Source organism: Mangifera indica, chromosome 14 (genome assembly GCF_011075055.1).
Source record: "Mangifera indica cultivar Alphonso chromosome 14, CATAS_Mindica_2.1, whole genome shotgun sequence".
In the NCBI taxonomy this organism is placed as follows: domain Eukaryota; kingdom Viridiplantae; phylum Streptophyta; class Magnoliopsida; order Sapindales; family Anacardiaceae; genus Mangifera; species Mangifera indica.
Genome location: NC_058150.1, coordinates 4,568,398 through 4,705,246, shown reverse-complemented (window position 1 = coordinate 4,705,246; position 136,849 = coordinate 4,568,398). Strand labels below are relative to the sequence as shown.

The following is a 136,849-nucleotide window of genomic DNA, read 5'->3' as shown; positions in this document are numbered from 1 at the left end:
TTTGGCGTCAGTTTGGAGTGAAATACCTTGAACAGTAGCAATCCTGGGGGTGTTTAAAAAAAAAGCAATACTATGTGTACCTATTTTGGGTACACAAATGTATACACACTCATGTGTCATCATATGATTGGTTATTGTTTTATTCTTAATTCAAAATCATCCAATCACATAATGACACATAAATGTGTACACATTTGTATACCCAAAATGGGTACACATAGTTTTATTGTTAAAAAATATATAAGCTGATAACCAGATCAAAAAATAGGATAATTGAAAAACCGATTTGGTTATTGATTAAGATTTTGACCAAACCAATTTTTTCGGTTTGGTGGCTGGGCTTCTATGATGTAATTGATAAGAGTAAATTGCAAAATTTAACTTAAATATATGGTAAATTGGTCTTGTTTTGACTGTGGGTTCTTTCTGGTGTCACAAAAACTTGCCTTGTGGTAGTAGTTAAGTTTATCAGGTAAGATTGGGCTTCCACTTCTGAAGATACACTTCAATCCCTATCCTGGAATTATTCCAAGTTGACATGCCCTTTTGATAGTTTGATTTTAAAGAGCCTTCACGAAATGTGATCACTGGTTGGCTGCACCGAAAAGATTCCAATCTCGATTTTATTTTTAATCCTTTCCTGCGACGTATATAATTTTAAAAGCCATCGCACTTGTTCACCTTCAGTCAAGCTACTGTATAATGATGAATATTTAAGGCTTTTGTTAGTTAAATTGCCAGGAGTAAAATGGGATGCCCAGAGCCATTACCGTTGTTGATTCAGGCTTGGGAATCCTCTGCAAATCATACCTACAGAACGGATTGTAGCAGACTGATCTAGGTAATCATACATATTATACTTGACGTCCCTACGAAGATGATTACAAAAAAAGAACTATTGATTCTCCCTTCAAATGAATAATCCATTGAAATTGAATCCCCGCCTCAGAACCTACATCACTGAGCATCCTACGGTGTTATCGTCGCTAAAATAATCCCCGAATTGTGTTGCCAGGCCCTGGAATGATGGGTGAAAGACTGGCCTTTCTGGGCAGTGATACTGCTGGGCATAACATGTTGGAAGAAGAGGATCACTTGTGTATGAAGGTATTGCATAAAATGGTATTGCCATTGGGCATGGCTCAACCATGTAATAACACTGACTATTCGTTCTGAGATTACCAACATCATTCAAACTGTTTGGATATATGATGCCCTTCATTTCTGGCTTAGTTACTTCAGAAGTGGGGGAATTTCCAGTGGTTTCCTTTTTGGTAGTTTTATCTATGTTTCCATCCCCGTCATTGTTGCTTGCTTTAAGATCAGTTGTTTTGGCGCATGAGTCTGTGGCTTTTGCTTGTTCACACTCGGGTTTTGATTTTGCTTTTTCTTCTGATGTGGGCTTGTTTTCTACTTCTTTCTTTTCCCTGACGGCGTTTTGATTCTCATTGCTCCATAGTTCTGCTTGCTTTCCAGCTTTTAGAAGCTTTTTTATCAAAATTTTTGCATCAACATTTCCCAAGGCGGTCACTTTGGGCTGCACAGGATCGATTTCTGTCTTCAACACTCCTGATAAATATGTTCCCAGATAAATCAGCAAGGAAAGAAGCAGCCTCCAGTACTTGAAAAATAACAAACAAAAGAGAAAACTGAAGGCTAAGCATTGGCTTGTAGTTGTTACCTTCAACGCCCTGCAAGGCCTTCTTAACTTTCCTCTTGCAACCGTCACAGCAATTGACCGAAACCCTCAGTTCGATCTTCTGCAATGCAAATTAAGTTTTAGAAGAAGAAAAAACTAAGAATTGGAATGCAGAGACTAAGAGTAGTTGTCAGGATATAGCACCTTTAACTCAGCTTCTTTTGCCATGCTTATAGTAGCTTACAGAATCCAAAGGGCTGCTGCAAGAATAAAGGAGAGGGAAACTGCAAAACGAAAAGCTATCTTTGCAACTACTTGTTGGACCGTTTGAAGGTATTTATATGGCCCCCAATCTTCAAACGTAGGGTCAACACGTAGTGGAATTTTTATTATATTTTTTTAACAATATATAAATATTTATTTAGATGTTGTTCCAACCCAAAAAGCATTAGCTTTCTCTGCAAGCAAAAAAAGGCAACCTCACCCTTCTTTGAACGTCCACAAATTCTTTTCTCCTCTCTTTTTTGTAACACCTCCATGTAACTTAAACCATATTTGTACCTTTAGGTACATTGAGCCTTTTAACACTTGACGGCTCATTACCAGAAACTTGATATTGCTCTAAGAATCACCTAGAAAAAAAAAAATAATGCAACTCTGGTGGCCCAATACCAGTATAATAACAAACTTATCCTCTTTGGTTTATTCTGGTGGATTGGTAGTTTGGTAATGACAACAAGGACTCTGTAATCAGTATTAATTAAATATTAAATCAGTCATAAACTCTGACTTTATGTTTGCTTTATCTGATATTTGTGTTGCAGGGGAATGAGAGCCATCCACCTGGACTGATTGACATAAAATATTTCTGTAGAAAACAAAAGAGATGAAGCAGTCCAACTTCAATTGGGTTTGAACCTAAAACGGTGAATAAACAAATGAAAGAAAAAGAGATTTGAAGCTAAGCTAACAATGCTTGATTCCATAATATAAAATATACACAAACGCACTGAAAATAGTGTGCCATAAAATGAATAGACTGGAAGTAGCTTTAAATCACATCATATGCAATCTGAATTCATCAAAGGGTTAGCAAGTGCAGGGAATCTGTACTCATAGATTTATATACAACTGGGATTTGTTCGATTTGTTCATCTGGGGTCGACCTTATGTGTTTGAGTTGAGACCAGACACCTCTTCTCTCAAATGGTACTGTACTTTTTCAACTCTCTCTTGTTTATTTGAGACTACCTAGGTTTTACTTGAATATTCTGCTATAAAATTTTGTTCCCCATGCCCAGCCTTTGCTTCTTTTGAATTTGAACTCAATTCTTTCTCTTTTTTATGCAAATTTTCTATCCAACAGTGGCCAGTAATTTTACTTTGTTCTAATGACAGCCACATGTCTGAGTTCTGTTTTGTTTTGGAGTGTATATTTAATGAAAATGAACTACTGATTCCTTGCTTTATTATCAGGCTTCTCCAGGCATATTTTACAAAGCTTAATTAATAGCCAGTGCATGTGCAAGCATTCTTGATTCTATTGTTGTTAGGGTATTATAATTATGACCATTAAACAACCAAAAATAATAATAATAATAATAAAAAACAAAACAAACCATACATATAGTACTCTCCTGAGTATTATAGTACTTTGTATAGATATTTCTTCATTATCTAAGGGATATATCATATATATAAAGAAGGAAGCTAAAGATGGTGCAGAAAATGGTGGTGGATGATGATTAAGTGGCTGAGAAGAAGGATAACAAAAACCAAAAGCTCATGACAAGCCAAACAAAGAAAGGCCACTATAGCCTCTCATCAAATTATTCTACAGTCGGGAAGTAAAGTTCTGAGAGTTAAGTGGCTATACACAGTTCATCTTTTGACAAGTCACATCCTAAGTTGGACTTATTCAAGGATCTACAATAAAAGAGTTGGGATATTCCAGCTGCAAACACAAAGAGTACTCCATTCAATGGCTCTCATTTTTTCCCATAACACATTAGAAGAAAAAATGTCTCTCTGTTCTTTCACATACAGCCAAAAGCCTCTTTCAAACAACTACAAGTATTGAGTAAAGTTTCGTTTACAATACCAATCTTATATTAGTAGTCAAACAGCTAAAAATTATATTTATAACAGTGAAGGGTCAAATCAAGGTTAACTGATAATTACTGAATAAGGTAAAGAGTAAATTATCCAATATTTGCTATGAAATTTCATCCACAGACCGAAATGGCGGTAGGTTGGCCCACTAGAACCAAACATTTAAAAACAGATGGAGTCATATGACGAAAATTGAAATAGTTATAGAGATTGAGAGACCCTAACACTAGCCACAAACTACAACCATACGTTGGATGAGAGTCTATCCACAAATCTCATCCACCATTTCACTCCTACCCACTTCATCATTTGATCACATTATAATCTTCTCAGCATTTCTCACGTCTGTCTTTCCTGCTACAACTCCGTCCTAGGTATCTGCCTTGTTTCTCCCATTATCAACATGGCTTCGGCTACTTTCTCTGTAGCCAAACCAGGTCTTCAGGTTCACTTCATTTCACTTAACTAGTTTTTTTAATCAGTTTTATGTGTAAGTTCTTGTTGGGTTATTTTTGTTAAAGTGAATATTTGTTTATATGTCTTGCAGGCTAATGGAAAGGGATTTTCAGATTTCTCTGGTTTACGCAACTCTGCAAGCCTTCCCTTTACCAGGAAAACTTCAGAGGATTTCCTTTCAGTCATTGCTTTCCAGACTTGTGCTGTGAGTGCACTTGTTCTTTTAACTCTTTACCCTTCCCCCAGGTTTTCTTCTATTTTACCTGTCAACTGTAAACTGTCAAAATATTTTCAGTTAGTTTAACAATTTTATTGCATGGCTTCTGCTACTGTTTTCACTATTACTATATAATATAGCAAACATTAAATGATAGCTACTATGTCCCACAATCCTACATCGATTAGGTTCTATTCCTGTAGAACCTTTCCAGAATTAAGCATATCCTACCAATGTCTGCCTGTCTTCAAATCTTTTTCATGAATTTGGAGTGCTTCAAATTCTGTAATATGTTATGGACATCTGTCATTGTTTGAAGTTTGTTAATTATTGTATTTGGGTCATTTACTCATTCATGACTATTGAGATCACACAGGCAGGAAGCAGTGCATACAGGAAAGGCGCAGCTGAGGCAAAGCTAAAGGTGGCAATAAACGGGTTTGGTAGGATTGGGAGGAACTTCTTGAGGTGCTGGCACGGACGCAAGGACTCCCCCTTGGACGTCATTGCCATTAATGACACCGGAGGTGTCAAGCAAGCCTCCCACCTTCTAAAGTATGATTCCACTCTAGGCATCTTTGATGCCAATGTTAAACCTGTTGGTGACAATGCCATCTCCGTAGACGGCAAGGTAATCAAGGTTGTCACTAACCGCAACCCCCTTGATCTACCCTGGGGGTAAGTTAGTTTATTCTCTCCTCTTTTTAGTTATCATATTTCAAGTGCATACTATTGACATGCCAACCAATTTAGCACTTAAACAACATTTTCTATTTTATTGAAATGATGATTGTGATTCAGGGACTTGGGTGTGGATCTTGTTATAGAAGGGACTGGAGTGTTTGTAGATAGGGATGGTGCAGGCAAGCACATTCAAGCAGGTGCCAAGAAGGTGCTCATCACTGCCCCTGGCAAGGGTGACATTCCAACCTATGTTGTTGGAGTTAATGCTGATGCCTACAACCCGGATGAGCCCATTATCAGCAACGCTTCTTGTACAACTAATTGTCTTGCCCCTTTTGTCAAGGTCCTTGACCAGAAGTTCGGTATTATCAAGGGAACCATGACTACCACACATTCATACACTGGTGACCAGAGGCTACTTGATGCTAGCCACCGCGATCTCAGACGTGCAAGAGCAGCTGCTCTCAACATTGTTCCAACTTCAACTGGTGCAGCAAAGGCTGTTGCCCTTGTCCTCCCATCTCTCAAAGGCAAACTTAATGGCATTGCCCTACGTGTGCCAACCCCAAATGTGTCAGTTGTTGATCTAGTGGTCCAAGTCTCCAAGAAAACGTTTGCAGAAGAGGTGAATGCAGCATTCCGAGAAAGTGCAGACAAGGAGCTAAAGGGTATCCTTTCTGTTTGTGATGAGCCCCTTGTTTCAGTTGACTTTAGGTGCTCTGATGTATCGTCAACTGTTGATTCATCACTCACATTGGTCATGGGAGATGATATGGTTAAGGTGATTGCCTGGTATGATAATGAGTGGGGTTACTCCCAAAGGGTTGTGGATTTGGCTGATATAGTTGCCAACAAGTGGAAGTGATGAGATTGGGTGTAATTTGCACTGTCGTTTTTCATTTTTTGTTGCCTCCGCTTTAAAAGTTGTATTTTTGTCAAGAATGTATAACTATATGAAGGAACCAACCATTTCTCTTGTGTCATTATGCAATAAAATTTTTACTTCCACATTGTTGGATAACTCTCTGCAGCCTAGATGTCCATTATCTCAGAAAGAAACACCTTTGCATCATTTTTTGTTTCTTGTTCCTGATTTGAAAGAGACACAATTTATCAAGGGACCTTGCTCGTAAAGCTAGTAAACTATGATTGATGGAAAGATATTCGCTTTCTGAATTTTCTCAAACTAGTGGGTCGATTAGCTAGAATTGGCCCCATGATAGCTAAGTGTGAGATAGAGGTTGGAATCAGAGCAAGGAATGAGTTACACTCAGTTTACTTGTCAGTTATTGCAAGAATATGATTTTCTTTATCTGTTCCACAACAAGGGTGTTAATGTTCAAATGGGGAAGTGATTAATGGGGTAATTAAACTGCTGGTACTGAGCTATTTCGCAAGATTTCGCAGCAAGATAATGATAATGAGGCCAATGGCTTGACCCTACCTTTTTTGGCTCGAGTGATGGCAGCAAATTTGGTAGATCAGAGGATGGTGCCATTTGGCTCTCTCCATCAATGTTTTTTTTTTTCCTGGTAAAAGGAATCCCCCAGATTAAATTGCCCTTTTGGGATTAAATCAACCACATCAAATAATACATACTTCAATTCCAGTGCTAACCTTACAACCTAAGTCAAGAGTTTGATTTAAATATGTCATTAAAAAAAACTTGAATTTATACTTTTTTTTACCATTTAAGTTATCATTTGAGAATTTTCATCAATGTTATTTCTCCGTAAATTTTATTAGTGTTTTTTTTTCTGCTCCGGATGTTGATGTGATTAGGTTTCTCAAAATTCTTACTTTCTTGGACTTGGAGAAAATTGATGGGTTGGAGAAAGAAATAAAGAGACTTGGATAAATCCCTAGCAGACTTGCACAACAAGTTACCCGTTTTGTTCATGGTGGAGAGAGTTTGAATGAGGTTCTTAAGGCTAGTGAAGTTTTGAGATGTATGATATATATGATGTTTCACTTATTTTAACTCTTTTATATTAGTGATGATTAAACAAGACACAATTCACTTTAAGCAATTAAAATAAAATCTTATACACGTTCATACTTCGATCATGAAATCATCATAGTAGAAAAACATTAGTTCATCTATAAAGCAAATACTACAATATCATTAACATGAACACAACTTGACAACTAAGTAGGGAAAGAAGAGAAAGCACTGTTCTCATATCAATCCACCAAATATAGCTGACATCTTGGGTTAGTTTCCTTTTATTCTTCTCAAAACCCTAGCTTCCAAGTTATTTTCGCAAAAAATGCAGAGAATGTAAATTGAGAATCTGCCTAGATCTTATGGTATCTCCTAATTTTTACCAACTACAGGAATTATAATTGTGACAAAACAGGTGTTCTAGTAGATGGAACACCTGATCAATTATTATAACTTTAAGTAATACCCGTTTTTCTACTCATTCCCATGGTTGTAAGACTTTTTTTCTCGATTTAAGTTGAGGTCATTACATTAGAAATGACACCGTTTTAGTACCAATTAGTGAATCTACTTTGGATTAGAGATTTAATTTCTATGGAAAAGTAGAGAGTATCTAATACTTCTACAACAGAACTAAGACCTTATTCGGATCTCTTCATTGCACTTTATATTCCAGGAAACCAGTTTTACTGTTGTGTGATTCTGTAAGCTGTTACAACTTACAGGTGTACTTGGGCCCAATTATAAATACATCTTCAACTCTCCCTAGATCTTAACTCTTCGTCAAAACGCGGCTCATGGCTTCTTCTCCTCGACAGCAGCTATGCTTGTCTATTCAAGCTCCGATGGCAGCAACCCCGCCAACACCACCATCTCCCCTCACTCCACCACTGCATCAGCTGTCTCACAGTTTGTCTGTTGAAGCTCTGCTGACAGCTTGGCAAACAGCACCATTTCCCCCCATTCCACCACTGCCTCAGCAGCCTCCACGTTTGTCTGTGGAAGCTCCGATGGCAGCTAGCCCACCAGCACCACCTCCGCCCAATTGTTGGGACAAATTATAAGCTCTTTGCTTTGTTGTTGTTAATTTGTTTGTGCCCTGCATGCCCATAATGTATTTTTGAGTTTTTATTATAATTTTATTCTTGTCTGTAATTAGCATGGAATGGTAGATGTGACTGTTGCACACAGAGAATGGATTTATGCATGGCATGCTGGATTATAGGCCAAAAGCCTTGTTCCCACCCAAGGTTTGATGTAATCTTAAAGTCACATCCGTCAACTTTCAAAAACCCAAATCTCACCTATAAACCAAATTCTGTTAAAACGCTCAGTTAATTATAAAAGTAAAATTGTTATTTCAGTAAGAATATTAAAAAATATATAATTTATTATATTCCATTCTCTCATTCCAGGTTTTAAAAACTAACAACTTTATTAATATTTAAAATTTTTCAGTTTTGAAAATCACATTCCCCCCTTTCCCCCTCCCTCTCAAACCTAAAGTTTTTTTTTTTCACTTCGCTGGTCACCATCTCTATCTCTAGCAACTATTGAATCCACCCAAAACTATTGTCATCAAAGTCTTCTCGCCTCTCTGGGCATGGACTGTTGAATTTCCTCTAGATACGTTATCATTTAGACAAAGAGATCTCCTTGTTTGGAGGACAATGCGTCCAAACAAATTGTATGGATTTCCTAATGAAATTTGACTGTTTGTGGTTGGAGAGATGAGAAGACTTCGACGATAACAATTTAGGATGGATTCGATGGTCACTAAAAACGGAGATGATAGTTGAGGAGATGAAAAAAATTATCTTAGGTTTGGGAGGAGAAATATGATTTTTCAAAACTGAAAAAAATTTAGAAAAAAATAAATTATTAATTTTTAAAACTTAAGAGAAAATATAATAAATTTTATATATTTTTATATTATTATTAAAACAACTATTTTTTCTTATATTTAATTAAAAAATTTAATAAAATTTGACCCATAAATAAAATTTTAAATTTTTTAAAATTTATATGTAGGAATTTGGTGTTACATTTAAAAAAAAAAAAAAAAACCCTGGGTGGAAACAGGTCTTTTGGCCTAGATTATATATGTCCATTTGAAACAATTACTTATCTATTTAATTCTTCACTTCTTCTACTGCATGATTTCCAAATATATATTTTTTTTAAAAAAGAGAGTAAAATGTCTGTCTGCCACGTGCATTTTCAGAATAAATAATTTCCAGCGTTGATCCTTCACACATAGATTGAAAAAAAAAAAAAAAAAAAAGATTAAGACGCTAGGAAAGTACAAAAGGGTACGCTAGGCAGAACTGTTGAACAGTATCTCTTATCCAATTATTGACCTTACCTTTGATTAAATTTTATATTAAGATTTAAATAAAATAAAATTAGAGATCAGACATGGTAATGGCCATGCCAAGCCGGCTTTGCCACAGCCCACTGGCTCTATAGGCCGCCTGGCCCAAGGTTCATACAATAGCAGGCTCTCAAAAATCATTAGGCCCATAGAACGACCTTACATATAGGGTTAGCCTATGGGTTTTTTACCGAACCGACTCATTTATTTAAATTTTTTTTTTTATTATAATTATTATTTTATTTATTTATTTTTAATTTTTTTAATATTTTGGGCACAATATTTGATCAAACCAAGTCAAGCCATGACACCGCCTAACTAGTGTACAAGCTTAATATGGTCTACTACAATACAAATAGTGTCTATCTAGGTGAGACTATTTTTTCATGCTTCGACCAAGTAGTGACCTAGTCTAACCCATTTAACATGCTTATAAGAGATAGAAGTGACAAATAATATTATGTTTGTTTAGATAATGTTTCTTTCTTTTTTTAAATCTGGATTTTTTATGTTTACATAAAAATTAAAATATATATAATTAGACAAAGAAATTCTTATAAGACTACATAATAATATGATTTATAATTTGTTATCATGTGATTGATTATTAATTTTATTATAAAAGATATATATACTTATAATTTTATTGATATTTTAACACGTGATAACTCTATATTTAAATTAAATGTTGGATTTTTGCATGGTACAAACACACATTACAAAAAAGCATATCTAGAGATGGGTCCATGAAATTGAGCCACAACTGTTCTTATTCAGCGGAGCCCTCTGTTTTAACTACAAATTTCTGACCTATGAACATAATTTTAATTGGCAATAAAACACACTTAATACATAATTGAACCGTTTGTCCATGTTGGTTTTTCATGACCTTCACCATTTCAACAAATCTCCGTGAGACAGAATCAGAATCAAACAATGAAAACTAGGTGCTCCTTTCAAGCATTTCCTGATACCTCTTGAAGGAAAGTTGCTTCTGTAACCTCAACTGACGATGGAACCTCTTTATGAACAATTCAGCAACATGGTCTATCTCATCTTCCAGTTTGAACTCTTCCCCTTCTGGCTTTGAGTTTTTCACCAAGTCTATCACAGACCCTCCAGGATCCTCAAAGTCGACATCTTCTGCTTCAAACAGGGAGTGGGTAAGGTCCGGATACTTGCCATTTTCATCATCATAATCAAAATTATCCTCCAGGAATTCGGTGTGAGTTGGAATGGGAAGAGACTCTTGAGACAGAGAATTATATAGCACAATAGCGTTCTTCCCTGAAGCTTGATCGGAATCTTCTTGTTTCTTGTTTTCGTGCTGCTGCTGCTGCCCCATCAGAACCCGCAGCTTGTCAGAGACGGAGCTCATCAGAATCTTCTTGTTCCTCAAGAGGGAAAATATAATCAACCGAGTCTTGATGGCCCTGGTTTTGGTTTTGAGAGCCAGTGTCTTGGCCTTGGCAATTGTAGTTATCACCGATATTATCTGCTTCAAGAATCCAGAAGCCTTGCTCTTCATCTTTTCACTTTGTAATTTCTATGGAAAAATCAAGACTGTACGAGCTTACTAATCAAAGTGCACTCAATATTTGAAGAAAAGTTGTGATTTGGCATGGAGGAGAACAAGAGGGGAGAGTGGTTTATATAATGGAATTTGTAAAGGCATATGGGGTCAAGTTGAATGGATATAGGTGGGGGAAGCAGAGAGAGAGGAGTAGAGAAGAAGCAAAAGAAAGTAAAAGCAAAGTGATAAAAGTAGTGGGGAGGGACAGTTGGCTAAACTGCAGGAGATAAATATTTGGCTAAAGGATTTTCGGAAGCAGGTAGGTTGTGTTGTGTTTGATATTAAAAATTGTAAAATAACAAAGTTTCTTAGTGGAGAAGTGCTGGCTTTATCTTTTTTTAAGGTTCGCTTGTATTTTTCACATTTCTCATATTCCTGAAAGAGACTCCCCACTTCACTTCAGCTGGTTTTCTTAATGCCCAGAGGAAAGTAAACCAGACCCATCCACAATCACCATCAAGATTACAATCAGTTTATGCAGATCTCTTCACAAATAAGATATGCTTAACAAAAAAAGTACAATCAAATTATCAAACCCCTTCAATTCAATACAAACTGGATAAGACATTGAACAAGAAGAAGCAAAACCCACCACACAGAGAGAGCCGTGGATTAAAGCAAAACCCACCAAGTGCTCATACAACTTTATGTTTGTTTCTTTGTAGAAGCCACTTTTTCTCAGGTACTTGGACAGTACCACCCAGACGCCCCAATTTTATGTGTCAGTGTTATCTTTTCTCGCCTTTTCTTAATTGGGCTGTGTTGTTTTTTCAATTCAAAACGCCGCTTCACAAGCAACCTACTTCTTCTGCTTCAAATTATTTGAGCAGATTTTGGCTTTTCCACCATCTGAAATTGTGCCAGTCATAATTATCTAAAACCCGGCGTCTTCACGTAATTTGAAAAATTCTTTGAATCCATTCTTCACCTTTCCAATTCCAATACTTAGCCTCGAAGAATTTCCTTTTATAATTCAATCAAATTATGTCTTGCCTCCATTTCCCCCATCCACTACAAACTAATTCTTTTTAAACTGTCCATATTATCCGATGGAAGAAGGTATTCTTATCCTAAACTTAAATTAGAATTCTATAATAAATACAGCAACTGTTGATGATTATGGCGTATGGGCAGAAACCCAATCCAGTATAAGTAAAGTAGATTACTTTAATTTTGATGGATTTAAAGTGATACATTGGTAAGAGAACTTGTATTGAAATGCCTCCAATAATTGAAAGAAAACTATAGTACTAATAAATAATATATTAAATTTATCAATTATTCCCAAGGATCGACCACATTGTTTTTAAGAGAGAAGGATAGATGTTCATTGAGAACAACTGAGAAAATGGGGTGAAAATTGGCTTCCGAATATTTGTATTTCAAATGTTATATTTATAGTTATGGTTGTCAATTTCATGCGATATATAATATGGATTTTATAATATAATATGATATAATACAAGAGATAAATGATACGTATTATGAAGTATATCGAATTAATATGATATAATAAACGTATCGTGGATACAATAAATATCATACAATATGATATTTTTATCGATACAGATTAATACACTTTTTTAGAGGAAATGAAGATGTAATAGGGATACATATGAGAAATATTAAATTTTAAAAAGTGTTTATGATATTTTCTAAAGTTACAACATCGGTTTTCGATTCAAAAATCGGTTCAGAAATTACAACATCCTATCACGATGTATTAAGTTTATGAGACTGAGAGACCAAAATTGTATTATTGTGTTTGCTGCAAGAATTTCTCAAAGAGATAGAACACAAAACTCTTCTCTCAATGATTCAAACCTAGTAGTAGCCAAAGGTTTTCCCAAATAATAAAAATTGAATAGTCAAATATTAAGATCGACCCTTTATTCTTTTTTTGGCAACTACTATTTTAGAACAATCAAAATGAACCCTTTGGAGGGAAAGAGTAAATTATAAAGCTTTTAAAACTTTGGGTGGCAAAGAAATTAAATCAGAAATACCAAATGTTAGAAAAAACAAACCCACAAAACTTTTTTCTTTAAAAAAAAAAATCTTATTAAAATTAAATAATTTTTTTAAAATCAAACCAATCATATTAAATATAACAAATCTTAAATATAATAATTGATCTTATAATTATTAAACTAGATATATTATAAAAAAAAATTAAACTTATAATTTTTATATCTAAAATCTCTACTTTTTGTCATTTCACCTTTCTCAAACCCATGAACTTTCCCATTCTTCTCTTCGATGAATCATCCAGAAGTTTCCCATTCTGGATCTAATTGCATGCTTAATTAATAAGTAAAGTTGTGTTAAAAAGATTAATCACATAATTAATATAAAATAAAACCGCATGGAAGGTAAAGATATTATACAGACAAAAATCCAATTAATACAGCCGATCAAACACGCTCCCCTCAAGTACAAGTACCAAACCAGATCCTTACTCAAATTGTGAACCGTTGAAAAAGCAACAACTCCATTATATTTACCAAACAGACCCCTCTTCCTTACCCCTTCATCACAACACAACACGTTCCTCTGTTAGCTGTAATGGACTCAACAAACAATGACCACATTAATTATATAAATAGATACACATTTATATATTATCATATAATTAAATATTATTTTATTTTTAATTTAAAATTATTTTATTATATTATAATATATATATAAATATATATATTTATATATTCGAAATCTCCTTGTTAACGGTATAATGTATTATTATATGTGTTTTCGGAAAGCACTTTTGTTTTTGTCATTCTTTTAGTCATACGGACGCGGGGGGGAGCGGTTGTTGGGTGAATGTTGTTTCTTGCCCACCACCTCCCTCTTCAATTTCCACTCTTCTTCTCCCCTCCCTCTTTTTATAAATTTTTATTTTATTATATAATATGACCCTTCAGCCTCCTCATCTTGTCTATATATGTCCACTTTCTCTCTTTCAATTTTTTCTCACCAGGGTTTTCTTCTTCTTCTGCGAGGTCCATCAGAGCCCCGCAGAAAATAGAAAACCCTCCTTGGAAAAAAAACCATCTTTAATTTCTAGTGTTCTTACTTGTGATATATTACTACAGAAAGTTTGTATGTTTTGCGATGAAGGTGAATAGTAACGTGAATTCTGTGATAGCGAAGAAGCTATGGAATGTTTTGAGGATCACTTTCTTTATGATAAGGAAAGGATTGGTGTCGAAGAGGAAGTTGATTATGGACATGAATTTGATGATGAAAAGAGGGAAACTTTTGAGGAAGTCTTTCAGTAATCTCATTTCTCTTCATCATCATCATCATGATCATCGCCATTCTAGACACATTTCTAGGCACACGACAAGTGGTAGCTATGGCGTACAGGAGTACGAGTTCTCTTGCAGCAACAGCCCTAATCCTGTTTTTTCCCACTTGTCAAAACGCAAACACCATTACTTTCCTTGCATCAACCCTCCCGAGGTTTTTGAAGAAGAAGAAGAAGGAGTCTTTGAAGGTGAGCCCAAGGCAGTCATTTTGATGCCCAGAACCCCTGAGTACACGTTCAACTTCCGATTTGACGCCACCGATTTAGCCCCCGGAGAGAAGCGTAGCCCGGTTCCCTCCCCTTTCAATGTAAGAATCTCAAATTACTCATCAGAAGAAGAGAATGAAATTGCTGGAAATGACAAGGTTGATGATGAAGCTGAGGAGTTCATCAGAAGGTTTTATGAACAATTAAGGAAACAAAGCCATATGCAGCTATTGCAGTAACTAATTACCACCATAATCTTCATCTTTTTCCCTGTAAAGATGGATAATTTCATGTTCTATATTCTCTGCATTATTTGAATTTACCGAAGTAAATTTGTTTTTTTCTTTTTAATTTGTCTGGCCTTAAATTTTTCGATTGGGTTGGTGTATTAGTCTGTGAAGGTTGAATTTTAAGAATAAACTTTGAATTAATTGGGTGGTGGTGAGGCATTCATTGGATCCATAGCTTGGTCATTGGGTTAATGTGTTAATGTTTTTGGTGGGAGCTTTTGATATGATATTTTGCTTCTTCCTTTTGCTTTTCATTACAGTGCAATTGACTTTTGAGTCCCACAATTTCACCTAACGCTATGTGTATATTGATAACATAATGCTTAATCTTCTGCAATATCTAATAAGTACTCTTTGAAGGGCTCTGCAATAAAATATTGGGAGCTGTGGACATTGTTGGCCATGAACTACACTAAAACAACTGCACAAATTAGAGGAAGGCTAATGAATGGGGTATTTTCTAAAACAAATTTAATTAACAAGACACAGCATCTTAGTTTCGTGAGAGATCCAAATTCCACCAGCAGCACCAAGCCACCAACAAACAAACATGTTTTAGCAAACACAAAAGAGGCCATGAAAATGGGTTCCACATCTATTACAATCCAAACCCACGTGGGGCTTAGCAAGAATCTTTTGAACATGTTTAAATGTTATTGTTGTGTACAGAACAGAAAGCACCCCCACATTGAGCTGGAGTCCTGACATTATCTTCGATAAAAAAATGAACCAATGATGAGCCCATTTTGTCTAGTATTTTCCATTGATTTTTTAAGCCTTTTGTTATTAATATCTGGTTAGTCTTGTTTAGTTGGCTTGGAGGAATCCTCAATCCATTGTTGGTGCAATGTCAACACTTTGGACAACCAGGCTAGACGCTTATCAGCTTATTATATAAAAATTACATGTTCATTTAAATTGGTAGGCAATTTCTGGCAAAGATTGGAAACTCAGAATAAATTCAATTAAGAACAATGCATAAACAGGAATTAGTCTTCAGAATCCTCTTCTTTAGTGCATATTATAATTTTTTTCCTTTTTGCATTTGTTACGGATGATATCAACAATAATGGCGGTATGGGGATGGCAAGACTTACATGAACAGAGGAACTAAAGTTTGACAAAAGTATCACAAACACAGAGCATAGTTCTAACCACAATCACATGCTATGATTCTCACCTACCATTCCAAGATGATGAACGGTCGTCTCTCCAAGCTGGGATATGGGTTGCAGATGCCTCCCCGTGGCCGAATGAATGTGAATGTCCAGCAGGAGGGCCATAGAAACCCATGTGCGGTTCAGGCGCCCACCCATAGAAATCTGACGGATGAGGAGGATGGTAAAATTCCCCATGTGCCATTGATGGTGGTATTAGCGGTGGCGGAGGGGGTAGATATGGAAGGGGAAAATGTGGTGGAGGAGGCAACGGCGGCGACGCAGGATAATAAGTGACGGGAGGGGAATACAAAACTTCTGGCGCTGAGCTATGAACATTAATTGGGGGATATAAAACCCCCGATGACTGAATATGAACTTCTGGGGCTGAAGGTTGAACATTTATTGGGGGATATAAAATCTCAGGCGTCTGATGGTGATGGTGATGGTGATGAGAAATTGGAAACCCAGTTCCGTTTACCTTGTAGGCGAAACACAAAACTCCATTTGGCTTCCCATCAGTAGTTCTAACTTCATAATTAACAAATTTGAAGCTGCCATTGGAGTCTTGAATAAGATCCTTGCAAGGAACACGAACTTCGCCAATATTTTTGTCTCCAAACATGACTCCTTCATGTCGCAGTTCAAAGTGAATAAAGAGATGATCACAACCATGAAACGAAACCCCCTTTAGATCAAATTGCATCTCATGTTTCCATTCAGGATTCCCATCTCCCTCTTTGTCTGTTGGAGTTCTGTGTTGCTGCTTATGGTCCAATTTTTTCTCAGGATCCTCGCTGACGACTGAAACTAGGGCATAGACGGAAAGTTTCTGAAAGAAATTGAACCCTTTTAGATCTTTGCAGTACATGACTTTGAGATCAATGGAACTCAATTCCATCGGAATGGTAGACATGGTTCTGATAACGATCCCAAATTCCGATCCAGAATCCAGATGAAAATTAAAGCCAGCAATCAATATCCTCTGCTTGTACTTTTGGAATGTTCCAGAAGAAATGAAACTTCATTAGCTTGGCCCCACGCGGAACTGATGTTATACCTAGGGCAGGTTCAAGTCCAACCGCATTTGTCCAAGCAACAGAACAGATTTACTGCTTTTCCTTCTATTTAAAGAAAATGAATGCATTATTTATACTATTCGTTATTTTATTTTTAATTTGTATTAATTCAATTACTTGATTATACATATAAAATATTTATTTATTTGTATAATTAAAATAATTATAAATAGTTTTATTATAATAAAGATGATCACCATTTGTCCATGTCCATCCATAGGAAAAAAATTAGAAATTTATCAACAAATAACCTCAACAATAATCCCCAGAAGGGCATGTTCTGTTCCATGTGCATCTCTTAGTTTGATTTCTCTTACGCTTTTGCCATGTTTAATTGTCATCCTACTACTGCCAAGCTCATCTAAACATGGCAAAAGGGGTGGGCTGGCCTGCAGGCTGACCCGGAGTCCAATTTTAGCATAGCTCATGGGCTGTTTGGACTGTACCGCAACTCTGGACCATAATGGCTTCTACATTGCAAGGCCCGCTACTATAGTGGGACACTAAAAATTTAAAAAAAAAATAAAGATGTTTCTCAAGAGAAAAACTTCTGCACCGGTAATTTTGCAGCACCTTTGCCTTGGATATCATTTGTGAAAGCTTCATAAGCATTCATTTCACAAATGGTCTTGTTTCTTTGTTTTCTGTCTTTTACAGGGGACACAATCAATCTGTCAAAGATATATAGTAGACCAAAAATGATGAAAACTTGTAGCTGGTTTAGAAACATGAAAGCACATCATTGTTTACAAGTTCACTAATGTATATATCATTGCACTGTACCTGTCCACTTCATTTGCAATATTGAGTAAAAAATGTTCCAGTACCATGGCTAATGAATATGCATGATGAAATATGAACATCTGAAACTGCGAAATATTTTGACTTGGTTGTCACTAAATTTTTCCTCTTTTTAGAATTCATCATAATTTTTTTACAAAATAATAAATTGATTTTTGAATATATACTTCTTGATTTAAATGATGATATACAGAAATAGCACCAGCTTTGTTGGTCACCTGGTGATCCTTCTTTCAGGAATTACATAATGAAGTAGCAACTTCAATAGAGCCTCTATATATATGTACACGATTCCTTTCCAACCAGCTTGTGCAAATTAAAACAGAACTTCAATATGAAGATATGTCAGAAAAATGAGTAGCAATATAGGTAGAGGCATATCCTAGTTTTGCTAAGCTTTAAGGTATCACACTTACATCACTGATCCCATCGCGGCAAAGCATCAACGCATATCCTACAGAAGAAGAGCCAGTTAGAAGAGCACAATGGTGGGACAGTGAAAATGTGCAATGGTTTGTGAAGTTTACCTTGAAAATTTGTACTTGTAAATTCTGATCAAAACCTGCAACTGTAGAAGATATGTATGCGTAAATAAATTGAAACGGCTGAGTTGCTTTTCTTTTGAGTATGAATTTTATGCAAGAATGTCTCCACCTTTCGGTATAAGAGAGGTAACAACCCATTGACAAGGCAAATCTTAAGTTTCCCTTCACTCGAACACACTGAGTAATAAGGAGATCTTGACAAGGGAAACGTCGAGTCAAGAACAATCTACTTATTCTGTAAAGAGAACTAATATTTTATAAGAGCTGAAAGCGAAGCATGAAGTTCAGCTAAACATTGGAAGACCCAACTGAGAAGCTGTTCTTTTGGTAGCTTCAGAAGCAGCTCTGCCTGGGGAAAAGAAAACTGAACATGATTAGTATTGATTGGTATTACCATATTATTGCTCATGGCTTAAGTGTGTTGTGCAAACAGATGTAAGAAGATTATATGGTTACCTTTATTTGATCTCTGTCGAAGACCAAAGAGTTTCGGTAAATATCAGACATCATGGAATCTGTCATCAGTTTGAAAACCCTCTTATTCATATTCGTTTCCATGCCTACCATCTTTCCTGAAGCATAGATTCTACTGATCCCAAGATCTGCTGCCATTCTCCTCACATACAGCTTCTTTAATAAAATTTCCATGGAGAAAGGCTCTTTTCCATATTGGGATCGAAGACTCTCGGTAAATTGCATCAAACTCCATATACCATTTTCAGCAGCATTTTCGGCTTCACTTATAATTTCCATTGGATTCTCCAGATAATTTATGTACTCAGATGGGAGACGAGGATTTACATCTATATCGATCTGGAATTATAAAAAATAAAACAGCAGGTTAAAGACAACAGTTTACAGTCCTGCACTTAATCTAATTCCACTCTACTCTAAGGCCAGATTTTTTTCATAAATCAAAAACTGAAATAAAATGTTTGGTGAAGTTTGGACTTTTATGAACAGAACAGAGTGTTAAAAGTTGGGTTACAAATGGATAAAGAGACCAAACCCAATTAAAACACCTGTCTTCACACATTACATCATATTATGCGAATGCTACTTCAGACATCAACTCTGAAATGAATTATTAGTATTTTATCTAATAAAAAACATAGTAGCCTGGAATGCTTCTCAGGACTCAACCTTTTTGAGGTACTGGTTGCATGCATTCACACTGACCCTCATTTACTGCAATGGTAATTGCTCCTACAAACAAAGCTAAAATAACACGGCCTTACAGTAACAACAGAAGTGCAACGATCTGTGTACAGATACCAAAAACGGTGTAGGAACACATTGATTGACTCTTTCAACTTTACAATTGCCATATGTAGAAGCAATCAACATCAGATCATACAATTCACTTGTTTTGGAAACAAAGGTCCAGACAGAAAAAACTACCTGCACAGACTGGTAAGGAACAGTGATTACACGGTGTTCATCAACCTGTATTCAAAGGAGTGATCATGAGTGAAATTCAGAAAAGTACGAGCACAGCTAGCGAAACTAGTAACATACGCACAGCCAGCACAGTGATACGTAAATACAATGTGTGCGCGCATGTGTGCAACTGTCAGATTGAAATTAAACTGTTTACACATAAGAGAAAGTAAGAAAAGCTGTCATATTATATAATTTATGCATTCAAGTGGATAAAAAGCAACGGGGCCAAAAACATGGAAAGGCATCAAAGTGGATTGTAGAAATCTGAAAAAAGCCACACAGCACATGAAACCCTGATATTGAATCCTCAGAAAGGATAATGAAGTGCTCATGAATCAGAAAATACCTTTTTTATTTTCCTTAAGTAATCAGAAAATACCTTGGACAAGCTTTCAAAAAGCATTTCGAAGAACAGATCAATCCCAACATTTCCAACATCCCCAGTCTGCTGCTCCCCAAAGATTGTACCAAAACCTCTTATCCCCATATCTCTCTCAGCAAGTTGGAAACCTTGACCAAGTTCACGGCATTCTTCAAGAGCTGCAAGCCTTTCCTATAGACACAACCAAGATAATGAATGCTCTACTTTTAACAAACCATGTTTTTGTAGATTTGAGAATCACCAAGTCTATAATCAATACAGATAAAGGTTGATATCAAACTACATACCAGTGCTTGGTCAGACAGCAGTGACTTATCAGGGTAAAACAAGTAGGCATGAGCTTCTTTATCTGCCCGCCCCACCCTTCCACGCAACTATGAGCATCAAAAGAAAAATCGATGTCAATAAAGGCAAAAGAAAAACAATTTCCAAAACAACTTAAGGTATCTTTATGCCTTAGTATCATGACAGCATGCTCAGAGGTGTATGTAAATCACTTTAAATGTGAACTTACCTAAGAAAATTAAATAATAGGAGCAAAATAAAAAGCCATGTAGTTCCCAAATATATTTCTACCACATAAGCATAAAAAAAAGGAGCAAATCAGATAAAGAGAGAGTGACTGAGATGGAGAGGAGCACGTAATTTTGGTGCATATAAAGAGTCAACACTGTTCCTCCTAAGATCATAATTAGCAAATGCAGGACAGAAAAGCAGAATTCAGTTAAACACAAAGTAGCCATCTCATTATATGGAGGCACAATTAAACCTCAAAATAAAAAAATTGAAGTATCCATGATTTCCACAAATATTTAGAAAAAGGAGCAAAATGACAATCTTCCTGGTGCATTTTCAGAAAAAATAATTTCCACTGTTGATCCTTCACATCAGGATTAAAAAATAAGGCTGAGATGCAAGGAAAATGCAAAAGGGAAGGACCTGATACAACTGCGCTAGGCCGAACTGTTGAACATCTTGAACTATGATAGTGTTTGCATTTTGAATGTCAAGCCCACTTTCAACTATATTTGTGCATATAAGAATCTTAATAAAGCCTTGTGCAAATTTCTCCATGGTTTCCTCAAGCTGCTTCGAATATTGCTGTAAGAAGCACATAGCATATAAAGTGGGTATAACATGAAACATCAGAAGCTACTAGTAGGGTTAAAACTAAGCCATCTTCTACACGGTTAAACAAGAAGCAAGTACAACTACTAGAGATTGCCATGTGAAATCCATTTGCAAAAGACATTTTCTGTCAAAATACAGAACAGCCAACCATTTCAACAAGTTTATGTTTGCAGGTTGTCTGAATGTCTTACCATAACAGCTCTATAAATTGCATACCACAGGAAAACTAGTGAAACTCAATCCAAAGTCATCCCTTTACACACACTCGGGTCATCTGTTAGGATTGGGACACTTATAGCTCATTCTTATCTTAAAGGGTTTCACTTAATTTGATGAAACTGAAAGTCTTGGTGATTATTGTTCTCGGAAGATGTATTGAATTTCCAACATCATTAATAGAAATTCACTTTAGTGGGCATCACTATAGATGTTACAAAATGATACCAAAATAAAGGATTCACTCAGCCAACCAAAAATCCAAATCAACTTGCTACCAACCTTTGGAGCTAAAATCTCAACTACATATTAGTCTATGATATCATTTCAAAAATTGAAACCATGAATTTCAGAAGTCGAGATGCTATCCACATAATTTAAGACTCTTTCCACTATTTCAATGGTTAAATATGGAAGTTTTATCTTCTAGGGCCAGAATGAAAGCTTCTGTATATTTTATATAGAACACATTGCATATGTAAGTTCAAAGGAGGAAACACCTGTCCATGTGCGATGGCTATATCAACATTTGGAAATGCCTGTTCAAGAAAATCCATCACTTCTTCAAGTCCTGTTACACATAACACAGTAAATAATATACAAAGTTTAATACTTGATTTTCAAACTATTGTGCAGGCAACTTCTTTTTTCCAAACATCAATATATGCATGCATAGATTACGTTTCACGCTACATTCTATTAAGGTAATAAAAACTTAAATTAATCACGACAAAAACATTAGTAGTAAAAAGAGGAACAGGAAAACAACACAATTCTGGCTTGCAACTCTGTAAAAAATTAACATTATAATACCATCCAAATTGCGATCAATAATTAGAGGATCATGCCCAAGTATTTCATGTATGAGAAATTTAATGCAGGACACACTCAGGCTTTACCTTTTATACGAGGCAAGACATAAAAAACCTGTCCACCCCGGTCCAGCTCATACTTGACTGCTGATATTACCTTCTCCTTACCGAAAGCTGAAAGATGGGTTTTTATAGGAACTCTTTCTGGAGGTGGAGTTGAAATTAAGCTGAAAAGACAGCAGATAAATTACGAAATATAAGATCAAAGGTCCTGCAAGCAGCGGGTGCCAGTATGAATGACTTTCAGCATGTCAAAATCTGCCAAATTTTCATAAAGAGCTCACTTCTTTGAGTCGTAACATTACTCAAGCCCAACAATGAAGTTTGTCCATAAAAATCTTTTTTAAATTTGTATGTAAAAATAATATCACAATATGCCAGTTACCCTATCTTGTAAATACAATGCAATTAATTGTCCCACACCTACCACTTCACATCAGCTACAGAATTCTATATCACCAAATTGCATGCCAATCCAAGTTGATGACTTAATCAGAACACCAAAACTACATATCTTAATTTACTGAAGTTGTCAAACTGGTACCCAACTCTTTTTCTATACATAGCAGCCCAAGATAAAATTTTGAGACCTAAAGTTATTTACATTGCCTTTTAGAAATAAATTGTTCTGCTCTCTCTTTATTGTCAGATTTTGTATCTTGAAGCTTCATGAATTAGCAAAAAAGTTTGGCCAGTCCTCTTATTTGACAAATTTGAGACACTAAACAAAGAACATTACCTAGCATCACAAATATTATGATCCATAAAACTTTGACCACCAACAGAACTATTACCTAGCATCACGAAATCCAGTCAATGCTAAATAGAGTGTCCGTGGTATAGGTGTTGCGGACAGAGTAAGAACATCAACTGAAGTTTTAAATGAAGCAATCTTCTCCTTCTGTTTGACACCAAACCTCTGCAAATCAAGAATTGTTTCACAAAAATGACAATTAAAAGCTATTTCAGTAAATACTAAGAAGAAATCCAGGTCAATCTAAACATGCAACATCAATAAAACTTGAATGCAGACCTGTTCTTCATCGACCACAAGAAGACCTAGATTGTTATATACAACGCGACTTCCAAGAAGTGAATGAGTTCCCACAATAATGTTCAGACGTCCCTCTTTTATCATGTCCAGATGCTCCTCTTTCTCTGCTTTCGTCTGTATTTTGTAACAAGGTAATAGACTTAGAAAATGAACCAAGGAACTCCAAACATGCACTGGATCAGAAAAGTTCTCTGACATGGATTAAGAAAACCATTGTCTCCCAGAGTACATACAGAACCATCTGTTTGACTTAAAGAGAGAAGAGGCTAAGCCATAGGATACCTGAAACCGACTTAGCAGTCCAACATTGATATTAAGATACTCAGAAAACCGCTCAGAAATAACATCAAAATGCTGTTTGGCTAAAACAATTGTAGGTGCTAGAACCATAGCCTGCTTCCCTGCAGAGACTACACAGAAGATGGCACGTAGTGCAACTTCAGTTTTACCAAATCCAACATCTCCACAAATTAAACGGTCCATTGGAGTTTCCCTCTCAGTCAGATCCCGCTCAACATCAATAAAAGCCTGTAATGAGAGTCAAACATGAAAGAGGAAGAAACACATGCTTCCACTCTTACAAGATCACAAAAGTTCAACTATCACTTTGTTATATCAAATAGCATGACTACTGGAGAACAAAATGCTTCAGCTTACTCAGATTGGTAAAGCTAAGTCAAACTAATTAACACCCAAGGAAAAGAAACATCATACTAGCATCAAAACTAAAATCAGTTTGGCCTCAGCAACAAAGTTTAACAATGAAACAGAATAAAGTTAAGATCTTACTTGCTTTTGATCCCGAGTAGGTTCATAAGGAAATTGGGCAGCAAATTCAGCCATGGCAGGATTCTTAGGGTAGGGAGGTCTTCTTTGTTTCAGCCTATGTAAATACAGCTCCATTAGGTCCACAACCATTTTCTGAATTGCAACCTTTCCTTTTGTCTTTCTTCTCTCCCACACACTAGTGTCATTCAATTTGCTCAATGTCCGAGGTTTTTTTGTTTCATTTGGTCTGAAACCATGACAAAAGTATAAGGGATGGAAAACACAGGTGGAAAATTACCTAAAGGCATAAAAGAATGTCATTGAGACCAAAGCATCAAAAAATGACCTTTCATGCCCTCTTTTTCTTTATTTAATTAAAGGATGCTCCATTTGTTTTCAGTATCATGATAATTTTTTCCTTTATGTCTTGCAGTTTCAAAAAGGTTTAAGTTCATTTTGTGCATCTTTCCAGTTAAATAAGCAAAATTCAAGTAAAATTTTAACAGTACAATTGACAATCCATTTTTCCTAGTTTTAAATGATTCTCAAGCAAAGAGAAAGAGAGAAGAGATAAATGTGCTCATATAAAAATGTTCTTGCGCCTCTTTCCCATGAAACCACATAATAGAGAGAGGCATAGTTTGTAATGCATAAATTTAAGTAGTCAATTAGCTCAATTTCAAAAGTGAAAGAAGATTTAAGGTTCTAATCATATATACAAAAGTTAAAGCAGGATAAGCAACCACCAAATTTGTTGACACTTAAAATGCAGCACTATAAGATAAAGCAACCTTGACACATCAACCATAAACAGCAGAGGCCAGCATTTCCAATTAAGCATTAGATTACTGTTGAAAAAATGAAATGTACAATCGATCCAATTAAAAAAATTAAACCTTACAGATTATATCGGTAGAGCATACGCGAGGCCTGCTTCACGGGAAGTTTAGCCATCCCATCAGAATACTCTATAAACACATATTCAATAGGCTCAGAAGACCCCTTTTGCACGTCAAACTTAATCCCAACAAATCTCCCAATACCAACCTTCTTATGCACCACATAATCACCAGACCTTAAACTGTATGGATCAACCTTATAGCTGAAACCACCACCAACATCACCGTCGCCACCACCACCATCACCTGCTTTCTTACTCTTTAACTTCTGCAACCCAATTTGCTGCTGCTCCTTAACAAACCGAATATACTTGTCAGCCTCTTCAGAGTCCATTACAGGCCTTGTAGCCTCTCTCTTACTGTAATCTCTTCGAATTCTCTCATTAAGAACAGAAATGGAGTCTTGCTCCGCTTCATATCTGTCCCTTCGTGAGGTTGACTTGTTAATGGGCGAGGAGAGGGAGAGGCCCGGTGTATACGCGGCATTGAATTGAGAAAAGGATCTGTTTTTTTTCCTCCGAAGAGAAAAAAAAGAAGTGAAAGTCCAAAGCTCGGTGGAAGTTGTGGGTTTGAACAGAGAAGATGTTGGTGGGAAGAGGGAAGAAGAAGAAGCCATTGAAGATGTAGAATTCAAACGGGCACTGAGAGTTTGAAGAAACAGAACATTTTGAATAGAGAGACTGAGAGAGGCGTACTGTGGATAAAGAATCAAGGGAGGTTCAAGGGAGGTTTTAGAGTTACTACAACAACACAGAAAGAGTCGAGGGATAAATCGTGTGGAAGAGATTTACGCTCGTCATTCACTGAGAATGACACCAGATATTTTTCATTTTGACCTGATTATGGGACTAATTATTTTGGAAAAATCAATCAAACTTCCAGATGGAATTGCAATTTATGGAGAAATTTTAAACTCTAACCACAAGATAGCTTATGATGTTTGAAAGAAATTTCAGTTTAAACAGTGAATTTTAAACCATATAAAATAATTATGGTACATGTCATCTGTACAAATAAAGAAAAAGAGAGCTACAGGAAGATTGAGCAAGTTTCTTCACAAATTTCCAGATAATCTCTTTAACATGACTCGTTCAACACACCCTCCTGCTCCACTGAGAGTGACAGAAGATGCCACACATACAAAAATATGAACACTGCTGTCTGCGGTTCATAGATGATGTAGCATTTTCCTTTTTATGCTTTTAACTAAACATAGTATATCATACCCACTTCGATTAGACTGATATGAGGAATATTTAGTGCCACAGCCGGCCCCCTGCAATTCTTGCGAAGAAATGAATATCCGATATCGATCACAAACCTTTTCAAAAATGAAGATGATCTCCTAGCCTTCACATATGAGTGGCCCATTATATATGCGACCCCTGCGTCCTTTGCCTGGATCAAATCCATCAGCTCATCCCTAACGGCAGGATCCATTGCAGGATTTGGTGGTAACTTAAACCTCACCCGGTGCCTCCTCACTTGTGGATCCTCATCATCAAAAATAGATCGCAAACTCTGCAGAGTTGCAGATTTGCTGCTCTGGATTGACTCATTGGAATCATTATCTTCTCGCTCGGATATAATGAAGGTCGAGCTTGAGTCAACATTTCTGGTGCTTATGACAGCCATCCTCCCATCCAGTGAAGACTCTGAACTAGAGGGCTGTAGCTCAACTGCTTCCATCTGGATAAACTCAGCTATGCTTTGTATGAGCTGGTTCTCAAAATCACCAACATCACGTTGAATATCTTTGTAACCATACCTCACAATGCATCTATACATACGGAATGACCTTGGGCAAACACGGCCAATGAGAAATCGTTCTTCAGGTGAAACATGTGGGACAGGAACTGATTTAACACAAACAAAGACAAGCACATTGTGAAATGCGGGAAGGTTTGTAACAAAGTGAGAGAAGATTGCAGGGACTCCTGTTGCCAACTCTGAGTATATAAGCCCAATCCCAGGCACACGGACAATACCAAGGCTGGGGCCTAAACCAAGTAACCATTTTAATGAAACTTTGTTATGCAGGTCAAAGTTGTACTTTCTGCGGGTCCCATAATGCCAGATGTACATAACCACCATAAAGATGAATGAGAGTGCAAGAGGAACCCACCCTCCCTGAGGTACTTTGGTTAATGCTGCAGATAAGTAAGTACCTTCAAAGAACAAGAAGAGTAGAAGGAATATTGCAGACAGGAAGATACTTTTCTCCCAAACGAATATTATGACTAGTGCCATGAGAAATGTTGTGATGAACATCACCGTCATGCAAGCAAGTCCTGGGTGCCAAAACAAAAATGCAACATTACAACCACGAATGAGCAAAATTGGTCAGGTGAGGAGCAGACACCAGTGATGCAAACATTAGCACAATTAACATTGATACATACTGATACAGAGAGACAGATTTTTTTTTTTTTTAGCAGAACATACCATAAGCATTTCCTATTAAAGTTGTGTCCTGAAACCCAATAGTGATAGCAAGGGTAAGGATCATTAGGATCCAGTTTATTTCTGGAATATATATCTGCCCATATATATTCTTTGAGGTGTGGACAACCTTCACACGTGGAAAGCAACCAAGGGCATGACATTGTTTGATGATGGAGAAAGTTGCAGTGATAATAGCCTGACTCCCAACAATAGCTGCAAGGGTGGCAATGACAAAGACTGGCCAAAACACAGGATCTGTAACATACAATACATAGCAAAATTAGACCAACCCAAAATTGAGAAGAAATTTTGAAACAATCAATTAGCCTCAAAAAAAACTGACCAGGTATAGAGTCATAAAAACTGTGCGGAATCTTCTGGAGGTTTTTGGACAAGAAAGCAGCCTGACCCATGTATTGTACTACCAAACAAGGGTATACAACAAAAGCAAATGCAAGCTGCAAATGTAAGAAAATCATTCAAAATTATGTCATACAAACATTAACAGTAAATCTTGTGGTTCCTGAAAGATGGGTCCAACTCACTCTAATTGACAAGGCAGTGAAGTGACCAATGTCTGCAAACATAGCTTCAGTACCTGGTGAGACCCATAAATGATCTGTTGTCAGTCTCACAAAATCGGCAATATATAAGATTTAATCAGGAATTAGACAGCTAAAGAACTTGAATAATTACAAAACAAACCATGAGATAACTTCAACTCAACCACGTTCATATAATGAGTTGCAAAACAATCTACCAATAAGTTATAGAGTATACAATATTTAATAATATATGATTTATACCAGATGCAACCTACCAGTTATGCAAAGAAGAATCCCTCCAAGAGAAATCCAGCCGTCTTTGCCACATACTTTAAAGTACGTGATAATATAATGTGGAGAAATTGCACGAACAATCTTTGGATTCCAATATATGATGTTGTACAAACCAATGGACAAAATTGAAACCAACCAGATCATTACAATTGGCGCAAACATAAAAGCTACATTGCGAGTGCCAAAATGCTGCAAAGCAAACAGGCCCACCAATATTACACAGGCAAGCAAGACCAGTACACCTACAAAACCGGGGAGCCTACTATGTCAAAAATCAAAGTATGATGCCCCATAGGATCATTAAAGTATCAAAAGATGTCAGCACCATGAATCAAAATCTTAATATAAGTAACAGGATGAGAAAGAGAAAGAGGACAAAAAAAAAAGAGAACCAGATTACCATCAGTCAACTTATGATCTGTAACCTGCAGACCTGAAACCGATGATAGAACTGCAAATAAAAAGCATGCCATATGTTAAACCCCACATATTCGTGAGAACTAAAGAAGAAGAATCTCTAAGATGGAAAACCAAACATGTTAAGGATCCAAATGAGAATAAATTAAACAATGACACCTCATGGAAAAAAAAAGACCCACTGGAGGAACCCTGGACTGCCTAACATGGTGGAATGCTCTAAAAGTTTCACTAACCAGTAAAAGATACTGTATTCAATAACTTGTAAATAAGAACATATCCCTGAAGTTCATTGAAAACCTTGCAAGCAAAATAGATTATATGGTAAAAGCTGGAAGTGTAGTTTGCTTATTCCCTTTTAAATGATCGTAAGAAAGTGGTGCAATGTACATCTCTCGATTCCTATTGCAGTTAAACAACTAATAATTGCACCAAACATAAAATTGATGCATCTGGGAGTTTAATCAGATCAAACTTTAAGAACACCATGTTAGGACCTTACCTGATATTGCCGGAGTGAGCACACCATCACCTATGACCATACAAGCACCAAAAAGTACCACAACAAGTAGAGCTGTTCGTAGCCTTTTATGTTTCTCCAAATATCTCTTAAATGCAGAAGAGGCAGCAGACTGCATTGGGTGGCCATATTTATAGGTCGACAGCTCCTCATCAGCTGCTTGTTGGTTCGGAAGTAAATTAAACTTTGCATGCCTACAAAGCAGTGAGTAGAGAGCAAATGTGCCACCTGAAATGAATTAGGCATATATCAACTCTAGCAGATTTGAAAATACAGAATCCAATTATACAAGTTCAAATACTACCGCACCTTCACCATTATCATCAGCAGACAGCACAATGCACACATACTTTAGTAAGGGTATTAATGTAAGGGTCCAAAAAATCAAGGAAAATGCACCAAATATTGCTTCCTCAGTCCAATTGTCCTCCAGCTTCCCAATGAATGCACTAGAATAAACATAGAGAGGTGAAGTACTCAGATCTCCATATACTACTCCAAGACTTTGGTATGCTAATATTAGGTTCCTGGAGAGATTCACCCAGGAAAGCTGCAAGACCACACAAACCCAGTAATAGGTTTCACAAATCAGACACTTGTGAAACAGCAAGTTCTGGAGAATAAAAATATATATAAATAACAATAACTGTGTTCATGCTATGCACAAAGCTCAAACTGTATCATACTAAATCAAAACAAAAACAAAAATCCACCAGAACCAAAAGTACAGTCTATCATTAATGTTATAAAATATCATTAACAAAAAAAAAAAAAATTAGCTTAAGATGGAAAATCTTCAGTCTAGAATATGGATTAACATAAAAACAGTTACTTAAAACTCTCTTACTAATACAACTAAAAGATTATTTACAGAATGGAGTAAAAAAAGGCACCAAAAATTGAAAAATTATCTCTTTGCCCATACAAAAGAAAGTGTTATCAAAGTCCTCAAATTTAGGATACTGAAAAAGTCTAAAAAAGAGTGAGAATTTAAACATAACGATTGACAAGGATATCATCAAACTCCAACAGTTGATATATGAAAGGCATCAGATGAGGTTGATTTTTTTATTTCTGTATGAACTTGAAATAACTGGAGTTGTAGCATGCAGCTTCACAACATCTAGCCTTGCTTCGATATATATCAATATGAGAGATTCTACTTACGTAGTTTGATAGATGCAACGAAGGAGAGCATCAAAAGATTGACTATTGAAATTGATGTATGCTGACATCAATAATCCTATACAAAACCCAGTTGCTATCAAAATATCTATACTCAACATATGTCAAGAAAAAACAGAGACTTCAGTAACTCAAACAGCACTAACTAAAATCCACTGGTTGGACCAAAACGTCACGTAGGCTTGTATGAAAATTCCAATTAACAGCTTCAGCACTAATTGAATTAACCAGAAATGAAACCAAAAACCAAAACAATTACAGAAACAAAGAAACAAACAAAAATAAATACAACAAACTAAATAATTAAACAAAAAAAAAAAACCTGAGAAGAGCGTTGAGGAGAAGTTGAAAGTCCAGATTCCGGCTCCATAGAGAGAATCAGAACCTGAAAACTGCGTCTCTCAAGGACAGTAAGTTTGAGTTTTAAGCAAAATTTAATTCCGAAGTTATCTCCTGGAATCTAAACCAGTCCATTCAATTTAAAAAAATTGGCGCAGCCAGCCAACATCTACCCTCCATGCTTGCCTCAACGGGCCACTCGGGATCCAAGCTTCAATTATACTAAGCGTAACAAGGTGAGCTCGTCACGCGACGAAGACGCGTCTTGGGGTTGTAGAGATGAGAGATTGTATTTTATATTATTGGTGAGCTCGTCACGCGACGAAGCGCAATTTTGATAATGGACAATAAACGGACCAACTAATAGTAAAGGACAAATTCCAATTTCAAGATAATGTTTTTATAATTCATAAAGCACACTAAATTACGGGTGCAAGCCAAGGTTTAAAAAGCCGGACCGAACTGATTAAACTGTAAACCGGCTACTGTAATAGTTTTATAGTTAGAAAAAATCATTCTTTAATTTTTCAGATTAGATCTCAATTAGACTGACAGTTCATTATCGGTTCACGCTTCAGTCTAGTTTATAATTTCAGACTGACTCAATATAAACTTAGTTTTTTGGCCTTTTTATTTTGTGTGTATGCATTCAACATGAACTATTTTCAGCGTTGTCGATTTTTCTCTAGTTCAAACCTGCAATACCGCCAACACCATTGCTCTAATCCTACGTTGTCGTCAACGTCGTTACTTCAGTCCTAGGTTGTCGCGACGTCATTCATCCAACCCTTTTGCATAACCGTGGATGTCATTGATCTCAATCTTCTGCATTACTGATGTTGTTGTTGACTTCTAACGTTTATGTAGTAAGTTGAATGCTAACTTCTAACGTTTATGTAGTAAGTTGAATGTCATGTTATGATGATATATTTCATACCCGGGATATATTATTTATTTATTATTGTCAATTTCTTTATGTAGTAAGTTGAATGTTATGGCATGATAATATGTTTCATGTCCTAGATACATTATTTATTTATCATTGTTAATTTATGTAAGTTGAATGTCATGTCATGATGGCACATTTCATGCCTTGGATTATTTATTTATCATTGTCAATTTATTAAGTCATCTTTGTTTAACTATGTTTAGTAAGTTTAATGTTAAGATGATGAGTAGACATAATTTTTTCAAATATTACATAAAATTGGAATTCTGATCAAACCAACCAGTCTAACTGGAACCAATATTCAAAACGGTTTTTATCCCGGTCCAGTTCTGAAAACCTTGATGCAAACAATTAAAAAAAATAAAATTATGATGAAAAAATGATGAGTTTGATGTGGCTTATTCTATTTACAAAAAAGTTTATGCCTATTGTTACGTTAGTAGTGCATGAGTTTATAAATTAACAGCATAACAGTATCAATGTCGAAAATATTATTTTCAAACTTCTATACAATTATTTAATTATAAAATAAGGAGAAGAGTTATACATGTAATTTTATAATAAAATAGCAAACTTAAAAATTTTGATACAAACGATATTGTTTTAATCAATATATATTAAAGCAATATCGTTTTAGTACCGAATTGAGCTTAAACCTCGATTTAAGTTTAAACTCAAATTAAACTTTAACTTAACTTTTCTGAAATAAATCAAACTCAAATACCTTTTAAACAAACTTGATGAGTTTAAATTCAAACTTAATTATATACAAATTAGCCTAAACTCAAATTTTAAGAGTATTTATATATTAATAATATAATTAATTATTATATATAATTTATATAATATCTTTTATTAATGATGGGTGACTAAGTATTAATATATTAATATATTAGAAATACAGTTATTATGAAAATAATATATTAAAACTGATAATTACAAACAAACTCAACGACATGAGTTGAACGGTCTTACAATCAACGAATAATAAATTAGAAAGAAAAGACAATTTGCATTAATTAATGTTTTTGTTAATTAAAAAAAAATATATGGATAATATGATTGACTTGTTGAACGAGGTGGACAAAGGCCAGAGTAAGCCTGCATATTGCCCACGTTTTGGATGCGGGAAACGGTTGGCGAACAGGACAATCGCTTAATAAGTGCGTGCTTTCCAAACCCCTTAGGAGAGCGTGGACTGTACGATTGGTGACGGCTGACGAGCGCGTGGTCTGATATAATAATAATTATGTTCCTGATGTGGATGGAGATTGCAAAAGTCCACCATTAATCTAATCTCATTTTACATTTAAATATATATTTGTTTCTTATATTTAGATATTTATAATTTAAAATCAAAAATTTATCTTTTTATAAATATTTGAAATATACAATATATTTTTTTATTATATGATATAATATGAATATAAAGTAATATATATTATAAGATATATCAAATTTATATAATATAATAAATATATTATATAATATAATATATATTATTAGTACAAATTATTTTATTTTTAGATAAAATAATCATATAATAGAAATATATATTTATGAAAATTTTAAAAATTTTAAGAATATTTATAATATTTTTTTTAAATAATAATATATTAATTAAATTTTTTTATTATTTTAATATTATGTTTTTTATAATATGTATGATATAATAATAATATTAAAAAATATTTAATAAATAATAAAAAGATTAAAATTTTAAAATACGACATGACAAGTGATTTAACTATCATAATTTAGAGAAATATTCCTTTTAAGATTCCTACCACTCTGAAACAAACCGTATTCCTTTCTTGTGGACCGTTGATTTTGAATAAAATTATGCGGGTGATTTGAGGCATCGTTTTCAAAACATGCGTCAGCTACGATAGTGTAGTTTGAATATTGAAGGCAACTGGAGGCTGATAAGATAAAAGAGCAGAGTTGGAAGAAAATGTTTCCCACTTTAATTTTATGAAGAATAATGTTAAGTGTATAATTATATATATATATATATATATATATATATATATATATATATATAAATAAAATTATATATAATTTTATTTTTAAATAATTAAAAATTAAAAATAAATATATATTTGATTATAAAATAATATATTATTATTTATGTATAAAATTATATATAAAAATTGTATTAATAGTTTTATTATTTTATAAAAATATTACTAACAATAATGTGTTTATCGTGCACTGATGTGATAGCGATATTGACTATTAATCAAATATATTTAAAACAAATCTGTTGATTTTAAAAGATATTGAATTGTTAGTATTGATAACGACAAAAAGTATTAACATAGGATTTTCACTCCCACGGAATACTGCTCTGGTACAATATATTAATATTAGAATATATTATTATTAATGATATTATTATATAATTAAGTATTATTTTTAAAATAAAATTATTTAATTATATAATAATATATTATTATTAATATATAAACCAATAATTATTATAATTATATAATTTTTTTGTAAATAACTTTGTAATATATCAATGTTATATGCTTCTAATTGTTCGTTATAGGTCAAAGGGCTATTTTTCACCCAAAGTATGTGTTTTTCTTAAATTTTCTTTTATTAATTTTGAAAATATTATTTACCCACCTATGAGCTGTTAAATTTAACGGAATCATAACCCTTGAAAAATTTATCTCATTTTCTCCCTTAAAATTTTAAAAACTAATAATTTTTTTCAACCCAAGTTTTGAAAAACAGTATTTTCCCTCTTAGGATTTTCAATTTTTTAGAGTTAGTTTTCCGGTGCATGCCATTTCTTCATCTCCGACGACTTCCAGGCGACTCATCTTCCTCTCTGGCATGGCCTTCTTCTGACGATTATCCTAGGCACGGTCGTTGACTCGTCTTCGTCGACGATAGCTCCCAAGACAACCGTCGGAAGGAGGCCACGCCGGAGAGAAAGAAACGGCGTCGGAAAACTAACTCCGAAAATTGAAAACCCTAGGGGGAAAATACAGTTTTTTAAAACTTAGGTTTGAGAAAATTGTTAGTTTTTAGAATTTAAAAGGAAAAATAAAATAAAATTTAAGTTTATTTTTAAATAATACAGATAAAATAATGATTTTACCCTTAAAATTATTAATTCTAATTGATTATGGGTAGATAAATAAGATTTTTAAAATTAATAAAAGGAAACTTGAGAAAACCGCATATCTTGGGTGGGAAATAGTCCTTTGGCTTTGTTATATATTCCAACCTTAGACAGGCCACAACTCATTCTTATTAAGCAGCCAATCATTGGAGTGGAAAATTGTGTGACATTGGTGATTAAGGATAAGAACGAGTTTTTCAATAATAACTTGATTCTTCTATCTAATAAGACATGACTTTGTAGGATGTAATATGCTTGTTTGGTCGTGGATAAGCAATTTCTTATCTTTAAATGTCATCACTGACTTTTCTCTTATTGAAATCGCACCAAAGACGCAGATGAATTTTAATGAAAAGTAGGACAAATTAGACTTTACAAAGATGTTTACTCTTTCAGAGTAGCACATCCAGAAGTAAAATTTAGGGAGGTCACGGTTAAAATAACAAAGTAAATTTTATATTAAAATAAAAGAATTATTTGTATTAATAAAATATTTATTAACCAATATTTTTATAATTGTTATCTACGTAATTTCAGTTCTTGAAAATATTGTAAAATGGTTCCATTATCAAATACTATTAAATACATCATTTTCTATATAAGCAACTAGGATTAGATCCAAATCGAATTAGTTTGGTCTCAAAAATCAATTTGGTTCAATTCAATTCAAATTCATTTAATTTAAATTCAAATAGGAAAATTCGATTTCAACTCAAGTTTGACTCGAATTCATAGTTTAAATATGTAGTTTAGATTTGCGGCTTAAGTTTGATATGAATTCAAGATTCGAATCGATGACTTGAATTCATGGGTTAGATTCGTAATTCAAATTCATGGTTCATTGACAAAATGACATTGTTTTACCTAAATAATGAGTAAAACGATGTTGTTTTGTAAATGAGCTACAAACTTAAATCATGAATTCAATCCATAATTCAAGCCATTGATTCAAATCATAAATTTAAATTAAACCGAATCAAACCATTTTTTTCGAGCTAATCTCAAGCCACTTTAAATTTTAGCTTGACGAACTCAAACCAAATTGAAGTTATACTATTTTTTATTCGAATCAAACTTAAATTAAAAGGTATTGAAACTCGGTGTGATTTATATTCACCCTTATAAACAATTGAGTTATCATTCATCTATTGATAACTTTACAAAACCACACATACAATTTGGATTTTTTTTTTAAATTTGAGGGTCACATTAAAATTTTTCTAAATTTGTGGATTTTTTTTAAGAAGTCAAGAAGGGTCCTTGACCCTACCTGTGTCCGCCACTGCTCTTTGACAATGGCTTACTAAAATTTGGCAAATGAATTCCAAAGCCACAATAACCTACTTCAATCCCTTGTCATGATTTGGACTGAAGTAGACATTGTAGAGGAGCCTCTTGAAAGGTCATTGAAAACCTCTGCCAATTGTAGCAACAGAAAGACCAAGAGAAATTGTTAGTCAGAAGAGACGTGTCTTCCATGAAAACGTTATTCCCTTTGTTTACAAATAATATTGTAATATCAAAGTTTCATCTCCTCTACATTTATATAAATAGGTGACAATTGTACATGTAAAATTCAATTAGATACAGATAACTCTTCAATAAAATTTTAGAGTTACTGTCCCTGTTTTGCTTAATTCAAATACGATTATAAATAACGTATCATTAATTTGAACATTTTTAAAAATTTATACGGTGGGTCGATCCATTCAGGATCAGCAAAGGCATGATTTAAGGGGAGCCTAGTCGGGCTATTTCAACCTGTTATGTCTATCAATTGGTGGGCCTGGGTATGGTGGGCCGTGTCCTGGTATCGTGTTATCTATAACTAATTTACCAGATCATTTACTGGTGCACTTTCCTTCTGGTTGCCAGGCCCATTTTTATTATTGGGCCCAATCCATCTCTTGGCTATGCAAAAGCATGGTCGAGTCAAGTCGGGTGACAGAAAATTTGATTAAGAAACAAAAGTAATTAACCTAATTAATCCACCAATTTATCTAATATTACTATAATATATATATATCAGGAAACTGATGAGTTTCACAGGAAACCATGAAAACATAAACCAAAAAAGACATCAATCTTAAGCAGGATGACACATTACAAACATTTTATCAACATTTTTAAAAGAAATAAGAAGATGATCCCAAATGAAAACCGTCTGGAACCGTATCAGAAACCGGCGGCATGCTGCTGAATAGCGGGCTGTGAACATACTGATCACTAGAATCAAACCCAAAATACGACCCACTTCCACTTCCCATTGTATCATCAAACCCGCTTGTAAACGTCATCTGATGATCATCAGAGAACCCCGTCAGATTGCTGTTGAAATCATAGCAAGAATTCATGCCAAAATCTGATATTTCACAAGGTAATGGAGGAAGCTCATGAGAACTGGCTGTGCTGTCAATGACTGGCTGTTGATAATTGTAATTCAAGTTAGTGTGATGATCGTGAGGCATGGTTTGGAACCCGGAAGAGAAATGGGAGTCAAAGTTCGAATCTTGGTTGAAGATGGCTTGGAGATTGTGGTGGTCAGCAGGTTGAGGGACATGGAGAAAAGAAGAGAAGTTATTATTGTGTTGTTCATCAGGGGAAATGATAGAGGTGACAGAAGAGCCAGCAGGCATGTCAGAGTAAACAAAGTTAGTGCGAGCTCGAAGGCCACGCATGGAACGGGAAGCTCTGTCGTAAGCCAAAGCAGCTTCTTCAGCAGTGTCGAAAGTTCCTAGCCAATGCCTTTCTTTAGTTGAAGGGTCTCTAATTTCTGCTGCGTATCTTCCCCACGGCCGCCGTCTTACTCCCAAGAACTTGACGCCGCCGCCTTCTGCCGTTGATGTACCGTCTTGCGCTTGTGCCTGTTTCTTCTTGCTCTTTGACTTCGATGATGAATTCATGGTGAAAATTGAAATGTGAATTTTCTTCTGTATTCTTCTCTTTGTTCTGGTGATGTTTTCTGAGGGTTGCATGTGAATTATAGTCGTTATATATAAGAGCTTCGAGGGTCTTTGTCTTCTCCTGTGGGCAATACCTTTTACAATTTTGCCTTTACCTTTTGGATTATTTATTTGTGGGAATTATTTTACTAATGATTTCATGTGGGGGTCTCAACTAAGTTTACCAAGTTTCAAACCTTTCCATGTTCATAGCTTAAACAATGTTTTTTTTTGTTATAATAAAATTATATATATCTATTTTAAATACATAAATAAATATAAATTTGACACGTGTAATTAAATAATTGAATAATTTTAAATTAAAAATAAAATAATACTCAATTATATAATAATATATTATATGTATATTTATTTATATACTTAAAAGTGAATATACATAATATTACTTTTTTTATAACGAGGACATATTACTTGAATCGAACTATCCCTTCGAAGTGAATTTGACCACACCAGATAAGTAAAACTCTAAATTCAATGATCAGTTTTACAATTTTTATATTAAGTAAATCAAAAGTTTAATCTTAAAATATCATCGAAGAGGATTTAAACTCCCTGCTTAAACAACCACTCAAGGTTATATGCATGCATTCGATCAGTTTCACAGTATTAACCTTCATAAAATCATTTGGTTTTCAATTAATTTCAAAACCCACCAACTTTTGTCAACTTCTTGAAGAGATTATATCTCTTTCAACCACTGACTGCAATTATGCGAGCCAAAAAAGAATCTAGGACTCCATCTCCAAGGGCCCAGAAAAAAAGAAAATGAAAACTCAATCTAAAAGAGAAGTGAAGAGTTTCAGCTTTTCAAATGATGGGAAAAGGTCCACCAAAGTCGATCAATAAATTAACCAACAGATAGAAAAATAAGAACTTTAAAGTGGGTTGGCATGAGAATTAATTATAATTAGCATTTCCATGTGTTGATGATTATTCTGCAATCAAGCTTTTATTTTTCCTTTGATAAAATGTTTGCTTCTGGATATGGTATATAGTCCAAAACTGTTACATGTGAAGTTTCGGATCAATAATGGAGTTTCATGAATGGGGAGCCAATCATGACCATTCGCAATCTTATAACTATAACAGTATCACTTAATTTATCAAGTTTATACACTTTTGAATACATAAATGGGTATACAGATGATGAATCATAATGTGATCGAATGATTTTGAATTAATGATAAAATAATATCTAATCACATAACGATATATTATTTGTGCTATATATATACACTTAAAAATATATACGTATAACATTGTTTATAATTTATAATCTAATGTCTCCTTCAAAAAGTTTCAAGTCTTAGCACATTCGGATTATCATTGCAGATGCATGCCTAGCTTTCTTTCTTCATATTTAATCAGGTCCCATAATTAAGTTTAGTTAATTAAGAAGATGATTACATGATTGTTATATGATGTTTATATCTACCAAACTTTCCCAAGATTGATCACTTTAATGCACATTATTTTCATATTTGTAACATTGATTGTGAAGATTCAAAATCCAACAAAAATCCAAGAAGATTGCCAATGAAAAGATAGCCGAAAGAAGGGAAATCAAATGCCCCCAAGGGATAGTTTGAATGGTATAAGAGAAAGAAATATTTCAAGAATGAGAGCAATAGTTCAAATTCTTTTAGATGATATTTCAAGTTTAAACTGTTAAGATGATCTAATCCAAATAAAGTTTCCTCGTTACAAGAAAAAAACATCTCCCCATTGATCATCTCATGCATGTGGGATATCGTGAATATGCAATCAGTTGTTAAGATAATCTTCTGAATAATGATATTAATAATAGGGAGGCTACATATACATTCCCCCTAGCTTCTCATGTCAGAGAGTATCTTTGTGTCTCTTAATCTATATTTTTGAATGATCTAAAGGGGGTCATGGGAAAGAGAAAATTAAACTAATCTTGGATTTGGACTCATTATCTTGTAATGACTTGCAAATGGAGATGATTAGCATAAATAAACAAAGAGATAAAGTCACAACCAGGGTGATTTTCTAAAAGGGTTTGGTTAATTGGACTGCTAAATCATCTTATTTAAATTATAATAACAAATGGGGTTTTAGAAAGGTGTTGAAGGAATAAAATTGGGTCAGCCATGTGCACCCAATTTGCTCAAGAAAATCAATGATAAGTTCCACAGCCTTTGCTCTTTTTCAAACCCCAAGCTCTTATTCTTTTGTGCTACATTTTCTAGTTTCATTTCTTATTATTTTGATGATTTTGAAGCAACCCTTTTCACATTATGATTGGAAATATAATTTAAGGAATTCAATGGAAGGGAAAAGAACCCATGTTGGGCAGCATGTGATCAGGTAGAGAAACACAAAACACATAGGCTTTACCTTTAGTTTTGGAGAAAACAATATTTATAACACTAGCTAGGTATGCACTAACACTAATACTAATTAACTTTAATTATCAAGATTAAAATGCTAATTTGAGTTGACTCTTTGACCATTTGTCCCTTGTTCCAAATTAGTTAGGTTATAAAATAAAATTAAACGTACAAATAAATCTTACTAACTTATTTATACAAATTAAAATGATAATATATAATTGAAAAATATAATTTTTTTAACCTCAAAATTACCAAATCAAATATTAGTATATTAGTTTATATGAACAAATTTGTAAGATTTATTTATATATTTAGTATCATTTTTAGGTTATGTATCTTTATAATAAACAAAATTATCTGTATATACTTTTGGTATACAATTTTGATACACAGATGATGTGTTATCATGTGATTTAATAATTTAAAATTAAATATAAAATAACATCCAATCATATGATGACATATAATCTATATACATAAACTGTGTAAATAAAAAAATGACACATAATATTCCTCTTTTTTAGTCAATTCTTTAAGATGTTGATTAATTTGTTCACCATGAGAAATTATAATTTGTGGCATCTTGGTGGAAGCAAACGAAAAGAGGTGCTCTTTGTTTATGTAGCCAAGAATTTGATTGACCCAAGACACAATAGGTCAAAAAACCTACAAGATTTGAAGGGAGGGATGCAAATAATTTAAGTATTAATTTATTTTCCCAAATTGATGATGAAAATTCGGATAAGTGGAAAGTTTGATTGGGATTAGGATTAGGATTAGGGGGATTTTTTTATAATTATATTGTTATGTGACTATTCAATCACATTTGTCCTCTTTGATGAATTTTAATCAATTTAATTTGTGTCTACATGCATGCTAGTAAATGATTTAGGCAAATTTCTTATATAAAGCTAAGTCTAATGATTATTTCACATTCAAACTTTATTGAAAAGATAATTTTTTATTTTTAATATAAAAAATTTATTATTTATTTATTTATTTCATTAATATAAATAAATAATTTCCAAGGGATGTTATATCATAAATGAAATAATAACTAGTCTTTCCTCAACCCATTTCTTGATTTTGAAAATTTTCAAAGACAGTCAACACTATTCAGTTGGTATAACATTCAAGGATTTTGAGAAGGGTTTAATTGTCTAAAAATGGTGAAGAATAAAAAAACAATTTTGAGTCTAACTTTGGATGGGTCTCGTAGGGTGGTGAAGGCTGAGGTATTGGAAAATGAGATAGCAAAGGATTTGAGTTGCCTAATGGAAGTGATGGGATATATGATAAGAGAGATGTTAAAGTAAAAAAGGCTAATAAAGGAAAGAAAAACTCATTACAAGAAGAAGAGGAAGAGTGATTTTTGAAAATTAGCCAAACTTTTTAGGGTGATTAATATGTCCCTGAACTTTAGAGGATAAAAAATTCCGAAAATGTCCTTGTTCGAAGACCATTTTGCTCATTTTTATCAACTTACATTTAAAATTACTCCATTTAGATCATACATGAATGGATTTTCTTATTCTAAAAAAACTAGAAGAGTAAACTTGTCATCAAATCTATATATTATTAATATTACATGACAGTTGTTGACAACTACATGATGCAATTTGATCTCCAAATCATTTATAAGAAAACAAATCCAAAACCTCACAGAACCGTTGATCTCCAAAAATCCAACATTAATATATTGAACAAACAAGCAAAATACAAAATAATAAAACTTCAATGGGTAGTTTGAGTGATAAAAAAAAAGACTTTACGTATAAAAGAGTGTAAGTTCAAGTTTCATCCAACGATATATCAAAATCAAACTCTTGATTTATCTGATTCAATGATTGTGAGATCGATCATTAGATCCGAAGTTTCTCAATGTGTACATAGTTTTAATACACACACGATGAATAAGGTAACACTGATTCACATGATAACATATTCCAGTTTTTCACCATGTGCTATGAACATACAATTACCACCATTCAACTCAGGTCAAAATTGATTCTACCAAAACATTTGACCATTTGGGGTCTTCGGTCCATTGTTGTTGGGTCTGGATCTGTCTCAGTTTAAATTTCAGATTTTGCCCTGAACTGATTCCAATAACTCCAATGGAGCAAGGAAATTATTTAATTAATTACTTGCTTTGCCCTTCCCATAGGATTCATTCCTGGCCAAGGGAAATATTTGTGGCTTCTGAAATTTGGTTGAGTTGGTATTTTACTGGCTTGACCGAGAAATTCTAATTAGTTTGAGAATCATCAATGGACACATTCCAGTCCAGATTGATCAAATAAGAGTTTCATGCCAACACTCCAGATTGTTCATCACAAATATTATATCAAGGAATTGATGATATAAACTTGAGAGAGCAGGGAATAGATAAAATTCAAAATAAAGATAGGTAATTTCAATAAAAATCAGACGGCAAAATATATGTTAAAAAATAAAACTATGCATACAAACTATATTAAAATCAGTTTTCCACTTCTCAATTTGTGTTTTTTCAAATTGGAAGGCGATACTGGACCCTACGAATTACACAGCAGCCTACTGCAAACACTTAAAAGGGGCAGATGATGATGATGAACATATAGCAACAGATCAACAAGCTCGTGTCAATGGCAACCTCTTGAGAGTAATTTGCCATGGAAATGTGCTTAAAGCGTTAATACTGTGATGTTGGCCACTTGAAGGATTTACATAGCAATTCAAAGAAAGGAATCATTTGACACTCTGCTACAACTTCTGATAGTCGCAAAGTAGGGGTATCTTTCTCTTCTTCCATGTCAAGTTTTTGCTCCTTTGCCATGACTCTGAGAAAAGCCTCCAGGGCCTCGCGCATCCATTCATATCGACATAGTTCAAAGGCATCTTTTATGTTTAGCTATAGAAATTTCAGGAGCGAATTAGCTAGTTAGAAACATTTAACATGAACTACGCTTTTAACTTCACACAATTTCTCTACATATTGGTTATACTGACCCATTTCCTACAGTGCTTTTCCTGCTCTGGCCAGGATTCAAGCTCCTCAGTCACCTCCAATGCAAACATGTAACCTTTGCAGCCACCTTCTTGAATGAGCAAGTCTTGTCTGCTCTTGCTTATGAACTCCCAAACTCCCAAGGGATTTTCCTGAAAAAAATATAACACTCAGCTTATGACAGTAACCATTGGATGAAGAGGTTGTAAATCTTTATTTCAATTATGAAGCAAGAAGTAAAAATCCTACTCTTAGTATTCCTTTCACTCCTGCTTCCTCTAAGGCTTCGCGACAAGCAGCTTCAACAATAGTTTCATCATTCTCCCATCCACCCTGACAACAGAAACAATAGGAAAGTTAAAAATATAGATTCAGCTTCCAAGAGCTAGAGAAGTGAAAATACTTTTACACAAAACATAGTGAGAAGGAGAATGTTGAACCTTCGGAAACACTAGATCACTGAGATTAGGCTTAGAAACCATCATAACTTCTATCTTGTTCTCCAAATCATCATTGTGATTGCCATCATGCTTTGTTAGCCTGTAGGGAATGCATCTGTTGTACATATGCACAAATTCATTAAGCCACAATACATGAAGCATGGTTTGTAAAAGAATTCACAGGCAGGCAGGCATCAAATATTTACAGGCCAAAAAGGCATGTATCTGATATTGTCCCATCATTGTAAGGTTTATCAAACTTCAAGATCAAAAGATGATCATATTTCTGAATTCTTCTTAATCAGTTATTGTTCACATCTAATTGCAAAAACACAGGTTAATGCAGCAGTTCGAACAGAGTTAACAGAGCCTGATGACAATTTATCTTCATAACGGTTGCTCCATGTAATTGCTATAAAAGCAGTTAATGAAAATTCATGGATATTAAAGTGAGTAGTCCATAACTTCACTTATCCATTCAATTACATCCTTAATAGTAAAATGCATATATATTGAGTTTTATGCAAGGTCTGTGGGTTGAATGAATTGTCAACACATAGACCATTATAATGTGAATTCGCATTACCTGGAAGACATAACAACCATTTTGGACCTAGAAAATGACGTTTTATCTCCATAACAATTGCTCCATATCACTTCTCTAAAAGCAATTAATAAAGAGTAATGGAGATTCAAGTGAGTGGTCCATTACTCATTCATTCAATTACATCCTTAATGATAGGATGTATATTTATTGAGTTTTATGAAAGGTCCCCAGAATGAACAAATTATTCATGTAGATACACCATTTCATTCTATAAATCTGGATCACCAGACAACCTGACACTCAAGTTCAATTTCTGTAGCAAATTCAGCTTGCAATGGCTAGAGGTTGGTCTTTAAATTCTATAAATTATAGTTTAATTTTATTATGTACAAATTTGTTTTCGTACATAGATAGAAACTTAATTTATGTTCACACATGAAGCATTAAGAAGTTAGCCTCACCCCATGTCTCAGTCTTCTAAATGGGGACTAGAAAGGATTATAATAACAGCAACATTGAGAGCCAGAACACAACCAAGATAATGAGTTACAGTCAGAAACCATGAATACGACAAAAACATGTTTCAGCACTGTGTAATTACCTCGATTTTACCATTAGAAAAAAAGATGATTAAAATAATCTCAACCAAAATTCTACAGGATAACCATGAAGCCTCGATGTACAGTCATCTAACTTTAAAACCAATCAATATTAAAAGCAAAAACAAAAGCATTGCCCACCTAAACCTGGCCCCTGTCACTGGAGAAAAGGTCAAGACAATCTAATCCATATCTATTAAATTCATAAATCTGATGAACAATTTCCACACATGGGACAAAAGTGATCAGACAAGGCTATTAAATTATGCTGAAGTCAATGTCAATGATAAAGTCTCTATGGTTAAAATTACAGGATAGCTCAGTGAGTATGTATGCAGTAATATAACTTATCATCTCCAAAAGAGGACAAACCTCTCATACAACTAAATATTCTTTTTTTCCCAAACTAAATTTAAGCATAATCAGGGCATAATTTTAAAGATTTTATAGGTACAATTTTAGAAGAAAATAAAAAAAATTGTACTAAGTTTTATGTAATGTATGCGTCACATTGGCAACAAGAAGAATTGAAGAACAATAACAAGTAAAATTGTAGAATAAAAGAATCAGAATCAAGGATGAGAGAAGAAAACCAGAAAAGAAATATTACCCAGAAACAAGTCGTAAATTGTTTTCATCATAACGTTGCCTGAGTCGCCCCGTTCTTGGTTCCAAAGACGACATGAAGTTCTGCAAAAAAAGTACCGACATATTAACATTAATGAAAAACAACAGAAGAAGCAAAAGCAGTAATAATAAAATAATGAGAACTTAAAAAAGTTTTACTAAAAATTCTGAAAATAATCAACCGTTTAAAAAAGGGAAAGAAAATACCGAGTTTGTAAGCAAAGAACTTAACAAAAACAAGAACAACAACCGCTACAAAGAGACCCTTTTAATGGCATGCCAAAAGAACATTTTTTTTTTTTTGGTGGGTTTGTTTTTCCTGAGAGAATCTATCAAGTAGAAGGAAAAAACAGAAGACACTGACAAAAATCTATTAGCAAGAAACAGAGAAAAGAGAGGGAAGTTTACACTCACATAACATTTCAATACCCTTATTTATTGTTATTTTCTGTAGAGTTGGGCCCACACAGAGTTGGCTCAGGGTCAAAAGCTAATTCAGTTTAATTTGACTCGATTAGAATTTATTTATTTTAAATATGAATCAAATTTAAGTTAAAAGATTCAGTTCGTTTTAAAATCGAGCTAAACTCGAGTTATAGAAAGTTTGGTTTGGTTTGGCTAGTGAGCTCGTAGATGGTTCAATTCGATTTGAATTTAATTCGTAATTTGATTCTAATTATGTTAAATAATTATTAAACAACATTATTTTGTAATGTGTCACATATCTGAGTCATAAATTTAAATTATAAATTCGAATCAAACTCAAACTAAATTCAAACTGAACTATTTTTATTTAAATCAACCTATTTTTTATTCAAGTCAAGCGGTATTCAGACTCGGTTCGGTTCAACCTATTTCCTTTTTGACTGATTTTTATAATGCCCATAATAATTCATTAAGAAAAATTACTTACAATAATTAGGATTAAATGCTTATATAAATATTGACATTATTTGATCAGAGCTTTCCTTTTTGAAAAATAATTGATATTATATAAACAATTTTATATATAAATAATAATATATTATTATATAATTATAAATAAAATAACATTAATTTATATAGTGATATATCATTATTTATATATAAAATTATATATAAAAATTATACACATAATTTTATTGGTAATTTTTGTCCTTTTTTATTACTCTTATTGCCCCTTTTCTGAATGCTACTTTTGTTTTCTATTTATTACCATGACTCACCAATCGAAAAAAAAAAAACCAGTAATTGAAATTTAAAATTTTTTATTTTCCCACAGCCATGACAATGCCAATAAAACTACGTATTTATTTTTTTTATATAAAAAATATTTTAAAATATAATTATATAACTTTTAAAATTAAAAATAAAATAATATTTAATCATATAATAACACATTATTTATATTTTAATATATATATAAAATGTGAGGGTATTATTGCCTGATAAAATTATATAGCATTATTCTATTTATTATTACGTTTTCTTTGTTACAGGCGACAACATTATGTCATTAACAAGATATGAAAGCTCCTTTATTCTTTTTTTTTTTCAAATCAAGTTTCGTCAAAATCTAATTGATTCAAGATTTGTCCATATATTTGTAATATTTTTAATCCATTTCAACATTATGTTCAATAAAATTAAATAATATAATAAAATTTTATATACATATTTTTAGTATATAAATGATATATTATTATATAATTTAATAATTTTAAATTAAAAATAAAATAATATTCATATAAAAGTATCAAATTGGCCTGTAACCCAACCTAAAACACAAGAAAATAGTCTAGCCTTCGGCCCAGCCCACTATTGTAGTGGGTCAAGCCAACCATTGGCCAAGTCTAAGTACAAGACTTGAGAATTGACTTGACTTGACTTAGACTAGACTATTATTGTTTCTATTATTATTAAAAAAATTAAAAATTAAAAATTAAATAATAATTATAATATAAAAATTATTTTTATTAAAATTAATGAAATGGCTGGTTACTGTTAACCTCAGCCTAACCTGTATATAAAAGATTAGACCATCCCATGGGCCACCACCACTTCTGAGGCTTGCAGCTATATAACCCAGTCTAACCTAACCCATTTGTCACCATTATGATAGTACATTACTTACGTACACATAGTATATTACCGTATAATATAATATATTTATCATTATAATTTCCCTTTTGCAATATAAAATAGAAAAACAAAAAGACATAAAAATGTTGAAGAAATGGAACTAACATGAATTGATATGAATTTACTCTAAAAGGACATTTGATTTAGGTGATGTTTTATTACTAAGATATAAATATTATCTTAAAGATAGATTACTTAAAATATTACTATATTTGATAAAATTTGATAGGTATAAATAATTATTGTGTTTGGTTAAAGGTAATAAAAGATTACTAATAAATTATTTTACTTAAATGCCCTTAAATATAATTATTTTTAAATTTGTTTTATATTATTTGTTATATTAATTAAAAATAAATTTATTTTTATCTTAAAAAATTAATAAATAATAATATAATTATAATAAAATCAAAATTACCTCGGTAATCTTTAAATACCTAAGGTGAAGATGGTAATCAGATTACCACCTATATTACCTATCACGTCAACATTAGTAATAGAAGATTACTGTAATATTTTATTATTAACAAACCAAACAAGAAAATAAAAGATAGATTACTAAGGTAATTTTAAAAAACCCAAACCAAACACCCCTTAAAAGGATGGGATAAAAAGAAATCAAGCATGAGTCTTACTTAGACACTCGGTTGAATTTTTGTTTACCTGAAAATGTTGGTTATGAAATTTTAGATGATAAGAAGATTGTCATGTTAATTAAAAATTATGTCAAATTTCTAAGCCAAAAAAAAAAAGGAAAATCAAACACTTAACTAGTAAATGGAAACAAATTTTTAGCAGTGCAAGTTTTAATCAAGTCTCAAGAACTTGCAATAATCTGAAGTTTGTTAAAGATACTGAGAAGATTAGTAAAGGAATTCAATGTAGTCAGTGTGAGGGTTTTGATACATGTACAATGTGTTAACACACTTGAAAAGAAAGTAAAAGTGTTGGCTGTAACTTGTAACCCTAAGTATGAGACTAATACCCCGAAAGGCTAGCAAAATTGGTGAAATATTAAAATTTTTAAGATGAAGGTCTGAATTCAAACATTTGTCATGCTTATGAAACCTTGACTTATTTAGTGTAGTGATTATAGGTCTGATCGCTATACTCCGAGTTTACCTGTCTAACAAATATGGGCATGACCCCAATTATCAAAAAAATTTAACACTTTCACCAAATAATTGAATTGAATGTGTCATGCCAGTATACAAATCAAAAGCTGTTAAGCCCAAACTGCATTCCTCCATTGAAATCTTACTTCACAAGAAGCCCAGAATTGACAAATGCTGAAATTGAATCAATCTTAGGACTGAGTATTTATATAGGCAGTTCAGAGACCTGAAGATTTTTGACCCAAATCACGCTGCACACATGCATAGACATAAAAACACCAAACCTTAACACGAATTATTATTTATCCTAACATATGACAACCAGAAAATTAAACTGGCTGCGAAAATCTCACAATATTATGGATCAGGCTAAATAAATAAGAAGGAATGCATATGTTAAATTATACTTGGCAACTAAACACCAGGTACACGTATCAAACATAAAAAATTAATCGATTGAGAATGCATCCACACACCGTCGTTCTTTCACACATAAATTACCAAAAGATTTTCGCAGCTAATATATTCATAACTCAAGAAATGTAAAATCAAGACTGCATCTGAAAACATTAATGATCGCAACTTTAAAAATGGTGAAAATATAATCTTTCAAGCATGAAAAAATCCACTACACCAAGTATATCAAAATTTAAGACAAAAGAGCACCCGACTGTCGAGCCATCATCAAAAGTTCAACCAAAATTAATACATGATATCCGAAACAAAAAGATGTTGAAATTGTTGCACCTTTGAGTACAACTCAATCACCCTTTCTCCTAAATGAGCATCCTTCAGTGAGTCTAGCATGGCCACCGGTAGGCTGGCACAAAACTGTCTGGCAGTTGCCACACACCACAACAGTTTGAGAGTGGCTAAAAACTGTGGTTCTGCATTTAAAGACAGCCAAAATGTAATTGCCAATTCCCACTTTAACATTAAAAAACTATAATCAGATAAGATCCTAAGATTTATAAAGTAGATAGCAATTATGATACTTACATGTTAAAGCAACCTTGACATTTTACATCCTTCATCATGCATCAAAGGGGAACAAACATAAAACCAATGAGTAAAACTCACAATATGAAGTTACAAATTAAAGAGAAATCAGAAATATAGATTGGTCTGAACTAAGTAGCAGTTAACTTTACTTTTCAAATGACACTAAACAAACCCAATCATATGGCTTAATCATAAAACAGTACCACATGAATGCTAACTGACAAATGCCTAAGCAATTAACAAGCATTGTAAGAATGCAATAAATGAGCTGAAGCAATTAACAAGAAAACAAAAACCAGGTCTTGTTACCATGAAGAAGGAGTTAGGTGACTGAACAAGACGTTTGAGCTTGTGCTTCCTCTTCTCGAGCTCTGCCGGTGGGTTCAACAAGTCAATATCATTTTGGAGGACCTATTCTCACATTAATCATAAAATAAACTACCAACATTAGCAGCTAAGAAAAAAAATTAAGAAATCAGGAAAAAAAACTATGTTGCTTGATTCGGTTGCTTAAAAACTACTAAAAAGAGTTGATAAACAGAGAGAATCACCCATCCACAAATTTTGAAGAAGAAAACGAACACAAAATAAAAGCAGTTACAGAAATTGCAAATTTTGATTCGCAAACAAAACTCACCATTCACTTAACAACTACTTAATTAATATAAACCAATATAACAAAAAGAAGAACACACATGCCATTACTTTTTCTTATTATCCTAAAGGTTTCTGAGCAAATTAAGCACAAGATAACACCTACAAACAATGACGAGACGTACATATTTAAGAGCATAACATATATTTAAACGAAACATGGAAATTGAAAATTTAAATATGGGAAAATTGAAATAAAGATCCATTAAATAGTAAAAGCGGATGAGATCTATAGTAAATTACGCACATTCCGGTTACAGAAGAGAGAAAAAGGCTCACCATCTTTGTAGGTGCAACAGGAGAGCCCAGAGACCCTGGAAAACCCTAGCAGAGAGTGCCTCAGCGGAAGGAGAGAACATTAAAATAAGATGATTATATATAAGAGCAAATGAGGCGTTCTGGAGCGTTAGATAATTAAGAATCGGATCTTAACCCTTTGGTTCTTTGGGGGTCATATTTCGGGTTCGATTTTATTTTGGCACAGTGAGCCTAATTAACATTTAAAACTACTTTTGTTTCTCTTTTTCTTTATAAAACTTTTGACATTTCACTATTATATAATAAATTCTAATATAAAAGATATAATTTAAAATTTTTAGAATATATAATTTAATAATTTAAAATTATAAAATTATAAGTTTTTAATCATTTAACATATAAAATTATAATTATTTTTCCTCCAATATTGGTAAATATTTTAATCTATATATTTGAATTTTTTTCTAAGGATTTTTTTAATTTTCAATTTAATTAGGTAAATTTGTATTTTATGAGTATGAAAGGTACAAATAATGGGTAAAATGGAGTAATGCAATAAATAACATTATATCATCGTATAATAGTTAAAAATTAAAAATTAACTTAACATCTAATCATAAAATAATATATAATTATTTGTATATAAAATTATGTATAAAAATTATACACATAGTTGTATTTGTATGACAATTAATAAGCATTTTCTTCTTATATTTCAACAATACAAAGTTTTCAACTCATACATGTATAAACGAGCAATACTATCCATTTTAAGTACACATTCATGTTTGTCACCATGTGAAAGTGTGTTATTTTATTCGTAACTTAAAATCACCCGATTTTGTGATAACATTTATAAGTGTATACTTTTTTGTATATCTAAAATAGCTACACAGAGATTTACTGTGTATAAACATATTAGATAAAACAAATTATACAAATTTATTTATTTGCCAGAAGGGTTCTATTCAATAGAAATTTGCACCCTAGATCACTGCCAAGATGCTGTCAACTACTTACTGCTAGCAAGAACGTTTACTTATGAAACTTTATATAATCTTTCAAGCATGGAAAAGAATCCACTACAATTAGCATAAATTTTAACACATAAGGTTATGCTATTGTCAAGACATCAAACAAAAAGATGATGAAATTGTTGCATCATTGAGTACAACTCAATCACCCTTTTTCCTAAAGGAGCATCCCTCAGTGAGTCTAGCACGGCCACCGGTGGGCTGGCATAGAACTGTCTGGCAGTTGCCACACACCACTACTGTTTGAGAGTGGCTGAAAACTGTTGTTCTGCATTTACAGACAACAAAAATGTCAATACCAAATATAACTTAAATATGATCAGATAACAACCTAAGCTTTCTAAAGTAGATGGAAATTATGATACTTACATGTTAAAACAACCTTGACATTTCACATCCTTGAACATGCATCAAAAGGGATCAAAGAAAAAACCCATCAGTACAACGAAAATGCAGAACCACAGTAATTAAGTACACAAAACAAACCCAAGGAATAACTCAATGATTCCAAGAGTACAGCAAAAATGCTCACTAAAAATGTGCTAGCAATTCGCAAGTGTTGTGAGAATGAAAGCTAACATGAGCAGAAGCAATTAAAAAATTAAAATTTGGGTGTAGTTACCATAAAGAAGGAGTTGGGTGACTGAACAAGACGTTTGAGCTTGTGCTTCCTCTTCTCAAGCTCTGCCGGCGGGTTTAACAAGTCAATATCGTTTTGTAAGACCTATTCTCACATTAAGCAGAAGAAAAAATTTACCAACATTAGCAGCTAAAAGAAGAAATAAGAATTCAGAACTAAACCATTGTTTCCTGATTTGGCTTCTCAAAAAACTACTAAGAAACACAATAAAAGAAACATGGAAAATTAAATCATACATCCATAAATTTATAAGAACAAAAAAAACTTAACACAAAATAATCGCAGTAATCCTATAAGTCCAGCAAGAAAAACCCATCATTCACTTAACAAGTACTAGACGGATAAGAACAAATATAACATAACAGTAAGACACAGAATTACTGTTATGAGCATAAAAAGGAAAAAAATTTAAAAGATTAAATACGAATGCGTAAAATAAAATCCATTAACCGGGAAAAAAACAATGAGATCTAAACCAACGGACAGAAGGTCCGATTACGGAAGAACGTAAAGGACTAACCATCTTTGCTAATGCTACAGAAAACCCTAGCAGCGGACAGAGGGAAACATGAGAAATAGGATGACTGATTATATATAGAGTAAATGAGGCGTTCTAGGCCGTTAGATGTTAAGCATTAGATCTTAACCGTTGCTTAGTTTAGCAGCACTTCTGGGCTTTGGGGTTCATCTTGTTGTGGGCACAATAAGCCCTTTTATAAGAAAATAATATTTATTAATAGCTTTGTGCGCCATGGAATCCCATGACTCTACCTCCTGCGTGACTGTACCCCGTTCAGTAGAATTGGGGACAGTATTTTTATTTTGGGTGGTCAAACATAGTGATGCATGATCTTTTTCAGGCCAAATTCTTGATGTCCTACCAGAATCTTGGCTCTCTTTCAACAGTACATAAGTTTGGGCGGAAGATGTAGGCACAGCCTCAGAATTTGGTGAATCGTGGGGGTCAGACACAATGACTTCCCCCTCTGAACCTGCTCAGTTTGTAGATTCAGAACATCAAAAACCTTGTGGCCACTACACATAGATTGCGGCAGGCCATAGCCTTTGCTTTTGTCTACATGGAAATTTACTTCTGTAGATGATCGACTATCTGCCCATTCAAAGAATGGACATGCCCAAAGTCCCTAGGTCAAAGCCACAACACTTCGATCAGAATCAGACCAATTAAAAAGACAGTTCCCCACAACAGTAGATCTACTTCATGACAACGAAATAATGAACCAAATCATGTCAGCTAGCATAGAGGAATCTCTGAATAAAACAAGCTAATGGTCACATTCCCAATAGCAAAGAATGCCAACAACCAAGGCAGAGGTCATAGGAGAATATCCTGTCTGCCAAGTAATGGTTTCAGTTTCAAACCTGAGGCAGAAGGGAAGACCATCAGTGCTCAAAAGTAAATTAGTAAATCGTCAATCCCAATTACATGAATCAAATAAATCAAATCTTATTCTTAGCCACAATCAAACAAATTCAATAATAATTATAAATTGATAGTTTTATAAAACACGAGACATAATAATTGAACTCATAATTATGATATCAAATAAGTTAAGATTTTATAAACGTTACTTAAATCTAGGTCTTCTTCATATAAATTTTAATACTTTATCAGTTTTATTAATCTTATGATTCATACTTTTCTTCCTCTAAATTTATCATTGTTCATACATAATTCAGTATTAATCAAATATAACTGATTATTCAACACTGAGAAATCTTAGACTCCTGCTTACATCTCTTCTAAGCAAAACGATTTGAAGTTGAAATCCTCCTCCATCTTTTTAGATCGTTGGAAAAGCTCACTCAGCCACCCAAAAAAAAAATCTAATGTACGCTTTATCAACAGTATACAACATATGGGAACACGCCACTTCCACGGAATTCAACCCAAACTTTAATCATTTTATTTATAAAAACTCAAATATCTATTCATAAAAATATTTTTATTAAAAATTTTAATTAAGATTAAAGATAAAATCATCATTTACTATAAATTTTTTTAAATTTTATCATATTTTCCTTTCGAAGTTTAAAAATTGTATAATTTTTTCTTCAATCCAAAGTTTAAAAAGTGACAAATACCTCTTATGATTTGTTATTTTTCTCTCCTATGATGATTCGTCGTCTTTGACAGTTGGTTGTGCTCCCTCCCAGTCTCTTTCCCTTTCTTTTTCGATTGTCTTCGATTGAGACAAAGATTTCGTCTTTGTCTCAACCAAAGACAGTTGGAAAGGGAAGGGGAGGGACCGAGAGGGAAAAATAAAGCAGGAGGGAGGATAGGTGATGCTCAGAGACGGTGAATCGGCACTGAAGAGAAGTGAAAAATATCTTAAGGGATATTTATCACTTTTCAAACTTTGGATTGAGAAAAAAATGTAATAAAACTTTAGTTTTTTAAATTTTTTAATAAATGACAGTTTTATGTAGGGATGGCAACGGGGAGGGGCGGGGCGGGGATATCAATCCCCGTCCCCGTTACGGGGATAACAAATAATCCCCGTCCCCTCCCCGCGAAGGAAAATCTCTTCCCCATCCCCTCCCCGTCCCCACGGGGAAAAATCCCCTCCCAATCCCCTCCCATCTCTTCTTTGTCCCCAAGGGGAAAAATCCCCTTCTCATACCCAAGTTTAATTTTTCAATATTTTATGAACATCATCTCAGTCATCTTCGGAGGAAGAAGAATCATCAGGAGAAGAAGAAGAAGAAACCCCGTCCACCGCAAGATCTTCGTCCACGGCCTTGGGTGGGTTACCACTAATGAAACCCTAATCGCTGCTCTCAAACCTTTTGGTGCCATCGAGGAATGCAATGTCGTCACTGATAAAACTACCGGCCGTTCTAAAGGCTACGACTTTGTCCTCTTCAAGACGTGCGCCGCTGTGCGTAAGGCATTGAAGGAGCCGCAGAAGAAGATCAGAAATCGGATCGCTGCCTGCCAGTAAGCTTCCACTAGACCTGTTCAGAACCAGCCGAGTTCTGAGATGAGTGCTCAAAAATTGTATGTGGCGAATGTGGGGCCGCAGATTGGTGCCGAGAAGCTCAGGGCGTTTTTCGCGAAATATGGGGAGATTGAGGATGGGCCGTTGGGGTTTGATAAAATTTTTGATGGTTTCAAGTTGTTGTTGAAGGCCGCAGTACTAAGAATAATAATAATAATAACGCTTCAGCAAGTCCAGCGCCTGTAATGTGTAGGGCATTGATTTTGTTCAAGGAGTCAAGAGTAGTATACTGCCTCTTGGGAGAGGGAATATGTGGCTGTGGAGAGAAAAATAGAGGCTTTGGCTGGAAGAGGGAGTGTGCGGCTGTGGAATGAAAAATGGAAGCTTTGGCTGGGAGAGGGAGTGTGTGGCTGTGGAGTGAAAAATTGAAGGAAAATGAGATTTAGGGTTAAAAGATAGGTGGTAATTTTGTAATAAAAATTATTAAAGTTATAGTTTTTAGTAAATATATTAGATTTAGGGAAAGGGGAAGGGAGAGGGGAGGGGCCGGGGAGGGGGGGGGGGGACGGGGATATATGTATCCCCGTCCCCGACCCGTCCCCGATTATGGGGATTTTTTTCGTCCCCATCCTCGCCCCTTTCCCCGTTTTAATCGGGGAATCCCCTCCCCGTTAGGGTGGGGGGGGGGGGGGGTCGGGGCCCCTAAAATCGGGTCCAAATTGTCATCTCTAGTTTTATGCATAAATCTAACCAAAATTTTTAATAAAAAATTGTTTATAGGAGAATATTTAAAATTTTAAAAGTTATAAAATATAAATCTAGATTTTTACTATACCTTAAGTGGGAATAAATCTATCAGCCTTATTAGAATGACTTTACACTTCTAGTGAACGAATATTTAGGCTTTAAAACTACCGACGTAACACATTATCATAATCGTTCCCCTAATATAATACAAACGAGCATAAAATCTTTATGCACAACTTTTCAACTTTATACAATCTCCTATCGTTAATCATTTTTAAACGAAACTCAAACATCAATGGTAGGGGTCTGATAAGCGAGGGAAAAATTTGTGGGCACCCGTAGGTACATTGGACCCATCTCTGAAAATGGGCATTCTAAGAGTGCGAGTCCAAAATTTTGACCAAATGCTTTTCTTTTTCAAGGGTTAAAGTTACAAGTATATCTGATAAAGTTTAGGTCTAAAGACTTATGCCCACCCAAGGTTAGGTAAAATTTTAAATTGATATCTATTAATTTTTAAAAACTCAAATACCCATATTTAACAAAATAAAATATTAAAAAATTAAAAAATTTATCATATTTTCTTTCTTTAGTTTAAAAATCTAATAATTTTCTCTTATTTAAAGTTTAAAAAGTAACTATTTCTCCTTTAAGATTTTAAAACATCCGTCAGAAATGACGAAGTTTATCGTCTCCAATTGTCTTTATCTTTAGTCTCTCTCTCCTTCCCAACTTGCCTTCGACTCAGACAAAGATGGTCGATGATGGAGGGAGAGAGACCAAAGAGAAAGAGAACAAGATCGAAAATAGTGACAACCATCGAAAGTGATGATAGTTTCAAAACTCTAAGAGGTTAATGATATTTAAATTTTTAAAATATAATAATAAATATTTAAATTTTTGAAAATTAATAATACAAACCCTCACTTGCGTGATAAAAAATAGTTTGGCTTAAAGTTTAATGACAACTTATGGAAGAAGGGGTTAGCTCAGCTTTCCAAAAGGCATAACTTTCTTTTTCATTTATGTGAAATTAAATTGCTGCCCTCAATGTCAGCATATCTCTTAAATTTATATCTGATATTGTTTTAAGAGTAAAAATCTTATAATTTATATATAATAAAATTATTTATATTATTTTAAATATATAACAAATATATATATTTATATATTACTGTATAATTAAATAAATTTAAATTAAAAATTAGATAATATTTAATCTATATAAATATATATTTTATTTTATATATTAAAAAAATGAGTTTTATAATGTTACCTAACTCACATATTCCAATACCCCATTAACATAAAATCATAATAATATTAGTTTTTATTTTTTTTGTTAGAGAATTATGAGAAATAAACCCAATAATAAAAGGCCCATATTATTAAATAATTTGAAATTTTCAATAAATATCAAATATTAAAATTATTTCTGATATTTGTATGTGAGTCGATTTTGAAATGACGTTCGATATGATAGAGAGAGTCAGAAAATTAGGCAAATTTGGACCATCGTACAGGCCAAATGGCTAATTATTTCCCATCGAATTTAAAAAAAACAAAGTTCCCACTTTTTAAAAGATAATCAGAACTACTTCTTTGCTTGACATTTTTTTAATGGCCAAAGGGCTTATCCCCACTCAAAGTATATTATATTTTTATGTTTTTATTTGTTATCTTTAAAACTCTTACTCATTCATTTATATTTGAAAAATAAAATCTATTAGTTAAGTCTAAAACTATTAGATTGAAAATAAAATTATTATTTTATATTAAATATTAAAAATAAATTTAAATTTGTTATCGATAAAAACAAATTATTTTTATCGACAATGACAATATACAACATCAAAAGAATGACGTATTAGAAAGGAAAAGATCATCGAAGAATTTTCTTTGTAGTCGAAAAATTAAAAACTTTTAAAAGAGAAAATATTATTTTGGAAATTTGAATTGAGAGAAAATTATTAATTTTTAAGATTTAAGTGGAGAATATAATATAACTAATAAATTCAATTAATTTTAACTTTTTATAGAAAGATAAATAAAATTTTTAAAATTAATCAAAAAAAATACTTTAGAAGGGAATAAGCCGTTTAGCCTTTTTTAATATTTGATTTGACTGTCGAAACTAGATCATCCTTCCCTTACAAATGTGGCATATTGAAACATTGCTTCCAATCCATATTGATTTTCAACACTAGGTTAGATTTTGTTTTGAGCCATCAGAATCTTGTTGTTGTATGAAATTTTTAGTTTGGAACGATTATACCACCCCTTATCCATGGCCATACCATTGCCCAACTGCCGCCTTTACGATTATTCTTATCACTACATGTCTTCGCCATTCTCTCAAATTTATCACTATTGGACTTACCATCACGTGTGTCTATCAACACAAATATATTCAATCATACATTAATACATCACCGTTTGCGTGCACATAATAATGTCTGATTCTTACAAATCCAGTTAGTAGGCAAGAGTCGACAAATATACTTTGGTTTTGCTAAAGCATGGATGGGAAAAAATCCAATGGCCACATGACATTATTATTGTCAATGATAATAATATTTATGACAAAAAAAAACCTTGTTTTGAATTAAAAAAAAATGATCAATCTTATAATTAGTACGCCAGATAAAACAAACTCTGATTTTGATATAATCTCACCAAGTCTCGAACTCAAATTCTCTATTTCCACTGAATCTAAGCTTGGAGAAGGTTAATAATATGGTGTTGAGGCGACGAAAACTCAGCAATCCATTTGCGGTAATAGGCAATAATGCTCAAGTTACAGAGGCCTTTTGTGATTAAAATTACTTGTGGGCATGAAAACTAGCTGCAAATTTTTCATCAATGTAAAATATAAAATAGCGCGCTTTACCATTCTCATCAATCTCGTTGCAAGACGAGTGAAATGGAGAAGGAGTCAACAAATCTTCCTCTTCCACAACAGCCAACACCGACCATAAAATCGCAGCATTTTTCTGAGAATAGTAGAATGCAAAACGATTTATGCTTTTACTGTAACAAGCGGGGTCACTGGGCAAGATTTTGCCCAAACAAAACACCGGAGAAGTCGTCACCCTCCTCCAGTCGCGGTGGACCTAACAGGAGTTCTGAATATCCCTCGATCGACTGTCCATGTGGCAATGGAATTTGCCGCATTTTTGTTTCTAAAACCGATGAGAACCCTGGTAGGAGCTTCTACAGGTGCCCTGTACTGGTTCGTTTCTTGGAGTTTCCTGATTCTTCGTTAAATGTGTTTGTTTTTCATGTGCTTGGATTTCTTTTTCTGATTTGGGTTTATTTTTGTAAAACCATTTATAGGGAAGTGGGGACTGTCTTTTTTTTAAGTGGTGTGACGAGATTAAGAAAGAAGATACAATAGTCCCTCCTGAATGTCCTTGTGGTGCAGGAAGATGTAAGAAATTGATTGAAGTTAAAGAACCCAACGTGGGTCGCAGCTATTTCGTTTGCCCTATAAAAAAGGTATAATCTTCATCATTTCTTCAATATAACGTAGTTATTTACATTCTATTTGATGTTAGTTTATTTGATCTTCCTGATCTAGTTTTTTTCTGTTTGACTCTTAAAAAGTTAGTGTTGGTTCTTTTAACAAACTTTAAGCTATGAATCGCTGAATGAGTTAATTCTCTTAAAAGGACAGTGACTGAGCTACTGGCTGGATGTAGGAATAGAGTTTCGTTTTTGTGTCTCATTTTTGGGTTTTTTTTTTTTTTTCTGAAGAAAGACCATGCCATCTGTAATGTGGTGGGGAACTATGAGTAGCATTTATTTGATTCATGTAATTGGCGTTGACAATATATTATTTCACTTTTGAGCACAAATGGTCTTCCCTTCTGCCTCAGGTTCGAGACTGAAACCATTACTTGGTAGAGAGGATATTTTCCCTCTGCCTCGGCAGTTGGCATTCTTGGTTATTGGGAATGTGACCATTAGCATGCTTTATTCAGAGATTCCTCTATGCTAGCTGACATGATTTAGTTGATTATTTCCTTGTCATGAAGTAGATCTAATGCCTGAAAACTCATTTCAAACCATTCTCCCATCTCTTGTTTATATAAACTACATGAGAAATTTGTAGACAAGCTGGGGGAACTGTCTTTTTAATTGGTTTGATTCTGATCAAAGTGTTGTGGCTTTGACCTAGGGATTTGGGGCATGTCCATTCTTTGAATGGGCAGATAGTCAATCATCTACAGAAGTAAATTTCTGTGTAGACAAAAGCAAAGGCTATGGCTCGCCACAATCTATGTGTGATAGCGACAAGGTTTTTGATGTTCTGAACAATGATTTACAAACTAAGCCGGGTGAGAGGATGGAAGTCACTGTGTCTAACACCAATGATTCACCAAATTCTGAGGCTGTGCCTACATCTTCTGGTCAAACTAATGTACTGTTGAAGGAGAGCCATGATTCTGGTAGGACATCAAGAATTTTGCCTGAAAATGAACATCCATCACTATGTTTGACCTCACAAAAAGAAAATACTGTACCCAATTCTACCGACAGGGGTACAGTCATGCAGGAGGTAGAGTCATGGAATTCCATAGTTCAGAAAGATTCAGTGGATCATCTATTGTCACAGTCTACGATTCATTGCCGACAGATGGAGTTTTGGAGGCAGATTTCTGCTGCTGGGGGCATTTCAACCACAAGTGTGTCTTTCTTGGTTGCTGTTTGATTTCTGATTTTACTTATATTTTTTGTCTATTTGCTGTCCAACAATTGAGGTAAACTTTTTATTTACAGTAGATTTTTCTTTGGAGGTAACAGATATTATATATCAAGGCTTGGGTCTCCAAGTGCTGGGCTGGTTGGGCAGGCTTGCTTTTTTTTCTCCTCCACGATGTTTAAAAGATCACACTCCCAGGCCTTTCTTTTGTGGTAGGGTTTCATGTGTGTATATGTGGCATTCGTTTCTCCCTTTGGTCGAGGATCTAATGTTACTTTTTAATAGGTGCATTTCCTCCATATGATCACATCTACATTCCTAAAGACAATGTGCTTAATCCTGAAGGCCCGACTTTCTTGGCAGACCAGTGCCTTTTTAATAATCACAATGACAATTTATCATCACCATTTTCTGGACAAGATCTTCAGCTTTGGAATGGTGATATTCAGAAGCCATCAAGCCTTAAACGATCTGCCATTACAATGGAGGATGACAACGTTAGAAGTTTTGTAGCAAGTTTAATTTCAAAATCTCTTGAGAAGATGGTTCAGCATATTCAGAATCAACTTGTCATCATGATCCTGAACTCAATCGATTCATCTAATCATGATTGCATGACAAAAGCTGCACACACATTTTTACCTCTTCTAGATCGCATGCCAGTTGACAATGATGCATTTTCTGGTCATGTTAAGGACTTCATTGATTCAGCAAAAAGACTTTCTGCCATAGAGCAGGCGAACTGCAATGAAAAGTCCATGCAAGAGTGCAGTGAGCTTTACAACTGTGAAAAAGTTCACTTTGATGATATTTCTACTGTCCATGAGAAGGCCGTGTCTGAATTTACTTCTTGCAGTACACGACTTCAGTCACTTAAAGAAGAGGCTTCACATGTTAGGGACATGCTTCGTCAAATTGAGGACAAGTTGTTGTGTTGTGAAGCAGAGACTTCAAAACTGGAGACTCATTTAGATAGGATTAATAGAGACATGCTGGAGTCCAAGAGTCGCATGCAAAAAGCGGAAGAAGCTTTGAAACTTTGCAAGCAAAGAGAAGAGGAGCGATGTGCAGCGAAGGCCGCATTGGAGAAGGCAGGAATTCAACTTCAAAAGTGAGTTCTTTTACCTGTCTTCTTCTCATATGTGATTTATACAGCTTGATTTTAGTCTTAATTTTTTTTCTGTTTTTTTGTTTTCAAATTGTAGATATGTTGGAGTATGAAAGAAGTATGTGGCTTGCCTTTGAGAAAGCGACAAAAACTTTGAACCTTTTTCCACAGTGTGAACAATATCCTATCAGGTAAGGCAGCATTGCATCAACCAGAACCGTATAGCTGACCTAGCAGCAATGTTATATTTCATCTTTATGTATGTATAATCTGTTGGGACTCTTGTACTAAGAACTAAATTTTAGATGTTTCTTGTGCAAATTAGTCCATCCTTCTCCCTCAATCTTTGCTCATATGTAGCCTTCGTAGTTTCTGAAATTGCCATTGTAGAGATAAGTGAAGAATATGAAGTTTCTGGCATTGCCTTTGTAGTTTCCCTTTCATGATTTATGGTAAAAATAACTAATTATTTATAAAAATCTAACTGTTTTATTTATTTTTCATGAAAGATTACTGGGAAGCTGAGTCGTTTGGGCGGTCCAAGAGTCGAATTCGTTATGATTCCTGGAATTTTGAAACTGGTTGGACGCACAAATCTCACGCTACAACAATAAGAATATTACATAAAAGTCTAAAAACATAAATAAAAATTTGTTTACATATCTTTCTCTTTCTACTGTACGCCAGTCCCCTTTTTGCCTCACACAGTTCCTGCAATTACGATCACATTTTATTAATATTTTACACCAACAAATACCGAACAGAAGGGAAAAAAATCTAGTAGTTTCTGATGGGCACGCACGTTCTTCATAGCAGATGTGGTCGCTCTGTATCCTTCACCGGTGACTTGGGGCTTGCATTTATCAGTAAGTGGGTTTTTGTTTTTCCATCAAGAAAAATGGAGGAAAAGAAAGGAAGAAATGGATGCAATCCAGTGAAGAAGATGGGGCCTGTGACGATGGAACATGTTTTGTTGGCTTTAAGGGAGACTAAAGAAGAGAGACAGAGCAGAGAATTCGAAGTCTTTTTAATTCATTTGATAAGTTATATTCTGAATATTTAAATTATGCCCAGATTGAGGCTGGCCTTTCTGCTTTGAATATTCCATCGGAGTATAAGTAGCCGATTTTCAAGAGTTTCGTCGACATATGGATGATAAGGAGCTTGAACTTCATCGGATTTTTCAAGCCATTGATGTTGAACACGACGGTTGCATTCTGCCAGAAGAGCTTTATCATGCGCTTGCTAGGGCAGATCGGTTTCTAATTTTAACTTTAATATAATATCCCTTTGCGTGTATGTGAATTTATTTACATTTTTTTTTTGGCTTTATTTATTTTTTAGACTTACTTAGAATTTTTGCAGCAAACTAGTGATAATGTAGATTGAAGAACACGTAATTGTGTTTCGGCTAGCGAAATTTTGTATCTTTTTTCATGTAATCTCCTTTTCCGGGTTAGTTCAAATTGGTTAATCTGTTTGCGAGTTGCATAGCGTGAATAGATTCACGCTATAAGCCACAGCAGTCTCTCTTTTGTAGGGACCGAAACTGATGATGAGAAGCTTGCCCGCCTTGTTGAGCGGGTGGATGAGGATAACAATGGAGTTATAACCTTTGAAGAATGGAGGGACTTTCTTTTGCTTTGCCCTCAGAAAGCAACAATGGAGAACATTTATCATTACTTAGAGAGGGTATGTCTTGTTGATATTGGGGAACAGGCGGTTTTTCCTGAGGGTGTCAGTAAGCATGTTCATGCAAGTCGATATTTGATTGCTGGAGGAGTGGCCGGAGCAGCATCTTGTAGAGCAACTGCTCCTCTTTATCGCCTGAAGGTTGTTTAGCAAGTGCAAACATCAAAAGCTCAAATCATGGCAGCAGTAAGGGATATACGGAGGGAAGGAGGTACCTTGGGATTTTTCCGGGGCATGCGGCATGCCTCATGATTCAGATGGTGGGAAGAAGGAAGTTGGAATCTGCATTCCCGGTTGTAGCATGAAGCTTCTTTCAAGCGAATAAACATTTGCACATATTGTTTGTATAATACAAAAGCATACAGAACAGAAATCCCATAAAATCCAACTCGTAATTCTTTTTTGTGGCAAATTTTGCCAAGAAATCTAATTGCCACTCCTTTACCCAATGTATGTCAACCTGATTACTACAAATAATTTTTACATACTTGTAACAGGTTCTGTCGCTGAGAAATGAAAACCCCATTCTTTGTTTCAGCATGGTAGAACTCTGTATTTGGCTATTGTGATGCATAATGCTGTGGATGGATACTTGCTAAAATGAATTACCTAATGTTTCTTATTCCTTGCCATTTTGATTTCATTGTGCATTAGAGGTTATATGGATTCTAAAGTTGTGGCTAATCAAAATTAGTAAAATTAGTGGAGTATTATAATATTTAGGTTAAAAACCTCGGTTCAAGCCTCTATTTATTACCCATGTTTTTGCCTTGTTTTGGTTTTGTTTTAAGAATCTTAATCTGATTATGACAATTTGTAATTAGTATTATTTCGATTCTTATATTTTGAGTGAACTCCACCAACAGAAGTATGAAAGTTTAGAGGTATAATCCTATAATAAAATTATATACACAATTTTGTGTATAAATAATGACATGTTATTATATGATTGAGTATTATTTTGTCTTTAATATAAAACAATATAATCATATGATGACATATCATTGTTTATGCACATAATATTACTTATAATCTTGTGTAAATAATTTATAACGAGATGAATTTTTAAAGTGGTACACTTTGCTTTTATACAATCTAGTATTAATAAGATGAGAAAAAAACCCTAATGTATTTACATAAAAAGATATTCTAAATTCTAGTATATTGAATCTAAATAACAAAATGAAAATTATTGACAAAAGAGACAATTATAACGTTTCATGATGATTGAGGATAGGGCTGGATTCGAGCCGAGCCAAGCTCGGCTCACAGCCAGCTCGAGCTTGACTCAGTTCATGTATGGGCGGCTCGAGCTCAATTAAGGCCGGCTCGTTTTGGGCTCGAGTTTGGCTCAGCTCAACTTATTTTTCGTTATCAAAACGACATCGTTTTTAATATATATTAATCAAAACGATATCGTTTTGTATAAAAAAATTTTAAAAAAAATCTACTAAGCCAGCTCGAGCTCGACCAAGCTTAGCTCGTTTCGGGTTCGATCGAGCCAGCTTGAGCTCGGTTCGAGTCCAACCCTAATTGAGGATAAAGATAAAAGGTGATCAATGATAACAGAAAATTGAAACAAAAATTACAAATATAATTGAAATTGATAACGGTCACTTTTTCGTTGTCTTTAGATAGAAGTGGTCTTATCTGCACTTCAATTAAACTTGCATATAAATGACACCACTCAATAATAACCATTGCTTTGCCTATAAGAAGAAAGCTCGCAATGTGTTTAAATTATAACATACTGTCTAAGCTATTTATAGTTTAATCTTTTACATGTGAAAGATCATACTATTCAAACTCTAATCTTTTGTAAGGAAAGCTTTTCTCTTTACCATTTAGATTAATCTTTAAGATCAAAATGGAAGTAATTTGAAATATACCAACAGTAAAGTATAATCAGTTTATTTACAAAAAAAATAGGTCAAACGACCATTTCCCACCGAAGGTTTGATATTTTCTCAAATATCTACCTTTTAACTATGGAACACCAAACACCTACCCATAGTTGGTTAAATTTAACAGAACCTAATGTCTGAAAATTTTATCTCTTTTTATCCCTCTAAACTTTAAAAACTAAAATTTTCCCCCAGCCTAAGTTTTAAAAAATGGCAGTTTCACCATAGGGTTTCGTTTTGAAATCTCTGGCTCCATTGTCGACGACCTCTCCCTCCCGAAGCATCCTCTCCTTCCAACGATATCTTTCCTCCTATTTGGACACTCGATCGACGTCGGAGAAGCCTTGGGAGAAAAAGAATTTCTTCGGGTTCGTCTTCCCAGACAAAGACGGACCTGTCGTCTTCCCAAAGTTCTTTTTCTGGGAAGACGATAACTTCGTCTTTGTCTCCCAAGGTTTCTCCAACGTCGATCAGGAGTCCAAATAGGAGGAAAGAGATCGTCAGAAGGAGAGGATGTTTCGGGAGAGAGAGGCCGTGGGTAATGGAGCCGGAGATTTCAAAACGAAACCCTAGTGTGAAACTGCCATTTTTTAAAACTTAGGCTGGGGGAAAATTTTAATTTTCAAAGTTTAGGGAGGGAAAAATAGATTATATTTTAGTTTATTTTTTAATATTATAGAGAAAATGATGATTTTACCCTTACCACCGTTAATTTTAACTACTTATGGGTAGGTGTTTAGTGTTTTCATAGTTAAAGGGTGAATATTTGAGAAAACATCAAACCTTGGGTGGGAAATAGTGCTTTGGCCAAAAAAATAAAGAAATGAAGGATTTTATTCTCTAAGTCATAATATTCAATGTTCAGTTCAATACAATCCTTATCCTGGCATTAATATTAAACAATGCTTATTGTGTTTTTACTATTACAAAATGTTTTAAAAAAAAAAAGGCCAAACAACTATTTCCCACCCAAGGTTTAGCGTTTTCTCAAATGTCCCCCCTTTAACTATGGAAACACCAAACACCCACCCATGACCGGTTAGATTTAACTAAACCCTAACGGTGGTAAGGGTAAAATCGTCATTTTTACTATAATACTAAAATAGAGATACTTTTGCCCCCCTAAACTTTAAAAACTAACATTTTTCCCCAGCCTAAGTTTTAAAAAATCACAGTTTCACCCTAGGGTTTGGTTTTGAAATCTCCGTTGACCTCTCCGGCTCCGTTGTCGACGGCCTCTCCCTCCCGAAGCAACCTCTCCTTTCGGCGATCTCTTTCCTCCCATTTGGAGGTCCGATCGACACCCGGAGAGTCGTGGGAGACGAAGAACTTCGTCGGGAAGACGAAGTTCTTCGTCTTCCCAGACGAAGACGACGGCTTCGTCTTCCCGACGAAGTTCTTCATCTCCCACGGCGTCTTCGAGAGCCGATCGGACCTCCAAATGGGAGGAAAGATATCGCCGGAAGGAGAGGTTGCTTCGGGAGGGAGAGGCCGTCGGCAACGGAGCCGGAGAGGTCGCCGGAGATTTCAAAACCAAACCCTAGGGTGAAACTGCGGTTTTTTAAAACTTAGGCTGAGAAAAAATGTTAGTTTTTAAAGTTTAGGGGGGCAAAAAGAGATAAAATGTTTAGGCGTTAGGGTTTGGTTAAATCTAACAGGCTATGGGTGGATGTTTGGTGTTTCCATAATTAAAAGGGGGACATTTGAGAAAACGCTAAACCTTGGGTGGGAAATAGTCGTTTGGCCAAAAAAAATTGTTTTCTCCCAATAAGATGAACCCAAAGGCCCAGAGTGCTGCTAAACCAAGCAACGGTCAAGATCTAATACTTAACATCTAACGGCCCAGAAAAGCTCGTTTATTATATAAATAACCAATCCGCTGCTAGGGTTTCCTCTAGCGTTAACAAAGGTGGGTTAGTCTTTTCCTCTCTGCTATTTTTTGTGCTACGGTTTTTTTTTTTTTTTTGTGTGTTTGATAATATATTTTTTCTTTTATGAGTGATGTAGAACTTCATGCTTAATCAAGTGGGGTTTCAAAAAGATTGCATTTTGTTTGTTCTGTGCTTTAGCTCTGGCGGCACCATAGACTGAATGCATTAGTTTAAAGTTATTGCATTGTTTTTTTGTTTGATTTCTTAACTGTGTTATGTCATTATGAAAGGAACTTTTGTTTTTTCAGTTAATTGATGAACACTTTGTTTTATATATGCAGGATTGATGTGATATGTGTGGAAATGATATAGAAGATTTCATTTGCTTTTTTGATGGCGGTTGCACACTTTCCATGTATTCAATTTACAAGAGTTACCCCTAAGGGTAGCTGCGTATTTTCGGTTGGTAATTACAGCAGAAGCAACTATAAGAGAAGATATCTGGTTCTTGCTTCTGCAACGAAATTAGAGGAAAATTTTGGACAATCTAAGGTACTGTAAATTGATATCCATCATTGTCTGATAATTTACCATTTTATGATTCTTTTGTGTCTTCACTGATTAATGGATTACATTTAGAAGCTTTCATATAGGCGTCTGTAAGATTGCATATGTTTGTTGCCTGAAATTGACTGGAAGTCTTAATTAAAGTTTCCTTTGCGTAGATTTTCCATGTGTTGTGATGACTTTAATGAAATTTTCCATCTGGATACATTGCTAATCTTGCTGATGCTTGGAAGCATACCAGTGTAAACATGGCACTGAACTTTCTTAACTTGTAAACTTTTATTCTTAGGCTATGTTGGTTTTACTATTTCTGTTTTTTCAACAATACACAATATTCAACCAGACTAGTCAGGTGCCTGCTTTTCTGTCATGATAGGGATTGTTACTTGTCTGAAAGAGGAAAGATAGGGATGGAAATCTGGTAGATGGTTTCCCATTTTTCTGTTACCAACTCTTGAAAGTGTTCATTGTTGCCCAGTAATAAATTTAATTACTATTGAGCTACATCTGGACGCTACATCTTACCCTTCTCAATGTTTGTATGAATGCTTATGCATTTAAGTTGGTGGTGTTTTTTTTTTTTTTTTAAATTTTACCTTGTGGAATAGTAACATTTCCATCGTGCTGTTTTTTTATTATTTTTTCAGACTAGTCAGATTCCTGCCTTCACCTTTATGGTAGGAATTGTTACATGTCTGGGAAAAGAAAGATAGGAAAGGAAAATTAGTGGATGGGCATCCCATCTATTTGTCTACCACTCCTTGAAGGTGTCTATCGTTGCCCAATTATAAATTAAATTATTGTTGAGCTACATCTGGACTCTACATATCACTCTCCAATTTATATGTGATGTTTGAATTTAAGCAAGCTTATCTGTGTGAGCATGTCAGTGAACTTCTCTAAATTTTGTAAGTTAATTTTTGCCTTGGCTGTTATAGTATTATTGATTTTTCAAGACTGCACAAGATTCAACCAGACTAGTCAGATTCCTGCTGTGCCATTGTTGTAGGGATTGTTACATGTCTGGAATAGAAAGATAGATATGGAAACAACATGGATGGGTTCCCCATCTATTTGTTTACCTTCTCTTGAGAGTGTCCATCGTTGCCCAATAAAAGAATTAATTTTTTTTGAGCTACATCTGGACCCTACATGTCTCTCTCAACTAATATATCCTCTCTATGTATGTATTTAACAAAAAATATTGTATGTCTCTTATTATTATTATTCTTATTATTATTAGTAGTAGTAGTAGTAGTAGTAGTTTAGTGTTCCATTCAACTTTATACTTTTGTCTGTACAAAATGATTGGTGATAAAACATCTAACAGCCTTATTTTAGGTTGAGACTTTGTTGAACAGTATAAAATGGAATGAGAAAGGTCTGGCAGTGGCTATAGCTCAAAATGTTGACACTGGAGCCATATTAATGCAAGGCTTTGTGAACAGGGATGCACTAGCTACAACAATTTCCTCTCGGAAAGCAACATTCTATAGTCGGTCACGGTCAACATTGTGGACGAAGGGAGAGACCTCTAACAATTTCGTCAATGTTCATGATATCTTTCTTGATTGTGATCGTGATTCTGTATGTTTATAACTACTTGTATTAGAAGCTGTTAAGTTGAATATTGTGAGTAGTCTGCTTAATTGAGAACTTTCCACGTAGATAATTTATCTTGGGAAACCTGATGGACCTACCTGCCACACCGGGGCAGAAACTTGTTACTTTACATCAGTTACCGATATATTAAATGATCAGCAGGTTAACAGCTCTAATGTTTCAATTAATCAATTAAATCATATTCTTTAATTGTATCACTTCTGACTAACTAGAGTGTTCTGTCTGTAATTGAATTTAATCATATGTAGCAGGCTGAAGAAAATAAGTTGGCATTGACTACTTTGTACTCACTGGAGTCTACAATTTCCCAGCGCAAAGCAGAGTTAGCGGCTCCTCAAAATGGAAAACCCTCGTGGACCAAACGATTATTACTTGATCAAAACTTGTTATGCTCCAAAATCCGGTATGCATTACTGCTATTAATAATTAATTTTTAGTCACTGTTCAGTATAATTTTTAAATTTACTAAAGAAGCAAAACTAGAGCTAAAAGCTTATAAGTGCCTACCATAAATCTCTCTTAATAAGGATCGATAGCTTTGAATATTGCTATACGGTAACCATTTTGTGTCTGCAGGCAACAATTGTTTTCCTTTTTTGTTTAATGTGTAATGAAGCATTGCTTGTTGATTGTTCAGTTTATACAACCCTCTCTAGGAAGTAGGAATAGTGGAAGTGACTGAACCTTTTGTTACTTTCAAAATTTGGCGAGTATACAGGATTGCCATATGTTTATATACATGTGTATATGAATGCACTCAGATTGATGAGGTATTCTGGTAGGGAAGAAGCAGACGAATTATGTCGAACGCTGGAGGAGAACGAGGACAAGTCACGGACTGCCTCAGAAATGGGAGATGTACTCTATCATGCCCTGGTTCTGCTAGCACTTAAAGATGTGAAAACAGAAGATGTCTTAGCAGTTCTCCGGCACAGATTTTCACAATCAGGTATTGAGGAAAAGAAAAGTCGCAAATCACACAGTTAGGCAAAATTGTAACCAGCTTTTATTCTCACCACAATCCCAGTGAATTGGCCTGGTGAGTCATCTTGTTTATCTGATATTCTTTTACTATTTTCAGACAGTAATGTATCATACAGATCAAAGTATACACTACTCTAAGAATAATTTCAATTTGTTGTACATCTATTCAATAATAAGGACAAATGGTTTGAGATTTTGCATTTTTGACTAAAAATTGTTTGGTTTGGCCAGATTTTCAAAGACTTTAAATTAAATATAACAATTTTATTTTATTTAACCCCCCTCCCAAGCGTGATAGAATATGATCATACGGGACTATTACATAACGGTTAATAGAGCGCAGCCTAGTACAAGTCAGCCATTGGCGGTGTTGGCGGCAGCTGCAGCAGAACTGGCCTCTTTATTCTGAGAAACTTCCATGCACTTGAAGTTGTCGGAACTGCATCCCTTGACGCACTGCAAACCATATTTGGATGCATTTGTGAGGCGGCCCCCTGCGCAATCCCGAATTTGTTGCCCACACCGGCTTAGGCAATTCTCCGATGAATCTTGGCTCTTAACATGAGCCACTTCTGCAATTAGTATAATTAGCACCCCAACTTGAGCAGCTGAGAGTGAGATGTCCTTTCCACCCATTTTTTCATGCAATTGAAAAAATATTAATTTGGGTAATTACGTGAGGTGCTCTCTCTCACACACACACAGACATATATATATATATAGCACATGTTGTTATTAATTGACTTACGTTTGGAACTCTTGACACTTATTTTCTTTCTTCCCAAACACTTTCTTATGTTCATGTAAGAGTCGTGATTCGATGTTTAGATGAACAGGCAGAGCAAATTCAAAATAAGTTGACGGAATACGGTCTGTTACTATTATTCCGATGTCAAGCTGGTAGTGATTCAATATCTGGACAAAGTATATACATGTGATAAAACTGTGATGAACCAAGGGAGGTCAAAGGTGGTCAATTCACTCCCCTTAAGTGTAAAAACAATAAAATTATATACGTACACACGTTATGTATATCATCATATAATAGACTGATATTAAATTAAATATAAAATAATATTTAATCACATAATAATATTAATAAATATATTTTTATTTACATACTCAAAATAAATAAACATAACATTACTTGTGTAAAAAATCATTAGTTTGGTTATATAAAAACTATCAATATAATATTGATTATTTTTAAATTCCATTATTTGTTAATTGGTTTCTTCTCATGCTTTTATTTATTTTGACCTTTTAAATTTTGTTTTTGAATTCGTCACGAAAAATAATGATGGTAATAATAGTTAGATTAGTTAATATTTTTACCTTTTCTAAACATATTTACTAATTAATTTGTTTCTAATTTATACGTTAATTTTTACATTGATTAATGTACATCTTGGATTCAATTTTTTTCTTTTAGTAAATTAGAACATATAATATTATTACAATAAATTTATATATACTTATTTTACATATATAAATAGATAAATATTTAATATATATTATTAAATAATTTTAAATTAAAATAAAATAATATTTAATTATATAATAATATTATATATATATATATATATATATATAAAATATTGATCATATTATTAATATTTAAATTATGTAGTATATAAAAATCTTTAGTCGTAGATGTTTGTATAGATCCCTTTAATGACAAATATATATATATATATATATATAGGATTTTTTTAATAATAAGGTAATATAAAATTGAAGAATGATAGCGATAGTAAGTAATCACGGCCACGTACCAACCCAAAAAGTTGATGGAGACACACTTCAAAATTGGTAGGTCCCAACTACTGGATTTGTCTTAGAGGCCGTACGACTTATTCTTAGCCAAGGATTATTGAATATCTAAGCTGCTACTAGTTAAATATTTAAAATTTAATTTTTTATTTATGTATAATTGGAATTGATAAAATTAGTTAATTTTAAATATAAAATTGTTATTTAAATAATAATATATTAAAAATAATAAAATTTCACATTTTTTTCTTTTAATTTAAAAAATTAACTATTTTTTATAAATAAATTTTAAAATATTACATTTTTTTTTTATTAGGTTTATCTTTCTCTGATACTTTTTTTCTTCTATGAGATTACCCTCAACACGATTATCCTCTTTTTTGTGGTTTTCATCTAAAGATGAAGTATTTTTATGCTTGGATGAAGACAACAAAGAAGGGGAAGTAGGTCGCCAAAGGGTAATTGCACTTGAGAAAGGGAAACCTAGCATAAGAAAATTGTAACATTTCAAAATTTAATCATAGAAGGAATTTGTTAGTTTTTTAAATTAATAGAAAAAATGGATAAAATTTTTTTATTACTAGTTAAATGACGATTTTATCTTATGATTAACTGATTTTATCAATTTTAACTATTCACGAGTAAAAGTTTGAATTTTCAATATTTAACCTATATTAATTTGGAGATTCAACGAACCTAGGGTAGGAATAAGTCTCTTGGCCGTGTTTTAGACAACAAACTATAATCTTTTGACCAATTACCCACCAAACTTTGGACAAATGCCATGTATTAATATATAAAAAACTATATTAGAGATTATCTAAATTTGACCAGGAGGGTAGCTAGGAAATGTTCTGGTTGAGTGAGATCGTGTGGACAAATAAATGCCATTGCCTTTAAAACCTAACACCATATAATTTAATTAAACGCGATGACTTGGTCTATACCATATCATAGCTTCGTCTTCTCTCGCATTCACTTTGAACAACCCCCCTATCTTATTTAATCAACTAACATTAATTATGTATTGCTTGTTTCTTTATTGATTCATTCCAATATATTCGGGATATTTTGCTTAGAATAATAATAGCCTTATTATAAGCATGTTTACTTGCATTTCTATAATAGATTTTGAAATGAATTATAGAGTTATATTTTTTGAATTAGGGTTAAATTCAAACCGAGTTTGAACTTGAACTTACCTTAAATGAGCTCAAGTCTAAGATTTCAATAATGTCGAGTTTGAATTTTAAAGGTATTCAGTTTCTAAAACTCATGACTATACAAAATTTGATATGAATAAATTAAAATAATATTATTTTAACTAATATACATCAAAATAACATCGTTTTAGTATCAAATCGATCTTAAAATTAATTTCAACTTTGAACTCAAACTTGACTCCTCTTCAACAAAAAAAACTCAAATACCTTTAAGACGAGATCAATGAGTTTGAGCTTAGGTTTATTAAAACGAGTTGAACTTAAATTTAAACGAACTCAAACTTAACTTAATTCAAATTCAACCCTATTTGTAATTAAATAAATATTGATATTTTTATTCTCATAATGATAATATGTCACAATTAAGATAAATTAAAGTTGAAACAATAGTTTTTGTAGGTTTTAAGCATGTTTTCCTTTAAAACTAATGTATCTTACTTTGACAAATCCTATATAAAACAAATATTATTAAATGTAAATTAAATCACATTATATATATATATATATATATATATATATATATATATATATATATATATATATATATATATATTGTTAATTATTTAAAAAGGATAACCCACATATATTAAAGTAAAGGTTTTGACCAATTCATTGTCAAAATATGTGGGATATATAGTTTTTTTAAATATTATTTATTAGATGTTGATATTATAATCTATAATATATTATTAAATATTTTGTAAGATATTTTGCCAATTAACCAAGGGTGAACTTTTTCAAAGAGTCAGCAAAGAATTTGATGAAATAACCCGTAGAATGAAATAAACTAAAGAAGGAACCCGTTTTATAGGCAATCCGAGACAAAACGAGGTAATCCAAACCGTCTAAGTCATGTCTAAGACACGTGTCATTGAGCCCACGACATGCACACGACACAAAGCTTAAGAAGCATTACCTCCACCAAGTGAAGCATCATTTTTTTTTTACAGCAAATCACCAGAGATCCGAAGTTTACACCTGTCGTCCATTTATGTAAAGTGATGAAAAATTTTCAATGTCCTAATCGCCCTTTGAAATCTGAGGAGCAGTTATTATACAGCGAAACTCCACGTTAACCAAACTTACATAACCACATCTGATAAAACATCAAGCTGTAGAGATAACAAATGACGCATGCTCAGTTCAACTTGGTATGAAAGGAGAAATCTCTTGTCTTAAAAAACCAGCCTATTAGATAGCATTTTATTCGTATCTTGTGTATACGTAAAAAAATAATAAATTTTTCTTAAACGAGAATTAAATATTATTTTATTTTTATATAAAATAAATTTAAAAATGATTTTAAATTTAATTTTGAATATGACAAATTGAACTATAATTTTACCTCCTTATTCTTAAATATAAATAATTATATAGAGAAAAATAATATAAATAATTTTGAATCCCTCATAAGGCCAAAAAGATTAATTTTATGTAATTATTCTTAGAGAAAAATACGTAATCATGGACATTAGATCTTAATCAATAGCTTAAATCACCTTATGAACTCTCACTTGTTTATTTTTCATTCATTTAAAATCTCAAATACATCCATCATACATAATGAATAGTTAGATACAAACCCTCTTACAAAAGTTAATGCTTGTTTATAAACGTAATGAATTATGATTAGTCATTCTTATTTATTATTGATCATAAACAAATAAAATTAATCAGAATAAAATGAATTAATGAACTATAACAGTGAGATCAAACGTTAATCAATATCGTTAAAGATTTATTGCATTTTCCATATTTATTTTCTAAAATTAACTAATTAACTTAATCTTTAGTCTTTGTTCTTCTAGTGAAGGCAACAAAGACGAGCGAAAAGGGGATCTCAATTCCCCTCTTTGAAAGGATATTAATTCTCGTTCTTACACTGTATTTGCTATAAAGATGATAAAGATTTTTTATCCATTCTCTATGAATAAAAATTTTCTTCCCATCCTGTCCCCATTCTTATTCTCATAAGAAAAAAAATTATTTTTTCATATCTTTTAAATATAATATAAATATATTAAATAATAAAATTAATAAAAATTAAAATTAACTTAATATTTCAAATATCACAACTATCATATATTAACTATTTTAATATGTATTATAAAAATATAAATAAATTTAAAAAATATAAATAATCTAAAATTATAAAAATATATTAATATTTTAAATACAAATATTAATATAAAATAATAAAGATAAGAATGAAGATGGGACACATAATGCCATCCCTTCCTGTGGAGATTTTTTTTATTCCATTCCCATCTCTTTCTCTATTTTTATTAACCAAAATTTTCATCCTTTCTTTCTTCCTACCACCGCTTTGAAAATAGGTTATTGCTCCTGCTATGTGAAGACAAAGACATGAAATTTTATAAAATGCTTGGGAAGTACTTCCTGCGGCAACCCAACGACCGCTCCTTTCAGCGGCCTAACCCCACACCACGTGGTCAATATCTGTCCGCTGATTTAACCTACCCGCTTTCCCTCTTGTATAAAACCCACCTCTTGTCTTCCTCCTTTCACCCATCGCTGCTCTCACAAACCTCCTACTCTCTTAAGTCTTAACTTAAACGTCTCACTAATGGCAACCGTATCCGTTGAGGAGATTAGAAATGCCCAGAGGGCTAAGGGCCCCGCCACCATCCTTGCCATTGGCACCGCCACACCAGCCAACTGTGTCAATCAGGCTGACTATCCTGACTATTACTTCCGGATCACTAAGAGCGAGCATATGACCGAGCTGAAAGAGAAGTTTCAGCGCATGTGTACGTGTCATCTTCTTCTTCTTGGACTGTTTTTATACTATGAGGAAAGTTTCTGACTTTCAGTGGTTAAAAGTTAAAACTAATTGTGATTTCGATGAATTTTATTTTCAGGTGACAAGTCCTTGATCAAGAAGCGCTACCTGCATCTAACCGAAGACATTTTGAAGGAAAATCCCAACATGTGTGCCTACATGGCTCCATCTCTCGACGCTCGCCAGGACATCGTGGTGGTGGAGGTTCCAAAGCTGGGCAAAGAAGCCGCAGCAAAGGCGATCAAAGAATGGGGGCAACCCAAATCGAAGATCACTCATCTCATCTTCTGCACAACCTCTGGTGTCGACATGCCCGGCGCTGACTACCAACTCACCAAACTCCTTGGTCTCCGTCCTTCCGTTAAGCGTTTCATGATGTACCAACAAGGCTGCTTCGCCGGCGGAACGGTGCTCCGTCTCGCCAAGGACTTGGCTGAGAACAACAAGGGCGCCCGTGTGCTCGTCGTGTGTTCTGAGATCACGGCTGTTACTTTCCGTGGTCCAACTGACACCCACTTGGACTCACTGGTAGGACAGGCACTTTTCGGTGACGGAGCAGGAGCACTGATCGTTGGCTCCGATCCCGATACATCAATTGAGCGTCCATTGTATCAGCTTATCTCAGCTGCACAGACCATTTTACCCGATTCGAACGGTGCTATTGATGGACATTTGCGCGAAGTTGGTCTCACATTTCATCTGCTGAAAGATGTTCCCGGGCTGATCTCCAAGAACATCGAGAAAAGCCTGGTTGAAGCATTCACTCCGATCGGCATTAACGACTGGAACTCAATTTTCTGGATTGCTCACCCCGGCGGCCCAGCAATTCTTGACCAGGTGGAGCTCAAACTGGGGCTGAAAGAAGAAAAATTGAGGGCAACTCGACAAATTCTAAGTGATTACGGTAACATGTCAAGTGCATGTGTTTTGTTCATTCTGGATGAGATGAGAAAGAAGTGTATCGAAGAAGGCAAAACCACCACCGGTGAAGGCTTAGACTGGGGTGTTCTCTTCGGTTTCGGGCCTGGTCTCACCGTCGAGACCGTCGTTTTGCACAGTGTCCCTCTACCTCCGGCCGCCGCCCACTGAATCCTATAAAATTATCTTTAAAATGCTATGACCATGTAAATATACATGGAAAAATCAAAACAGCGACCATATTACGGTGATCATGTGAGAATTGGGTTCGGTTGGTGAAGTCAGCTCCTCCCATTCCTGCTAATTTCCTCGTGGCTGGTCACCACATAAGCCTTCTGTTTTTTTTTTTTTTTTCTAAATTTGATTCAAACGAATAAATTTATTTTGGCTTTGTTAAGATTGTGACAGTCAACTCTCCATCAAGCTTTTCAGTTGAATAAAATAATCCGCGGAATTTTATATTTAAATAATTACATATTATTATATAATTAAATATTTTTCTATTTTTAATTTAAAATTATATAATTATATAATAATATATTATTATTTATATATAAAATTATAAAGGTACACCTAAAATCTCATTTTTAAACATATGGGATTGAATGGTGGGATTACAAACTGAGATTAATTATTTTGCCAAATGAAGCACGTCTATAATACATGCATACATACATGTTGAGAGGCCTGTTAACCATAGGTAGATGCTGGGCTGAGAGGCCTGCTAACCGTTTCTTTATTTTATACAAATAGAAGGAAGAATTGTTTAAATCAATAATCTAGTGGGAAAATGGGGGGATTAAGGCTTCTTACTTTGGACATTTCCTCCATCCACGTGGATAAATGTTGAGAGGGGCATAGTTGAGGCACGCAACCAAATCAGAATAGTTTTTGGCTTGATTTTAGTTTTAAATGAAAATAGTTTGTTCCTTATTGATTCAAATAAAAATAATTTAATTTAAATTCAATTCAAATTTAATTTAAGTTTATAATTTAAATTTATGGGTTAAATTTATGGTTTAAAATCATGATTCATTAACAAAACGATATTATTTTATTTAATAATGGGTAAAATAATATCGTTTCAATACTTGGATTAACATAATTTGAATCGAGTTATGTACTAAGTTTAAATCAAATAGAACCATTTATCCAGTTTATAGGTTTGATCGAGCTAAACTCTTTCTAACTTGAGTTTGACTCAGTTTCAAAATAAACTAAGTCTTTTGACTCAAATTCGATTCAAATTCAGATTAAATAAATTTAAATTGAACAGAGTTAACTCGATTTGTATTCAACCCCAACAAGAGGTGTAGGTTATGTCATATGGTTACAATGCTTTGAATATCGAACAATATAAACAAATATTTACAAAATAATTTTCGTATTCATATTATTATTAACTTCTTGTAGTATAATTACTATCAATAAAACTATGTATATAAATAATATATATGATTTTATATACAAATAATAATATATTATCATAAACTATCTATTATATATATTATTTGTATTCATAATATTAATCAATTATATGCCCGGGGGGGTGGAAATAGTCATTTATGAGGGACGAGGGCCTTAATTATGGACTTAAAAGTCCAGGATCTGATCGTCGTCCCAATTGGGCTCTTAAAAAGCCGAGTAATAGCAAACCATATATTCCTCATAAATCGAAAAGCATGTTGATCATTTGATTGACTGACCACTCGTGATAGGGCAAAATAAATAATTATACAATTTAATATGAAAAAAATTATTTCCAGCCTGACAATTTAGCTGTATAATTATTAAATAAATAAATTTTAAAAGATGAAATCACTATTTCCCATTAAAGTTTTAATTAATTCTTGAAATTATAGTTGCAATGTTTTAAAATTTTAAATATTTTAATAAAAAATCTAAATATATTTTTAATAATAATAAAATTGTTATTTTATCGTTAAATCTTAAAAATTTATATTATTTTTTAATTTATAAAATTAATAATTTTTTACATGATTAAGTTTTAAAAAAGTTATTTTTCTTTCATTTTTTAAATTTTATTTTCAATGGTCCTAAAAAAAATGGAAAAAATAATCCGTTCACCTCCTTTTTGAGGTTTGGTGAAATTGACTTGGAAAGTTTTAACTTCCAGTCACACCTCAAGATTGAAAGAACCAAGGTGAAATAGAATAATATTTGGACGTTGACGTTGACATTGTAATTTTAAGCATGTTGTTGAAATATAATAATAATAATAATTATTATTATTGATTTTATTATTATAATTAATGCTACATTTAATAATTGGTATCATATGATTAATTAATTAAAAAAGACCCCAACATGTATAAGTTAGATTTGAATATAATTTGAGTTTGAAAGTTTAATATTTTTGAATTCGAATACAAATTTCAAGAGTGTTCGGCTCATAAAACTTGTAAACTTAAAAAATTTAATACAAATTAATTAAAATGATATTATTTTAATTAATACTCACTAAAACGATGTTATTTTAGTTTTGAAACAAATTCAAACTCAAGTTTAGTTCGATTCGAATCCTACTTTTAAAACCATTAATCTTATATATTTAATTTCGTAGCCTAAGTTGTGATTGACCATTTTAAATTAAATCTCTTTCTTCTTATAATCTCCTTGGTGGGACAAGTTTCAAATGAAAACATAAGATAAAACATGTTTTTCTTATTAGTTATTACAATATTATTATTAAAATTATTAATGTGTGAAGGCAATCCAAGGTTTTTAAACCGGTGAGGGATTTGACAAAAATCTCTCTCAAAATAATGAAATGGACATTATGGGTAGCCAAAGCAAAAATGAGTAGATCAATGCATAATTAGTCAAATCGTGACAATAAGTCAATAGCCCTAAAAAACAGAAGTCTTTGTAAATAGCTTGTATAGATTTAGATGGGTTTTGTGTTTTTGTTTAAACAAGCTTGTCATGGATAGATATTTTGGTTTTTCTATAAGTTTTCTCTTTTGAATTTTATCTTTATAAAAACTTAGAAAAAACTTTAATATATAATTCTTTTGAGTTTATTTTTTGTCTTTTTTAAATTTTATATAGTGTCTTGTAGTTTTATCTTAGTCTTTAATTAGTGTTTCTTTTGTTAAAAGTTAGATTGAGCCTAAATTGTCTCTGAGTGCATTTTTTGGAAGACCCGTTTACTTTTTGTTTATATAATACGTACTTATGAAAAAAATATATCAAACCCAAAAAAAAAAAAAATCAACAACCCTAATTTTATCTAAAATTACTAAATATTGAGAACCCAACACCTTTTATGGTTACAATTTCTCCATTGTACTCTCCACCTACTTCCTCACACCTCCCAATCATTCCAACCTAGTAACTTGTATTCAATTGTCACCCACATTACACTTCTCTATTTTTATGTTTGGTATCATTGGCAACTTTGGTGGCTATTGTTTTCACAAAGCACAATGATTTTTAGGTGTTCTATTAATGGATTTTTGCTTGAACCAGTTGACAAGATTGTTGGGCTAGGATTCAATTTGTCATGGGGCTTGTGGGATGTTGTTGGCTTAGGGTTGAGCTTATGAGAACAGAGGATACTTAAATCAACAAATTAAAACTTATTTTATTTATAACTTATTTAGATTGTGATCGATTGTATCGTAAAAAAAAAGAAAAGAGAAATAAAAAAAAATAGAATAATACCACTAAAGAGAAAAGAACAAAGAGATGAAGAAGAGTGAAGGAGAGAGAGAGATGATCTGATAATTTAATTTTTAACATTCATTCCTTTTATTTTGCTTAAAAAAATCAAACTTTTAATAATGATTTAGAATATCAATTATTAGTATCTACCGTTATAAATAAATTATAAAAAAGTATGGTTGGTTTATGCAGTGAAACTTGCACATGAAAACAACAATAAAATCAACTTTGGGCTAGTTCTTGGATTATTGAAACATGGCAACAAGAATCCAAAGTGTTCATGTGAGAACTTTGAAATATAAAAAGAGGAAAAAAAACAGTAGCCATTATATCCCATGTGCTTGATAGATTATAGGTTATAAAATAATATTATAAGAGTGAGTTGTAGCAATGTCAACATTGCTGGCTGGTGGGAAAGACAGCTCTCTCTTGCATTTATTTTATTTATTGTCTTTTATCCTCGGGCTCAAGACTGTCTGTAAAACAATACAAACTCTTTCAAGTAATTTCAATCCAAACTGTTTTCTAGAAACGTTTTCAAACTAGACTTGTTGTCAACAAGACAGCACAACACAACACAATTGTTCGGTAATTTCTCCTTTTGTTTTGAAAACATGTCTTCTATAGGTTCTTTCTTTGGAAAACGTTTTCTTGGAAGCAGGCGCTTCTCTGTAAAAGTTTACATAATGGCTTTGGAATTGAAAGTATTTTTATTTATGATTTGGATTTTACTATAAAAATCATTTAGTATGCCTTCTCTTGTAAAGGAAACAAATATTCATTTTCTTTCCTTTTTCAATTTTAGAATGGAAAGAGTAAATGAAAATACTTTCCCAGCAGTGTTCAACAAAATTGAAAAAGATACTAGAGATGCTTTTCAAAGAAGCATTTTTTTTTCAATGTACTTGTCTATTTTGCAAAAATACTTTTATTGCATCCTAAATATTTCAAGTGGGTATTTTGTTTTAATTTGTATAATAAAAGAAGTATACTGTTGAATGAAATAATAAAGTAAACCAAATGGTCCAAATCCAATAGAAATATGAAAACACTTTTGAACAATGAAAAAGAACGACAATCATTTGATCAGATAAGATAAATATTTAATAATAAAAAAAGAAATAGAAAGTTTAGATGAGAAGAGTGTAAACAAAATCTAAATACTATTGGTGTGAATCAAATGTGTACTAGTTACAGACTGACAGCCAAGATGGCCTGTACATAATTCTTATCTTTCTCTTTCACTCAACTTGCAGCATCAGACAAGTATACATATAAATTGTATTGCTTTACAGCCCACAGGAAAAAACTATATTAAAAATTTGATCTTTATTTATTTATATAAAAAAGTATACCTTTTGTTTCTTTCTTGTTCATAATCACCTTGAATTTTTCACATTCTTGCTCAGTCTTGTACATGAGGTTCGTGACGTTTGTCCTTCGAACATGAAAAGCATAGAATTGTTGGGTTTTGATTCGTTTATTGGGTTTCTAGTGGGGTTTGTGTTACATGCTTGTATAGTTTATATAAATTCTTTTTTGTTGGTGGGTTTGAGATATATTGTTTGGTAGAGAAGAGTAATAAATTCTGTGTTTGTGAGTGTGAGAGAGAGTGCGTATGAGTGTGTTTTTGTGTTTGTGTTGTCGGCGCAAGGTCGCTTTCTGTCGGCATTGCCTGTATCCAACGATGATACACACTACAGAAGGATTTGTTTACTTAATTTTTTAATTCAAAAGTACAAGGGATACATAGAGATAGAAAGATGCTACTGGGGATGCTTAATTCATTTGTTGTTGCTAGCTGAACCTGTCTTTGTATTGTGTTTTGTTCTTCTTCTTCTTCTTCTTCTTTTTTTTTTCTTCCCATGATTTGGACCTGGCCAGAACTATTGGCCTGGTCGTGATCGGTATCGGATTTTACTATTTTTTGTTTGGGAATTCTTTATTTTAAATGTGGGACTCTTTGTCTTGGTGATAGCCATATTGGGAGATTGATTTTGTTTGTCATTGGCAAATGAAGTTAAGGTTTCTGGAGACCTGGCTGCATAATTTCTCTGGGGATACAGGTTTGGGCCTTTAGCTGGCAATCCCATATACTTTCTATACATTTCAATTGTTTATGCTAATACTTAACTCTGATTTGAATCCTTTTGACATTTATGAATGGTTAGTTAGATGTCATTTGTCAGAAGATTCAAGTGTTCAACGTTTTTGTCCGGTGAACATTTAATTAATTTATGTCTTCAGCATACTAGTTTGGTGTTGGCAGCTTTATGTCTAGAAGGTTTGAACTGTATGGTGAAAATTGCTTTTTGGGATCAGCTGCTTTATGATGCTAAAGCTGTTTATGGAGACTAGACAGTTGTATGGGTGTCAAGTATTTTCTGATGTTAATTGTTGCTTGTGAGATGAAATTTTATGAAGATGATTATTTTTTCATTCTAATATGAACATGCCCCAATTATTTTTTCGATTTAATCCAAAAATAAAGATTCATCAGCTGGTGGGTTTCTTTATATTTCAGGTTCAATGTACAGTACTTTGTATCCCAATTGTAGACTGCCTCATAGCTAGAGTGGTTCCCATACCAAATGTCAGCGACTCTTGCGGCAATAATTGGAGGTGCTGCAGGAGCTGTGGCATTGATGGGGATAGTTATCTATCTCATATGGTTCTGCCTGTATCATAATCTAAGTGTTTCAAGAAATTCAGAGACTGGATCATCTGATCAGTCTGTTCAAGGTAACATTTCTCTGTACTGTTTCTAAGATATCGAGAGGTACAAGTTCCTTGTGGGGTATTACTTATTCACGTGGTTTCTTGCAATGCTCTGCTGCAGGCAGAAATGTTGGGATTCAGTTATCGGTACAAGAAGTTAGGCCTTTTGCCATGGAAGAGTTGTCTCATGTGACGAAAAATTTTAGTGATAAAAACTTGATTGGGGAAGGAAAATTCGGAGAGGTATACAAGGGTTTGCTACAAAATGGGATGCTGGTAGCCATTAAAAAGCGACATGGAGCACCTAGTCGTGAATTTATTGATGAGGTAGTAACTACTGTCCTCACCTAATAATCAAATTGTCTGTATAATACGGTTCATAAATGAATTGTTAACCAAAAACCTCATAACTTGTGAACTTATGATATTGGTAAGGAGAGTCATAGGATGGTCTAATATTGGATGCTGCCACGCAGACATTTTTCTTTGCATTCTTATGTCTGTTTGCTAGTGTTTAAGGTAAAAAATTGAAGGGTCTACATTTCACTTAGAAATATTGTGTATGATGCATACACTGACTTGTATCAAAGAGAGGGCTCGGGGCTAATACATGTCAAATCAGTATCCCTGTTGGATAATACAGGAAAAAAAGACTGCATACAGAGTTAAATAGATTGTATATAAGTCATCATTTTTGCAGATCTTAACCTCTCAAAGTTCTCAAGTTCTTTGGTCTTTTTCAAGAATTTCCGTCTATCGTCTCAATAAATTGGTCATTGGTTTTAAAGATCAGAAGTAACCTGACTGGGTTATGTTCAAGCATTAGAACTGCTGTGAGGTGTGACAGAGATAATGTTGCTGGCTCAACAATGTTTATGATAACTATTTAATTTAATTACTTGATTGAACGGTAATTCACTTATTTGTTTTGCTTGTGTTATAAACACCTTGCTTGCAGTTGCAGCATCATAATGCATTATAAGTCTTCTTATGATTTTCTTTATATAATTTTTATGAGGGATTGATAACTGTAACTATGCAGAAGAAGTGTCATGGCAGTTATTAGTAGCCAGACTGTTGATGAATCCTTTGATATTCGGTTATGTGGCCTTTTCTTCTCTTAAATTGTCAACAATCATGCCTTTTCTCCCCTGTTATAAATGTCAAAAGAGCCAGGATTGCCTTATGAGTTTGGATTGTATATTTGTATATTTTTTTCCTGCTTGTGTAATCTACTACCATATAGTTGTGCTGCACTCTTCATTGTTTGTTCTAATAGGACAGACTTTTACTCTCAGGTGCACTTCCTCTCATCTATTCATCATCGGAATCTTGTGACTCTTCTGGGTTACTGTCAGGAAAATAATTTACAGTTTCTTATATACGAGTATATACCTAATGGAAGTGTTTCCGTTCACTTGTATGGTAACTCCCTAATCCAGTCACTAGTTCTGTTTTTATGAGCTTCATGTACTACGATAACAAGTGAAAATATTCTGCTATTCTTTTTTCCTTCTCGCTCTCGTGTGTGCATGCTTAAATATATATGGACATGTCAGCTTGGCTTTTCAGTGATATCTGTGCAAAAAGTATGATATATGTGAAGATTTTGCTTTAAGTTAACATTTACTCAAATGCTGTGTCCATGATATACTGGATTCCTAAATGCTTGATTTTTTCTCTTATTCTCCTTTCAGGAGCTGGCCAAGTTTCCTGTCAGAAGCTAGAATTCAAGCATCGACTTTCAATAGCTCTTGGGGCAGCTAAAGGTTAAGGGTTTCCTGGTATCAGTTTTTCTTTTCTTTACATAAACAATCCAAACATCAATATTGGTCCCAGAAATTCTTTTGTAAGCCTCTTGAAGACTCTGAAATCTTAAAAAAATCTACCTCTAAATGAGAAAGGTCTTGTACCTATAACCGAGGCATCTTGAAGCTCTGCTCTCTGTATCAGCCGCCTCATATAACTTTTCCATTTGTAGGTCTGGCTCATCTTCACTCCCTGAGTCCCCGCGTGTTACATAAAGATTTTAAAACAGCCAATGTCCTTGTAGATGAAAATTTCATAGCTAAGGTTGCAGATGCTGGACTTAGAATTTTTCTTGGGAGAACTGATATTGCAGGGCCATCGTCACAAGTCACAGCTGATGAGATATTCCTTGCTCCAGAGTATTACTTCATGTTTGATTGGCCTTACAGAGTGATACTTTATCAGTTGACACTCATCTGTTGTTTGCTTATGCAGGGTGAAAGAATTCAGAAGATTTTCTGAAAAAAGTGATGTGTACAGTTTTGGAGTCTTCCTTTTGGAGCTAGTAAGCGGGCGAGAAGCATCAGATTCGCTGTCTTCAGCTTCTTATAAGAATCTGGTTGAATTGGTATGTGATCAACAGACATGTCAATATGTGTACTTTTCTAGAGATAAAATTTATTTTCTTGTCTTTGGCATATCAAGGTGCAAAACAGTCAAGATTTTAGCAATATTTCAAGCATCATTGACATGAGATTAGGGACTAGTTTCACAACCGAAGGTATGGAAGACTTCATACGGTTGACAGTCCGATGCCTGGATCCGTCAAGTGAGAGGCGGCCTTCGATGAGCTATGTGGTCATGGAACTCGACCGGACACTGGAGAAAGAAATGAGCTTGACAACAGTTATGGGGGAAGGAACCCCAACAGTGACCCCTGGAAGCCAGTTATTTACAGCTACAAAATGAATTGAACTTGTTTGCCTCCCAAATACTAAGCCTGATTTTTGTGAAATACATGTCTTTGTCCCCTTCCTGTAATTGTTGATTTTGTTTCTGGAAAACATGAGAGAAAAAGTTCAGCTGTTTGGTAATTGTATAAAGAACAGCTGCATTATTATTATTATTATGATTAATTTTCCTTCATTTTTTCCATTACAAATGTAACGAAAATTCTGTTGTAAACTATAAAATTTGTTGTTCATATAAAAATGAAGGTTGGAGTTGGTGTGACTTCAAATAATATGATGGTGTTTCTGCTTCTCTTTGCCTTTTCCTTCTATGGGTGGTTGGTTGCTTCATTGTTACATGAAACTTTGAAGAAAATAACACATTAATATTGGAAGAACCGGACCACAAACATTACCCAACCAAAGCATTTAAGACGTCAAGGCCCAGAAGTTTTCGAAAATAAAATAAAATTTTACGTATAAACAATGATGTATTATTTTATTTTTAATTTTTAATTATCTAATCATATGATAACTTATTGTTGTTTATACCCAGAACACTATACTTAGGAATAACAGGGCCCAAATGTTACTAAAAGAATTATTAGTGATTCCATTGGCTTGGATAATCTTTTATTATAAAAAATAATAAAATTATGTACACAATTTTGTGGACGTTGTTTTATCTTTAATTTTTAATTATCCAATTAAATAATGACACATCATTGTTTATATACAAAAGTTGTGCACATATGCTTTAAAAAAATTGATACGTATAAATAATTATTGTGATTGGTTAACTGTATTAAAAAAATACTAATGAATTATCTTATTTAAATTTCACTAGTATAATTATTTTAAAACATTATTCATGTTATTTATAATATTAATTGAAATTGAGAGTTCTTTTCTTAAAAAATAAATAAATAAGAATAAAATTTTAACAAAATCAAAATTCTCTTAATAATATTTTCATATGAAGGTGGAATTGATAGTTAAATCACTTCTTAATTACTTACCATATTACCATTATTAATAAAAAATTATCGTAATATTTTGTTAAATAATTTTTTATTACCATCAATCGAACAACCGTTTAAAATACTTTTCTATTGGTTGGATACATGTATCATACTTTTCATTAAAAAGCTATGTCATCAACGAAAAAAATTCTACAAGGTATCAATTGAATTATCATATTATCTATAATTATTTTATTATTCAAAATTAATTTTGTCATTAACATGAATTTCTAGCCTTTTCATCTTTATCATTCTTCCTTACATATTATTATAGCGGATTTAGGGTTGGGTGGATGACGGTTTTAGTAGTTTTGAGTTTGAGTTAGGGTTCTAAATTTGAACTACAAATTTTTGAACATGTAAAAGAGTAATATTATTATATTTAATGGTTCTAATAAAATTAAATTTAAGTGAGTGACGATTTTAGTGAGTTTAAATTTGGATATATAAGTTTTATATATTTTTTTATATAATTTAAATATATAAATAATATATTAATATATGATTATATGTTTTTTAATTTTAAAATTAATAATTTAACAAGGGGAAAACTGTTCTAAGCCGCGGTCGGGGAAATGTATCACTCGATTATATTTGATTGAAGGGTTCCGTAGGCTAAACCTGAGGACGATATTTACTTTCCACTGGTAACGAAAATCCAGCGGGGCGTCTTGAGGCTGAGCTAGAACTAACTGCCAAGCTGATGCTTCTGGTTGCATTGACTTTTCGAAATTAACTAAGTACCCAGTTCAGCTATGCTGCAGTGTCTCTCTATCAACAAGTCATCATCAGCAACCACTTCGTTACCTACGTCGCCGGCGACACTCAATCTCCCTGCTTATCCCCCGCCTCGTCAAGGTAATCGTCTTTTTCGTTTATGCAGGTCATCTGTTTGTGTAAATGTGTGATTCAAATTTGTTCCACATGTCATCTTCAATTTAAACTTTTAGTACTTGAATTAGTGAAGTAACTAGAGATGGGTAACGAATATGGGGATTTGTTGGTTGCCTGTTTTGTCTTCTATGCAGAAGTAGAAGTGATTACGAGTTTGGTTTGATAGTTTCTTTTTCCCATATGATGTATGATTCTTAGTGGATCAGCAATGTCGGAATAGGTTGAAGGGGTATTTTCTCAACTATTATATTGATGAAACTTTATCAGACTGGAGATATCATTTTCTTCTTGAAGGCATGATTCTGTGTAGTGTATAGTGGATCCTGCTTTTACTTAAGATATTAGACTAAGCAATATTTTAGACATTGGTTTTCACTAATAAGTCATTGATAGATTTTTCTGTAACATTAGTTTCTAGTATTGTTTTTTCCCTCTGTTAAATTAGCGGGCTCCACCTTACTATGGGAAAGTAGGAAATTCAGGACTTTTTGCCAAAAACAGACAGGAACCGTAGCGCAGGCCTTTCTGGAGCATTATATGAGCCTGAACACTTCACTAACCCCTCAGGTTGTTAGTTTCTTTTTAGATTTTAACAAATGTTTTTTTCTTCGGTTAGTAGCCACTTTATTGGTAGCTGTTGCTGCTTTGCTAGTAACAAGGTCGATCTTGCTTCTTTGTTTTGTGGAGATTGAATGAAATTCAATTTTACTTTGAGAAAGTAATGATTCCTCGTTGGGGACTGCAGGGAATTCTACAGATGGTTCACCTGGAACAAGTGCACAATCCTCACCTGCTGTTAACCTTACTTGGGAATACTCTCTCACTGTCCAGTCCAATTCTTACAATGAAATGTGGTCTAAAATACATGTTCTCGACCCAAGAAACGGGAACTATCACAATCACAATGAAAATGAAGCTGAAGTGCAGATAGAAGATGCATGTGGAGATGAGGATCCTCGCCAATTGGATTTGTCACATGTTCTCCAGCCCAACAGAGAATGTGTAGAAGAGGCCCTTCGTCACGCGAGACCTAATGCCCTTACTCGCCTTGTCTCAACATACTTTGATCATAGTGAGAACACCACTAACCTCTGCCTCCTCCTGCACCAAAGCATTTATCGTGCTCGGGTCCTCTATGGCCCTCTTCATGAGCTCCTTGACATTTTCCCCCTTGACCATCACTCCATCAGTCAACCACTATGTGATAAAGCTTTTGAAGTATTCCTCCAATTTGATTGTGTTGACAATCCATTTCCATGCCCTGATGACCACAACTTCCAAGAAATGCGCCGTTGCTTTTCTGAGTTGAGACAAGAACTAGACCATAATCTTCAAAAATCTCACTCAAGAGTTCGTCTGTTCCGCCATACTACCAGACGCACTGCCCTGTGTATCATTGGCACAGCTGTGGCAGTTGCTATAACTGCTGCAGCTGTTGCTACTCATGCACTTCTTGCTGTTGTGGTTTGTCCCTTTTGTACTGCTTACCTACCCTGTGGTGTTACTAAAAAGGAGCTTGCCTTTCTGGCACAACTTGATACTACTAAGAGGGGTACATATGTGTTAAACAATGATCTTGACACTATTGACCGGCTTGTTGCTCGATTATACACTGCCATTGAGGGAGATAAGCTGCTGGTAAGGTTTGGATTGGAGAGAGATAAGGACAAACATTCCATTCAAGAGGTAGTTAAACAGCTGAGAAAAAACCAGCTGAATTTCACACTCCAGCTTAAGGATCTTGAGGAGCATATCTGCCTGTGTTTCAACACTGTCAATAGGACTAGGTCATTGCTCCTCCGAGAGATCCATCTTCACCAAACTCCTAGTTCCTAACCAATTTTAGTGATATTATCCAATCATACTTTGAGAGTTATTTTTCTATTCTCAGCATCTGTCATTCCTTAACCCAGTTTTTCATGCCCCAAAAATGAGATAGAAATAGCCTCTGCCCCTTTTTACATGGGGTTTTCTGTACTTTTTATAGAGATCAAGTTCCTAGTGCCAAGGTCTGCAAGCCAGAAACCCAGGTTCATTTTTCTACCATACCTATTTCCTCTCCAGATTTTGTTAAAATTTTGGTGCTCATGCAAACTACAAAGCTGATTTAGTGATGGTGGAAATTGGTGATTTTTTCAAGCTTGTATATAAGTTTTTAATATATGTATTTCTTTAAACAGATAATAATATTATTAGATCAATGCAAATTATTGAATTCATATTGATATGCCAATCTAACGTTGGGTTCTCTATATTATTATGCACCATTATTAATATATTTCCTTGTATTACCACACATCTAGGAAGACTTTCTTTCCTCTTGCATGGTATTGAATATTAGTCACTGGATTTTGTCATATTGACTGTACATGGTAATAAGGTAACTTACCAATAGCAGCGTCTCAAAATAACAATTTAACAAACCCAGAAACCATTTCAATTCTAAATTTTTGATTTGGGTAATATTATATGCATAAATAATAGTCTGTCATCATATAATTAGATTATTAAAAATTAAAAATAAAACACACTTAATCACATCTTGACACATTATTGTTTGTACACATAATTTTATTATTTTAATTTATGAAGGAATAAAATTGTTTGATGGGTCCACTATAGCGGGAAAAAAGATCGAGTCCAACCTGCAAAACCAGTCCAAGGACCCCTCTCGGCAAGGCTGTGTGAGATTGGTTTTGAACGCCTTACTTTCACAAGGATGCGATATCTAGAGAAAAGAGTATTATTATGTGTATAATTTTTGTATATAAATAATAATGTATCATCATGTGATTAGAGAATTGAAAATTAAAGATAAAATAATACATAATCATATTATGACATATTATTATTTGTATATAAAATTATACGTATAATTTTATTATGGACAAAAAGCATGCTAATTATCCAAGCAAGGTTCAAATGGAATTTTTTGAATTTTTTAAAAATGTCTCTATTACATTTACTTTCTTCCAATCCAACAATAAATTACATATATTGTCATTACATTTTAGTACATGAAGACGAGCAAAGTGGTTCAACTCATTATTCAAGGGCGTATATCCATTGTTGTGTAATAATACATTTATGAATTAAGAGATACGATTGCATATAATTATTAATTATAATTATAATCATGATTTAGTTAGTATGAAGTAATTGTTAAAGGTCCCACTTTGACTCACCCATTTTTTTTAAGGTTTAATAATTGTAACTTCAAACTAAATAAAAATTAAAAATTAAAATCCAATAAAATTCTGAAAAAGAAAATATTGAAATTGTGGGCCTTCTGTATAGTTGGACCTAGCCTAGTTAGATAAGCCAATCTTATTCGGGTCGGATCTTCTTTCCAGTTATCCTTTTCTCTGAACAACTAAAACCCTCGTTGCCCTCGCACATATGCACCTTCCCACCACTCTTATTGCAGGTGAAGAAATTTGTCAGAAAAAAAAAAATATTACTTTTTCACTTTTATTATGCATTGAATTCAGCTTGATTTGGTGATGACAGTGTGAAAATATTGTGGATTTTTAATTTAACGAATCGAAGATGGCAGTGAAGAAACAGAAGCGCCATAGGAAGATTGTGAGATTCTTCACAGCTTGTTTTGGATTCAGGCAGCCTTACAAAGTTCTTTGCGACGGTACATTTGTCCATCACCTCATCGAAAATCGTATCACTCCTGCTGACGAAGCTCTCTCTAAAACTCTGTCCGCCCCTGTTAAGCTCTTCACCACCAAGTCTGATTTTTTTTCCTCTTCTTCTTTTTACTTTCTTACGTATTTATTTTGCTATTGTGTTATGATAATTTCTTTGTTTGCTCTGGTTTGATGATAGGTGTGTTATTGAGGAGTTGAAGAGACTGGGCCAGTCACATTCCCAAGCTCTTGAAGCGGCGCATAAGCTTGTAGTTGCAAGGTCAGCTTTTTCTTTTTGCTTCTCTTAACAAATTTGGCTGTTGCTCAGTTTGTATGGTTTGTCTTGTTATTGTGGTTAGGGTTTAGGGTTTAATGTCTGAGATTGGGGGAAGTGTCCAAGCGCACAGAGATGCATAAGCCCTAGTTTTGTTGTTTGCAAAGTTCCAACATGAGAAAATAATCATCCTGATTAGCTTTTATGTGGACATGATTTGATTTTTTCTCAGTTGTAGCGATAATTGAAATTAAATTTGAATGGCAGATGTGATCATGACAAGAGGAATAGTGCTGATGTTTGCATCATGGACATTATTGGAGAAAAAAATTCTGAGCATTTTTTTGTTGCTACTCAGGACGTTGATCTGCGGAAGAAGTTACGGGAGGTTTGTGGATCTCATGTTCAGTAGCATACGACTTGTTATTTTGCATCTTGGTTTTATAAGCTTCACTTATTTGTTCTCTTACCATTATGCAGGTTCCAGGTGTTCCACTTATATTTGGTTTGCGAAATGCCCTTTTTCTTGAGCCCCCATCTGCATTTCAACGTGAATTTGTTAAAGCTTCTGAAGAAGGACGCTCTCATATGACTGAATCAGAATATAAAATGTTAAAAAAGGGAGCTAATAACTTGTTGGAAACAGAGGGAACTAGGAATTCATCTAATGAAAATGACGATTTAGAAGATCAGCGGTTAGAGACACAGACGGTGAAACAGAAACATAATACAACAGAGGGATTGGGTATGAAGGATAGACCGCAATTTAAGAGAAAGAAAGCTAAGGTAAAAAATTTTGCTCATTTCCTTTACTTAAACTCTTAATTGAGTGTGATTGGTTCATAATACAGCTTTAAATTGTCTCTTGATTTTCTTTTGTGTAGTTGCTATATGCTTAAACTACCATAAGCAACAACATGACCATATATATTTGCACCCTCTTGGAAGTTTGACTTCTAAACATCGCATGCTACCATCTTGCAAAGCCCAAAGGATTTGGATTGTAATGCTTGCTTATTATTTTTTTCCTGTAATAGCAGCATTTAGATTGATTCATCTAACATCAACTGATGTATACTGGTGGCATTCTGCAATTTGTACTGCAACATGCCTACTTTAAGATTGTTTTTGCAACATGTATTGTGGTAAATTTTCTATTTTTCTATTTTCAGGGGCCAAATCCACTTTCATGTAAGAAGAAAAAGAGTAGTCATAATCCGAGTAGCATATCTAAAAAGGTGAGGTTTACGTGTAGTTTGTTTTTTTAATGCTGTGACATTTTTCTATTCTGCAATTTATAAGCAGCCTTTAAACTGTCTGTAACAATTTGAGGCATAATATTTCAATTGTAGTTTGAAATTTAACTAATCTGTATTTGGGACCAGGGAATTATTCAATTACTTTGATTGAACTAGTTCAGCACTCTTAAATCAAGTAATACTTTGAGTTTGGGGTGATGTACTTTCAAAATAGAAAAAATTGTTGTCAGTTCGTGAAAGAGGATTATGAAATAAATAATTGAGATGATTAATTGATATATGTCATAAATTGTTAATATGTGGAAGTCATTGTAGGAAAGTGAAGAGGGAAAAGATTCTGTGAGAAGTAGGAGCAGGAAAAGAAAGAGATCACGTGGGGCCAAAAAGCCTTTGCAGATAGACAGCTAATGGTTGTCACTGGCAAGCTGATAGAGGATCAAAATTTGTTGTGGTATCTTAGAAATTGACGTGTTGGCATTCTTCGAAGTTGCCTGAGAATCACAAATTTATACATTGTCCAAAGTTGATTAATATATTCATGTCGTTGATTGGATTGTTTCAAGACTCAGTTTGGCTGTTGATCCTTTCTCATACTCATGAAAGCCAATTTGTACTCAGTTGGATGACAACTGACAAGGCTATGAATGCCATTAAAGTGTCATATATTGTGCAATTCAGTTTCTTAACCTTTTTTTATTAATTGGAAAGAAGTGTGTGTGACTATATATGAAGTTTATAATATTGTCTCTAATCTCAGGTTAACCATGGCTAATAAAATTAAGCTTATGCCACAGTGACTCCACAGTGCATTATGATAACAAAATTAGGACAGGTTGAAAATATGACCAGAGGTGAATACCCCAATGTGGGCATGCTTGTTTTACTTCTTGTCATATCTTAATTATAGCTGGATGGGTGGCTCTCACCTCTCAGAAGAGAAGAGTAGTTTGTGGCCTTGATATATTTCTCTTCGTAGTGCGCCTCATGACAAATCTCAGTGCCCCCCCAACAACCACCCCCCCACCCCCAAAACCATTCCAAACCTCCCTTCATCTCACACTGTAAGAAGTCTCACTCTTGCTATCCATCAAATAAAATATTGAAACCCATTGTCAAAGGCCCCTTAAAGTCTGTTTTTAGACACCTAACAAGGCATATTTTCAATTACTTGATGCAGTAGGTTTCAAATCTTTGATATTTTCAATTGGGACTTTTTCCACACCAAGTTGAGTAGTTAATTTCCTGAAACCTTTATTCAAAACAAGCATTGTTTTTGTTGGATACTTAGAAGATCTGATCTCGACAGAATGCGCGTTGCATAAGAACAAGTCAAAGTTTATTATAACACTCGAGACGACAATAATTGGGGGCATATTTTGAAAGTGGTGCAGCATATGAGTCAGTGGAGAGGCTCTCTTTGAGGTGAACATTGGCAGGCAATAGAGTCTGACCAATACAGCGAAATGCTTGTGCAATGCTTACTTCCTCTTTGATGAAAGGCATTGCCCCAGCAACCACCAATGCCATTACAAATGTGTTTTGACTTGCATAGCATTGCCCCCATTCTGTTTTTCACGTTATGATTGATCTGCAACGGACCCTCTTTGGTCAACCTCTGAGCCTCTGCCAGCCACTTATATTTTCTTTAACTTTTATTATTCACTTGACAATATTTCAAATTATATCCCCTTTTTTATTTTATTTTAATTTTTGAAAAAAGAAGAAGAACAAGTCTAAAATTTTCAACCAACAATATCGAATCTTTGCTTTAATTAATCACATCAGGAAGGATAAAATCGAAAAAGAACAAGAGGAGAGAGTGTGTGAAGTAGTCAAATTTGTAATTAACAATCACGCCAAATTAATTATACTATTACTTTGAAATATCATATAGTTCAATTTCCATTCCCAAGCTTTTCCCTTGTGGGGACTTGGGTCATGAGTGCGACATGCAATTTCCAAAGTCATATTTTGCAAATGCATGTGAGCCTCATAATAATAACACATAAATCCACCTTCCATATTTTTTTTTGGCCAAAGCACTGTTTCCCACCCAAGAGATGCTGTTTTCCAAGTTTTTTCTTTTTAACTTTGAAAATCATATTTATCCATCCATGAACTGTTAAAATTAATGATTTTAAAGATAAAATAGTTATTTTGTCTGTATTATTAAAAATAAACATAAATTTGATTTTATTTTTCTCCTTATACCCTAAAAATTAACAATTTTTCTCAATTCAAGTTTTCAAAAACAATATTTTCTCTCTAGGGTTTTCAATTTTTTAAATTCAATTTTTCGACGTTGTTTCTTCCTTTTCGGTCACCTCCAGGCGACGCCTCTTTCTCTCTAGTGGGGCCTTCTTCTAACAGCTCTCCTGGGCGTAATCATCGACGAAGACGAATCATCTTTATCCAGAAACAAAGACAAGGTCTTCGTCAGGGACAGAGACAACTCATTTTTGTCTCGACGAAGACGAAGACCACGCCCAGGAGAATGGTTAGAATGAGGCCGCACCAGAGAGGAAGAAGTGTCGCTTGGAGGTCGTTGGAGAGGAAGAAACGACGCTAGAATTTGAATATGAAAATTGGAAACTCTAGGAGGACAAATGCTATTTTTTAAAAGTTGAGTTGAGAGAAATTATTAGTTTTTAGGGTTTAGGGTGGGAAAATGATATAACTAACAGACTCAGTTAATTTTAACAACCTATGGGTAAATAAATAAAATTTTAAAAATTAATGGGGAGAAACTTGGAAAATATGCATACTTTGGGTGGAAAATAGTCCTTTGGCCTTATTTTTTAATTTCAACGGACACAACACAAACCCAAAGACTAGCCTAGAGACGGCAAACCGACGTATACGAATTGAATATCTTAATCATCATTTTTATTTTTATAGAAATTTGTTTTTGTCTTTGTCATATCATCAACCGTAAAAATTAAGCTATTCAAACCTTATCCTTGTTAGAAAATCTTCATTTCATTCAAAAAGGAACAGGTAAAAGTTTAATTTTACTGACTAAATTGTTATCTTTAACCTCATTCATCATAAAATTACTATCATTATTATTTATTTATGGATAGGAGGGAGAATTTTCTCTTTTTTTTTTGGGTTATTTTGTTTGATTATAATTTTCTAATAAAAACTACCTGACAGACATTCAGCTTGATTCTTGGGTCACGGTGTCTTATGTCCCCAGTCCCCAAGGCTGTGCTTCATTTCGATTGCAATGATCTATCACACAAGAAATTTGGATGTGTGTAAGATTTACCCACTTGACAACATGTTACAACTTAATATATGAAATTATAATTTAGGAGGAAAATTAGAAATAAAAATGTTTAGAGTAATAGTAGACACGAAGAAAGTGGGGGACCACCCCTTGATGATGATGATTATTATTATTATTTTTATGTTGTTTTGTTTTCTGGGTTACCATAATTATCTCATAATGAACACTAATCAAAATTTTAATTAATCCATTTTTTAATCCGGCCAAAGGAAAGGTCCTTTTCCCCTTCTACTCCTCCTCCCCCGCCAAACACCACGCACACCCCCCAACCCACCCCCGGTTTAGGCCAAATTTTAAATACACATCCATAGAATTTTAAAAATCCAAACATTTACCTATTTCTAAATTTTTATTAAAATTATTATTAAATATAAAAATAAAATCGTTATTTTAATAATATTATTAAAAAAATATAATTTTCTCTTAAATTTTAAAAATTAACAACTTTATCTCCACTCAAAGTTTAAAAAATTAATATTTCATCTTTATAGTTTGTTTCTCTTCTCCAATCACTTCCATTTTGATTAACAGTCGATCATTTTCATCAATCTTTTAGATCTAACCACTCTAAAAATATTGTTGGTGGCTAACGTGCGATGAAGTCGATGAATCTCATGGTTCTTTGATTTGTCGTCGTTTCTTCTTCAATTCAAGCGACATATCTCTTGTTAGTGGTTGAGTATCGTTAAACGTTGTCTGAGTCGTCATGAGTCAATCGAATAAAAAAGAATTTTGTTTGATGAAACTACTCTGATGGGAGAAGAAGGTGGTGCAAAGGCTAGTCAACAGTAGAAATAAATTCTAATCATCGAAGAAAGAAGAAAAAACCCTAGTAAGAAAGGTGAATTTTTTAAAACTTCATTTTAAGAAAAAATTGTTAGTTCTCCAAACAAGGAGAAAAATAAGATATAATTTTATTTATTTTAATAATATTATTAAAATAATAATTTTACTTTTAACCCTAATAAAAAAATTTTGAACAGATAGAAATAGAGTAAATTTTGGGTAAATATTTAAGTTTTTAAAATCTAATAATGTGTATGTTTTTGCACCGAACCTTGGGTGGGAAAGAGTTATTTGGCCGTTAATCCGGATAAACAGAGTTGCATTGCATTGCATGTGATGTGAGTCATGAACGCACAATTCCCGTCTCTTCCGCCGGCTCCCTCTTTGTCTTGTGTGTAATCGGATCTTCTTTTCCCTTTCTCCCTTTCTCTTTGTTTTTCAAACAAACGCCGCCTTTGCTTTACTTGTTCTTCCAAATGAAATGAACGTTACACTCATCTGCTTTCCAAACATGAAATCACTTCTTTGCCTTATCCTCTTCTGCTTCTTCTTCTTTCCTACTGACGCTGGCAATCGTTCTTCCGATGTTGTCTCTCTTCTCGCCTTCAAGAACTCCGTCTCTCGTGATCCTTCCGATCTTCTCGCCACCTGGAACTCAGCCACCGACCACTGCACGTGGTTCGGTGTCACGTGCGATCACTCCACTGGCAGAGTTAACGCTTTGGTTCTCGTCGGGACTCTGACGGAATCCTCCAATGTCATTGCCGGAACTCTTCCACCTTCTATCTCCCAGCTGGAGGAGCTCCGGACCTTGTCCATTCCTCATAATCAGTTTTCCGGCCAGATCCCGGCGAGTATCGGAGAGCTTCGGTTTTTGGAAGTTCTGGAGCTGCAGGGAAATAACTTCTCTGGCCAGATACCGTATGAGATAAGCAGGTTGGAGGCTCTTCGAGTGCTAAATTTATCGTTTAATTCGCTGAGCGGTGAAGTTCCAAGTGGAGTGATTGGTGGAGGAAATTTGAGTGTGATTGATTTGTCGAATAATCAATTAATTGGTGGAGTGGTGATTGATTCTGTAAGTAAATGCGAGTTTTTAAAGCATTTGAAGCTTTCTAATAATTTCTTGACTCAGAATATTCCAAAGGAAATTGGAAAATGTAGAAATTTGAGGACATTGATGCTTGATAGAAATATTCTAGAAGGTCCGATTCCGGCTGAGATGGGAAGTATTTCGGAGCTCCGAGTTCTTGATGTTTCTAGGAATAGTCTTACTGATAGGATTCCAGTAGAGTTAGCCAATTGCAGAAAGTTGTCAGTTCTTGCGTTGACGAATTTGAATCAAGTAAATGGCAATGATGGTAGTTTGAAAGGAGAGTTCAACGCTTTTGATGGTAGCGTGCCTTACGAGTTGTTGATGAGTTCGAGCTTACAGATCTTGTGGGCACCGAGAGGAAATCTTGGAGGGAGATTGCCCGACAACTGGAATGAATCTTGCTCTCTCAGAGTGCTGAATTTGGGGCAAAATGTTTTCAACGGAGTGGTGCCCAAAAGTTTGGGGAATTGTAAGAATCTCACTTATTTGGATTTGAGTTTGAATAATTTGGTTGGTTATTTGCCGATGCAGCAGCTGCGAGTTCCATGTATGATGTACTTCAATGTTAGTCAGAATAACATAACAGGCTACCTTACAGGACTCGAGGATGCCAATTGCGGTAGTTTTAGCTTGCTTGTTTATGGTGATGATAGTTTTTTAGATTTGGAAGATGTACAGATTGCTTATGCTAATATTCCCGTTTGGGTATCGACTACAAATGAGAGCTTTGTGATTATCCATGATTTTAGTGGAAATAGGTTCTCTGGTACTTTGCCTATATTCTTACTGGGAGATGAATTCATGGCTAGTAAGAATAAACCTGTTTACAGATTGTTACTGAACAATAACATGTTTGATGAGTCTCTTCCCGGAGAGCTAGTCTCAAAGTGCAGCGATCTACTGAGCCTTTCAGTTAATTTAAGTGCAAACCAGTTGTCAGGTACGATTGATGAGGGGTTGTTTCTTAACTGTCTACCGTTAACGGAGTTTGAAGCAGCTAACAATCAAATTGGTGGCCCAATTGCCTCAGATGTTGATAAGTTGATGAAGCTTCAGCGTCTTGATTTAAGTGGAAACAGGGTTTCTGGATCTCTGCCTTCTCAGTTGGGGAATTTGAAATTTCTGAAATGGATTTTTCTCAGAGGGAACAATATAACAGGAGGAATTCCATCTGAATTTGGTATGTTGAGTTCTCTTAAAGTTTTAGATCTTTCTCACAATGGTCTCACAGGATCCATTCCTGCAAGTTTGTCAAAAGCCACAACTCTTGAAACTTTGTTACTTGACCACAATCGGCTTTCTGATGAGATACCCTCATCTTTCTCGACCCTCCTTAGTCTTGCTACACTGGATGTTTCTTTCAATAACCTGTCTGGCCGTATACCTCATCTTCATCACCAAATAGACTGCAATTCATTCAAGGAAAACAAGCACCTGGGTCCATGTCCAGACACGAACTCTACTGGACCAGAAAAATTTCCAATTCAGCTTACTCATGAAAAATCGCAGAGTCAGAAAAGATTAAAATCATTCATCATTGCAGTGGTAACTTCAGCTATCGCTGTTCTGTGCATAGCCTCTGTGATACCATTTATTATTTTCAGGAAGAGAAGGTTTAGGAGACTAGCTAGTGTGAGGGGGAAAGTGGTTGTAACCTTTACAGATGCTCCAACTGAACTAACCTATGATAATGTGGTTAGAGCTACTAGGAACTTCAGTATTGGCAACCTAATTGGTACAGGAGGCTTCGGGTCAACTTATAAAGCGGAATTGGTTCCAGGTTACCTGGTGGCTGTAAAGAAGCTATATTTAGGGAGATTCCAAGGTATCCAACAATTTGATGCTGAGATAAGAACCCTGGGACGTATTCGACATAAGAACCTTGTAACTCTTATAGGGTATTACGTCGGAGAGGCTGAAATGTTCTTAATTTACAACTATCTTTCTGGTGGAAACCTTGATACCTTCATACACAAGCAATCAGGCGAAAATGTACAGTGGTCAGTGATTCTCAACGTATCCATTGACATAGCACAGGCACTTGCTTACCTTCACTATTCATGTGTTCCCCGGATAGTTCATCGGGATATTAAGCCTAGCAATATCCTGCTTGATGAGGAACTTAATGCTTACCTGTCAGACTTTGGTTTGGCTAGGCTTTTGGAAGTTTCTGAAACTCATGCCACAACAGATGTGGCTGGCACATTTGGTTATGTGGCACCAGAATATGCAACCACATGTAGGGTTTCTGATAAAGCAGATGTTTATAGCTTTGGTGTGGTGCTCTTAGAATTAATGTCCCGGAAAAGATCCCTTGATCCATCATTTTCTGAGTATGGGAATGGGTTCAATATTGTCTCATGGGCCAAGATGCTGATGAAGGAGGGACGGTCTTCTGAGCTTTTTTCTCCAGCATTATGGGAAGCAGGGCCTAAAGAGAATTTGTTGGGAATGCTAAGGCTTGCATCAAGCTGCACTGTAGAGACGCTTTCTGTTAGGCCATCAGTGAAGCAGGTTCTTGAGAAATTACAGCAGTTGAAATGACAAAACATTTTAACCTCTGGCATTGGACACTGATGAGAGCGATAAAATCTCTTCATGTCTGCAGCATTAGCCGTACTGTAAGGTGAGGTTATCCATGTTTTTTTCTTTTTAATGTTTGTGTCTTCCCAATTATGTCATTTTACTTCTATGACCAGCTTTGCTGGAGTACTAACTGAAGGGATTGCATAACCAAATTTGCTTTCATGAAAGTGAAAAGAGGCTGTGACTGTGTAAATTTAATTTCATGCTTTTACTTTTAATTTTAGTTCTTTTAAACTTTGAAACAAAGCTATATCCACTGTTTTTTTTTAAAAAAGAAGAAAAGATTGAAGACCCACATTGCTTCTTTTACCGTCTAAATTTCAAATTTCTTTGGCTTACAATGACTCTTTTAAGACACATGTATTGACTAGCAACAGCAAACACTTTAAAAGATTCAGCTTTATTTTCTCTTTTTACCTAACAAGCGTTTAAAGCCTTATTTATTTATTTATTTATTTTTTATAATTGGAGACTTTGCCCGTATTAGTTAAACAGGTAAATTCAGGGTATAATAACCGAATGTATAATTACTACACTAAACAAGTTAAAGTTACACATGCATGATATAGACTTCAACTCAGGACTTCTCTTTGGAAGTTTTAGTACTTTATCAATTTTATTAACTTTTAACATTCTTAAAGCTTTTTATTTTCTCGGCAGTTATTTGTGATTTATTACGTATTTTTATTTTTGTTTAAATAAAATTCCTAGTAAAACAATATGATCTTACCTTCCTGTTCGGTTTTTCAGAGATGGCACCGACCCCAAGTGGAACCGCCGCTGCGTGACATCAAAATTCAGGGTCATCTCCTCATGTCTAAGGTTATTTACAATGTCCACGGACCTCACCTCATTGCTTATTGATTGGCTGCACTAGAACAGTTTCCTCGACGTAATTTGTCTATACTCCCATTGTTGTGCTTTGGAATAGTAATGGGTAACTCAAAATACGATCTTACCCTCCTTTGTTTGTTTGTTTACAGATGACAATCGAGTGGAAATTTCGTTCCTTGCTTTACATCAAATTCAGTGATCTTCTCCACCTCTTGTAGTCGGCGACATTGTCCACCACCTCACTAGGTTTGTTCTGACTGCAACACAACAGTTTTCTTATATTTTTCTCAATTTCGCATAGTGCATTGAAAAACTTTACCATGATAAAGCATATGCGAATAAAACATCACTTTACGAGTGTAGATTTCTCACATTTTAAATGACTTAGTGGAGTAAACAATATTCATCATGTTAAATGTAGAGTAACTATGTCATACCCGACAACCTCCAACATGTGTCGTAGACAACTAAACATTTGTCACCAAAATAGTATGGACATGCAAACTTACCTAGCATCTAGGCTCCACATGTCCCCTAATCATCACAATGCGGTCGCCCCTTGACTGTAAAAACCAACTGATGGAGGAGGCATGTGATTGATCTTTTGAATTCTGTTTTTACTAATCTTGTTTATTCACTACCTTTTTTTCACTTGCAAGAATGGTGGGGAGTGTTTTATTATTTTCGGTCGAGAGAATTTAATCAAAATAACTCATTTTAATATATATAAAAACAATTTTAACCAATTTTATATTGATTATATGAATATATATAACTAAGAAATATAATAAGTATGCCTACCCGCCTATTGTTTTGGAAAACTAAGATAATTTTATTTTGATTGGTTTTTCATGAATTGTAACTCATAAATTTAATTAGTTTTTCATTTTACATTATATTTGAAGCAAATTATCTAATTCTATAACTAAATTAACTAACAAAATACCATAAAAAATGTTAAATAATTTATGAATTAATAAAACATGATTCTTCGCCATATAATGAAATTTAAAATTTCAGATGTAATTTGAAAAGCAAAATAAAAAACAAGATGGATTTATTTGATTTTGAATTGATTTTAGATGAAATTGTGTTTGAGAGATAAAGAATCTTTAAATTAGAGACGCAGGTCAAACAAATATTAACTTAAGATCAATATAAACTAAGTTAAAATTGTTTAATCTTTTTTTTTTTTCTTAAAAAAAGAAGTTATCTTTAATGAATTTCCGCCCCCTGCAATTTAAATTTTGCATTCTCCCTGTGGCTAATTAGTTTGAGTTTATCGATTTGGTTTCAGTGTTGTTGAAATTCTCCGACATTTAGCAACGTGGAGTGGGAATAGTGGCTGTAGTCTCAGACAGGCAGGCACAAGTGGCCATGCAAGGCAGCCATTCGAAGCAACCATGGGAAACGGCAACCATGCGAAGTTACCTAAGCACGACCAGACAAACTACAAATTTTTTTTGGTATATCACTACATAATATTGTTGAAATTCTCCGATATTTAGCAAGGAGGTAAGGTGGAGTGGCATTAGTGGTTGTCGTCCCTGTCTCAGACGGGCACAGGCACAAGCAACCACGCGAAGCGACAACTTGTCTTTTTCAAAATGTACTTATTAAAAAATGAATAAAAACTATTTCTATCCTTAAATATTATTATAATTTTGTTTATACAATGTTACGTAAGCACTATAAATTTCTTTTGGTACAATACTATATAATATAATATAATATAATGCATTCTATCTAATAAAATACAACCAAATATAACCAGTACTTGCATGGCGTGTGTACTAACTGTCAAGTAGAAGAAGAATAATCTCTTCAAGAAAAGTTTTGACCTTACTCATTGACAAACAGTTTCAATTTGTCAGGTTGAAGAGGCTTCAGTTTCACCCTGTTTAGCCTTGAGAACAACCTCTTCTGTGGTTGTGCCAATTATCTCATTCGCACTCTTCACATCTAGGCATCTATAATTTCCATTACTATCCTGATTTCACAAACACGAACACTGGAAATTAGTCATGTTGTTTCTGAGTAATATTATGTATAAATGCTTTTGAGTAAATAAATTATATGTCTTCATATAATTTAATGTTATTTTATCTTTAATTTTAAATCATCCAATTACATTATAATATATCATCTATGTAACCAATTATATACTAAAAGATATATGTACATAGTTTTATTGTTTCTTGATCTTGGAGAATGAAGTGTATTATTCGAAATAAATCTCACCTGGGAAACAATCCCTAATTTCTCTAACTTTTGAACCGCATCATCCACATCAAAGTTACAGGTTTCTCCAAATACCTCCTTGATTAGTTCCTCACAACGCAGGTCAAGAACCTACTTCATATAATTCCAATTTCATAAGTCAGCATTCCACTGGACTCTATATTTCATCAAGCAATAAAAATGTAAGTGAAGTAGCAATTTAAGTAGTCTGCACCTTTCTAGTTGCTTCTCCTTTCAACATTAGAATAAAGAATGCAACGATCACCTCTTTTACCTGCATATTAATGATATTATGTTCTGTAACAGGTTTTAATATTCTTCTGATGCAAGAAACAGCTCATTGAACATTAAGAAACATGATCATAAGGCAGACAGGAAAATTATGTGATGAGAATTCAGAATATCAGTTTCTGTTTGATGCCTAATGACTTGACCAACTTCATTTGTAATACTCTCAAAAGATCAATGTAAGTTTTCTTCCCTTTTCTGAAACAAGACCAAATTATTCAGTTGGATAAAAGCTCACTGGACAAGAAAATGAAGAAAATTTCTGGCTTATTACTTACTTCCTGTTGAATCACCTCATCGCACAAGTGTAAAAGAGTTCCCCTTCCACTATCCAGTTGCTTGTCATACACGGACTGTGTAATTAAGCTCTGATATGCTACCAAGTTCTCGTTAAAACTATATATAGGCAGTTTCACAAGCATTAGTCTCTATAAGCAAAAAGAACCTCACAGAAGGAAAATTTTTAAAGCAAGGATAGACTCGATTGAATGAATAGATCACAAACATTGGGCGTTCATAGAAAAATACTAGCAAACATGTGAGCAAAATTCCAGGCATAACGCATCATTTTGGTATGATGAGTCTAACCAAATCTATTCCCAAATCAATTTTCCCTGTTCATCTATATGAATCTTTGGTGTAAGAAAAGAGGAAAAAGGTATATCTCTAATGGTTCCTCAGACTTTTGTGTCCAAATTCAAACTGCATGACACATCTTACTCCTTTATTTGTGAAAATTTAAATAAATATATACAAACTGATACTACCCTAAGCAATAAAAATAGCAATGAGAAGAAGATGAAGAGTACACTTAACGCAAAATATGTCTTAACGCAGTAACCGACCACTGCCGTCAAGATCCCATAAATGACTCGTAGATCAGTTTTCGGGATACTGAGAGAACTAATCAGAGTAACCTGAAAAAAGTGCACGCAAACAAATTGGATCAATACAAAGAACACATTTATAAAAATCCAGAGTCGAATATGTAATAACCGACCAGCCCTATTAAAGCTGAAACAAGAAACTTGACCCAGTCCATTGGTGTTAAACCTGGGTTTTTCTTCTCTGGCTGTTCACACAGAACCAAAAAAAAAAAATCACCATGTTAAATGTGCTAATTCAGAGATTAAATAATAGGCAGGAGGAGAGATTTAGAATCAGAGAGAAAAGCAGATGCATGGTCTTTAATAAAGAGAGCAATAACAAAAACTCACAAGAACTATCTCCATATCAGCCATGGGAATGTTTTCAAAGTGCTTCACATATATATTCCTGTCTGTTTCTTTTTTGCCGCCTACTCTCCTGCGGTTTACCACTTTTTCTTTTAGATAGCATTGATGTTATTAAAGTTAAAATTTGAAGATAAACTAATGGAGCAGTTAGGGTAATTTCAATGTATATAAAGAATGAATTCAAAGATATAATAGAGGTTTCATATTCGCTTTGTCCAAAGCACTAATCTTAACCAAACATTTAAAAAAAAAAAAAAACCCAGGAAAATATACCAAAAAGAAAATCTCCCAATACCTATAAACAACAATTATTCGTTGAAACGTTGGTTCTTGGATTGTGATCTTGCCAAACAAATTACCAATGCTGGCCACATGAGAAAAAAATTTAATGTGATTGATGGCCTAAGATATAATTTATCATCAAGAGACCAATAGTAACAACAATGAAACATCACAAATTGCAATTTTGAAACCTGAGACTGAGCTTCTCAATACGAATCCGTTCAACATATAAGCCTTCGGCTGCCGTTTCAGACTCGGTGAGAATTTCCACAGGTTTTGTCATATCTTTACTAGATACTTGACTTGACTTCCCATAGAAAAGCCTTTTTAGTCTGTATGGAAAAGAGTCCAAAAGAGCAACAAATAATATCATTGGAGAGCTAAAAACAAGTGGATTTATCGAATCAACAATTAAACAATAATATTTCAAACCCGCAAAATGTATGAACTGTTTGACAGTAATTTGAAGCTCTTTCGTAATCATATTACTCACCCAATTATTGTCAGGAAAATTCTCCATATACGCGCAATGATTGTATTTATTTTTGCAATGACAAAGTAACCACTTCTTTGGTCAATTCCAAACCCACGCCGAAATATTATGTACTAGATTCAATGCAACGAATCAAAGTTAGTTCATAATTGAGAGGAAAAGATGCAAAGATTTTAATGCTTCCAAATAAATGATATCACATGAGCAGAAAATCAAAATCAACGCAGATCCTTCTGTCTCCGTCTTTTCTCCTTATTATCTAAGAAATGCTGATGATTCAGATATTCATATCATAATTATCACTTAATCAGGTTTGTCTAGTGAAAAATAAATCTTTATTGATCTTTTACAAACTTGTATGTGTAACAAATACACAAAAATAAATCCCAGACTAATTAAAAAGGGAAATTTAACTGGGGAACACAAATGATATCCATCATATATCTCCCTGTCAACTGTATAAAATGATCATCAACAATCAAAGCTGGATTGAAGCAATACCTTATCGGCAAAGTTTGGAAGGTTTTCATGAGGGTTCTTCCTAAAATATCTCGTCAAAAGGGCTTTGTCAAGCTATGTTTATCCAAAAGTGAACATTGGAATCAGCGAACAAATGAATCATGACAAAGAAAACTTTCAGATAAAAGTTCTGACTGTTTGTCAAAATTATGCAGTTAAGTACAAACCTTAGTTTCATCAACTTTAATGGGAAGATTTAGGCGATATTGTGCGGAAAGTGCAATGCCAATCTCCTCATCAGTTGTTATCTTAAAATTGGCTTTATCCATCACCTTATAAAAGGTTAAATTAAAATGAATTTCAGGAAACAGAAGAAAAGAACGGCAGGAAAGCAAATGACACGATCAATGAAACAACTATAGAGAACCACATGCATTCGAATCATATAGCATTCGATGTTACTTTCTATACCACCTAATATGTAATGATCATACGAAACATGTTTGGTTGAATGTTAACAAAATCATTCATAATTTGTAAACTGGTTCAGTATGTACACGGTAAACCGTTCCCTATTCAGTATTCTTATGCTTTAAACAAGAAGAAAGCCTTTAAGAAAGAGATTTTTTGAGGATTTTCGTCAGTGGGAATCTTTAATCTAGGTTTCAGGCAAACACTTTTTATGCAAAGTATATCTATTTAATTGAGGCCACCCAACGACACAATACAAATTACAGTATTCATATGATACCTGAAACAAGAAGGTGAGGAAATTCTGTTCTAAGTCATCAATCTCTTCAGGATTTAGGTTCTGCTGCTCCAATTTGGAAGCCCCATGAACCGGCTCAAACAAGGAAAACAATAGCTGCAAATGCAATAAGTATCAAAGTCAAGCTAAACAACGTGTGACGAAGAAAGATAAAACACCACAAAGCAGCTTAAGAGTGACAGCAATATCTAAATTAAATACCATCATATCCTCAAATTGCAGAAGATACCAAGCTCGAATGGTGTATTCAACTCTCTGGCACAGCTTTTGAAACTCAATTCGATCCGATTTTTTATCTACAGAAGATGTGAAATGTCCGGCCAAATCAGAAAACATTAACAAGACAATTTAATTAATTATTAAATCATTTAACAGAAAAGGTTCATTTAAATTTCCACAAAGAAATAGTACCAATGAGGTCGGCCAAGTTCCCGACGAGCTTATTCTTGAGAACGGGAATAACAGATTCACGTTCTAGTCTTATTACATCCTTTCTTTTACCCATAATTTTTCATCAGTCGAGGCTTGTTTGAAAATGTGATGGTGAAAATGAAGAAGAAGAGACAAGGGTCGAGAGAAGTGTGTGGTGGGTAACGCCTGACTCTGCGGCGGGAAATTCTCACAACTGAATATTATTCAATGTTTTGGAGCGCCAATTGTTAACTGCTTAATTTGGGTTATGTAACATATAAAATAAAATAAACAAATAAAAATCAATGATTAAAAAAAGTCCTCTTGTAATTTTTGTTCCATTTTCCTTTAAAATAAAAAATTTCTACCTGCAGCAAATTCTTAGTGTAACCCCAAAACAAACAAGGAAAAGAAAAGAGTAAGGGCAAGTGGCAACACAGCAAGAGAACTGAGATATAAATGAATAACAGAGAGCTCCTGAGATAACTCACCAAAACTAATTCCAGATCAGCCATTGGAATACTTTTAAAATGTTGTACATATATTCTTCGGTCTGGTTCATCTCCTTCACTTGCTGGCATGCAGAATGGTCATTATGAGTAGAGTTGAAAAGGCAAGGCTCTCCTCCCTGTCATCAGGATTTTCCACAACAGTAACAACAAAATAACGTAAAAGTAAATCCAGGCAAACATAAAATCATTTTAGTTTCATAAGTTAAAACATATTTGCAACTTAAAACGATGAAGAAATGATACTGTAGGTACCGATGAATCTGCGCTTTGAGGACGGGGATGACAGATTCACGTTCTAATCTGATCGCTTCATACTTCTTTTTCCTGTCCATGTTTGTAAAAGGAAAACTGGATCCATGCTGCATCGTTTTGTCTAATTTTTTGACTGTAACTCGTAAGCATATGCAACACTAATTCATTTCTCCCACACGTCACAGTAACTGCTGTTGGCAGCATATTTTGGAATCACAATTTCGAACCAGTGAGCGTTTGGTTTGGATAATATTTTATTATCAAAATAGAAATATTATCTTGAAGATAGATTACTTAGAAGATTACTGGTATAAATGATTATTATGTTTGATAAAATTTGGTAAGTATAAATAATTATTGTGTTTGGTTAAAGGTAATAAAATATTACTAGTAAATTATTTTACTTAAATACCTTTGAATATAATTATTTTTAAATTTTTTTATATTATTTGTCATATTAATTAAAAATAAATTTATTTTTGTCTCAAAAAATTAATAAACAATAATATAATTATAATAAAATCAAGATTACCTTGGTGATCTTTAAATACCTGAGGTGATTGTGTTAATCAAATTACTACATATATTACCTGCCACGTCAATATTAGTAATAGAATATTACTGTAATCTTTTATTACTGACAAATCAAATAAGAGAATAAAAGATAGATTACTAAGGTAATCTTAAAAAACTCAAACCAAACACCTCTAAGTAAATCCGTGGTTATGCTAAATCCCTCCCGATCCATCCAATATTTTCAAAACCAAACTAAACGTAATCCCAGTGGAGGGAACGTCCTAGTCATCGTTTGGTCTAACCACCGTGTGTGAGCTAATCCAATCAGTTAACTGATTGAATAATATTTAAAATAATTTTATATAATTTATTTTTAAAAATATAATTTAAAATATATTATTGTTAGAATTAGTTGGGAAATTAATTAAAATAAGCAAAATTTTAAGCGTTTATACGTTTTTAGGCCACCCTAGAAAAGTTTTACTAAAATAAGCAAACCGTATTTTTTTTATCTTTTTTACCCTTATGTTGAAAAACCAAGTAAAAATATTTTTTCTGAGAATGTGCGTCGGTTTATGGTGGTTACGATGGTGGCTAGGGATTTTACACTGAAACCCTAAATATGTCGAATTATGTATATGCGTGTTTTTGAATGTTTCGAACGCTTAAAATGATGTAGTTTCGATGTTAATGGATGTCTGGAAGTGTAGCCGTTGAGAGACAAAAACGCGTAAATTTACAGTGTCACGCAAACTGCGCAAATTTACAGTGCCGCGCAAACTGCGCAAATCGCATAAACACTGTTTACACATTGTAAATACTGTTCACATCGCGTAAAATTAGATATTATAGTTTGTGAACAGTATTTTTGCGCGATTTTGCAAGCGGTTTGTGCAGTGAACAGTGTTTGCGCGGCACTGTAAATTTGCGCAATTTGCGTGACACTGTTCAATTTTTGAGCTTTTGTCTCTCAACGGCTACACTTTCAGACATCCATTAACATCGAAACTACATCATTTTAAGTGTTCGAAACATTCAAAAACATCCATATACATAATTCGACGTATTTAGAATTTCACTGTAAAATCCCTAGCCACCATCGTAACTACCATAAACCGACGCACATTCTCAGAAAAAATATTTTTACTCGGTTTTTTAACATAAGGGTAAAAAAAATACGATTTGCTTATTTTGGTAAAATTTTTCTAGGGTGGCCTAAAAACGTATAAACGCTTAAAATTTTACTTATTTTAATTAATTACCCAATTTAGTTTGATAGTTTATATATTCTAAATTTATAGATAAGGTTTTAGACTTAATTTCCAGTAACAAATCTTTTTTAAAAAATTTATATTTTTGTGTTGATTGAATTATACACAATTTTTTATTTGATCTAAATTAACAATTCTTTTCAATTCAATACAATTCAAAACAGTTTAATTTCTAAAACAATTTTCAAATAAACTAAAACTAATTTGGTTAGTAATTCCTGGTTCAACCAATCAATCCGGTCAGGTTTTCAAAACCAGAAACCCAATATTCATCTCACTTCCTAGATTAAAATTTATCATTAAGGATATGGAGTAGACACAACCCATGAGTGAGTTTTATTTTTTAAACTCAAAATAATAACATATGTTTTTCGCAATCGATATCAACATAGGGTTTAATGGAAGGATAGACCTTATTTTGTGGAAAGCATAGCACCACAATATTCCATTCAACATCTGACTCAAGAGAAGCTTTTACAAAAATAATAAAATTATATATACTTATTTTATATACATAAATTGATATATATTTATATATACCATCATATAATTGGATGATTTAAATTAATAATAAAATAACATATAATTATATGATGACACACATAAACGTATACTCATTTATGTAATAATAGATACACATAATATTACCGTTAAGAAAAACCATACCATTGTTGCCCGAAATGAACATATTAAAATAACAAACATAACCCCACACCATTTTTCACGAAATTTACTGCATGAAGGCATCTTGCAATTATATGGTATGAATATAAAAATAAAATTAACTGAAATTACAAATATCAACAAAGAAGTAGAAGTTTGGCACCACAAATGGAAGGTTGTCCGATGGGCTGTTAAAGTCATCACCTGTAAATGTGATTGACACTTGAGAGTTCAGATGCCGGTATCATTCCAAAAAGATCTAGCATGGAGGAGAAGAAGCTGTCACCTTCCCATTTCCTAGGACATTATTAAGTTGTACTGCCGCCCATTTTTGCCTTAAGGACGAGTTCTTCAGTGGTGGTGCCAATGATCTCGTTTGCTCGCTTCAGCCCAACACATATATACCGACCAATACTATCCTACATTCAGAGGTTACTTGCCAGTTAGAAGCATTGCAAAACTGTGACGTGAACGAAATTTCATCGTAATGAATTTTACTCAGAGAGGATTAAGAAGATTTATGATTAGACATCAAATAATCAACCCAAAAATTTTATCCTACAGTTGTCCTATTATTAAATTTCTCCATCTGCCAGCCACTACATGATTGCATAGAAAAGCTGTTTCGAATGTGTCAGTAAAATTTGGAATCCCATCTCCATGCTACAAACTCTCTCCTAGAGATGAATGCCATCACTCAACTCAAAGATTCTAATAATTTTTTGGACTTAGACGATATTTTTGGGGTAAAGAGCAAATAAAGAAATAGCCGACGATCCAATTAGTCCTACTCAGATTGCTAACAAGATCACATGAGTTAGCCTGCTATTTCAAAGGACATGGAGGAGAGTCTCACCTGCGAAACAATGCCTAATTTCTGTAACTTTTGAACTGCATCATCCACATCAAAATTACAGTGTTCACCAAACTCTTCCTTGATTAGATCCTCACACCACTTGTCCAGATCCTGTTTAGTAAAATCAAAAGGTCATTAGAAAGAGTACAAAACAGAGGATTTACTTAGATGATAAACATCAACGAAGACTGAAAAAAAATTTTGAGGAGAAAGAGGGAACTGAAATCCTTACCTGCCTTGTGGCTCTGCCCTGTTCCATCAATATAAAAAATGCAATGATCACCTCTTTCACCTGCACAATAGTAATCTACATGTCTATCAAAAGTTTCAGAAGCCTAAAACATCAAAGGCTTCAATTAAGAAAAACCAGATAATAGCTTGATAAAACTCATAGCAGTATAACAGACTAATATATCAACATAGTGAAATATCTTTAAAGCAGATGGTGGAAAACATTGGTTATAACAACCAATTGGCATAGAGATCTGGATGACTTCTTTCTGATTTCAGAAATTATTTCTGCCAAAAACTCCCAAAAAAATTCAGCCAATAAAAGTCATGTACGACTAAATATATAAACGTCACAGTTTCTCAATGGAAAACCATTAAGTGGTTATCAAATAAAGACTAACAGGCATTTGATGATTTTAAAAGATTCATCCAGCCTTAAACTTACTTCTTGCTGGATCACATCATCACACAAGTGAAGAAGAGTGCCCTTTCCACTATCTAGTTGTTTGTCATACATGGACTGTGTGATTAAATTCTGATATGTAGCCAAGTTTTGCTGAAACCTGCAGCCAGTAGAAAACACAATATGCAATCAAATAATTTGATCTTAAATCAAGAACCAAAAAAAGCCATTAAGCAAACAGAAGTTCTTGTTTTGTATCACATACAAGTGATACTTGTCAACATTAGAAGAGGGCCAGAAAAATCCATAATTACTAAGTACAATCTAAAGTTCTCCATCAGAATTTTCCATCATCTTGTGATCCCAACATTATAGATTTTCTTTCTTCCAACAGTAGATGACATCATTTTGTCATTAGAGAAAAAAGGTTGGATAAACTGGGCATATTGAATTCAACAAAAATATATCAATAAACCCATAAACATAAAGCATTGATATTGGATGTTGGCTGTGGGATGGAATGTCGTTGTGGACTAACTCACGTGAAGTATGTCTTAGCACAGTAACCAATCACTGTGGAAAGCACTGCAATAATGACCCAAAGATCATGTTCTGTCATTTGAAGTGAACTACTCACAGCAACCTGTTCACAAAAGTATGGTAAGCTATTTGGACAAAACCATGATAGAAAGAGAGGAAAACGGACAAAAGAAAAGCAGTCAGTGACAAAATAATTTCTAAACTGACCAGCCCAACCACGGCAGAGATCAGGAACTTGACCCAGTCTAGTGGAGTTAATCCTGGATTTTTCTTTTCAGGCTGTTTAAGTTAAAAAAAAGTCTCTGTCAGTCATATGTTGTTTACAGACTCAGAGAAAAAAAAGGCTGCACAAGAGTCATAATTAAATGAGACAGTAAAGAAAAACAGAGAGAGGCAGCCAGAATAACTTACAAGAACTATTTCCATATCTGCCATTGGAATGTTTTTAAAATGTTTTACATATATTCCTCGTTCTGGTTTTAATTTTGTACTTGCTTTCCTGCAGTATGATCATCACTCTCAGATATAACACAGTTTTCATGGTTGTTTTAATACTAGTTTCAGAAAGATTCAATTAGAAATAAAAAAAAGCCTAGATACCTTTCCCAATAATAAAAAGGCAAAATAAATTCATTGCTCATGTGAGGATCATCTGTAATTTTCAATGTATGCATCTTATATCAGAAAAACTTTTTTTTTTCCCCATCAACTGTCACCATAGTATGCTCAATTATACTGTAGCAGTTACCACTAATCAGTTGCATGTCAATGCAATAACATTATGAAACTGAAATAATAAAAGAATAAAAATTGAACCAGAAACACAAAAACAAAAAGCACCTGTAGACCACGATGATCCTATCAAAGGTTGGCTCTTGGATTGTAACCTTGGTCAGCAAATTGCGCAAACTGGGGAACACAGAAAATTATCGTCATTGACAGGTGATAATAATCATAAATTCAGGACAGCAACTCAATTTATACATAAGCACATTGCTTGAATCTCCATTTCTATTAATAACCATGGTAAAATAAATCTTTTGGCACACTTGCAAAGCAACAAAGAGAAAACAAGATTGTTAATTTTACCCAATAATGGCCTATCATCCAGTAGCAAAACCAAACAAACATATGCATACAATACAAGTCCATCGAAAGTTCAAGGCTGTACTTTTGTTAGCTAATTGAACTCTGTGTAAAAATGATCAAGTTATTGTACAACTTAAACAAGTGTATAAAACTTGCAATAAAGTTAAAAAAGATTATAAAACCTCAACACTCATGATTTGAGATTCATACAAGAAGTCCATGTGAAGCATAGCATTTTCAAAACACATGGAATAGCATGCAATTTATCCATAAAATATATTAAGTAAATCTGTTTCAGCAGTAATACTATCCCATAGTATTTGCTATATTGAGATAAAATGTACCTTAGTTCCATATTTTCAAGACGGTGTCGCTCAACATACAGGTCATCTTGAATGGCTTCAGAATTAAGTTCATCATCCTTCTTTGGGTCCTTCTTACGACTGCTTGACCTCCTGCGAAATAGTTTTTCTAGCCTGCATACACAGAACCCTGAAAAGAATTAAAAATGAAAATAAAAAGGCAAGATAACTTTATTAGAAAAAAGAAAAAGAATAATATTTGGGAAATTCCAATGCTGAACAAACTCTTTTAACAGGTAAGTTAACAGTTCAGGAGACATGAACTGTAATTCACCATCATATGGCCAAGCAACTTACTCAAGACTATCATTCAGTTTTTTAAATCATCTATCAGGAACAAACAAATCTAGAATGCATTATTGCTCTTGACTGCATAAATTCAACATGTGACTACTCAAAATTTCAGTCCCAACAATATCCATTGATGATAAAACAAATTACAGGCCAAAAAATATACTTACCTTGTTATTCTCAAAAGAAATGACCAAAGGCGTCCAATGAGCATGTCCACTTTCTCCATGAAAAAGAAATCAGTTGTTTGATCAATTCCGATTCCTCGACGAAAGATAACGTACTATAAAAAAAATTACAGATTAGCTTTCTTCAAAAGGACGATCCTTAGACCAAAATTCAAAACAATGGTAAAGGTGGTTCAAACTTTGAAGACTTAAGTGAAATTGAAATAAATCCCTAAAGAAAAGCTCATGGCTACTGCACTTCTTTAAGGTTACAAGTGATGCAGTAACTTGTCAGTGAAAATATTATCAACACTGTTCCTATTTTTAATCTTTGCACTTAAAACTGAAGCTATCATAAAGTCACAGATATTTTGTTTCTCGTTGAAAGAAGGCACTAGGTATTAAAGTGACCATCATGAAAAATAATTCAATTAACTACACATATTGAACTATCTGCATACACAGCATGATGATACAGTGTGGTCAAGAACAGAAGCAAATTAACTCACTCTAGCTAGGGCAGACAACATATTACACTAGCAGAAGATTTCCAATACAACTTAATGACACATTCAAATACATCCAACATAACCAATTTAAAACCATGACTGGAATAATTCCAACTCAAGCACACTGCCAAAAATCTCCAGTGATAAATTTAGGGGAATACCTTATCAGAAAAAACTGGAAGATTTTCATGGGGATGCTCTTCGAAATACCTCTTCAAAAGCTTCTTGTCAAGCTACATTCACCAGAAAGTGAACATTGAGATCATCAAATTTGAAAGCACCCAAGATATATGCACCCACAGAGACTTGCTAATAGTGCATGTTTATATAATTGCATAGCTACCGAATGATATCATTTTGTACACATTTGTGAGTACAGACCTTAGACTCATCAACGCCGATTGGAAGATTTAGAAGATACTGCCCTGAAAGTGCAACACCAATCTCATCATCAGTAGCTATTTTGAAATTACTCTTATCCATCACCTGCAAAAAAAAAAAAAAAAAAACCGAATTTTGACAATACATATCAGAGTGGCATATTGAAATTTGAAAAGGACACATATTCATTGTCATATTATTACATATTAGTAGTGTCTAGTATATGAAATTTACTAATCTTCACAACTTTTGGTAGCCAGCCTTGATCACAATTTTAACAAAAATTCACCGTTCCCAATCATCAATAATTATTCTATTACCCTAACTTAAATTCTCGAATTCTAAAAATTATCCTACAAATAAAATATTGATTCTACTTCATTATAACAAAACCCAGGACTAAATTCTGCCTCATTCTACCAAAAATCTGAATATCAAATAAAACTGTAATCTATTATTCAAACAGTAAAATTTAGTAGTCATACTACCTGAAATAAGTATGTCAAGAAATTTTGTTCAAGTGTATCAATTTCGGCAGGAGATAAGTTCTGCTGCTCCAATTTCTGAGCCCCGGTTACAGGATCAAATAGGGAGTACAGTTGCTGCAAAGAACATTAGCAGGTAAATGAATTACTACAAAAGGCAGAAACATTACCATAGCATACTTAGAATAATTGAAAAACCAAGGCTACCATTAAATCCTCAAATTGTAGAAGATACCACGCTCTAATTGTGTACTCAACTCTCTTGCAAAGCTTTAGAAACTCAGCCTGGTCATTACTATGCTCTGCGTAAAATTTAAAGACTCAATTCCAGATTAACAGCAACAACAAAATGCGTGACTCAGTAAATAGATAATTGCATCACAATTGACATGCATTCATAAAAATTAGGAAAAAAGAAAGCGAAACCCTTGTTTGTCTTTTTCTCTCAGTAGCTGGTATTAATCCAAGACGAATTGTTCTGTCTCTTTAGTTTTGAAATTATTACTTAACGGGTTTTGTTTGCATATCCACAAAGTACCAAAAGAAAACGACGATAAATAAAAATGCAAAACAGAAGAAACTTGAAGAATTAGCAGAGATTAATAGAGATAGATGAAATAGCAGAGTTGACTTACCAATGAGATTAGCCAAAGTCATGATGAGCTTAGGTGTAAGAATAGGAACGACAGATTCACGTTCCAATCGAATAACTTCTCTCTTCTTCTTGTCCATCTTGCTTGGCTTATGCTTCTGTTTTCAGTTTGTGTTTGAAGTTTATTTATATAATATCCAAAAGAGCGTTACAGAAGAAGAATATGGGTAAGATCAAATGAAAGGTTTTTCGTTTTGGAATGATTTGATGCTTTGCAGGCAAGAAACCCTTCATCAAACATTTCAGCTTCTCTTAGTTTCTCAAATTTATCACTTAACTGTAACTGTTTTTTATTTTTTTTTCTCAGCGTAGTATAAGGGAACAAAAAAATTAAAAAAACTCATGTAACAGTATGGACAAGTTGACCAATTATCATTGACTTTGATTATTAATAGCCCCGCCCGCACTGTCGGTAATTAAATACCACATTCATTTTTGTCACGGAGTTATGGAAGAGAGCACAGCACGGCCATGAAAAATCTTTTTTAACTGCATAAATAAATTAATAAATGTATATATTATTATATAATAAAATATTATTTTATTTTTAATTTAAAATTATTAAATTATTTGATAATATATATCAATTTATGTATTTAATATAGATACATAATTATTATATAAAATAATAATATTTTTAAGTTTTATATCAATTTTTTTAAAATATTTTTTTACTTGTTACTTGTGATATCTAATAAAACTTTAAAATCTATTTAATAATAATTATCTAATGTTCGACGTCACATCTCAATGCCTAAGGATGGGCATTTATGCCTTAAAGTGATGCTCAAAAGGAAAAAATAGATTAATTTTTATAATATGTGTCCTATTCGAGAAAAACTGAGAAAAAATTTAAAAATTACACCAAAAATAAACCTTTTAATGGAAAAAATTTTCATGTAACCCCTAAATTTGTAAATATTAGACCCGCCAAAATTGAAAATTTCAGAAAACATCCACCACCATGCTTGGTGGAAAATTACCAAAAAACCTTGACATGTATACCTTGCCTAGTTCATTACGATATCCCCTACTAAAATCTCATCCTAATCCCCCCACCACACGTTACCCACATGGTTTGAAATATCACATTCACCCCATCTTTAACACTTTTCACCACACGTGATTTGCATGATGATCGAATCACCATCAATCTTCAATTTGATTTCATCACCGATCAATATTACATCTATTTTAACACAAATCTATTAACAAATTTAATCCAAAATATATTAGATTCACGCTAATTTTCCAAGTAGTTCAAATTCAAGAAATCCAAAATCTTAAACGCCATAAATCTACATCAAAATGTTTAATTCTCTACACTATAAAGTGTTAAACACCATAAGGAATGTTTTACTAATCTACCAACATCATTTTCGTTATTGGAAAACTGCTTAAAAGTTAGAGAAAGTTTTTTATTTCAATGTACACAGGTTCCTTCTCAGCATGTAGGGGTGAAAATGCATTTCAAACTTCGTTAACAATTGTGCAAAACGTTGGCTTTATTCGTTTAATATTTAAAAAAAAAAAGTTATTTAGGTTTAGATTAAGTTGATTAATTTTTCTATTTTTATTTGTATTTATGCACAAAATGCATAATTTTAATATAAAAAATTAAATGCATTATATACGGTAAAAAAGAAAATTTGTTGTATCATCCCAAGATAATAATTGAAGGCTGCCATTTCTCTGCTGTGTTGGCAGTGTTACGCCCCACTCATCAGTCACCACCAAAATACTTCCACACTCAGCTTCAGTGCTTTTGCCCACACATTCAATTGGATATCTAGACATCACCCGTCTGGACAATTGCTTAGCTTCATACTTCACAACTTTAACTCTACACATGACTCTACTTCATACTTCCACAACTTCAATTCTATACGTAACTCTATTTCAAGAACCCAAAAAAAAAAAAAACAAATAATACACACAAACTTATACAAAAACAATTATATATCATTATATAAAATAAATTTAAATTAAAAATAATATAATATTTAATTATATAATAATATATCATTATTTATATATAAATTTATACCTCAGACTATTCCCAAACATAAAGCTGCAAAAGCTGATCTGCAAACGCTCTCAAAAGCAACTGTTCAACTGATATTCATACTTTTGCCATGTGAAACATTAGATTATTTCACTTGTCTTGTGTGCATGAGAGAGACAGACAAAAGCTCAAGAATTAAACTCGAAAAAAGAAACAGCTAAGTTAAAATAAGAGAGAGAGAGAGAGAGAGCCTTAACAGTTCTACCCTCCAAAATTATTAAAAAGGTATTCCTTAAAACAAAAGAAAACAAAAAATCCTCATGAAAAAAATATTTTATAATTATATAAATTTGGCCTATCAATTAGGAGAACTGGAGAAACCGGGATTTTTCCACTTCTGAAGCTTACCACCCAACTACCCATCTAACATCTAAGCTATATACACGGCGTTGAGTTGGCTCTTGTATATGTATGTACAAAAACCTATCTCAGGATTTGTTTACTCGTACTCTTCAGCAAATCTGCAGTAACCTCAAAATTCTTTTCTTCAAAGCAAGTCACAGGTTACAATCTCTGGTCACATGCAACTTGAATTCAGCATTTGTTCTCTGCAGTTTTCCGACCTGGATCACAATTTGAACCTTATCAAGAACATTGTAAAATACTTTCTTACTGATTCCAAGACCTCAAGTATGGTTTCCCCATTTGATCATGCAAAGTAGGATTCTGATGTGGCAAGTTCATCCATCCCATATCATCAGGCATCACAGAGGTAGGTGCATCACGCCCACCCAAGTAGTCTAGTGGATGTTCTGTGTGTGGTAAAGCATTACTAATCCCAGGAGTACCCCCAGCCATCAATCCATAATTCCTTGAAGAAATGAATTGCTCAGTTGATCCTATAGATGCATAAGGATTAACCGTACGTAATTGGCCACAATTTGTTAGAACGCTATATAAACTCTGATCAGCATTGTTTCCATTCCCAATGCCCTGGTTCTGGAAATTAGATCCATCCGACATTGTCCAGCCACCACGAACTTGATGCTCCCCAGAAAACCAGTTCTGATTCAGCAATTCTCCACTCATATGAGATTCCAGAGGCTCTGACATGTGGACAGGATTAACAGTCCAACTCTGCATATTTCTTGGTTGCAAGTTTTCTTGCCCTGGGATAAAGTATCTACCTCTGTCAGGGTAAATGTGCTCCGATATGCTTTGTTGCATGAAAAAATCATTCAGTCTCTTCTGCCCCTGCTCAAGTTGCAGTGATGTCTGCAGCTGCTCATGGAAGTGCCCAGGAAAACGACCATCACCTGCCATCAACAAGTTGTTTGGTGGCTGGAAATCCAGCCCATCCTGTTTCTGCTCTTGATGGTATGATAACATCCCCTGGCCCTTGAAAAGAGAATGCAGGAGCTCATTTTGGTCATGGTTTTGATAAGAATTTAAGGAACCATCAACTGATTGTCTGTGTAGCAAATCTTTCCTTCTGCCTCCTTTCAAGTCTGATTCCATATTAATTAAGTGGGTTCGTTGGTCTTCTTTAACTTGCGGATTCCTAAGTGGCAACCCACCAGTAGGGAACTCAGGGGTTGTAGAACCATAAGAAGAACGTGGCCAGACATCTCCACCAGAAGGAAGAGGAACCTTGCCATTGACTTTATCGTCAACAGTGATAATTTTCTCCAAGGGGCCAGATACATCTGATGAAGATTTGGGTGATTTAGAGGTAACATGATTGTTTTCAAGAACCATAAACATGCGGTTGAACTCATGGGTCCCACCAGGGATTTGCTGTTGATATAGATTCTGTGGAGGGCTAGGACCAAGATCATCATCATCTTCTGTGTTTGACTCATTGTTGGCTACCACATCATCCTTCTGGTCATGAGATGCATCTTGACTTCCCTCCATTTCATCCTGAACAACAGGATTCTCTTTTTTCTCATTCTGAACAATAGCGTTCTCTCCTTCCTCATCCTGAATTACAGTGTTCTCTCCTTCCTCATCCTGAACTACAGCATTCTCTCCTTCCACATCTTGAATGACAATGTTCTCTTCTGCCTCATTCTGAACAACAGTATTCTCCTCTTCCTCATCCTGAACAACAGCATTCTCTTCTTCCTCATCCTGCACAGAAGTTTTTTCTTCTTCATCATCCTGAACACCAAAACACAAAACGAGAAGGTAATCACTAAACGACTGTGAAAAATGTTTCACTCCACACAACATGGATGCCCATGTTAAAAGCAGTTACAAGGACTGAATAATCTTATTATATAATGCACATCAGTGAATCAAATATGCAGGGAAAGCATCTAACAGGTGTCCATAACAGAGAGATAAAGGTGCAACAATAGCCATGATAATGAAAGAATAACCCACCTCCTTCAGATATTTTAATCTGTCTTTCATCTCTTGCCCCAAGGATTGTGTGATTTCCCACATCTGTAACTTTCTTTGTTTCCAGTTGGCAAAAAACGCAGGGAGATCTTTATTTGCCAACTGCAACCTATATGAACAGACATACACCTGAGGGGTGGAAATCAACAATTATACTAAGGTATGAAAATGTAATGTGAACTTCCAAACAAACTAACCAATGCTTGTGTAACTTCTTCTTCTCTTCTTCTTCAAACACTTCATAAGGTTGTACACGCAAACCATCAAGGTTTCCTAAAACCCGGGTCAGAGACTTGGACTGAATACTTTTACCAGACTGCTTCATACTCTTAACAAGTTCATGCTGCTTCTTGCTAATCTGAAAAGTCCCAAAGTCAATAATCAGTGATTGCCTTCTAAAACCATCAGAACTGAACTCATTTCTTCACTCAATATTTTGGAAATTCCAAAACTTCATATATTTGAAGAAAGATACACAAAACTTTATTTCCTACCAAGGAGGATCACTGAGCTTGATGGCACAACTAAGCAAGAAAAGACGAGCTTAAAACAGGTGAGCCAAGATAATCATAAAAACCAGGTTCAAAAGTTTCTGGGGATGTCCTAATAAAAAATGACTGAAAGAAACGAAAATTAAAAATATTTGACACCAGAGATAGGAACAAGTATGCTATTTTCTGTTGTTCTGTATGATTCTTTGTTTAACTTAGAGGTCAATAATCTAATTTTTGCTTTGGTCAGAGAGGTGGGTATCATTCAAACTTTTGTCATAACCTATTTTATTTGGATTTTCCAAAACTATCCTGTTTCCTCGTTGAAAACAGATTGGAAATTCATTGCGTCTTAATTTATGTACTCACTAACTGGGGTACAGGCAGTCCCTCCAAAGTTTAATACAATTTGTTAAAAAAAAAAACACTATTTAACCTTGAAAAAAATTAAAGAAACCTAACCTTGATATATGACATATATTTGGCACCATCACTAAGGTGGATATTGCGCTTGTTTACTTTGTCTCCTTTTATGGGTTTTGCTCCCACATCAAGTGCATCATCAGAAGCAAACAATGGATTTTTATAATTGTCCTTCATGAAACCTTTGCCATGCACCCTGATTATCATGGCAAAAATTAAGATTAATTCACAGAACTAAACATAACCAATTCACTGATAAACAAAATAAACACCACAGATACAAAAACTAGCCATAAAAAATAAGAGGTGAAAAGTTTTTGACTCCATCTATTCAAGGAACAAAATTCTTCTTTGGCTGAAAGTGAGATCCAGGGCTTATGGATGCATACTCAAACAAGTTGGAATGCAAAAGAAAGTCAAAGCCCTATATATTTTTTCTTCCTGAAATAATAAAAGAAGCAAAACAACTAATGTGACAAGGAGAAACATGTTTCATCCCAACATAGAGCTAACAAATAAGAGACTATGTCTACTTGCATAGCAACCAGAACTTTAAAAATGAAAATACAAAAATTGAAATTTGTAAGGTCATCTGTCTCACGATTTACACTTCAGAGAATCAGCCGAAGCTATCATTTGAATATAATAAATTTTCTCATTTTGAAGTACAAAATCAACATTCCGCATCACTCACAACAAGTATTTTAACTTCTCTTATTTCATAGATAATATCTGAACATTAAACAAATAAATTATAGAAACAAAAGAACAGACACATAACCAGCCAAAAACAGCAAAATAACTAGCCTCTAAATCTCAGAGAAGACACACATGTATGCAAACATATACACACATATATATATTCAAAATCTTATATGTCAACTACCTTTTTTGAAGTTCTCCGCCCTTCATCACTGATGAGTTTTGATTATCACTACTACTTGCTTTCTCATCCACAACCCAAGAACAAGATTCAGATGTTCCAGTAACATCCTGCTCAAGATCGTGGAGTCTCGATTCACTAGCATTTGAGGGTATTCTTTTCTGAGCATCTCTTCTTGGCCAAAGACAATCAAAATTAAGTAAACTACCATGAGATTCAACATCATCATAGAAAAAACAAATAAAACTAATACCAAACAGAGAAGAACAGCAATGAAAGAGAGAAAGAGAAAGCCCCTTATCAAATTAACATGAAAGTTAATCAGTACTTGATTTCTTTTAAATAAATTGCACAAACTATGCATATTATAATTATAATATAGGTCCAACCGACCAAAGAGACTAAATGGATTTACCAGTAATATAAACAGCAGAAAAGGTCACAGAAAGACCATACAACTTCAACAGAATGTAGGGAATGCTATAATAAACAAAGAACATTTACTATAATCACAAAATTTAAGTTGTACAAAAGAAGAATTACAAAGAATTTACTAGATCATTGTCAGTCACACAACCACAACTATTTATTTACAGCAACAGAACTCATTTATGCAACATTCTTAAATGATGGAAATAATTACGCAAACTGAGATTTGAAAGATCAACATTTCTAAATACCAAACTCACCAAAACTATATTATTACAACAATTGAGCTCCTCACTTTAATATTTTTTATAAATACTGTACGTCCAACTTCATCAAGCTTCACATATGAGATATGAGGGATCACCACTACTGACTACAAAACTTGCTAAAATAACTAGAAAGCTTCACAAATGAAATTATGATTCTGATCTACCATTAATTTCCATGTTACAATGGATTAGTTCGTTAAGTTAGCAAGAAATCATCTTTTGTACACAAACTTGGCATGAGAAACATAGCACTACTAAAGCATGCATCCATACTGACTGATGAATTATCAATTATACATGTCAAAGACTCTGCCCTTACAAAGAAAAAAAACACAATCATGGAAAAAACTAAGGCATGCTGTATCAACCTTCCAAACTTTGGCAAAAATCCCTCTTCTGGATCTTTGTAGCTTTCCCATTTGTGCTTCAACTTCTGCAGATACTCTATAATACTGCCAAAAGCAGAGAAAATCAAAACTACATATTTTGGGCAAATGAATCAAGTCAAACAACAGCATATCACACGTAGCAGAATTGGCTATGCTTGACATACTCATTGTGATATTTCTGCAACTCAGAGTAGTATGCTTTTTTATCAGCCTTTAAACACTGTTCCTGGTGGACGACTGCATCAGGATGAAGATTGCCTGAACAAAGTGAAGCACCCCTGTAGCAATGTTCCATTATGCAAGCTCACTCAGCATCTTAAATCATAAATAAGCATATTTCTCTCAAAGACTAGAATATACGTAAAACTTCCATCTTTTCGCAGAGTTATAAAAATAGTGATAAAAAACCCACAGCCACACCAAATTTGTAAGTACAAAGTGCAATCAGGAATGGTAATGGCAAGAGATTAAACAATAACTATGAAAAATAAAGCATTTCCATCAAAGTGAAAATTATATCCACAATAGAATCACAATATTCGTATATGACGTTTGGCCAATCCATGGTCTATAATTATTTTTTCTCTTCTCTTTGTTTGGTTGATCAAATTTACTAGATTTTCTTTATTCTCTATAGAGACCCAAGCAACAAGCAATATTTGCCGATAATCTTGAGAATAAACTGAAACACACTCTCTTTTCCCATAGGAATAAATTGATATATTTAAACCTAAGACCTTAGAGCAACACTACCAATTCTTCTCTCTTCAACAAGGTAAAAGGATAAAATGCTAACAAAGTATTCACTATCATCATATGATTGCTACAAGTTCATCCAAACAGACCTGTTTAAGTACATACTTAAAAGTATTGTTCGCATATACCAACAGCATATTGCAATTTTGTATATCAAAAATCCATGTAAAGTTTCTGTGAAGGAATGGGAAATTTATATCCACAAAATTCTTTCACTGTGCCTGTGATTATAAGCATCATAATATATAATAAAACACCTAATTGCTAAACATGCTTATCCATACTTATATCTACATGTGTGTGTGTCATTATCCATACTTATGTCTGTGTAACCATGTTTTATATCAATACTTGCCATTTGAGAAAAGGATTTCCAAAGTGAAAATTATCCCCGTAAAGTAATGCTTGGACAATGTGTTCTGCATTTTGTCCACTAGGAAGAAAGTGCATAAGAAAGTTTCTCTCATCTTCAGATAGCTGAGTCTGCCAAACCTGTAACAAATTTTGTAAAAATGCATAAAGAAAAAGGAGTTCAGAATACCACTGTTTGCAGCAATAGAGTGGTTAATAATATCTATTAGACATGTGGATACCTGGTAAGAGAGAACCTCACCCAGATTCTCCAACTCAAAAATATCTCGAGGAATAGAAAGAACATCTGCCAAAGCATTGTGGGAACCGGGAACAGAATCAATAAATGGCCTTAAATTCCTTCTAGTAATTCCAATCTGATCCTTTTTGGCAACAACTTTTTTTTTATTCCTATCCCACTCAAGAGAAATATGTGATTTTGAGTTTAAACCCTTGTGTGGTGACTCCAATTTTCTCTTCTTCATTCTATATTGCTTCAGAGAACTAAAACCTGTCACACTGGCACCATTAACTCTCTTTCTCCGCTGATCAGCGGCCATTATCACAATATTTCAAAAATATTCCCCAGACAAACTCAGATTGAATATGATCCCTCCATCTGCAAACCCAAAACCACCATTCAATAACCATCCAGTAATTATCTAACTTGCAGCAAACTAACAGTAGTAACAAGAAAATCAAACTCAAATAACCAACTATTTCAAGCATCTAAACTAACTAAAAAGTCCAGCCTAATATCAAATTCAAGGCTGCATTTAACACAATGCAAAGAATAATAAATAAACCATCAAACTATTTAGAAATATAAATAAAATCTTCTTCTTCAACCAATGCAACTCTAACATACATAAAACCCAATTAAAAAACTTAACAAAACGCCACAAACCAGTAACCCCAACTTAAAATACAAACCCACAATCAATCCACCAGAAACAATTACAACCAAAATTAAACCCAAACAACCAATTCGAGATTTCAAACAACAAAAAACCCTAAAAAATCGCTAGGAAAAACAAAAAACAACTTCCTGAGAACCACTCAATACTATACCAGTGAACACCCAGCGAAAAAAAATTAAAATTAAATTTCAGTTAAAATCCTGGTTGAACACGAGAGACAGGCAGACAGCTTGCGAGAGATAGGAAGAGGGTTTCGTGGTGTTATCTGGTTAGGTTTATTTTTGTTTCGTTTTGTCTATGGAGAGTGAAAGATAGAGAGAAACACACGACATAAAAGAAAAAACTAAAAAGACAGGTAGATAGAGACGAGATTGAGATTAGAGAAAGATCAGACGAGCGAGGTTTCTCGCTACCGTTATGGTGAACATTGAATAGTTCATTCGCGCGCTTAGGCGCGGCTTGGCTCCAGCCATGGCTCGCAGAAGAAGGGTTCGCTTTTGGGTTTGTTTCCCCTGCGTCGCGTCGGTGCGTTGGATTTTCATATTTTATCTAATTATCTTCTTTTTTAGGGTAAGATATAAAATATAAATATATTGAATGATTGAGTAGCCTTTTTAAGGAATAAAAAATCAACAAAGATTTGATGTCTATTTGATTGGCCCAATTAATTAAATACATATTATTTTATTCATAATATGTGATTTTTTATTATTTATTTGGTTTTAACATGTTAGTCACGTGTTAGTTAATAAATTATTATGGTCATTGTCACGTTGACTTGCCGATGAAAAATACTTGGCCAAAAGACTTACTCCCAAACAAGGTTTGCCCCATTTTCAAACTTTCGTTTATAAAATTTTAAAAATTCAAATATATATCAAAGTTAAAAATAAAATTATTATTTAGTTAAAAATATTAAAATTTTATCATATTTTTATTTTTTAATTTAAAAAATTAATAATTTTTTATACTCATAATTTAAAAAGTTTTTTTACCCTTTTAAGGTTTTTTTTCTCTTTCGTTTCATTTGATAATTGACATTTTTAATATCTTCTTCTCCCACTGATCTTCGGGTGTTGGCATCCATTTTCATTGGATGAATACGCCCAACCATGTTTTGTCGAGATCTAAGAGAAAATGTCAGACGCGATTCATCAAATGAATTGTCTAAACTAGGAGAAACTAAGACGATAATCTTTGTCAAGAGAGAGCATCTGATTTGAGAAAAATGAAGATGGTGAAGACAAATCTCGAATGTGATTCATTGCTTTGACATTTAATATCGAGAGCGTCTCTTCGTCAAATAAAAATGAATCTTCTTCGTCCAACGAAAATGACAATCAACACCTAAATATCGACTAGAGAAGAAAATGTTATGAACATCGGCTATTGAGCGGGACGAAGATCGTCCCCAAAGAAGGAGAAAAAAATCCTAAGCGGGAAAAGGTAATTTCTCAAACTTTCGGTGAAAAAAAATTTGTTAGTTTTTCTAAATAAAAGAAGAAAATTTGATAAACTTTTAGTGTTTTAAATATTTTTAGCTAAATAAAATTTTTAACCTTAACAATAATAAAGAATTTTAACAAAATAATGGGTATTTAAGTTTTTAAAATTTTGTGGGTGAAAGTTTGGGAATTTACCAAACCTTGGGTGCGACAAAGTCTTTTGGCCAAAATAATTTAATATTTCTTGCCAAACTTTAGGGGTGCTTTGAAAAATTCTAAAGTAAAGAGGATTACAAAACCATAAATTTATTCCAGCATCAGCATCTTTTTTTTAGGCAAACACATGGACAGAGATTAGAGATATGATTATAATATTTCACTCCACGTCCAAATCCAATTTCTTTTAACCAAAAAAAGGTGTTTTTTTTTTGGCTGGTCTGTCCGGTTTTGACACTTGGTGAAAAGTTATGTTTTTTCTATTGGGCCTCCTCCCAGCGTTGTGTTAAATAAAAGGCTTAATCACTATTTCACACCCAAACTTTGCTGAATTGATTTGTCACTGTTTAAATCTGAAAAATGTTATTATTACAATGGCATTAATTTAATGAAAAGATTAAATTACTCTTTAATGATTAATTGTTAATTTGATAAATTTAAATTTTAATGGAAACAATCACCAGTCCAAAATGGATATAGTGAAGCATTTTGTTCGTCAAGTGAGTGGTAGTACAACAGATTTGGAGAAAGCGAGCGGTGGCAAGAAAAAGAATATTTAATGTAGCAAAGTTGTTGGAATAGATGCTAATTAGCATCACTAAGGGGCCAACTGTGGTTTTGGAAGCTAAAGAGCTTCTCTCAACTATTGACACATCGAATCAAAGCAAATGAGCCGATGACACTTGCTAAATTGAATATTTATAGATTTCGTATGTCTCTTTCTCATAATTTAGATTTTAGGTAAAATTAATTAGGAGGTAAATATAAAAAGCATATGATATATGAGTAGTTAAGAGGCAAATGCTTATAGTTTGATGATAATGGAAAAGGGATTTCACTTTTGTTTTCATTGACTTGGAGTCTTCTTCTACAAAAAACAGTATAAACAGTGACAATAAGAATTAAAACGTTAAACCAAAAAATACGATTTAACACAATTATTCAAACCAACTTTCTTAGGTTTTCGGATCTAAGTGGTATTGCATATGGTGGTAGTGGCGACGACAGTAACACTTTTAGACTATAAGGTTATAATGAAGTTGCATAATTTTTTCATGTTGTATTATTTGGAGGTGAAGGTGCATTTAATGGTGGTGGAGTATTTGATCGTTGTGGTGCATCGGGATTTCATTGCAAAACAAAAGAACACTTGAATGTTCGAGCAGGTGGCAACACAAGAAGATCATCCAAGGGTTAGGATTTGCTTGTGACATTCAACCAAACGAGGCCTTGAGTTAATGGCGACAATTGAAGGTGAGAATGACGCAACAAAGAAATGAGATCTTTCAATCGGTAAGGGTTGTTTAAGTCCGTCAGAGGCCATTCTCATTGAAATACCTTCTCAATTCTCATTCATAGCAAATGATTGGATGCCCTGCTTAAGCTTTATACATATGTGGTCATTTTTCTTATGTTTATTATGGTGCCCTTATTTATCTATCTCATTTTCTCTTATGTTTGAGGAACCAAAATCGAAACAAGAATTGGTTGCCTTCTAGAAATAAAAATCAAAATTTGGGACCTGCAATACTTAATCATTTTTAAGTCCATAAACATATATTAAATATGAAATAACTAAATTAAACTTGAATCATACCTATAAGTGTTACATTGTGCCACATGCTGCCCCAACCCCTTAAACATGCCTCTATATTCCTCCCACTTCTTCCTTCCTCTTTGAACATCAATGTTTATTTATTTCTCAATTGGACCCAAAATAAAGACAAGACCTTGTGTATAAATTATGTAGTAAACCTACATGTGCATACACTTTTGATACACAATTTAGAAACATAAATAATATATCCTCACGTAATTATATAATTTTAAATTAAAAATAAAGACACATTATATGTACATTTAAATTGTGTACTAAAATATATACACATAACATTATTTTCCCTAAATATATCTGACATAATAACATTATGTATATAATTTTTATACATAAACAATGATATGTTAATATGTGATTATGTGTTAATTTATTTTTAATTTTCAACGATTCAATCACATAATGACATATCATTATTTGTGTATAAAAATTATATCTATCTTTTATATATCGAATAATACTGTAAGAATTTTACGTTTGGCTAGGCTAGTGCCTGCCAAGCCAAGCCAAGCCATCCAAAGCGCCGGTAAAATGTTGGAGTCTTTTGGAGATGTGGACTTCGATATGTCAAAGTAAACGTTTTGTTCTTTTCCTAATTTCATGCTCTTCTTCTTCTTTTCCGTCTCGCAGCCCCCTTCTTTGAAGCCACAATAATATTACTTTATGCACAAGTATAATTGTCTCAAACTTCATGTTGTTTCTTATAAAAACTTCATGTAGATTCACCTAATTCTTTATTCATTTATTTCAACCTTCTAAATTTCCAAAACTTAAAATATAAAATAGAATATGGTTTCGCCTAATTCTTGTTTTCGTGTCGTTTTTTCATGTCTGCAAGCAGACTGTCGCGTCGTTTTAACCACCGAAGACGTTGTCAAATCTGGGCCAAATGGGTGAGCAGACAAAAGTCAGCCCAAAAACAAGAAAAAGCTAAAATGGTGGCTCAGTGAGTTTCCTCATTCCTGCAAACGGAAATGGCAGTAGAAATATTATCACCAAATCCGCAGCTTCTCTATTCCTTTTCACTTCTTTCAAAACTTAGTTACAGAGAGGTGAGGCAGCCGCAATCATGGCTGAGAACAGCCACAAAACCCAAGAGACTGGTGGCGGTTGGTGTGTCCATTCAAGAACCTCAGCCATTTTTCTTTGGCTGGCTACTTCACTTCCCTTGGTTTATTTGTCATCTATGTTCCTGGCCTGTGGTCGCTCATCAAACGTTCGGTGAAATCCAAGGTATACACTAATTTGAAGAAATGGGTTTGGTTTTTTTAGTGGTGAAATCAGCAAGAATGATCACGGAGATGTAAGCTTGAAAGTTTAATTTGTTTTATATTTCAGATAGTGCAAAAGACATTTATAGGAGAAGGGGAAAGTAAGAAGGCACCAAATCAGGTTGCGGGAGAGATCTTATCTTTCTTCACTCGCAATAATATTATGGTTACTGATAGAGGAGAGACTATAATGTAAGACTATAATGTAAAACACTTTTATCACATCATAATACATTATTTACGTATTCAACAGTATATTAAACACATTGTTATATGTTATGTAATTGGATCGTTAAGTTTGAACATTCAAATAAGTTTGGATTGTAGACTGTTTTGTTGTGCCTATTATCTTGTGAAATTTAACTTATGATTTTGGGATGACTCGCAGGGGAGCATATTTTTGTAAAAGAGCATCAAGACGAGCATATAAAGGTTAAATTGATGGTTGCAGAGGATGGTACCCTGTTGGAGATCGTGTCCAAGGAGAGCAAGTAGACCAAATGAGAAAAGAGCTTCAGATTAGTGAAAAAGGCATGGTAAAGGTTAAGGGCATCTTTGAGAGATGATACCGATGGCTGAAAACATAATTCAACTTTTCATCTGGCTATGCAGTAATAAGGGAGTACACAAATTGAGCATTGAGGGAAATAGTTATTAATGGTGTTCTTTTAATGGAGATGAACATACATTGAACCAGGATTGTTTGTTTTTAGTATTCCACCCCCCAGTGTCATATTTTGCCTAATGAACATGGATAATCAAGAAAGCTGGAGATTACTACATCCTTGAAAGTTTTTAACATTGCAAAAAAGAAAAACTCAGAACAAATTAAGTACAAGTTCAATAACAATGTATCAAGAACCAGGCAACTTATTCCAAATTACAGTATCCCAACCTCCAATAACGGGTGTTAAAACACAAAGACTTGCGTCAAATCTTAGCATTATCTGATAAAATTAAAAAATTGATATCCCAAATAAACATGGTTTGCTAGAATAGAAAACCACACTTCTCAACCAATCAGCAACTTGTTCTCATCCAAGAAAGAGTAAGTGGGTACCTCCAGGTTGTATGGTGCTGGCCCCTTGCGAATCCTGCCAGATATATCATAATGGGAACCATGGCAAGGGCAAAACCATCCACCAAAATCGCCGGCATTTGGCAGGGGAATGCAACCCAGATGTGTGCAGACCCCAATGACAATAAGCCATTCTGGATTCTTAACCCTCTCTGCATCTTGCTGAGGATCACGTAGAGATCCCACATCAACACTGTTTGCAAGTTTGATATCTTCCTCAGTACGACGCCGGATAAAAACTGGCTTCCCACGCCACTTAACAGTCACAGTAGTGCCAGGCTCAATGCTCGAGAGATCAACCTCAAGAGAGGCCAGTGCAAGAACATCCTTACTGGCAGACATGCTTAGAACAAGCTTTAGGATGAGGAGGCGGAGCAGTGAAGCATACACAAATCGACCACCAGTCAATACAAAATAGGCAAAAGCCCGCTTGTTAGGATCACCAGGAGGAAAACGCTCATGGTTGTACTCATCGTATATTATATTAGAAGTGGGGTTCTTAACAGCTGCCACTGTTGCAGGAATACCAGGGATTACAGTGTTTTCTTCCCTTGGGGTGATTGCCTCAGAAGCAAAACCTGAAACATTATTAAACAAGAAGGTCATGTCTTCACAGAATATCCCCAAATATGAGAAATTATAAAGACAAAAAAACTATACATTGCATAACTAGGAGAGCAGCAATAAGAAACTGTCATATTAGCATTTAAATCCTTGTAAAACACTTGAGGTTGAAAGGGCAATGAAGAACCTCATAAAGTGACTAAAAATTTTGCAACTTGTTTCACAATCATGATCATGGAATCAATTGATACATTTAGAAACTTAATTAAATAATATATTTTCCTTCACTATTTATTTGATAGCAGTTCCTGTATCCCTCAAAGACACTCACCCAAGTGGGGAAGTAATAACGAAATCCCCAGAATTAAAATTAACCAAGAGTATAATCTCTTAAATTTACATCTGCACATCAGAATGCAACATGCATATTTTACAAACTATTGAGGTTATATAAACAGGAACAGCAACAAGCAGCCTAAGGAAAACTTCTCATTCAGGGAAGGGCAAGACCAATAAATAAACCCCAACACGGGCAAATTAGATAATTCTATCCAGTCATAGTTATGCAGACCAACTGGATTGTGTATACACCCAATCATAATGACAAGCACAATTTCCTCTGTAAAAATTGGATTTCAGCCCAAATCAGGTCACATTGCATCCACTAAAAACTACAGGAATATTAAAAAAAAAGTGAGAGAAAATCGATTTTCAAGCAAAAAGAAAAAAATACTCTGCACAAATGAAAAACCAGTATATGTTATAGAGTGTGGAAATTAACTCACTCTCAATAATATCTGACTAATCTAAAATGGAAAGCCCCATTGCTGCAATGCAAGTTACTAACATCTACAACAACATAAATTGATTTGTCAGATAGCAGTATTTGGCTCGGCTTTTACTTCAAGCTGTCTGATTCTCATAAAGAGCTTCTACAAATTTCTCTTTTTGTGATGTATGTTTCAGGTGATAAAATTAACATTATTTTTCTCCATGGAAAAAAATAAATAAATGGGATTTCGAACATATAGATGATACAAACAAAACGTAAACATAGTGACCCTCAAGAGAAAAATAACAGGAATTCATAGACATGAGTACTATGTGTCTGATGTCTCTGAGCGAAATGTGTTCCCTTAGAAAGCAATAACTTCTCCTTTCTGCTTCCAGAAATGCACTACTTTAACATGTAACAAAATACTAATTTTTGCTTCTTGCTTTCATAACCCAAAGACATAACTCAAGCAAATTAAAAAACAAACAAAGAAACAAACGAGAAGCCATTTCTATTCACCTAAGTAAATCGAACTTCTTTAAGCAATAAATCAAAAACTTCACATATTACCTTAAAGTTTAACCTAGCAACAAATAACAAACTACTCCAGTAAAAATATTACTACCGAAATGAAATATAAACAAAATTACAAAAAAATCAATAACATAAAAATAAATAATAGAAGTCTGAACCATAACTAACCTCGGCAAGGAAGATGGAACTGAGATTCAAAGAACAGGGAACCGGAAAAGCCGCTGGATCTGGAATCATCGAATGACGGAGAGGAGGAGAAATCAGTACCGTTCACTAGATTCCGGGAAGGAGCGATTGGTCTCCAAGATGAAGGCGATGATAATGAGGAAAGAGACAAAAGCCTCCTCGCCGCGACTCTCAACATCTTCAAACGCTCGATTATCTCTTCGGTATTGCTGCACCGTTGTCGATCTCCCCCTTTGCAACAATTTGGGGATTTTAGAGGGTTGACAAAAAGGCTGGCTGTTTTTACAGACCACGCGGTAATTAGTTTGTTCAATTAATGCCTCTGATTTTGACACGTGGGGATTGTGAGAGGTAAATTTGAACACATCTGTTGGTCCTTTTAAGCCATTGGATTGGATCGCTGGTTCCCGAACATAGGCGACCAAGATAAATAAACGCCAAATGACTATTTCCCACTGAAGGTCTGGCGCACAAACATACATATATATATATATATATATATATATATATATATATATTATGCACACATAATAGATAAATAATTCAAATACCCGTCTAAATTTTAATATATTATTATATATTTAAGAATTTTTTATTAAAATTAAAAGATTAAATTATTTTATTAATAATATTAAAATTATTAAAATTATATCTTATTTTCTTTTATTAGTTTAAAAAAATAATAATTTTTTTCTATAATTAAATTTTAAAAATTTCACTTTTTCTCTTAAAATATCAAACTTAAAATCTAATCAATTTTTCCAACAAACTACAACCCTCTTCTAACAAAGTGGTCGTCATTATCCAAATTTAGACAACGTTTCTTGGACGATGAGTGTCATCTAATAAAGAACAACACATCATCATCCAACAAAGTTTGGGGTGAAGTCACCAATGGTATCAGGAGATCAGAGAGATAAAGAAAAAAACCTAAAAATTTATATTGAAGAAAGTCATTTTTCAAAATTGAAGTTTAAAATGAAATGTTAATTTTCAAGATCTAAGAGAAAAATTAGATAAAATTATATATTTTTTATATTATTATTAAATGATGATTTTACTTTTATATTTAAAAATAATTTTAATGAAAGTTTAAATATAAATGGATATTTAAGTTTTTTATCTGTTACAAGTGTGTTTTTAAGTGTGTTTTTAAGATTATGAAATAGTCTATTGGTCATAAATAAATTACAAAAGAAATCAAATGTAATGAGATTCTTATTATTTGTTTTTATTTTTTCTAAATTTAATAGTATGATTTAAAATAAAAAATCTGGTGTTATAAAAGGTTTGACATGCTTTCATCATATTATTATGGTTTAAATTCGAAAGGGAAGTTTCAAGCCCAGTGGTCTTGATAGCCCAATTTCAAACTCATTCTAATCCGTATTACAACGCAGCTCAATAGGCCTCTTTCATAACTTGCGGAGTTTTTGGTGACCCAATATCATCGGTCATACTCCTATGCAGGTGAGCAGTGGTCAATGAATAGACAGCGAAGCCTGACCATAGACACGACGTTTTGAGTCTGATGTGGACGATGTCATAACTACCGTCCAAGAGTTTTTTGGCACGTGATGAATAATTGGTTCACAATCTGATTGCCAATGTGTAACAACAATTTGACGATATTTTTAGATTGATGACTCGTGTTGAGGTTGAAGCTGCCATTATTCGAAGTTATTGATGGATTATTTAAAACCTTTTCATTTAGCCCTTGTTCTTGTTGATTTTCCAAATGCATCCCTGAATATGCTAATGGAGATTTCATCAACCCTCTTATATTTTAAGATATTATATTTAACCCCTTGTTCAAAGTCTAATGAACTAGTATAAAAATTAAAGTATGCACGAAACTTTTGAAAAATCTTTAGTTTTTATATTTTGTAGATCATATTTGAATATGCTAGTGAAAATTTCTTCATCCCCCTCATATTTTAAAATTTTACACTTACCCCCATTCAAAGTTTAGTGTTTAACTTTGTTTTTTTGAAAAAAAAAAAAGTTTAGCCTGTTAGTATAAAGTTAATGCATACGCAAAACTTATGGATAATACCTTAAAACTCATGAAAATCTGCCAAAATTCTGGAAAATGACTAAAAACTCGTGAAATTCTTGTAATATTGCATTATTTTTCTTACGATACAACAACTCATCAATTTTTTTTAGAAAAATAAGACGATTAATCTTAATATCTAAATTTAGTGATATTTATCATTTGAATTTGTGTTTTTTTTTTTGGAAATGCTGGATATAAGATTTTGAGGGGCAAAAAGGGCAATTAAGATAGAAGAATTTTAGGTTTTGTTTGAATGTTAAAAAGGAGGACAAAGTTGTATTTAACTCAACTTTTTAGCTGTATAAGTTTAGCTTTTGAATTTTTGGTTAACTTTATATTAATGAAATTATGTATATAATTTTTTTATATAATTTTATTTTTTAATTTTTAGTAATGATATGTTATTTTATATTTAATTTTTAATTTT

At 33.7% G+C, this 136,849-nt stretch overlaps 20 protein-coding genes and 2 pseudogenes across 35 annotated transcripts; 10 read left to right on the top strand and 12 right to left on the bottom strand.

Moving 5' to 3' along the window:
• Positions 1-742: 742 nt before the first annotated feature.
• On the bottom strand, positions 743-1,946 carry LOC123197025 (heavy metal-associated isoprenylated plant protein 36-like). The gene is made up of 3 exons (XM_044611205.1): positions 1,844-1,946; positions 1,682-1,760; positions 743-1,569 (listed from the first exon to the last, which is right to left on the bottom strand). The coding sequence occupies exons 1-3, from the start codon at positions 1,865-1,867 to the stop codon at positions 953-955; spliced, it is 720 nt and encodes a 239-aa protein (XP_044467140.1). The 5' UTR covers positions 1,868-1,946; the 3' UTR covers positions 743-952.
• A 2,025-nt stretch (positions 1,947-3,971) lies between these two features.
• Positions 3,972-6,129, top strand: LOC123195489 (glyceraldehyde-3-phosphate dehydrogenase A, chloroplastic). Its single transcript, XM_044609219.1, has 4 exons — positions 3,972-4,196; positions 4,299-4,412; positions 4,801-5,102; positions 5,226-6,129. The coding sequence occupies exons 1-4, from the start codon at positions 4,155-4,157 to the stop codon at positions 5,971-5,973; spliced, it is 1,206 nt and encodes a 401-aa protein (XP_044465154.1). The 5' UTR covers positions 3,972-4,154; the 3' UTR covers positions 5,974-6,129.
• Positions 6,130-10,370: 4,241 nt separating this feature from the next.
• LOC123196554 lies at positions 10,371-10,955 on the bottom strand. Its single transcript, XM_044610612.1, has one exon. It carries the CDS (start codon positions 10,953-10,955, stop codon positions 10,371-10,373), a length of 585 nt encoding a protein of 194 aa, XP_044466547.1.
• A 3,159-nt stretch (positions 10,956-14,114) lies between these two features.
• On the top strand, positions 14,115-14,756 carry LOC123196553. Its single transcript, XM_044610611.1, has one exon. It carries the CDS (start codon positions 14,115-14,117, stop codon positions 14,754-14,756), a length of 642 nt encoding a protein of 213 aa, XP_044466546.1.
• A 3,157-nt stretch (positions 14,757-17,913) lies between these two features.
• LOC123196122 (ATP-dependent DNA helicase At3g02060, chloroplastic) lies at positions 17,914-25,943 on the bottom strand. 2 transcript variants are annotated; one of them, XM_044610006.1, is made up of 15 exons: positions 25,157-25,943; positions 24,277-24,502; positions 23,770-24,015; positions 23,467-23,601; positions 23,228-23,352; positions 22,461-22,600; positions 22,062-22,132; positions 21,154-21,315; positions 20,502-20,588; positions 20,212-20,385; positions 19,791-19,835; positions 18,846-19,202; positions 18,499-18,738; positions 18,372-18,412; positions 17,914-18,298 (listed from the first exon to the last, which is right to left on the bottom strand). In XM_044610006.1, exons 1-13 carry the CDS (start codon positions 25,768-25,770, stop codon positions 18,637-18,639), a joined length of 2,484 nt encoding a protein of 827 aa, XP_044465941.1. In that variant the 5' UTR covers positions 25,771-25,943; the 3' UTR covers positions 17,914-18,298; positions 18,372-18,412; positions 18,499-18,636. The 2 variants fall into 2 exon arrangements, with proteins under 2 accessions (XP_044465941.1, XP_044465940.1); XM_044610005.1 differs by having other exon boundaries at positions 18,372-18,738.
• A 251-nt stretch (positions 25,944-26,194) lies between these two features.
• Positions 26,195-31,230, bottom strand: LOC123196123 (potassium transporter 4-like). Its single transcript, XM_044610007.1, has 9 exons — positions 30,883-31,230; positions 29,685-29,925; positions 29,358-29,603; positions 28,839-28,889; positions 28,420-28,680; positions 28,145-28,197; positions 27,943-28,057; positions 27,600-27,854; positions 26,195-27,445 (listed from the first exon to the last, which is right to left on the bottom strand). Exons 1-9 carry the CDS (start codon positions 30,928-30,930, stop codon positions 26,361-26,363), a joined length of 2,355 nt encoding a protein of 784 aa, XP_044465942.1. The 5' UTR covers positions 30,931-31,230; the 3' UTR covers positions 26,195-26,360.
• A 5,798-nt stretch (positions 31,231-37,028) lies between these two features.
• Positions 37,029-37,930, bottom strand: LOC123196121 (ethylene-responsive transcription factor LEP-like). Its single transcript, XM_044610004.1, has one exon. It carries the CDS (start codon positions 37,888-37,890, stop codon positions 37,114-37,116), a length of 777 nt encoding a protein of 258 aa, XP_044465939.1. The 5' UTR covers positions 37,891-37,930; the 3' UTR covers positions 37,029-37,113.
• Positions 37,931-42,704: 4,774 nt separating this feature from the next.
• Positions 42,705-45,918, bottom strand: LOC123196011 (annotated as a pseudogene).
• Positions 45,919-49,309: 3,391 nt separating this feature from the next.
• LOC123197068 (40S ribosomal protein S27-2-like) lies at positions 49,310-50,830 on the bottom strand. Its single transcript, XM_044611252.1, has 4 exons — positions 50,684-50,830; positions 50,060-50,161; positions 49,748-49,776; positions 49,310-49,635 (listed from the first exon to the last, which is right to left on the bottom strand). The coding sequence occupies exons 1-4, from the start codon at positions 50,684-50,686 to the stop codon at positions 49,509-49,511; spliced, it is 261 nt and encodes an 86-aa protein (XP_044467187.1). The 5' UTR covers positions 50,687-50,830; the 3' UTR covers positions 49,310-49,508.
• Positions 50,831-51,682: 852 nt separating this feature from the next.
• On the bottom strand, positions 51,683-52,992 carry LOC123197069 (40S ribosomal protein S27-2). Its single transcript, XM_044611253.1, has 4 exons — positions 52,857-52,992; positions 52,319-52,420; positions 52,066-52,094; positions 51,683-51,964 (listed from the first exon to the last, which is right to left on the bottom strand). The coding sequence occupies exons 1-4, from the start codon at positions 52,857-52,859 to the stop codon at positions 51,838-51,840; spliced, it is 261 nt and encodes an 86-aa protein (XP_044467188.1). The 5' UTR covers positions 52,860-52,992; the 3' UTR covers positions 51,683-51,837.
• A 5,726-nt stretch (positions 52,993-58,718) lies between these two features.
• On the top strand, positions 58,719-62,202 carry LOC123195714. 3 transcript variants are annotated; one of them, XM_044609524.1, is made up of 6 exons: positions 58,719-59,278; positions 59,383-59,544; positions 60,227-60,734; positions 60,832-60,963; positions 61,037-61,862; positions 61,957-62,202. In XM_044609524.1, the coding sequence occupies exons 1-6, from the start codon at positions 58,970-58,972 to the stop codon at positions 61,970-61,972; spliced, it is 1,953 nt and encodes a 650-aa protein (XP_044465459.1). In that variant the 5' UTR covers positions 58,719-58,969; the 3' UTR covers positions 61,973-62,202. The 3 variants fall into 3 exon arrangements, with proteins under 3 accessions (XP_044465459.1, XP_044465458.1, XP_044465460.1); XM_044609523.1 differs by having other exon boundaries at positions 60,829-60,963; XM_044609525.1 differs by having other exon boundaries at positions 58,720-59,278; positions 60,853-60,963.
• A 5,044-nt stretch (positions 62,203-67,246) lies between these two features.
• LOC123196952 (histidine biosynthesis bifunctional protein hisIE, chloroplastic) lies at positions 67,247-70,700 on the top strand. 5 transcript variants are annotated; one of them, XM_044611108.1, is made up of 6 exons: positions 67,247-67,364; positions 67,668-67,878; positions 69,235-69,480; positions 69,562-69,657; positions 69,765-69,919; positions 70,278-70,700. In XM_044611108.1, the coding sequence occupies exons 2-6, from the start codon at positions 67,720-67,722 to the stop codon at positions 70,501-70,503; spliced, it is 882 nt and encodes a 293-aa protein (XP_044467043.1). In that variant the 5' UTR covers positions 67,247-67,364; positions 67,668-67,719; the 3' UTR covers positions 70,504-70,700. The 5 variants fall into 5 exon arrangements, with proteins under 5 accessions (XP_044467043.1, XP_044467045.1, XP_044467046.1 ...); XM_044611110.1 differs by having other exon boundaries at positions 67,254-67,364; positions 69,768-69,919; XM_044611111.1 differs by having other exon boundaries at positions 67,341-67,364; positions 70,299-70,700.
• A 5,311-nt stretch (positions 70,701-76,011) lies between these two features.
• On the top strand, positions 76,012-77,687 carry LOC123196898 (chalcone synthase 2). Its single transcript, XM_044611048.1, has 2 exons — positions 76,012-76,267; positions 76,379-77,687. The coding sequence occupies exons 1-2, from the start codon at positions 76,084-76,086 to the stop codon at positions 77,386-77,388; spliced, it is 1,194 nt and encodes a 397-aa protein (XP_044466983.1). The 5' UTR covers positions 76,012-76,083; the 3' UTR covers positions 77,389-77,687.
• Positions 77,688-82,028: 4,341 nt separating this feature from the next.
• LOC123196981 (proline-rich receptor-like protein kinase PERK8) lies at positions 82,029-86,614 on the top strand. 2 transcript variants are annotated; one of them, XM_044611146.1, is made up of 8 exons: positions 82,029-82,326; positions 83,429-83,646; positions 83,744-83,949; positions 84,921-85,047; positions 85,320-85,391; positions 85,604-85,790; positions 85,867-85,999; positions 86,077-86,614. In XM_044611146.1, exons 2-8 carry the CDS (start codon positions 83,496-83,498, stop codon positions 86,338-86,340), a joined length of 1,140 nt encoding a protein of 379 aa, XP_044467081.1. In that variant the 5' UTR covers positions 82,029-82,326; positions 83,429-83,495; the 3' UTR covers positions 86,341-86,614. The 2 variants fall into 2 exon arrangements, with proteins under 2 accessions (XP_044467081.1, XP_044467080.1); XM_044611145.1 differs by having other exon boundaries at positions 82,030-82,970.
• Positions 86,615-87,894: 1,280 nt separating this feature from the next.
• Positions 87,895-90,470, top strand: LOC123195641 (UPF0496 protein At3g19330-like). 2 transcript variants are annotated; one of them, XM_044609462.1, is made up of 2 exons: positions 87,895-88,201; positions 88,995-90,470. In XM_044609462.1, the coding sequence occupies exons 1-2, from the start codon at positions 88,099-88,101 to the stop codon at positions 90,071-90,073; spliced, it is 1,182 nt and encodes a 393-aa protein (XP_044465397.1). In that variant the 5' UTR covers positions 87,895-88,098; the 3' UTR covers positions 90,074-90,470. The 2 variants fall into 2 exon arrangements, with proteins under 2 accessions (XP_044465397.1, XP_044465395.1); XM_044609460.1 differs by having other exon boundaries at positions 87,896-88,201; positions 88,983-90,470.
• Positions 90,471-91,571: 1,101 nt separating this feature from the next.
• Positions 91,572-94,133, top strand: LOC123195626 (rRNA-processing protein UTP23 homolog). 2 transcript variants are annotated; one of them, XM_044609441.1, is made up of 7 exons: positions 91,572-91,664; positions 91,748-91,977; positions 92,075-92,155; positions 92,417-92,537; positions 92,630-92,935; positions 93,322-93,387; positions 93,724-94,133. In XM_044609441.1, exons 2-7 carry the CDS (start codon positions 91,787-91,789, stop codon positions 93,814-93,816), a joined length of 858 nt encoding a protein of 285 aa, XP_044465376.1. In that variant the 5' UTR covers positions 91,572-91,664; positions 91,748-91,786; the 3' UTR covers positions 93,817-94,133. The 2 variants fall into 2 exon arrangements, with proteins under 2 accessions (XP_044465376.1, XP_044465374.1); XM_044609439.1 differs by having other exon boundaries at positions 91,607-91,977.
• Positions 94,134-97,802: 3,669 nt separating this feature from the next.
• Positions 97,803-103,670, top strand: LOC123196490 (LRR receptor-like serine/threonine-protein kinase RPK2). The gene is made up of 4 exons (XM_044610553.1): positions 97,803-101,205; positions 101,916-102,057; positions 102,149-102,245; positions 103,297-103,670. The coding sequence occupies exon 1, from the start codon at positions 97,968-97,970 to the stop codon at positions 101,121-101,123; it is 3,156 nt and encodes a 1,051-aa protein (XP_044466488.1). The 5' UTR covers positions 97,803-97,967; the 3' UTR covers positions 101,124-101,205; positions 101,916-102,057; positions 102,149-102,245; positions 103,297-103,670.
• Positions 103,624-109,072, bottom strand: LOC123196491. 3 transcript variants are annotated; one of them, XM_044610554.1, is made up of 17 exons: positions 108,942-109,072; positions 108,669-108,805; positions 108,178-108,391; positions 107,968-108,062; positions 107,749-107,862; positions 107,225-107,329; positions 107,040-107,111; positions 106,539-106,651; positions 106,237-106,377; positions 106,059-106,127; positions 105,746-105,833; positions 105,529-105,600; positions 105,345-105,445; positions 104,807-104,924; positions 104,455-104,514; positions 104,241-104,351; positions 103,624-103,989 (listed from the first exon to the last, which is right to left on the bottom strand). In XM_044610554.1, the coding sequence occupies exons 3-17, from the start codon at positions 108,269-108,271 to the stop codon at positions 103,870-103,872; spliced, it is 1,473 nt and encodes a 490-aa protein (XP_044466489.1). In that variant the 5' UTR covers positions 108,272-108,391; positions 108,669-108,805; positions 108,942-109,072; the 3' UTR covers positions 103,624-103,869. The 3 variants fall into 3 exon arrangements, with proteins under 3 accessions (XP_044466489.1, XP_044466490.1, XP_044466491.1); XM_044610555.1 differs by lacking the exon at positions 108,178-108,391; XM_044610556.1 differs by lacking the exon at positions 103,624-103,989 and having other exon boundaries at positions 104,241-104,354.
• Positions 109,073-111,396: 2,324 nt separating this feature from the next.
• On the bottom strand, positions 111,397-117,659 carry LOC123196439. Of its 2 annotated transcripts, XM_044610475.1 has the most exons (16): positions 117,341-117,659; positions 116,913-117,007; positions 116,709-116,822; positions 116,221-116,325; positions 116,001-116,072; positions 115,334-115,446; positions 114,855-114,986; positions 114,262-114,330; positions 113,833-113,920; positions 113,629-113,700; positions 113,424-113,524; positions 112,924-113,041; positions 112,480-112,539; positions 112,248-112,358; positions 111,678-111,810; positions 111,397-111,595 (listed from the first exon to the last, which is right to left on the bottom strand). In XM_044610475.1, exons 1-15 carry the CDS (start codon positions 117,435-117,437, stop codon positions 111,700-111,702), a joined length of 1,458 nt encoding a protein of 485 aa, XP_044466410.1. In that variant the 5' UTR covers positions 117,438-117,659; the 3' UTR covers positions 111,397-111,595; positions 111,678-111,699. The 2 variants fall into 2 exon arrangements, with proteins under 2 accessions (XP_044466410.1, XP_044466408.1); XM_044610473.1 differs by having other exon boundaries at positions 111,397-111,810; positions 117,341-117,658.
• Positions 117,660-119,454: 1,795 nt separating this feature from the next.
• Positions 119,455-127,222, bottom strand: LOC123196438. 3 transcript variants are annotated; one of them, XM_044610471.1, is made up of 10 exons: positions 127,093-127,222; positions 126,002-126,378; positions 125,764-125,900; positions 124,817-124,930; positions 124,632-124,715; positions 123,569-123,739; positions 122,722-122,878; positions 121,966-122,126; positions 121,751-121,877; positions 119,455-121,525 (listed from the first exon to the last, which is right to left on the bottom strand). In XM_044610471.1, the coding sequence occupies exons 2-10, from the start codon at positions 126,317-126,319 to the stop codon at positions 120,032-120,034; spliced, it is 2,763 nt and encodes a 920-aa protein (XP_044466406.1). In that variant the 5' UTR covers positions 126,320-126,378; positions 127,093-127,222; the 3' UTR covers positions 119,455-120,031. The 3 variants fall into 3 exon arrangements, with proteins under 3 accessions (XP_044466406.1, XP_044466405.1, XP_044466407.1); XM_044610470.1 differs by lacking the exon at positions 127,093-127,222 and adding an exon at positions 126,831-127,071; XM_044610472.1 differs by lacking the exon at positions 127,093-127,222 and having other exon boundaries at positions 123,569-123,736; positions 126,002-127,071.
• A 3,365-nt stretch (positions 127,223-130,587) lies between these two features.
• LOC123196552 lies at positions 130,588-132,008 on the top strand (annotated as a pseudogene).
• On the bottom strand, positions 132,009-134,760 carry LOC123196437 (cytochrome b-c1 complex subunit Rieske-4, mitochondrial-like). The gene is made up of 2 exons (XM_044610469.1): positions 134,346-134,760; positions 132,009-132,882 (listed from the first exon to the last, which is right to left on the bottom strand). The coding sequence occupies exons 1-2, from the start codon at positions 134,539-134,541 to the stop codon at positions 132,239-132,241; spliced, it is 840 nt and encodes a 279-aa protein (XP_044466404.1). The 5' UTR covers positions 134,542-134,760; the 3' UTR covers positions 132,009-132,238.
• Positions 134,761-136,849: the final 2,089 nt, after the last annotated feature.

Coding starts and splice junctions, on each gene's coding strand:
- LOC123197025 (XM_044611205.1), bottom strand. CDS start 1,867: ATGGCAAAAGAAGCTGAGTTAAAG. Junction 1,761..1,843: donor CAAAAGAAGCTGAGTTAAAG/GTGCTATATCCT, acceptor TTTGCATTGCAG/AAGATCGAACTGAGGGTTTC. Junction 1,570..1,681: donor GGCCTTGCAGGGCGTTGAAG/GTAACAACTACA, acceptor CATATTTATCAG/GAGTGTTGAAGACAGAAATC.
- LOC123195489 (XM_044609219.1), top strand. CDS start 4,155: ATGGCTTCGGCTACTTTCTCTGTAGCCAAACCAGGTCTTCAG. Junction 4,413..4,800: donor TTGCTTTCCAGACTTGTGCT/GTGAGTGCACTT, acceptor GAGATCACACAG/GCAGGAAGCAGTGCATACAG. Junction 5,103..5,225: donor CCCCTTGATCTACCCTGGGG/GTAAGTTAGTTT, acceptor ATTGTGATTCAG/GGACTTGGGTGTGGATCTTG.
- LOC123196554 (XM_044610612.1), bottom strand. CDS start 10,955: ATGAAGAGCAAGGCTTCTGGATTCTTGAAGCAGATAATATCGGTGATA.
- LOC123196553 (XM_044610611.1), top strand. CDS start 14,115: ATGAAGGTGAATAGTAACGTGAATTCTGTGATAGCGAAGAAGCTATGG.
- LOC123196122 (XM_044610005.1), bottom strand. CDS start 25,770: ATGGCTTCTTCTTCTTCCCTCTTCCCACCAACATCTTCTCTGTTCAAA. Junction 23,602..23,769: donor GACTGCTAAGTCGGTTTCAG/GTATCCTATGGC, acceptor TACAAAATACAG/ACGAAAGCAGAGAAAGAGGA. Junction 19,203..19,790: donor TTCCTTACCAGTCTGTGCAG/GTAGTTTTTTCT, acceptor TTATAATTCCAG/ATCGATATAGATGTAAATCC.
- LOC123196123 (XM_044610007.1), bottom strand. CDS start 30,930: ATGGAGCCGGAATCTGGACTTTCAACTTCTCCTCAACGCTCTTCTCAG. Junction 28,890..29,357: donor GCTCACTCCGGCAATATCAG/GTAAGGTCCTAA, acceptor TTTTATTTGCAG/TTCTATCATCGGTTTCAGGT. Junction 28,198..28,419: donor GATTCTTCTTTGCATAACTG/GTAGGTTGCATC, acceptor GGGTCTCACCAG/GTACTGAAGCTATGTTTGCA.
- LOC123196121 (XM_044610004.1), bottom strand. CDS start 37,890: ATGAATTCATCATCGAAGTCAAAGAGCAAGAAGAAACAGGCACAAGCG.
- LOC123197068 (XM_044611252.1), bottom strand. Junction 49,777..50,059: donor CACCTAACTCCTTCTTCATG/GTAACAAGACCT, acceptor TGCATGATGAAG/GATGTAAAATGTCAAGGTTG. Junction 49,636..49,747: donor TGTCAAGGTTGCTTTAACAT/GTAAGTATCATA, acceptor CTTTAAATGCAG/AACCACAGTTTTTAGCCACT.
- LOC123197069 (XM_044611253.1), bottom strand. Junction 52,095..52,318: donor CACCCAACTCCTTCTTTATG/GTAACTACACCC, acceptor TGCATGTTCAAG/GATGTGAAATGTCAAGGTTG. Junction 51,965..52,065: donor TGTCAAGGTTGTTTTAACAT/GTAAGTATCATA, acceptor CTGTAAATGCAG/AACAACAGTTTTCAGCCACT.
- LOC123195714 (XM_044609523.1), top strand. CDS start 58,970: ATGGAGAAGGAGTCAACAAATCTTCCTCTTCCACAACAGCCAACACCG. Junction 59,545..60,226: donor TCGTTTGCCCTATAAAAAAG/GTATAATCTTCA, acceptor GCTTTGACCTAG/GGATTTGGGGCATGTCCATT. Junction 60,964..61,036: donor TCCCAGGCCTTTCTTTTGTG/GTAGGGTTTCAT, acceptor ACTTTTTAATAG/GTGCATTTCCTCCATATGAT.
- LOC123196952 (XM_044611108.1), top strand. CDS start 67,720: ATGGCGGTTGCACACTTTCCATGTATTCAATTTACAAGAGTTACCCCT. Junction 69,481..69,561: donor TTGATTGTGATCGTGATTCT/GTATGTTTATAA, acceptor CTTTCCACGTAG/ATAATTTATCTTGGGAAACC. Junction 69,658..69,764: donor ATATATTAAATGATCAGCAG/GTTAACAGCTCT, acceptor AATCATATGTAG/CAGGCTGAAGAAAATAAGTT.
- LOC123196898 (XM_044611048.1), top strand. CDS start 76,084: ATGGCAACCGTATCCGTTGAGGAGATTAGAAATGCCCAGAGGGCTAAG. Junction 76,268..76,378: donor AGAGAAGTTTCAGCGCATGT/GTACGTGTCATC, acceptor TTTTATTTTCAG/GTGACAAGTCCTTGATCAAG.
- LOC123196981 (XM_044611146.1), top strand. CDS start 83,496: ATGTCAGCGACTCTTGCGGCAATAATTGGAGGTGCTGCAGGAGCTGTG. Junction 83,647..83,743: donor ATCTGATCAGTCTGTTCAAG/GTAACATTTCTC, acceptor GCTCTGCTGCAG/GCAGAAATGTTGGGATTCAG. Junction 85,392..85,603: donor AGCTCTTGGGGCAGCTAAAG/GTTAAGGGTTTC, acceptor TTCCATTTGTAG/GTCTGGCTCATCTTCACTCC.
- LOC123195641 (XM_044609460.1), top strand. CDS start 88,099: ATGCTGCAGTGTCTCTCTATCAACAAGTCATCATCAGCAACCACTTCG. Junction 88,202..88,982: donor TTATCCCCCGCCTCGTCAAG/GTAATCGTCTTT, acceptor TGGGGACTGCAG/GGAATTCTACAGATGGTTCA.
- LOC123195626 (XM_044609441.1), top strand. CDS start 91,787: ATGGCAGTGAAGAAACAGAAGCGCCATAGGAAGATTGTGAGATTCTTC. Junction 92,156..92,416: donor CATAAGCTTGTAGTTGCAAG/GTCAGCTTTTTC, acceptor TTTGAATGGCAG/ATGTGATCATGACAAGAGGA. Junction 92,936..93,321: donor TTAAGAGAAAGAAAGCTAAG/GTAAAAAATTTT, acceptor TTCTATTTTCAG/GGGCCAAATCCACTTTCATG.
- LOC123196490 (XM_044610553.1), top strand. CDS start 97,968: ATGAACGTTACACTCATCTGCTTTCCAAACATGAAATCACTTCTTTGC.
- LOC123196491 (XM_044610554.1), bottom strand. CDS start 108,271: ATGGGTAAAAGAAAGGATGTAATAAGACTAGAACGTGAATCTGTTATT. Junction 106,378..106,538: donor ATTTTCCTGACAATAATTGG/GTGAGTAATATG, acceptor TTTTCCATACAG/ACTAAAAAGGCTTTTCTATG. Junction 105,601..105,745: donor CTGATATGGAGATAGTTCTT/GTGAGTTTTTGT, acceptor CTGTGTGAACAG/CCAGAGAAGAAAAACCCAGG.
- LOC123196439 (XM_044610475.1), bottom strand. CDS start 117,437: ATGGACAAGAAGAAGAGAGAAGTTATTCGATTGGAACGTGAATCTGTC. Junction 114,331..114,854: donor CTTGAAAATATGGAACTAAG/GTACATTTTATC, acceptor TGTGTTCCCCAG/TTTGCGCAATTTGCTGACCA. Junction 113,042..113,423: donor TGTGCTAAGACATACTTCAC/GTGAGTTAGTCC, acceptor TACTGGCTGCAG/GTTTCAGCAAAACTTGGCTA.
- LOC123196438 (XM_044610471.1), bottom strand. CDS start 126,319: ATGGCCGCTGATCAGCGGAGAAAGAGAGTTAATGGTGCCAGTGTGACA. Junction 124,931..125,763: donor GGAAATCCTTTTCTCAAATG/GCAAGTATTGAT, acceptor ACATTGCTACAG/GGGTGCTTCACTTTGTTCAG. Junction 121,878..121,965: donor AAGAAGTTACACAAGCATTG/GTTAGTTTGTTT, acceptor CTGTTCATATAG/GTTGCAGTTGGCAAATAAAG.
- LOC123196437 (XM_044610469.1), bottom strand. CDS start 134,541: ATGTTGAGAGTCGCGGCGAGGAGGCTTTTGTCTCTTTCCTCATTATCA. Junction 132,883..134,345: donor GTTCCATCTTCCTTGCCGAG/GTTAGTTATGGT, acceptor ATAATGTTTCAG/GTTTTGCTTCTGAGGCAATC.